The sequence below is a fragment of the Dermacentor albipictus genome, chromosome 7 (assembly GCF_038994185.2).
Source record: "Dermacentor albipictus isolate Rhodes 1998 colony chromosome 7, USDA_Dalb.pri_finalv2, whole genome shotgun sequence".
Classification (NCBI taxonomy): domain Eukaryota; kingdom Metazoa; phylum Arthropoda; class Arachnida; order Ixodida; family Ixodidae; genus Dermacentor; species Dermacentor albipictus.
The window spans coordinates 110,036,685-110,180,863 of NC_091827.1; the positions used below are offsets into that span (position 1 = coordinate 110,036,685).

The 144,179-nt window shown below is 45.4% G+C and overlaps 1 protein-coding gene across 1 annotated transcript; it reads left to right on the forward strand.

Annotated features, from left to right (window-relative positions):
* The first annotated feature begins 1,036 nt into the window (after positions 1-1,036).
* On the forward strand, positions 1,037-109,368 carry LOC135903480 (ATP-binding cassette sub-family C member 3-like). Its single transcript, XM_070522069.1, has 20 exons — positions 1,037-1,147; positions 7,986-8,148; positions 17,358-17,615; positions 18,369-18,572; positions 33,054-33,200; positions 41,502-41,595; positions 51,388-51,599; positions 55,023-55,199; positions 56,075-56,242; positions 56,642-56,823; positions 58,533-58,608; positions 61,448-61,643; positions 62,273-62,583; positions 65,114-65,455; positions 77,041-77,142; positions 78,120-78,335; positions 85,741-85,899; positions 88,527-88,693; positions 103,714-103,908; positions 109,041-109,368. Exons 1-20 carry the CDS (start codon positions 1,113-1,115, stop codon positions 109,204-109,206), a joined length of 3,570 nt encoding a protein of 1,189 aa, XP_070378170.1. The 5' UTR covers positions 1,037-1,112; the 3' UTR covers positions 109,207-109,368.
* The last annotated feature ends 34,811 nt before the right edge of the window (positions 109,369-144,179 follow it).

Here is a 144,179-nt window from a genome sequence, read left to right on the forward strand (position 1 = left end):
GAAGTCAGCTAATATCAAAACGGTTAGTATACAGAAGAAGAAGCGCAAATAGGGTTTTGTGGTATTGTGCGGGCAGGAATGCCCAGACCAATGTTGCAGGATACTTCCTTTGAGAGCAATCTGTCATTTAACCGGCTGTGATTAGCTCCTTCACGTGCAGAAATAGCGAATGATGTGTATACTTAAAGAAAAACTCATCGAAATATTGCTGTTAGGAATCCGTGCACGAATGTGCTCAAGTGCGCGAGCGTGCACGCACGCCATGGTTGCTTCGTGGCTAGGGCGTTGCGCTGCAAAGCACCAGGCAGTGGTATCAAATCCAGGCCATGGCGGCCGCATTTGTAAAACGCAAAAACTCCTGTCTAGCGTGCATTCGGAGCACTTTAATGAAGCCCAGGTCGCCAAATCAGTCTTGCGTCCCCGCCATGGCATGCCTCATAATCAGATCGCGGTTTGGGCACGTAAATCCCCGGAATTTAATGAATTTAATGACACACATGTACACACACGTGCACGCACACACACACAACCATACTCACGCACACCCTTCAGTAGCTTCCGTGATCTTTCGTTCAAGCGTTATTGAGGTTTCTATTTGTTTATTTACTGAGAAAGTTAAGTACACACTACGTACATGCACGAAAATTCTGTTCAGGCTGAACAGAAAGGAACTACGTTGAATAGAAGTTAGGTGCATCAGATAAGTGCTGTAAGATCATGAGAAACGAGTTCGCGTTATTATCTAAGTTTCCTTCGGTCAGTAATTATGTTACTTAATTGGTGGAACAAGTGAACAAGTATTGTCATCCGATGACATTGCGGAGACACATTTTAAGAGCTGCTGGCGCTCTTTGGAGTAATGTTGTTCTTCGCAATAGGCAACAACGCCGATTGGTGACGCAGCACTGGTAACTGAATTTTGCTTTATATTTTATTCGCCAAAGCGTCCCCAGTCAGGAGTGTCTGACTGTTTTCGTAAGCTTCCATTTGGAATGTATATTCCGTTTGCTTCCAGGTTCCCTGTGAACAAAGCACACATTGGTTTTATTGCTTGCGTTTTCCGAGTATTGTGGCTTGACGCACTAGCATGCGTAGCGGCGAACTGTGCTATCATGCTGTCTCTACTCTTACGAGTGCCCGTTTTGGAGTGAGTATATTTTCGTATTTCAGCGATGCCGTTTTCGAGTGCCCCATGCGTCTTGTCTTGATAACACGCCTTAACTCTTAAATAGCAAAATGTAATGCGGTGCACTAGACAGACAGCGAGCTGAAATTCGCTGGCCAGTGATGGGTATATTTGTAAGCACTCGGAGCCGTGAAGACAGGTTATCGATTAAGAGCGCTCTGGACGCCCTCATTTGAATATGCGTCATGTTTAGCTGGAATAGTACTGACACCAGAGCTTAGCTATGGCTATACAGGTGGAGAAACAATCGCTTGATTAGGCTGGTAAAGCTGCGAACATTTTTAATCGCAGCATCTATTTATATCTTTTTGATTTGTTAGTAAACGCCTATTCTTTGTTCGTCTGTCGACTATTGGCTTTCACCCTTCTTCTAACGATGAACTGTTGCTTGCAATGTTTGCCATGTTTACGCTAGAGACCTATGAGGAGTCAAAATTCAAGGTCCTTATTTGTAACAAGAGTTATCTTAAGCACACAGTAACACAATCGTCCCAGTGAAGTCCCCTAGAATAATTTTATACTGTTGCTAAAGCGATGTATATATAGTTCATGCGCAAAAAGAACGAGTTTTGCACAACCTGTGTGCGGCCCCAGATAAACGGGCAGAAAGTTCTCACTCACTCATAATGAGCGTTTAGCACTCCTTACAACTACTGCATAGGATGGCCCAGAAGTGTTCTTGTAGCACTCGCAACGCAAATAAAGTTATAAGTCTACGAATGAAACAAAGTGACGTTAGTAGAATAAGCTAATAGAAAGGATGAAATGCATAGTGCGCTGTTGATTAATCAAAGGAGATAAACATGCATATGGATTTTTTCATAGGTGGGGGAAAGGCAGAAATTCTTTGAACGATTCATACCAAGAACAACTAGGAAAAAGCAGCGTTAGAAGAAGAAACACATTAAAACGATGAACGTTTTGAAACTTGAAAAACAAAAATCGCATACAATGTTAAGCACACCCTTGTGGCTAAGCACGGCTTTCAGGGGTCCATTTATTTCACTTCAATTCATTGCGATGATGTTTATTCGAATTCAATGATGATCCCAACAAAAGGTATGACTGCGACTTCGGTCATTGCTCACAAGGGTTGCAATGTGGGCATGCATCTTCAAGGGGAGTGCGGTAACGCGATTAAAAGATGGGACAAACGAAAAAGAAGACACATAGGGACACACATAGCGCTGTGCGTGTCCCTATGTGTCTTCCTTTGTCCCGTCTTTTAATCGCGCTGCCGTACTCCCCTTGAAGATTTGGTCATTGCAGTGTGTTCAAAAATCGTGCCTTCGAATACCTTTTTCTAAATTTTGTAGGCGTTTTTGTTTCGTGTTGGTCTCAATTGGTGCCTATTTCACATCACGTAAATGTAATGCTCCATACCGGCGTACCCAAATGAAAAACGCAATGATGATAATCATAGGTTGATAGCAATGAATGTCACCCTGCATGAATTACCGAGTTCGATAACATAGTAGCTATTGTTAAATAATTCTTATTTTCGTGTACCTGCTTTCCCGCGTCCTGTACAACTTTTATACTGCGACTGTGTTATTCCGTAGACTATTCTCGATATGTTTGGTGAATTCGGATGTCAGACCACCAGGGTTTGTTTTTCAACGAGACAACGAATTTCGGACAAAGGTGTTCCTATCCGTTCTGTTGCGCGATCTTTAGCGTACATTACAGCGGTTACATTTAGGAGGCATCCAGCTAAGGGAGCGTTGTCACTTTCCTATGATGTCTGCCTCTACTGAGCATCGACAAATTTTATGTCCTTTCCTGGTGTCGATTGCACATTGAAGCATAGCGGCCAGCTGCCGGTCGTGGCTTGGTAGTGCATGCGTATAGGCAAAAGCACTTCTTTATAATCTTCTGGAAATTGTCTTCACATGATCCGGGTCCCCTGCATTGACATATCGGATACAAAGCTTGAGGTTAACAAAGCTTGAAAAGCTAAGGGCCACGCAGCGTTCCAAAAAGCGAATAATAGTGGGCCAAGAGGGAAGAGAGAAGGAAAGCGGTGCAGATTAGAGGTAAAGCAAGATGGGAGGGAAGGTAGCTAATATTGTAATTGAGACTAAGAAAAATTTTACTGGGCAGGCCATTTAATGGTCAGGGCAGCTCATCAGTTGTTCTTTTCGTACTCCAGACTTCATTGTAAGAGAAAGGGAGTGCACTCAAGCGGGAGAAAAACCTAGGTGGGGCCCTGAAATTGGGAATTAGGCTGACATAGGGGGGGGGGGGAGGTGAGGTGCCATCAGCTGGTACGAGACAACCCTAACTGAAGGTTTTTGAGGTCTTCGTCTTGCAGGGAACGTATACTAGGCTGATGATGTATGTGATACTCTTACGAGGAGAGTCGATGTACAAGGATATATTTACAACGCAACATGCACAATGCTGCGGCAATGGTAGCGCTAGCGCGTGCACATTCGACAGCCGCACCGTTGTCGACAAGCAGCAATTCCCTCCCTGACACCAACTGCCGACGGCAGAAGCACCGTGCACGTGTAATTAGGGGTCGGGTTGAGAGTGGTACTGTTCAAGGCGATAGACATAGACTATGACACTCGTGGTTGTTGCAGACGCAGACTGGAAATTCAGCTGAGGGATCTCATAGGTTACATTGGTGACATTTCATAAGACGCAATAAGCGCAAGCATAACGCGACAGAAGTTTTTCGAATTGGCGAACGCGACGTGGCGACAACAGCAAGACGAGCGATCCTGGAGGGATGTTCACTTCCCGGTGTCGGTGGCCATAAAGATATTTTTGCTTAACCTGTGAAGCTGATAAGCGATCGCGGGCAACCTGGTGGGCAGTGTCAGCACGCGCAAGAGCTACAATATTGGCGATACCCATGGCTTAGTAAAGCTTTCGGTATACGCCGGCTTCCAGCACTTTTCAACACCTTACATCCTTCTTGTCATGCCGCAGCTTAGCGAGTTTGAAAGGAAGAATTCGGGAAATTGCCTTCCACGGACTTGGCTAGGACCTGAATATTTATTAAAGTGTAGCCATTTATTGTGCACTTCTTCACCATCTCTATATTATCAACTTCATGTGTGTGCCTTTCTTCATTGCGTGTGTGCGCGCATCATCAGCGCGCACTATGTCAAGGGTCCTTCGCTGCGTCTCTCGGGCTCAATAAGTGTCAACCTTTACTGTGACGTCACTAATGGTGGAAGTGCTTCTTGATCCCTCGTACTATGCGACTCTCTGGAGCTTCGTGCAGGTCGCCGCGTGGGCCTACTGTCCGCTAGCACGTCGTAGGACGAGCCTGCAGCCTGGCGCTCCTACCCTAATCATATAGACAACGCAAGTCGCTTCATCTCTGACCACAAGTGGCCATTAGCGCGATATCCATCTGTTTGTTGCTCTTAGCGGAGAAGATTTTGAGGACTGGCTGAATGATTACTAGAGCGCAAGCTTTGCTTATCGGTGGGATTATCTCCTCAAACTCCGCCATGCATCGTGCTATCTGACGGATGTGGTGAAGACCTGGCTTTTCATCCAAGAGGTTGGTTTCCCCGACTGGACCCTCATCAAGCAAGAGCTTCGATAAGTTTTTCGCACGCTGGCGGTTCACACTGCCCTTGCGAGGAAATCTCTCGATGCTCCCAAACAAGAGTACAGCGAGTCCTACACATCTTATATCGAGGATGTCCTTGCACTCTGTCGCCGTGTGAATGCAGATATGACTGAGCCGCACATGATTCCTCAAATTCATTAAAGGTATTGAGACTGTCGCTTTCAACGCGCACGCTTTCAAGACCCCGGCTACCGTCGCTGTCATCGACTTGACATGGCAGCGCCTGGACGAGCTCGAGTCCATACGCTTGCAGCCAAACTGCGATCACCGTTCTACGGTGGACTCCAACCTGCATGTGATTATCCGGGTCATCATATGCGAGGAACTTAAACCGCTCAGCTTTTGATCTTTGTTGGTCCTTCCTGCGCAGCTTTCTTTTTCAGTATTGTGCGACGTGATCAAGGAGGAGCTGGCTTCCATGACCTGTGATGCGCATGTGGACCCTCCTGCTTCTGGCTGCCCACAAATGTGCAAGTAGCTACTCCACCTCCAACCGATGTCCTTTGAATTTTCTCACTACCCCTATGCGCGCAGGTTTGTGTCACTCATCCAAATTACGTCCACTCAATGCCACTTGAGCTTCCTCCGCCCCCATCTGACCGCACTATCTCTTTGGGCACCGAGCGGCCCCTGCTACCCGCCTTGTCGACCGTCTCGCCCTATCTGCTATTACTTTCGTTGTCACGGCCTTATGTCGCGTTTATGCCACAAGCGCCAACAACAACCGCGACGGTAGACATGTGTGAACGCGATCCCTGCTGTGATGATACCTTTTACCAAAGCCAGCGTTAGGTGTCCCCACAACGAACGAGAGAGCGAGTAGCTACCACATCACAAGACGGCGCTCATTTTTATCCTTCTGCCACTCCTCGTCACTGCTTCGCGCTGCCTCGTTCACCTCTGACTGTCAAGCGCAAAGCTAAGTGATGCAGTTTTCGGAGTAAAAACTGGATATCCCGACAGGTTTACGACAATTCCAGCGCTAGAAGGATGACATCCTGGAGGATGTGCAGGGTGAAGCTTCGGTACACACCTGGAAGAATTTATCTGTTGTTTATGCCAATTCGTTTAGGCATCTCCGGGAAGTTACAACGCCTTACAACGGGCCAATGCAGCTTGCAGCTCAAAAGAACACAATCCACCCTTCCGTGTTTTGTACTGTGTGTGTAATGATCAACGGCATCGCCCACTACATATAATTTGCTGTGTTGTCGTTCTGCTCCAAACAGCTAATTTTGGATTGGGATTTCCTTGCCTCTGCTTCTGGTGCTATATGTTGTGGACGAGGTGTCGTACGTATGACCGACACTGACTATTTGCTTGGAAATGAAAAGTACAAGCCACTTCGTCTGTTCGTTGAAGGACATACTAGCTACCTCCATGCTGCCAGCAAATTCTGACCGGCACGTCCAACCCTTACTCTGATGTCACAAGATATCAAATAGTCGTAGTTTCCTATGTGTGTCTCAGAGATATAGCCCAAAGAGCACCAGGAAATGGGATCGCTCGGGAAGCCGCAACCCGTCCCAATTACCACGTTCAATGACAGGGTTGTTTTCGCTACTGGCCGTAATTTGCTGATTCAGTATTGGCCATCGCCCTTCTAAATGTATCTCTTTTACTTCCCTTTTTCATTTTTTAGACTAACGAAACATTTCGTTGTCGAATGTGTAAGGCGCAATTTAGACTGCCTTGTGATTTTTTAGCAATCTAGACCTTTGCAAGCAAAGTTTTATGTATTAGCATGATAATTTCTGCCTGAAAAGTCCATATTCTGTACGAGTCATGAGATGACAGCAACACAGCTGTACCTAAATATCTGGTGGCAGCAGCAATGGAGCTTGATCTGACAAACTACATCTACATTTAAGACCATATATACGTATATGTAGACGACATATTCGTCCGTCTAGGCAAATTACTCAGTAGAAAGTCTGACCATCAGAAGAAAATTTAGAGAAAAACAATAATGTGCTGGAGCGAATTGAACAGGTATTACCAAATCCTGACTGCGAGCTGACCACTGTCATTGAAATGCGAACCATCATTGCACTCTACCGGTGATAACATATGGTACAGAAACTTGGAGGTTAGGGAAAAGACTCAAGAACAAGGGCCGCGCACGGAGCGATGGAACCAGAAACGATAGGCGGTATGTTAAGAGGGAGGAAGAGAGTGGTGTGTATCTGACAGCAAACGGACATAACCGATATTCCACTTGACTTTAGCACAACAAAATGTCAACAAATCCGGTGGAATATTATAGTTGAGGAATGTGTGCCAAGGGAAGGGAAGCGCAGTCGACGACGAAAGAAAATTAGGTGTAGTGATGAAACTAGGAAATTCGCAGACTCAAATTGGAATTGACTAGCGCAAGACCGGAGTAATTGGAAATATCTTGGCGAAACGTTCGTCCTACAGTGGAAATAAAGGTGGACTGACGATGATGACACTTAAATTTTCCTAATGCGTCGATTTTTTTTTTACCAGCTGATCGCTTTCCATCAAGTTTAAGATTCATTCGGTTAAACTGGTCAAAATTGTATGTCACAGTCAGAAGTAATCAGCATTCCACAGGCGTCACATCGTCGCAGTCATAGACGACTGCAAGAAAATTGGGAACTCAAAGCAGCTTTTTGGGTGTGAATCTTGCGGCATGCAAGCCGTCATTGACTCATACGACAGGCTTGTCCTCTCTGATTGTTTACAAAAATCATTATGAATGACCAATGCGCTAAAGCATGCTTACATATAATGTCAGAAGCGTCCAACGTATTTATTAAGTTATATATGAATAGGCACACGCCTATAGAAGAATAATTTTCCTGTTCACTTCGTTAGCGGTAAAAAAAAACAGACAGAACTCTAGAGAATACACGAGATACGGGATAGCATTTGCGGGAGGGTAAAACTTGTTTTATGAGGCAAAAAGGGATTAAAAGTGACCAGATGTGACGTGGTTACCGAGCAAATAAGTTCGACTATAGCGCACGTAACCCCAACAAAAAAATTTAACTGTGCTAAATCACCTGATATTTATTGTGCCGAAATTTCCCCCCGAAATCACGCCCAATACTTTTGATACTAAGTGAACAATTGTTTAAAATCACGGCTGTGACAACGCGATATATTTAAAAAACGCTGTGCGCCATCTGTACTGTACCTGTAACACGTGCTTTTTTCAAATATTTGGCATGCTTCTAGTATGCTGCTGAGAGCTGATAGCGAAGTTGAGGCCACCACATTGACTGCTCTCCTGGTGGCCAGCTGTGCCTCGGAGTTCTTCTCCGGATGCTTCGAAGCCGCGTGCTCTTACGGAATGGCTGTGCGAATCAGGACGCTGTTGCAGAGCGCCATCTTTAACAAGGTAAGCAGGCTAACCACATTCGATGGACTGCCTTGCGGGCAAGCATGCGACGATGGTGCCATGGGGGCGTAATATAGATTTTGCTGCATGCACTGGCCTTCTGAGTAACAATGAAGCACTCAAGTATTTGTGAGCCTGTCTCGTGGCATTGGGCTATGAGGAGCTTACAATGACGTTGGAACAAGCGTTCGGCATCTTCTGACGTCACATCAATGCAGCCTTACCCTATTGGTTGTAACTTTCAAGAAAAAAGCCTAATGGGCTGGATTTCAACATAATGACTCTATCCCGAGGGTCGCAGCTAGCTTTAGTCAAGCTGTTCAACGAAAAGGTGAGCATTAAAAGAACGTGGTGCAAGGAACAAATATAGGGCATATGGTATTCGGTCGCTTTAGCTCTGACGACCGAACAACGCAGGTTTGAAAATTCTACCTTGCTGCGTGTTAATCTTTTTCTAGTTGAACAGATAGGCTAAGGTTATACCGTGAAGCCTATACATTATTTCACATATGCTGGTTCCTTTACAGAGATAGCTGTTGAAGAATGAACACTACTGTTAAAATTCCTAGCTATAGAACATATGGTCACGTTGTAGTGAAGGTGAGAACGCAGTATAGGAAAACTGTGAATCAAGAAACTAACTTTTAATTGGGCGAACCAGTGCTCACAAAAACAGATGACACTTGAAGGACAGCAATAGTGGCGAAGCACTGCAGTTGTTGGTATTCGAAACCTGATGTCCGGATCAAGCACGTCGGCTTTTATACATGACTCGTCAAAGGTTCCTGCGTAATCGACGGTGCCCCCGTGCCTTCCAGAATGTACTACACAATTCGTATCGTACGTACAATCTGAATACACAAGTTTTTGTGAAAACATACACGATAGATACAATCAAACATACCACTCGAGGAAGTTCCAAATGATGCCCATAGATTTAGCGCTGAGCCGTAATATTATTTGCCAGCGGGTGAAATGCAGTCCCCGAAAAAGGAATAAATAGGTGCATGTGTCAATATTCATATAAACAATGGAACCCGTACATGTTCTACTGTCTGAGCGCAAGTGCGTCAAGTAGGGCATTTGACGACGCTTGCCGTACACTGCCCAAGTTCGAGTCCAAATGGCTTGCTATTAATGCAATAAATAAAGCAGTTCTTTAGCACTATGGTGCCACCTTTCAAAACATGTACGCTTTAGACTATAATGCATTCCATTTGAAATAATTCTATGGGAGCCCGAAACTGCAGGTGACATTCGCAACCCCGTCATTGTCTGAGCATGTGAGGAGCCGCTAGTCCCACCTTTGCCCGCTTTGTTGCGGCCAAGGTGATACACTATTCTTGTTCAAAGCTTGCTAATGCAGTTGTTGGCGTAGCTCCTACATGAACGCTAGCGCAGAAATCAAGCGTTGTGTCTCGACTGTCGAGATTTATTTCGATGACACCATTTTGGCCGGTAAGAACCTCTAGAGCTTGCATACTCGCAGTTGGCTCTTAGTGGAATTGGAGCCTGGCGATGTATGGCGCAAGACGCTACCCCCTAGGTATAATATGAACTCGAATGTGTTTATATAAGCACAGCTATCATTCGGCAATAATAAAATCAATTTGGGACACATATTTCTGTGGAAAGCTACTAAACACGACAGCTATAAGTGGGGACATACTTGTATAGAATTCTACACTGGTGTGTAGGCTTGTTATAACGTGCCCAAACTTCAACACAGGACATACGTTTTTACTATAGAGGCTTAGGTTTCCTACTGTTTATCATTCTATATTAAAAATGTGATCCCAAATGTGTCAGTAGCTTTCTGAAAATTAATTTAGATATTGCAATCGCGAACGCCATCGCTGGAGAATCACCTGAGCTACTACAGCGCGCATGAACTACTACTGCCCAATATCATCGAGGTGCTCCACTGACCACCCGCTCCCTCTCTTGTTTGGGAGGCTGCTCAGAACACCATGTCTCTCGAGGAGATCGGCCAGTTTAGGCGAAACCACCCGAAAGCTCTGCGTCCACTAACATACGTCAACTTCGGATAAATCCAACTCACAATGACAACCAGAAAAGCACAGGAAAATTATTTCCTTATTTTTGTGAAATGTAGAAACCAACAATAAATGAAAGTCGAAGAAAAGGCTGGTGGCTACAGGGGCGTTTCAAACCCACGTCTTCGCATTGCGTGTGCCATGCACTTAGCAATTGAGCTACCATGGCGTCATTTCCTGTACACCTTTCGGGGTATTTTTGTCAGCGTACTAGAATACTATCGCATCAATCAATCGGGTAATTCAGCAATCTGCCGTTTATAAAAAAACGTATATGTATATATATATATATATATATATATATATGGTGAAGAAAAAGTATTTGATTCCGTAGGGATACCATTATTCTTAGAGGCGTTGCACAATCAAGAAAAACATGAGGCATACGTGCATATATTGGGAAATACCTACAAAGATTCCACAGCCACCTTGTTTCTCAACAAAAAAAGTATAAAATTACCTATCAATGAAGGTAACGCGGCGCAATCTTTCTCATGCTCAGAAGACATTGCCAAACTTACACAGGGAAGGCTTATGAATGAGGGTCGACGGCCAACATCTCAAAAATGTTTGTTTTCCATATGGCATTGTCCTGTTCAGCAACACTGGGGATTCACTGCAACAACATCAATGATAGCGTTAGCCATGAAAGTGTAAGTGTGGGGTTGAAGAGTAGTATGGGGAGAAGGCAAAGGTAACTTTCAATAGGATTGCAAGGGAACACAAATTTGTGATTTCTAGTCAGCCTTTAAAGTCTGTGCAGTAGAGCGGTTATCTAATTACTTACATGGGAACATTATGAGGTGAAAGAAACTTATAGACTAATAAAAATTGGTTAAGGTGCATACGGCTGTTGACTGTGGAAGTATGTTCTGATTGGTGGTGATCGGGGTTGGGGAGAGGGGCTGACACACGGACAGTGCAGGGAAAGAAAATAAGGAAACATTTCGTGCTTCCCATAACATAACCTCACGAAATGCGTACACAGAAAAGTCCTCCGTTTTCAGGGTTCGCTTTATCACATGAGTATCACGTGAAACCCGATCCGTTTCATGAAGGCGGTGTACACGAAGCGAAAAAAGCTATTGCGTACTTTCTTTTTCTACTACGCATGTGCACAACGGATGTAGATATGAACAGGTGTGCATATTTAATTGCGACCAGTACGAAGATGAATCCTCCACATTTGTAATTACATCATTTGCATTATGCAAATGCACGTGCGCTTCTTCTTTCGCGTAACATAAATTGCGGATGTGTAGGGTAATCACTTGCGCTAAACGGTGCAACGCAGCGAACAAAGCCTGGCCGACAAGTCACCGGAAGGAGAGCCTTTAACCGCGACGCTGCCGACATTACCGACGGTCATCTTATACTAGCCACCCCACTTTGGGATGTTTTGTGTAATTAAGTAGATGTAGGTGTAATTTTACTGCAGTCGTTCTCCATGGGCAACACGTATGGCGGTTGAAAGTTCCGACAGGTTTCCTTTGAAGTTCACGCGTTTCATTGGCTGCAATATAAAAACTGGAGGACGCTTAAACTTCGCCTTCAAGAGTGGAACGCGACAGCGTTGCCGTCGACCCGCCAAGGGAAGTAAGACAATGGGCTACGGCGCAGCGACTACGCAGCCCGCATCGGACGCGGTGAGCGTCGAGCAATGCAGCGTTCGGCGCGGCAACGAAATGTGCGCCTGAGCAAGCGACGCATGCCTGAGCCTTAGAAACAGCTCGTTTCTAAGGCAACACCGCATTCACTAGAGGCGCGTTTGTACCGCTTTGAAGCATCGAACTCGTGCCTCAGTGGTAGCGCCTCCATCTCACACTCCGGAGACCCTGGTTCGATGCCCACCCAGCCCATCTTGCAAGTTGTTTTTATGCGAAGCATATTACGAGAGCTCAACCCAGCTCCTCAGGCGCGGCGGTGTCGCCTTGAAACCACGTGACACCGTGACGTCACGACAAAGGAGAAGTGGCTTTGGCTCAACTCTTGCAAGACGGGCTGGGTGGGAATCGAACTATGGTCTCCGGAGTGTGGGACGGAGACGCTACCACTGAGCCAAGAGTACGATGCTTCAAAGCGGTACAAAAGCGCCTCTAGTGAATGCGGTGTTGCCTTAGAAACGAGCTGTTTCTAAGGCGTGCGTCTCTTGCTCAGGCGCACATTTCGTTGCCGCGCCGAACGTTGCTTTGCTCGACGCTCACCGCGTCCAATGCGGGGCGCGTAGTCGCTGCCCTGTAGCCCATTGTCTTACACCCCTTGGCGGGTCAACGGGAACGCTGTCGCGTTCCATTCTTGAAGGCGAAGCAGTAATGCATTAGTTGTTTCTTCGTCTAGCCGAACCAAATATAGCCAAGCAACAGCAGTTCACCAGGCTAAACAGTGGTTCAACAACTAAAATAAAGGCTAGTATGCTTCGCATCCTGGGCTTAACCTTACCTAAGCCACAGCCATTTTTTACTCATGAAGGGCCTGCTGGGATTTATCGCTCATGGCCAACGCCACCGACGCCGATGCCGACACCGACGACACCGGCTTTTCTGCCACACGAGCTCCTTAACGCTGTCGCGTTAAAAAAAGTTTTCCCCACTGAAGCCTTACTGCTAGAGCAATTTTCTTGCGTAATATGGCTGCATTGCGTGGGGCGGAGCCGCAGGAGAGGAACATGCCTTTAAGGCAAAAATGCGGAAGCGAGAAAAGTAATAAAATTCACACGAGCAATCAGTAAGTGGACAACGTAATATGACATACCTTGTGTATTTTCATTTCTTGCGCGTAAGCGTTTTGGGGCTGTCAGAAGGAAACTGCTTGTCTTCTGTTGAGAAGCCGGTATCCTGGCGTACATACGACTTGCGTGCGCCACGACCCCTCCGGCACTGAGGTGGAGGAGCGCAGACTGGTAAAAACTATTCGATAGAAAGCATTAGACGATTTTAAACGGGAATTGCTGCCAGTAAACTAACTGAAGAAGACAGGAACACAGAAGCTCGTAGTCGTCATGACCATTTACGCAATATTAGCACCTCAGAACTTCATTCTTTTGCGCGTTCTTTTTTTCTTCTCGCAGCAAAGACAGCTTGACGCGAAGTGTGCGAAAGCGACACGTCCGGTTGCGTGACACCGGGAAGGTTGAATGCAAGTGGCCGGGTGAAGCAATGTTGCGCAAAACACTTTTTGCCGGCGTATCCTAATCGCGTGGCCTTTAAGAGTGCGACGACTGCGCCGCTCACACTGTTGACATATTGGCTACGCGGTTGGCGTGTACAGGCACAAGGTGCGCATTTATGTGTAGTATGCGTTCACAATGCCGAAAGAAAGCGAATAAAGAAAAGAAGGAAGATCATAGGTGATACATCACGTTTCTTTATAGTAATTAATGTTGCTCGTTGCGGTGAATGTTTGATGAGGTGGACAGTCGTATCGACGCAGTAGTCTGGTTTTGCATACTGCGCCGTCTAGTTATTCTAGCTATTCTGCACCCTTTGCTGGCGGTGCTTGTCAGATGTAGGCCTTAAGACATTTTGCATGGCAGTATTAAACTCAAGCAAACACTGTTGGAGTTGGCTGAGGTGCAGTGGTTGCGACATACTCGTCCCGTTACTTGTTTGCCTCGTCTCAGTTTAGCGCTACTCATGTAACTATGTCGCACGTATTCTCGACAGCCACGACGCAGTTGTTTGACGAAATGTTTAAGGAACTGACAGTTGCTGCTTACTGAAAACTTGTGCTTCAAATGGGACAGCTTTGCATGTGGCGTTCTTGCCAATTTCCGAAGTAGACCAAACAGCGTCTTGTGCCCATTTGACCCTCCGGTATCACCCGAGAAAAGGGGCAGATAACACGACAGAAACGGGGAGGAATTTTTTTATGACAATTTTTGTGTTTATTCGTCATGACGGAAACAAGCAGTATACGGGGTCATGACAGGCAAGGGGGAAGCGGGGATAACGGACAGACGGAGCGGGGGGAGGGGGGAAGCTGAGCCCCATAAAGGAGAACTTCAAAGGGGCTGGAGACCCTTCCTCCCGCTCCCCCGTGCTACCGGAATCCCTGCATACGGTAGGAATTACCAAATTCTGACTGGGAGTGCAGCACTGTCATTGAAAAGAAATTTACAATCATTGCATTCTAGCGGTGCTAACACACACGTAGAAACTTGGAGGTTAACAAAGAAGCTTCAGAAAAAGTTAAGAATTGTGCCGAGAGCTATGGGATGAAAGATGCAGGGCGTAACCTTAACAGAGAAGAAAGCGCTGAGGATCAAAGAGCAGGGTGATAACCGATGTTGTAATTGACATTAGGAGAAGAAAGTGGTGTGACGCAAGACATAATGCGTAGGGCAGATAGCCAGTGGACCTTTAGAGTTACAGAATGGGTGCCAAGGAAGGGAATTGAAGTCGGTGACAGTAGGTAATTAGGTGGGGTGATGAAACTGGCAAATATGCAAGCGCAAGGTTGGAATCAGCTAGCGCAAGCCAAGGGTAATTGAAGATATGATATCTCTGTAGAGCGATAAATACGGTCGTTTTACACCCCCTACAATCCTCTCACTGTAGTGACTGCCATTGAGGGCCCAGTTAAGCTGCGAAAGCAAGGTAGTTGCGTTGTGATCAGTGCTCTGTAAAACAAAGTTGCACTCTCTCGTGTGCTTCTTGTCTTAACCATGATCATCATCTGTCTCTACTTAGTCTTTATATATTGAAAACACTGCGCTTGCTTGTTTTCTCTAAAGAGTGTTGTCACCGTTATAAAACACATGGCTTTCGTGACCTGGGAGTACCAGGCATGCAGCTCTAGAAAAATTAATGGCACGCGAGATGGATGACAGATCATGCTGTCGGACAAGACAAGCTTCAATGAGTACAAACCTAAACTAGAGCATTGTGATTTCCTCCCTTCGCCTTGTTTCCTACTTTCTGTTTTCTTAATATAAACATTCAGCCAATGTCCTCTTTTTGGGTAAGCAGATGATACCATAGCATCAGCTCTAACTGCGCTGTATTTTCTTCTCAATGCTAGACAAAACGCACAAACACAGTTTATGCACGTGAACTGAGGTTATGACGAAGGCTTTCAATGACTTTTTAGGCATTCACTTACCCCAGTCGACAGCGCCCTTCGACTACACATGGTCGCGATTACTACATTCTTTTCTTTTCTGCACGTGGCTTTATCTGAAAAAGCTTACACCGTTATCATGAGTATTAAGAATAGAGGCGCTCAACTTTATGATTTTTATGATGTCGACATGAAAACACTAGTGTAGTCAATCTGTGCGTTACTCTCACATCGCCCATATTTTATTTCAAACTGGGTTCTTCCCAACATCACCAAAAAAAGCAACAAATATTCCCGCCTTTAAGAAACGCGACAGGCGAATAATATGTAATTACCACCCCATCGCAATTGTTTCACTTTTGCAGTAAAGTCATAGAAAAACATTTCGCAGAACGTTTAAGAACCTATCTAGGTAAGCTTTGTATTCTTTCCGATATCCAGAGGGGTTTGAGACCAGCATACTCAACCAAATTAGCGCAAATATCACCAACAGACAAAATTAAATCTGCCACCGGCACCGCTAATGTCATTGGAAGTGTATTTATAGACCTTTCAAACGATTTCTGTTCGATTATGCGACATGTTATTTCAGAAACTAGAGTTATTAGGTGTATCTTGCGTCTATTAGGTTTAATTTGTAGATATTTGCATGTTGGCGAGCAACTGATGTATGTGTCTGCTACATAGTCTAGCCCCCGAACCATCAACACCGGCGTGCCGCAGGGGCCAATACCGGGTGCGCTCTTACTTCTGATTTACTTCAATGATTTTAAGCAGTTTTGTATATTGTTTCTGTATGTTTTATGTGGAGGTTACAACTATAATAACCACCAATAAAGAGGCCGACTCAATCTTGTTTAAACTAAAAACCAGCTTGACAAATTTTGTTCACTTGTTCAGGATGAATAAATTAAATATATATAAGTAAAAATGCGAAAGTGTTTAACTTCGTTTTATTTTCTTAAAGTAGCCGAATTCTTCCTAACAATCCTTTTCTCTACGTGGGCGATACTCGAAATCATGCTTCCTCTAGCGCAATGTTTCACGCGATCAAACTGGATGAATATTTGAAGTTTACCTCACGTACCTCTCTGCTTACGCGACAAGCAACATACTTCATTCAAGTTTTACTAAAAGTCCATCTTTTCTTTCGTTTTCAAATTCTGTTGACGCTTTACTACACTTTTTTTCACAGCAATGTTTTCTGTTGCATCTCATCTTGGGGAAACACGTACGTTATTCATTAACCAACCATGCAGCAGCTCCACAATCAAGCAATAAGAATAGCAACTTCCAGCAATTTTATGTCCTATTCGTCTTCCTTGCTCAGCTCCCATGACATCTTGTCGCTTCAGAAACTAAACAGATGCTTACTCGGTAATCGCATATATAAGTATGTGAATGTAAATCTTCCAATTTCTTTACTACAGACTAATCAGTTTCCTCATATAACGTGAACCCGCTTTGCAAAATTAAATAAATTTCTCTTACCTGAACCCTGGACTAACCATGTCAAGTCTGCTGCAAACTACACATCAGTATCATTCGGGACTTTCTTGCCTCTTGCAATGAAGAAGGGATCGTTTGAAATATTTCAGAAGACTTTGCGCTCATACCTGTTAAACTCATAAACACTTCCTAATATTCATAATAGGTTATCTTATGTTTATGTATATATGGTTTGTTTCTCGCTTAAACGGACATTTTCGATAAGTCAGTTTTCTCTGTTTACTGCCCTTTAGCGAAGTTTTGCTGTCTTATGGTTTTTAAAGAGGTTTCACTCTCAGTATTCTGACTTTGAAACCTTTTGTATTTACATGTCATATGCGATGTATTACATGTCCTTGATAATAAAAAAGCTTGAAAATTGTATAAAAAATGAGTCGGTCGTAGCTCACGGAAAATAGATAGCCTGATAACTGCCTAATGGCTGTATATTAAAAAATTACGATCTTACTGACCTCACAAGAAATTGACTATTGTTTGTTTTGGTAGAATACCTCGCAAATTTTTATTGTGCACGCGTTTGCTGTACTCAACATCAACCGACACGCCTGCCCTTCCGCATTGTCAGCGAGTTTCTCTCCTTCACAGATGATGCTCATGAGTCCAACCGCTCTGTCAAGGAATTCGGCTGGGTACCTTGTGTCGCTCGTGGGAGTCGACTGCGTCATAATATCCACGGCTGCCACTGTCGTCGCAAGGGTCGGCTTTGCCCTCCTCTTTACACCATTCATGTTCTACGCCCTCTGGCGCCGTGCAGGCACAATTCCTGTTCTTTGCTGCGTGGCTTGGCAACTTTTCGTTTTCCTGTTGTTCATTCCTGCGATGAAGCTGCAACAAAAAATGTGGGTACGAATTTGCTTTTTCTTTTCTGGCTCATCGGTAGCAACACAACAAGAGAGGCCGTTGATTTCGGTAGTTACTGTACAACTCGGCTTTTTCCTCTGGATTGCTAAAATTGAGGCGAAAGAAAGTGTGATCGGGTTCAGGGACAACATATTGGAACCTTGGCGAATTCAGTAGTAAGGAGAGGGGAAGTACAGAGCAGTAAAAAACAACTTGAAGTGTTGCTAAGGCACCATCGGTGTACGATTGATAGGATTTCCATACGATTAGCGCATCTGTGCTGGAGTTGAAAAAAATACTGAGCAATAAAGAATTCCTGCAGTATTTATTAAAGCAGAGGATGAGGATATGGCCTGATGATGGTGGCGTAAAGAAAGAAGGGACGGATAAACACACCAAACCAACTTTAAAGCTGTTGGTAGTCGTCTAAGTAAAAACCTACACGAGGCTTGCGAACAGCCGCAGGTTCTGAAGGCAGCAATTTACATTAAAATAATCCGTGTCTGTTCGTAATAGGTGATTCCAGCCACTCGCTCTTTCCGGCAAATTAGAAGAGCCTGGTAGGTATTAGCAAACAGCACTTACTAGCGAAACATTTTGTGAATTCCGCCCTCAATTTATACGGAATGCTTAGGATATGAACATAGCGCAACGATATTATTATTGCATTGACAGTGAAAGACGACCAATCCTACCTAGAGCAATCATCCCCTTTGATTCTGAAATCGTACATTGTAGCCTTTCTTCTGCTTTCAGGCACGTGTAATAAAATGCCGTGACACTCGACTGAGGAAGATAACCGATATTTTGTCCTCCGTACGACTGGTGAAGTTCTACGCGTGGGAGCAGACGTTCGTCCAATCGTTGTCGCAGCTCAGGCGACCGGAGATGAAACACATGTTTGCCGTCAATCTCACGGACGGGCTCTTGGACTCTCTTTTCGTCTCCACCAGTTCAGTGGTGAGCTCGCATGCCGCGATTTTTATTTTACGTAACTGCCTTCTGTGTTTGCCGCTATTGTGAAATGAACTAAGGGCACTAATTATGCTCGCCGCAGCCAAGCTACCAAATCGAGTCACCCCCCCCCCCTCATATCCAAAAAGCACGCCTACATTCAAATGATCTTGTTTACGGCACCAAGCGGGGAGCTGAGCTAGTCTGCACTGAATCAGCTGCCGCCATTCAATAGCGCTCATCGGCTGCTCGTGCATTAACTTCATTCTGGCAGATGTTCCCGATAGCCTCTTTGGTCACAAATAACGCATGAACGTCAATAAATTGAGTAATGTTACCTAATTTAGTTAGGATGTACTGCACACTCCACTAAACGAAAACCAAACTGGTAATGTTGGGCTTGGTGCACCTTTCAGTGTGTCGTCGTATTTTCAGATTTAATAAATATAAATATATTATGCAGCAACACAACGCTACATTTTCAAAACATTTTTCACACAGAAGTAAAGCACATAAAGATGTTTTTTTTATTATCTTTCATTGACTAATGGCATCGCGACAAAGTAAAGAAATAACAATGGTACATCCATGATTTGTAAATGGTTGGTGAAGTTAGTGTGCTTAGAAATATTCTTCATAAGACTTGTGCACTTGGTGACGCGTCTTATTTATTATAATGATAACTTTATCCCCATGCAATAAGGCTGTGCCATCTGCTATGCATAAAATGCTGTTTGCATGTCTGTGAACAACCGCAAAGGTAACATCACCATCATCCGCAATACCGAATGACACAACAGCACCGCATATTTTGCGGTAAAAACTGCACCCCAGTTCGGAAAACATAGCGCCACTTTTTGCACAAGAATAATAGGGCATGGAATGGATGGAGTGGATGTCGTATACTCGCACTCTCTGCACTTGTTGGCTGACTACCTGGAAACAATATGCAGAAAACCCAAACAGCTCTGGATTACCAGCTACCTGCACAATGCGTAGATTATCTTCGAGCATCAATATGCTTCGAGCATCGACTACCCCAGTGCGCGGAATGTACATGTAAGTTCAGACTCAGAGCCATTGTTTATTGACATTGGTCATGTTTATTATGTTTCTAAAGTATTAAAATAAAGACAAGCACTCTATTTTCAATAATGGAGATTGCTATCGACATATCCTTTCTAATATATTCTGTGGCTTCATTGCTTCATTTTCCCATTCTATCATATAAATAATACTCAAACTCTAGTGGTGCTGTTATTCGCACTGCAATGCGATCGACAAGAGTTCCTGGTGTATTTAGGAAAAATTATCACTAATTACCTGCAACATACCTCAATGTCCTTTGTTGCGGCTCACGGATTCAATTACGTGAATTTACATGCACATAAAGCTCATTACGCTATTGTCATAACTATACACAAATTTCTTAGTCAGGTTATTGTTATTTTTGGTACTTCAAGGCGAATGTGTTGAGTGGTCTCGAAGCACCTGATGCTAATATTTTATGTGAAACATTTCTTAGTATTTCAGGATCCTAAATAGCACACTTCTACGGATATGACCCGAGCACGAAAAACAACTAGAAAGCCGAGGATCGCGTCTTTTTTCTTTGATGCGTTTCTCTCAAACAGAACATGGTGAATGTTTACATCAAAAACAAATATTCGGCACTAGAAGGAACAATGAAAGTTCGAGCTCATAAATTCCTACGCGGAGATTATTACTAACGAATTTTACTTCGTTAGTATAATTACTCCACTGAAGTGAAATGTAATAAAACCAAAAATTTTATTTGGTATTTTCAAACGCACCTATGCCATGAGAACGCGCATGGGAAATTCTGCGGACGAGCTAAACGCTAGAGTCGGGTCGGAAAAATGGCGGCAGGCTTCGATAAATTTACCAAGATCGAGAAGTAACTGAGAATATTTGAGAGGTCTCACAACACTGACTCAACACTATGAACAACAGAAGCTTCCGGGTTCCAAAGCTGCTCTAACAACAGTAATGTGTAAGAAACAAATAGTGCCCACGATGTCGTCACGGATGGTTGCCGATATCCTGGCGGTGTCACTGCGCTAACCGTTCTTCTGCAATCATATGCTGGTGATGCATTTTTTTACAGGTCGTTGTCGAGGGATTTTGATAGAGACTGCACGTCGACTACTAATTTCTATATGTTCCAAAACATCTGCAATATAATAGTTAAACTAAACAAAGAAAAACATGATAATGACAATTAAACACATAAACTGATCAATGCCGCAAGGGAGATTTCTTCACACCCCTGCCGCTAAATCTTCGACGAAACTTCAGTTTGAGGCTACGCTTACTAAAACGAGGCGACAGAATTGTACTTTCGTACTTACAGCAGGCTCATGCGATAATAAGAGTGTGGGTCACTTGCGTCGCTTTCACGCAGCTCGTAGTACGGAGTGCCATCTCATCTGCGATACTTCCTTGAGAAAGCTGGTTGCAAAAGCTGGAATATGAGAATAGAGGTACATTTCTTAACATGCAGTATTAATGAATGTGATGATTTTACACCACCCCGGGCATCCCAGCATAATGTAGGGAGCATAAAATTTCTCTTTCGCCGTGAAAGCCACGGAGAAAGCCTCGATGTTTAAAAAAGTCGCAGTTTCGCCCAAAAGACGACACATTGATTGAGATACCAAATAAGTGGATAGCTATACAAAGTAGTGATAGTTGTTTGCGCTATCGACCATATAACCTTGCAAATATAGATATCATAGGAGTCGACTACGTGGGTGCTCCGGGGCCCGAGCGCCCTCGAGAGTTTTCCTGGTTAGGGAAGGGGGGGGGGGGGGAGGGTACTCTATTTTCCTTAAGCCGATGCTGGAGCCTACCCCCCCTCCTCAGGGTGTCCCACACGGTGTCCCAACTAAATCTAGCCAGAGTTTAAAGATATACCAATGCACTCTAAGGCGACGGAACCAAATGCATGTTGCTGACTATTGTATGGAGTAAGTCAAACCATCTTTTTTATTCTGCTTAAGCGCATAATTTGTCAAGAGTGATTAACCAGCTTTGGAAGCGATGAAGTTAGGCGAAAAATTCCAATGAGAAAGTTGTAGAACGGTTTGCAAACTGTCCCATTAAACAAGCTCTAACTTTCTGTTAAGTAAGAGTGTTTCTCCGCTTACTGCATATATCCGCGAAACACACAAAAAAAGATACCGCATGACATGCACGCTAGCGCGCCCTTATTGCAGCGCTATCAAACGTTCCGCCTACAAACGAACATACTATTTACCCGGCTGTGCTGCCGCCGCTTCTGCTTGTCGCTGTCATCTGCCACCGCGAGGGAAGCACGTCGCTGGCGTAAATTGCACAGCCAGCACCTCCGTCACTGCCCTGTCGTCTTTGAAGTGCAGTACAGCCTGCTAAATGCTGTGTTCGTTTGTACGCCGAACGTTGGGAGCACTGCGATCACGACGTGCAAGTGGGCGTGTCACGTGGTATGTTTTTGTGCTCCGTGGGCTTCTGCAGTAAGCGAAAAAACCGTAATACCTATTAGTTAGAAAATTAGAAACTGTTTATTTGGACATTTTATAGTGCGCTTTCGAACGTCTTTATTGAAAATGTTAGCCTGACTTCAATGCTTTGGAAGTACGCACCATGGTCGCTTAGTGACTATGGTGTTGGGCTCCTAAGGACGAGGATTTGGATTCTAATGCCGGTCATGGCAGCCCGATTTCGATGGGGGCGAAATGCGAAAACCACCTTAGCAAGCGCCAATGCTTGGAAGGGACCTGCAGAATCGTCTAGATTTCTCGAATTGGGTCCTCATAAAAGCCGATGAGTCACTGGACTTTTTAAGCAACATCATGTGCACAGATGAAGCCAATTTTCGCAAAAAGGGTCAGGGAAAGTCCAATAATGCACACTATTGGAGTGACTACATTGCACACTGAGTAAAGCGCAATCGACACCAGTGCCAGTGGTCCTTCAATGTGTGGTTTGGAATTTACAGTCGATACAATTGGTCCCATTGACTTCGAACACACGCCGACTGGACAGCGTTACACAGACGAAATCCTTGAAGGAGTGGGGGATGAGTTTGTTAGCGAAGTCGGGCTGTCACGTCTTCCACTTCTGTAGTATCAGCAAGGTGAGGCACACAGCAGAAGGCGAGCACGAAACTGGCTCCATGCGACTTTTCATGCGCAATAGATTGGAGAGCGCGGTCCTGTAAATTGGTAGGCTAGGTCACTTGAATTCTCTCCACTCGGTTTCTTTCTTTGGGGTTATGAGAAAAAAAAAGAGGTAAATGGATGCATAGAAAGGTGGGGAGGTTAACCAGAGGCGTTATGTGAAAGATCGTGTTTACATGATTGAGACGGACGCCAGTTTAGCTCAAGGCAAGCACAACGGATGTCTGCCGTAGAATCTCAGCGTCGTCTTTAAAGGGACACTAAAGGTTACTATGAAGTCAAGTAAAAGTGATAAATCAATGTTCTAGAACGTCTAAGGCGTCAATATAACCGCGAACAGAGCTTTAGTAACCGAGAAATTGAGGTAAATGCATGACACAATTTGAGACCCCCCAGTGACATTCCGGTACTAGCCCGATGACGAAGGCACTCCTCATCATAATTTATAACACTAGTACTCAACTACTCGTAATAAAAAGATCATTTCATTAGGTTATAAGACGGAAGAAAATGCTACTTCTCTACTTGTGTTCGATTCTAAGAAAAAAATAACATTTTGACGTTACCCTTTTGTAGTATGGGTGTTGAAAGGTTTCGTTTTCGCTCGAGTTTCAGTTGTATCGTTATCGCGTTGTGCTGCGCTGGTTCTGCTCGCTCGCGAAACTTGTCTTTGGAACAAGCAGCGAGAATGCCACATCCATGTGGTGTGGGATGCGCGAACGGTCCGCGGAACTTGACCAAAAGCCGTTGCAGCGGCGAATCCAACATTACTTATCACTGTGTGCCAACGAGTGAACCTCTCCATTCGAAGTGGTTAAGTGCCATACCTCTGCCATAGCGTGTTGGCAAAGAGCCGAAAAATCGCATAGTGTGCACGCTGCACTTTCTTCCAAAGGATTGCGAGTTCAAATCCGACTTACTGAAGTTGTATGGACTGCCTTTCAAAGAAATGCTTTCCCGTAGCGCTGTTCCGTTGGTCTTTCCTGCATTCTCCGAAGCGCAAGAACAACTGTAGGTCAAAGATGAGGCCGTGAGTGCGACATTTGGTTTTCACGAAGGAAAAGCTACAATTTTGCCAATATGTACAGCCTTGACATACAGTTGCCGTCGTCGTAGTACGCATCGACGGCGGCAGCGCGAGCCCTCAGCAGCAGGTCACGGGTCGTACATTGCAACGGGCGTCAAAGTTGGCGTCATAAAATAAAGAACCAGCTTATCGTCGCGCACTTTCCCCTTCCGCTAGCCAACATAGTTCCGCTTTCGCTCTGCTGTCGGCTCTGTCTTGGCTCTGTTTCTGGCCGCGTGTTTGCGTTTTGCGCAGAAAAGCCCTAACGCCGTCTGTGGGCGCTGTTTTACTCACCGACGGCGCAACGTCACTAAGAGACCATGACATCACCCCTTTTTAATCGGAGAGCGGGCGATTTGAACGGCGCTAGAGGCACGCGGACGCTTCGAGGTTCCTGGGATGGTATTTCAAGAGTACACGTTGACTTAATATCCACCTTTAGTGTCCCTTTAAGAAAGGCATTGAAGTTGTGATAAAACGGACTTAACACAGCGTATCTGCTGAAGGAGGCCCATTCGAGCCGGTCCTTTAGGCCGCAGCTGGTCTTCAACGGCACTTACGAATTGATAGATAAGTGCCATTGAAATCAGGTATTCTTTTTGTTTTTGCATTTTATTTTCTGCTGGCGTCCCGATTGCCAATTCGGCTCATTTGGAAGCGATATATGTACTTTCTTGAACACATCGGTTCTGCCTTTTCCCTCCGCGTGGGTCACTTCCTGTTCTGTTCGTTTCGCTTTTATTTTTTCGCAAGAACATGTTCTTGCAGTACGTATACCATCTCACAAATGTTAAAACCGTCGCTCTAATTTGGCTTTGGTCCGAAGCAAGTTTCTGGCTCGAAATATAGCTGCGCGTGCATTGTTTCGACGCTGTGCTAGCGGAGCCGGGATTTTGAAACATTCTATGGCTATACCATTGCTTTTTGCGTTTCGTGCCAGTTCAGATTGGCACTTCGGCTGCATTATCAAGGGGCTTTTCTTATCAATGGGATCAATTGGTCTTGCCAGACGGATAATAAAGGTGACGTGGAAATGAAAGAAAGGAATAGCTCCAAAGACGTGAAACCTGCTGTTGGTGCTGTTTCCATACATTTATCATGGTGGTGCGCGGTCTCATCGGGTTTGCAACAACCAATGCAGTAGCTGCCAATCAGCCTATTTGAAAAAGCATGCGTGTATGAGCGCAGTCACATGGTATTTTTTATATTTCCTGGTGTTTCTTTATCTGTCGGAAAAAAATTGCAGGCAGTCTGTACGCCGCTGAAAACATCGGAGGTAGATCACGTGTGCAGTTGCCTGCGAATGCCTCACTGACACTTTGATAATAAGGACAGTACGTCTAGAGTTTGATAATTAATTGCAATTAGCGAATTCAATCTCAGTTACGAAACAATTAGTGGCGGCTATTGCACTGTACTGGAAACAGAAAAAGGTTTCTTCGAGTAACGTCGCTTCTCTTTCTTTAGGTTTTGGGGCATGATAGCAAAGACACACAGCAAAGTTCCCTCAGTAAGCGAAATGTGGCCATATAGGATTCACTCTAAATGAGAATCAACAGCGCTCATACACAGAAAAACTTATCCTCGGACTCATATAAAACGAAAAGAGAGAGAGAGACAGAGAGAGAGGCTACAGTTGCGCCGGAAAGGCGAAGCAACATTAGTGATAGCGAATTATGCGACGGTTATGCGAAGGAAAATCGTACCGCCGACAGATACCAGATTTTTAGGGGTGCGAGATAACTAAGGTAGTGAAATTATTAATCTCCTACTAGAGATCTTGCAAACTCGCAGATGAGGCCGTCGCATCAGTGAACAATTCTTTGAGGGCACACAAAGTTTCTGCAAGTGCAATATATATATATATATATATATATATATATATATATATATATATATATATATATATATATATATATATATATATATATATATATATATATATATATATATATATATATATATATATATATATATATATATATATATATATATATATATATTGCAGCGGTGCAGCGAGTGTAGCGGTGGCGTAGAGGTAGAACACCCGCCTCGCGTGCAAGAGGTCCGTGGTTCGAATCCCGGTGCCGGCAATTTTCCGCGGGATAAAAAAAAATCCGCGTGTTGTTAAAATTGCACAAACAGGCCTGGAGTGTGGCCTGATCCCGGTGACCAGAACCGTTAACGCACTTCCCTCACCAGAGCAAGATTGGCCACCCTGGTGCAGTACTTGGCCACAACCTCCTATATGAACAACACAATCAAACCCTGGCCCTCAGTCCCCAGCAGCTGCGAAGCAACTGACCACGGCGGCGGTCAGACCTGTGAGGCTGCAGAGGGTGCTAAGAATCACTGGCTCCGGACAGGCCGCCATTGGAATTTGAACCTGGCAACGTTTAACGCTAGAACGTTATTTAGTGAGGCGAGTCTAGCAGTGCTATTGGAAGAACTAGAGGGCAGTAAATGGGATATAATAGGGCTCAGTGAAGTTAAGAGGCCAAAAGAGGCATATACAGTGCTAAAAAGCGGGCACGTCCTGTGCTACCGGGGCTTAGCAGCGAGAAGGGAACTAGGCGTCGGATTCCTGATTAATAAGAATATAGCTGGTAACATACAGGAATTCTATAGCATTAACGAGAGGGTGGCAGGTCTTGTTGTGAAACTTAATAAGAGGTACAAAATGAACATTGTACATGTCTACGCCCTTACATCCAGTCATAATGACCAGGAAGTCGAAACCGTCTATGAAGACGTGGAGTCGGCGATGGGTAGAGTGAAAACTAAATACACTATACTAATGGGTGACTTTAATGCTAAGGTAGGCAAAAAGCAGGCTGGAGACAAGGCAGTGGGGGAATATGGCATAGGCACTAGGAATATCAGGGGGGAGTTATTAGTACAGTTTGCGGAACAGAATAATATGAGGATAATGAATACCTTCTTCCGCAAGCAGGATAGCCGGAAGTGGACGTGGAGGGGCCCGAACGGCGAGACTATAAATGAAATAGACTTCATACGCTGCGCTAACCCTGGCATCATACAAGATGTGGACGTGCTCGGCAAGGTGCGCTGCAGTGACCACAGGATGGTAGCAACTCGAATTAGCCTAGACCTGAGAAGGGAACGGAAGAAACTCGTACATAAGAAGCCGATCAATGAGTTAGCGGTAAGAGGGAAAATAGAGGAATTCCAGATCAAGCTTCAGAACAGGTATTCGGCTTTAACTCAGGAAGAGGACCTTAGTGTTGAAGCAATGAACGACAATCTTGTGGACATCATTAAGGAGTGTGCAATGGAAGTCGGTGGTAACTCCATTAGGCAGGATACCAGTAAACTATCGCAGGAGACGAAAGATCTCATCAAGAAACGCCAATGTATGAAAGCCTCTAACCCTACAGCTAGAATAGAACTGGCAGAATTTTCCAAGGTTATAAACAAGCGTAAGACAGCTGACATAAGAAAGTATAATATGGACAGAATTGAACATGCTCTCAGGAACGGAGGAAGCCTAAAAACAGTGAATAAGAAACTAGGAATTGGCAAGAATCAGATGTATGCGTTAAGAGACAAAGCCGGCAATATCATTACTAATATGGATGAGATAGTACAAGTGGCTGAGGAGTTCTATAGAGATTTATACAGTACCAGTGCCACCCACGACGATAATGAAAGAGAAAATTGTCTAGAGGAATTCGAAATCCCACAGGTAACGCCGGTAGAAGTAAAGAAAGCCTTGGGAGATATGCAAAGGGGGAAGGCAGCTGGGGAGGATCAGGTAACAGCAGATTTACTGAAGGATGGTGGGCAGATTGTTCTAGAGAAACTGGCCGCCCTGTATACGCAATGCCTCTTAACGTCGAGCGTACCGGAATCTTGGAAAAACGCTAACATAATCCTAATCCATAAGAAAGGGGACGCCAAAGACTTGAAAAATTATAGACCAATCAGCTTACTGTCCGTTGCCTACAAACTATTTACTAAGGTAATCGCAAATAGAATCAGGAACACCTTAGACTTCTGTCAAGCAAAGGACCAGGCAGGATTCCGTAAAGGCTACTCTACAATAGATCATATTCACACTATCAATCAGGTGATAGAGAAATGTGGGGAATATAACCAACCCTTATATATAGCTTTCATTGATTACGAGAAAGCATTTGATTCTGTCGAAACCTCAGCAGTCATGGAGGCATTACGGAATCAGGGTGTAGACGAGCCATATGTAAAAATACTGAAAAATATCTATAGCGGCTCCACAGCCACCGTAGTCCTCCATAAAGAAAGCAACAAAATCCCAATAAAGAAAGGCGTCAGGCAGGGAGATACGATCTCTCCAATGCTATTCACAGCGTGTTTAAAGGAGGTATTCAGAGACCTGGATTGGGAAGAAATGGGGATAAAAGTTAATGAAGAATACCTTAGTAACTTGCGATTCGCTGATGATATTGCCTTGCTTAGTAACTTAGGGGACCAACTGCAATGCATGCTCACTGACCTGGAGAGGCAAAGCAGAAGAGTGGGTCTAAAAATTAATCTGCAGAAAACTAAAGTAATGTTTAACACTCTCGGAAGAGAACAGCAGTTTACAGTAGGCAGCGAGGCACTGGAAGTCGTTAGGGAATACATCTACTTAGGGCAGGTAGTGACTGCGGATCCGGATCATGAGACAGAAATAATCAGAAGAATAAGAATGGGCTGGGGTGCGTTTGGCAGGCATTCTCAGATCATGAACAGCAGGTTGCCATTATCCCTCAAGAGAAAAGTGTATAATAGCTGTGTCTTACCAGTACTCACCTACGGGGCAGAAACCTGGAGGCTTACGAAAAGGGTTCTACTCAAATTGAGGACGACGCAACGAGCTATGGAAAGAAGAATGATAGTTGTAACATTAAGGGATAAGAAAAGAGCAGATTGGGTGAGGGAACAAACGCGAGTTAATGACATCTCAGTTGAAATCAAGAAAAAGAAATGGGCGTGGGCAGGACATGTAATGAGGAGGGAAGATAACCGATGGTCATTAAGGGTTACGGAATGGATTCCAAGGGAAGGGAAGCGTAGCAGGGGACGGCAGAAAGTTAGGTGGGCGGATGAGATTAAGAAATTTGCAGGGACGGCATGGCCACAATTAGTACATGACCGGGGTTGTTGGAGAAATATGGGAGAGGCCTTTGCCTTGCAGTGGGCGTAACCAGGCTGATGATGATATATATATATATATATATATATATATATATATATATATATATATATATATATATATATATATATATATAAATATATATATATATATATATATATATATATATATATATATATATATATATATATATATAAACGAGAAGAAAGGGGGTTAACCGAGGGACCCGATATTTATTAGTCATATAATGAGAAGCCAACAACTTGGTGTCAGTGTTTGTTGGCTTCTCATTTTATATATATATATATATATATGTATATATATTCTCGATTGTCTTCGTTCAGTCGTCATCAAGCCCACTAAACCGACCATGTAACCTAAGTTCTAAAATAGACTCAGCCATTAGGGACGAGTCCGTTGTCATGATAGCGTCGTAGTCTTCCTGTACTTGCAGCGTCGGAAACTCGAGCAACAAAAGCTCTAGCCAGCAGGAACAGTAACATGATTAATCTGTTTATTACCGCGCAATAGGCGCCACCTATCTGCGGCAGATACGTTTCCCAGTTTCGACTTGAACGTAGGGCGTCGATTACACGCTGAAGAGCAAAACACGAATAAAAAAGGACTACTGAAATCTTAAAGATCATCGGATGTCACGGAGGTGGTTTTCTCGCAATCTTTCTCATCGACTTCTATCTGCCAATACCCGCTGCGTAGGTCCATGGAGGAAAATAACGTGAGTGCCACCAGCTGTCTAGTGAATTCTCTAATCGTGCTAACAGGTAGGGATCATTCTTTGCTATTTGATTCAACTTGCCCTGGTCAATATAGAAGTGTAAGCTGCCATATTTTTTCTGGACGAACACCATGGAGGATGGCCAAATACTCTTCGATGGCTGTATCACATATACCTCAAGCATTTTCTTCCCCTCCTTTTGAATTTGTTCATGTCACTTCAGGGCCACATGGTGCAGGTTCTGTCAAATATACCTCGCGGCAACTTCTGTAATTACGTCCTGCTTGACGTTTGACTGGGACGACAAGCAATCGCCAAATTGCTGTATCATTCCCAGAAGGCGCTGCCACTCAATTGGCAACAGGCTGGAGCTAACATCGACAGGCAAAGTTGCCATTGACGGAGTGTTTGTTTTATTAATTTCATATTATTGCACAGCGAAAGGGCGGAGGCTGCAAGTGCGCGACGAAGTAACACGTGTGGCGTACCAGTTCGATCGATTTTTGGCTGGAACCATGGCTCAGTCCTCTGCACCCGAACAAGATTGACGTTAATCGACGCAGCAAACTATGTGGACCATGTGGATACCAAATTTCACCAGGTGGGTAGATTTTTGAAGATTCTACAACCGAATTACACCCGATTACGTGGGCGACGCTGTTATGTCTAAGATGACGGCATCTATCACCACCCTGGCATCCGGCGCACTGGTCGGCAAGACGCAGCATCCTGCCTTGCGCGCTGCTGGAATGAAAGGGAAGGCCTTTACCATCTGGAAGCCTCACCCATTCCCAAAAGCTCGCCTAGACGACTTAGTGGTCGTGCTCAAAACACGCGAACATGTGTCGCTGCACCAAGCCTTCTCGGAGAACAGCTACGGTGCCGCCATTACGGCCTACCTCGGGCCCGAGGTGGCAGTCTGTTACGGTTCTGCATTCCTGTAAACAAAACGTCATAGTGATCCACTTCCCGAACGCGGCAGTGCCAGATTGGCCCCCGGGGACTTGTCTGTGAACAGCGAGCATGAGGCGATTACGCTCCACGGATACCTTCGACAAGAAGGAGGCGTTGTCTGCCACGGTGTTATCGTCATCAGCAACTCCGACGCCATTGAATCGCTTCGGCAGTAATTGGTGTGGAGATCAGGCACTATCGTCGAGGTGAGAAAATTCGGCTCCTCTATCAAAGTGCGAGTCACCGTCGCCGAGAGGGAGAAACCACGTTTTGTGCACTAAGAGAACATGCTCATCCCTATGCAGAACTACTACCGGACGATTCGCGCCTGCAGCCTGTGTGTGGGTAAACAGCGGGTGTGCTGGGTAAACGTCTTCACATTCTAATAAAATATGCTCCATAGTTTCCCTAGCCTTACCGCAGCAAGCACATGCTTCTTCTTCCTTTTTATATCTCGCGTCACAGGTGCGTGTCCTAAGGAATCCCGATCTCGCGTTGAAAAGTAATGAGCTTCCCTTTGAGTTATCATAAATTGTTTGTTTCCAGATTTCGTTTTTTCCTCCTAAGTAGTTACTCATGGCAGGTTTCTTTTACATTGCCGCCACCCATGAGATTATTTCAGCCTCTTTGACATTCCACTTGACGTTCTTTGTTGCTGTGTTGTCCACCCTAAAGGCCGCATGCTTGCTGATAAGCTTCCTAGTTCTTTTCCGCCACTGTGAATCAATGTTTTTCCTGTACAGATTGCTCAACACTCTTCCAGTCCATTTAGTTTCTTCCATATTCCTCAGTCATTCTTCAAACTCAATTTTAGTGCGAGCTTCCCTCACTTAAAATCTAGTCCAGCCCATATCACCTTGCACAGCTTCAATTGTAGTCTTCCCGTGAGCGCCCAATGCGAGGCGACCCGCTGACCTTTGGTTCCCATCGAGTGCTGATTCTACCCATAATTTAATGCAAACAACCGCATTTCCAAAAGTAAGTCCTGGAACCATTACACCTTTCCACATACCTCGGGGCACCTCGTACCTATTATAGCCCCATAGCACTCTGTGCTTCATTATAGCTGCCATTTCTCTGCCCCTTCACTGTTATAGTTTTTTCTCTGTTTCCATATATCCATTGCCTTCGTTTATCCATATACCAAGGCATTTATATACTGTTACCCGAGGTATTCCTTGGCCTTGTATCGCCACTATCTGTTCACTCTTTTCATTGAATACCATAACACCTGATTTTCTAACACTAAATTTCAAACTTATATTGTTGCCTTCCTGTCCACATATATTAGCGAGACGTTGCAAATCACTTTGCTTCTTAGCTAACGTCACAATGTAGTACGCACAAAATAAACCTGGAAGCTGCTGCTCCACTACTGTACCCGTCTGTTTGTATGAGAGATTAAAGCCGATATTACTTCCTTCTAGCGCCCTGTCCATCCTTATCATGTACATCATAAACAGCAGTGGGGATAGAGGGCACCCCTGCCTCAGTCCCTTGTTGTTATGAACTTTCCCCACGCTCCTCATCTGTACCCGCCTGTTTGTATGAGAGATTAAAGCAGAAATTACTTCCTTCTTGCACCCTCTTCATCCTCACCATGTCCATAATAAACAGCCGTGGGGATAGAGGAAGCGCTGGCCTCTGTCCCTTGTTGATTTTAACTTTCTCCGCGCTCCTCATCTGTACCCGCCTGTTTTTATGAGAGATTAAAGCCGATAATATTTCCTCCTAGCACCCTCTCTATCCTCACCATGTATATCATAAACATCAGTGGGGATAGGGAAAACCCCTGCCTCAGTCCCTTGTTGATTGGAACTCTCCCCTCCTTCTTCATCTGTACGCGCCTGTTCGTATGAGATTAAAGCTGATATTACGTCCTTCTAGCGCCATCTCCATCCTCACCATGCACATCAGGTTTTTCGGGGAAAACACCAAAAAAGCAGCGCCACCAACCGTAGGAGCCAGCAAGCGCCAGCCAACACAGCCGCAGGACGGATGCCTTTCGCAGTAGGGACCACAACTTTCGAGATGCAGACGCGTATTTTCAAAAGCACTTTGTCGCAGACGAATTAGGTGAGGCGTGTAGTTTATGCGACCGCCTATGGTTTCGATCGTGCATAGTCAGGGTTTCACGGTCCAAGCAAATGGCGGTCCTTAAGGAGCGTTTCGCCGGAAGCACGTTTCTTCGGGCGTTGCGCATTGTGTGGGGAAAAATGCTCCGCGTCCTGTGAGATAATCATCGAGCATGCTTGTTGCGATACATTTTTATAGGAATTATACCCTAAAACTTGTTATTCCAACCTTACCTGGCTAAGGCTTGAATAACAATAGCTGGCTAAAAGGCGTTGAGTATGGTCAAAGAATCGTCATACGTGTCAAGATTGATCTTTTTCAACAACATTTTGCGCAGATGGCTGTCATACTGTTCGGAACGTGGGCACTGTGCTATCCTGAAAAGGCACTTACTGCATCACTTTCGTTCTCCTGCATCTACGCATTGTCACTTCTGGATCCAGCCTGCGGCAACATCGTTGTCATGCTAAGAATGATTGTGCTGGTAAGTTGGCTAAGGCTAGTGAGCCATACTGCTCACATCACCTACTGTTGCTAGAAAAAATAAATAGTGTCCTTCTCGAAATGGGCTATATGTTCTTACGTTCGATTCTTTGTTCCTCATATAAAGTGTTGAAGATGGCGCCCACTCGTGTGGGCACCTTCTTCTTCGAGGAAGCATAGACACCTATTCGAGATGTTGAGAAGGCATAGACACAGGCACAATGTGTTTGTGCGAATTTCTCTCTGGTCACGTGCTCTAGTGCTGCATTTCACTGGTTACAAGCTACGTCGCGTCGGTGAATTTATGGTAATAACTTACAGATTTTCTTACAGTAACTGTCATTGTCATAAATGCTTCTATCGGTAAAGTTAGCTTACAAAATTGTTTTTAGCGCGTCAATCTGGGGCCCGGAAATTATTATTGAAAGTGCGTATCCAGAATTAAAAAAAAAACAGTGCACACAGGCTCCGTGAAATGGCAGCTGAGAGCACAAAAGCATCGAATGCATCCAGCCTGTTCTAAACAGCTATTTTAAGGAATGAAAGGTGAAATCTGTACCAACAGGTATTTACTGTTTAAAAAATGCCGAATGTGTTCATGGTTACTAGAATCAGGTTGCTACCATAATGCATCTTGAACATTCCGGCAAGCACTCTTCATGGCATACATCGCGAACGAGATCACAATGTGAGTTAAGGCGGAGGAATCTTTTTTCCACGGAAGATACACAACATATGTAAAACATCGATGAGAAAAACTATTGATATACTAGAAGACATTTCGCGTTTGGGAGTGAAACATACATCCTTGAGATAGCCTAGTGGCACCTACGTTTCTTTCAGAAAAGATAAGTTTTCAGGAGCATTTTTCGAAGTTTTTAAACGGATTGACTCCGACCTGAGGGCTGCAGAGACTGTTGATTCAATGAACTTCCCTCTCATAAGTATATAACAAGTATTCATTATTATTGATGATTGGCCTCATAAATGCATTTGAAGGCACGCAATGCTGCCTTTCAACTGCTGCGTGTAACCCTCGGATATTTGTAACCTAGCATGAACAAAGTGGCATGCGTCATCACATCTACATTTTTCTGCGCAGTGCGTTAGGGAACAAAAGCGAAGAGGGCAAGTTGACGCACGGTTAGGCTTTGCTCTATCGGTTACATGGCAGCGTTCTGGCAAAGCTGCTCGGTAAAACATTACATTGGCGTTTCACTGCGTGAACGCGGGTTATGTGCGAGCGTATGTGAGCTATTCTGTATCTGTGCAATGCGTGTAGATTGTTTTAGTAATGCTTCCATTGAGTGTAAGGATTCCGATATTTAAGGCTGATTATTATCACACCCATGTTGTCGCAAGCCTCCTAGCACGTTTCTCGGGAGTCTCCTGGGCATGGCAAACCCACGGCTTTTGTGGGACTTCTGCTTGTGCCTGGCGCTTGGCGAAGACTTCGGGGTCAGTCGAATGGCACTCCGCCACTTGCATCGCTGCTTCGCCCTTTTAGTTCGGCGCTCGGCCTCTCAATCGCGAAACGTGGTCAGCGCATCCATAGCACACACAGAAGCGCTAGTAATACAGTGTACCAGAACACAGATGTAGCGGGCTCACTGCGCACCAGCGCCAAAGGGGAGGGCTAAAGCTCATAATGTCAACGACAGGCGCTTTCGACATGGCACACTAGGCGTCGCATCGTCGAGATCAACGTAACGTCTGCGAATGCGTTCGCATCCATTTCATTGGTGCTTCGATGAAGCGGTGCTCGCTGCGAATGTCAGCGGCGTCTTTTCTTTGCGTGTGCAGGAATAAGTGCTTTACCCTGTGGCGCACCAGGAGTGGCGCCGTCGAGATGGGTCTAACGTCAGCAACTGCGTTCGCATCCATTGCCTTGGTGATTCGACGCAGCGGTGTTCGTTGTGCATGTTAGCGGCGTCTCTTCTTTGTGTGTGTTGGAATAAGTGCTTTCCCTGTGACGCACCAGGCATCGATACGCCAAGAAAGATATAACGTCAGCGACTGCTTCCCCTCCATTGCCTTGGTGCTTCGACGCAGCGGGGCTCGCTGTGCATGTTAGCTGCGTATCTTCTCTGCATGTGTTGCACTAAGAGCTTTCCTTGTGGCACACTAGGCGTCGCGCCGTCGAGATGGATGTAATGTCCAAGACTGCGTTCGCATCCATGGCCTTGGTGCTCCGACGCAGCCATGCTCGCTGTGCATGCAGCGGCCTCTCTTCTCGCCATGTGTTGCAATATGAGCTTTCCCTGCGGCACACAAGGCGTCGCGCCATCGATGTGAACGTTATGTCTGCGACTGCATTCGCATCCATTCCCTTGGTGCTTCGACGGAGCGGTGCTCGTTGTGCATATTTAGCAGCGTCGCTTCTCTGCATGTGTTGCAATATGAGATTTCCCTGTGGCGCACCAAGCATCGCACCGTCGAGAACAATGTAATGATCGTGACTGCATTGACATCCATTCCTTTCGTGCTTCCACGCAGCGGTGCTCGCTGACCATGTTTGCGGCTGCTCTTCCTTGCGCGTAACGTGTAATGTGCGCGTGTTCCAATATGAGCTTTCGTAATTGCACACCAGGTGTCGCACCGTCGAGATGGTTGTAATGTCGGCTACTGCGTTCGCATCCATTATCTTGGTGCTTCGATGCAGCGGTGCTCGCTGTGCGTGTTTGCGGCGTCTCTTCTCGTCATGTGTTGGAATAACAACTTTCCCTGTGGCACACCAGGAGTGGCACCGTGGAGATGGATGTAACGTCAGCAACAACGTTCGCATCCATTCCCTTGGTGCTTCGACGGAGCAGTACTTCATGTGCATGTTAGCGGCCTCTCTTCTCTGCATGAGTTGCAATATGAGCTTTCCCTGTGGCACACTAGGCGTCGAGCCGTAGAGATGGATGTAATGTCCAAGACTGCGCTCGCATCCATGGCCTTGGTGCTCCGACGCAGTGATGCTCGCTCTGCATGCAGCGGCGTCTCTTCACTGCATGTGTTCCAATATGAGCTTTCCCTGCGGCACACAAGGCGTCGCGCTGTCGAGACGATTGTAAGAGAAATGCAGCCATAATGAAGGACAGAGCGCTATGGGGATACAATAGGTACGAGGTCCTCCGAGGTATGTGGAAAGGTGTAATGGTTCCAAGACTTATTTTTGGAAATGCGGTTGTTTGCTATAAATCAGGGGTACAATCAAGACTCGACGGGAACCAAAGGTCAGTGGGTCGCCTCGCATTGGGCGCTCACTGGAAGACTACAAATGAAGCTGTGCAGGGTGATATGGGCTGGACTAGTTTTGAAGTGGGGGAAGCTCGCAGTAAAACTGAGTATGAAGAATGGCTGAGGAATATGGAAGAAAGTAAATGGGCTGGGAGAGTGTTCAGGTATCTGTACAGAAAAAAACATTGATTCACAGTGGAGGAAAAGAACTAGGAAGCTTACCAGCGAGTATGCGGCCTGTAGGGTGGACAACACAACAACAAAGGTCAAGCGGAAAGTCAGAGAAGCTGAATTAATCTCATGGGTGGCGGCAATGGAAAAGAAACCTGCCATGAGTAACTACTTAAGAGGAAAAAACGAAATCAGGAAAGAAACCATTTATGATAACTCAAAGGGAAGCTCATTACTTTTCGAAGCGAGATCAGGATGCCTTAGAACACGCACCTATAAAGCGAGATAAAGGAAGAAGAAGCATGTGCTTGCTGTGGTAAAGCTAGGGACACTATGGAGCATGTTTTATTAGAATGTGAAGACGTCGACCCAGTGGTCGATTTAGGCACCACTGGCCTCCTTGAAGCCCTTGGGTTCAGAGGGAGCAGTCGTAAAGCAAACATGTCTGCAATAGACATTAGTAAGAGGCGACTGGAGGATTGGTGGAAGAAAAGTAGGGAAACGACAAAAGACGGGGACGTACAAAAAAAGCACAGTTCGCAATAGGGGATCAAAAAATTTGGCCGTGGTAGTTCATAGTGTTTTTGTGTCTTTTTTCATTGTTTAACCTAGGTAGAATATTAGGCAGTATAGTAGCAAGAGCTTGGTGGCGCAACCCACCGCCCCGTTCCAAAGGGGTCGCTCATAACATCCATCCATTCATCCATGTAAAGGTCGCGACTGCATCCGCGTCCATTCCATTTATGCTTCGACAACTTTTTTTTATGCGAAGCATATTACTAGAGCTCAACCCAGCTCCTCAGGCGCGGTGGTGTCGCCTTCAATACCACGTGACACCATGACGTCACGACAGAGGAGAAACGGGGCTCCAACTCGCGCCGTCGCTCGCGGCGTCGCGGCGAGCAGCGAGCAGCGAGCGATAAGCAGCAGCGCTTGCCTCTGCTAGACACTCACGAGGTGAGATGCCTCCTGGAGACAGAGCTGCTCGTTGGAATGAGGAGCGAAGGTTGCGGCTTGCTACAGAGACTGTTTCTAGGTGGCTTTGCTACGGCGCAGCGACTACGCGCCCCGCATCGGACGTGGTGAGCGTCGAGCAACGCAGCGTTCGGCGCGACAACGAAATGTGCGCCTGAGCAAGCGCCGCACTCCTGAGCCGACGCCGACGACACCGGCTTTTCTGCGACACGAGCTCCTTAACGCTGTCGCGTTAAAATAAAGGCTAGTATGCTTCGCATCCTGGGCTTAACCTTAGCTAAGCCACAGCCAGTTTTTTTCTCTATGCTTCGGCGCAGCGGTGCTCGCTGTGCGTGCTTGCGGCGTCTCTTCCCTGCATGTGTTCCAATATGAGCTTTCCCTGTGGCATACAAGACGCCGCTCCGTCGAGATGGATGTAATGTCGGTGACTGCGTTCGCATCCATTGCCTTGGTGCTTCGATGCAGCGGTGCTCGCTGTGCATGTCAGCGGCGTCTCTTCGTTGCATGTGTTGCAATATGAGATTTCCCTGGGCCGCACCAGGTGTCGTGCCGTCGAGAAGAATGTAATGGTCTCGACTGCATTTGCGTCCATTCCTTTTGTGCTTCGACGCAGCGGTCCTGACTGCGCGTGTTTGCGGGGTCTCTTTGCGTGTGTTGCAATGAGGGCTTTCTCTGTGGCACAGAAGACGTCGCGCCGTCGAGATGGTTGTACCGTCGGTGGATGCGTTCGCATCCTTTGCCTTGGTGCTTTGACGCAGCGGTGCTGCCTGTGCATGCTAGTGGCGTCTGTTCGCTGGATGTGCTGGATTAAGAGCTTTCCTTGTGGCACACCAGGCGTCGCACCGTCGAGATGAATGTAATGTCCGCGACTGCCTTCGCATCCATTCCCTTGGTGTTTCGACGCGGTGTCGAAGCAGAAATGGAAAGGGCGCGAACTCGGCGATTCTCTTCACGACCTGCGGCGCTCGCTTGCCTCAAGGCTACAAATAATATATCGCCGAATTCACAGGCGGGCCATTTACGATTAAGCGTAAAACATGCTTTGGTGCGGCAAAAAACACCCACTTGTGATGGTGTTTAGGCTCAGTTGATACTATTTGTCTGGTGAATAATTGCGTAGTTGCTCAAGCTAACATTAATACTCGTTATATTGGTGTAATAGCACATGAGTGGTGCCGTTGTGTAGACAATTATAAGGCAGCCAAGTAAGCAAATATGGAGTAGCAGCCGAGCTAAAGAATCCTTACGCTTTGCCATAGAATACGTGGGTCATTTGTAGCACTGTAACTTGTGAAGCAGGCTGTAGACTTTTATACAGCTGCATGCAGCACCTGATATGACGCTAATCACAACTATATGTAAAATCGGTTACAGAGTGTCACTTGCAGCCAGGACATTCAACATGCGAAGATCTTATCAGGTGCCGGGGTTACAGAGGGGATCTCTCGTATGTGCAATTGGCGACCGTACTGGAAGCAATATAAATCTTTGAATAACCACTACGGAAACTTGAGAAAGGTCTCTAAAGTTATACAAGTCTTTACATTGCTGGAATGCCAATCGCATTAACTTCGACAGTAATCTCGCGGTGGGTTCGGCCGGAACAACACGATCGACCTGGCCAGCATGCACCCTGCGTACCTTACACTTCAGTACTGAGCTTTTATAGCATGCCGCCTCAAAGTTTTGAGGCGGGAGTGTTCCTACCACTGAAACTGTTGAGCGGCAGAAACAATACACAATGGGTTTGTGTTTGCGCTTCCGTGTAACAGAATGATGTTTTCTCGTATATTCAAATTACACTCCGATGTTATCACGTCTCTAGGTTGTGTGTAAGTTGTAATTAATATTTTTTTACGCTTTCTACATGGAGAAATTCAGTTAGTGAAGTAACATGGTTGCGCTACACCGAGGGCTTCGTGGTTTGGAATGATTCTTTCGCTCAGTACGGTCGACGCTGGATGCTGCACAATGACGCCAGATTTTCTGCCTCACGGCACCCTTAACGTTATCGAGTTAAAATTTTCTTTGACAGTTACTGTCCACCCCGCACTGGCGTGTGCATACACCACTGTGTGGTATCACACCGGTGCTTAGCAGGAACGCTAATGTATATGGGCACAGCCCTCATGACCGACACGGATGCGATGAAGAATGCTGGCCTGGGGTCCGGCAGGGCCGATACTGTGGAGGGTGATAGTGCGTCTATGTGGCTTTGTGTTACGTTTGCAGCCAAAGGCATTAGACAGTTTTAGTTACACGTACGTAGAGGCTTTGCGTACGTCGAGCTTCTACATGTCAGCAGTGCGCATGCGTAAAACGTAGCGGCCGCGCGCTGGTCTCACGGACGTACGTGAGATTCATTTCTTTGCGTGCGTTTCTTGCGCACGTAGACAGCTTCGCGCGGGAGTTCCGCAAGATCACGAACAAGCGATAGCGGGCCGCGCGTGCGCAGACGGCTCGCATCGAAACACGGCGGCAGGATTGAATTTGCTACCGCCGTGTTCACACTTCCCGATAGATGGGGTTACGGGGTCCCTTTTGGCGTGCGTCGCGTACGTGTAGCTAAAAGCGTTTCAGATGGCGTGCACGTAATGTACGTAGGCTTTTCACGTTTGCGTACGTGAAGCCTCTACGTACGTGTAACTAAAACTGTCTATTATCTCTGGACCTATCCCTGGACTCACGGGCCGCAGATGCAGTACCGGGACAGCACCACGGAGCTGGTGAAAACGCGCCCGGAGTGCGAAGTAATAGCTATAAGAACGGTACACAGCTACAAGCGTAGCCACTGTCGGGCAGGAAATAAACGGGACCAGTCCGTTGCGTTGTCTATCACTGAAAAAAAAATCGTAATGGCATTCATTAAAAAATGGCAAATCAGGCGGTTTGGAAAAATATAGTTTAAACAAACATTTTTTATTGCATAGTAAAAAACTGTGGTTCGCGACCCCCTGCGGACATATTTTCGTCAATGAGGGTTTAAATGTGCTAGCAGCTTTCAAATTAAACACACTTCGTTACGGCATATGCACATCTTGGAAAATAAAGGGTCTCAGTCTAAACCTGACGATATCGAATGCGTAGTCACTAATGGCCGGTAGCTCTAGCACTTGCAACAAATATGCACGCGATGGAATTATCATCTGAAGCCTTATTAATAGCTTTCATATAACGTCACGGAGCCAGCTTGTCACCGGGCCGGTGAACCAGTACGGCGGCTACGATGACGTCAGTGCAAGCCATCTTATTGATAGCTTCCACGTGACGTCACGGAACCAGCTTATCAGCGTGCCTGTGAACCATTATGGCTTCCTCTTTGATGTCAGTGTAAGTCATAGCTTCGACGTGATGACACGGAATCAGCTTATTGCGCTGGTGATGGCGGCTACGATGTCGCTAGTACAAACCATCTATTGGGGGCAACAAAATGTGAATACTGTGAAGTTTATAGGAGTCGTCGAGCGATTGCCAGAAACACAACCGCAGCAACGACAGCTCAGCTGCAAGGGCGAACTGGATCTTCTTCTGGCTCCGAGACAGGCGATGGCGATGGAACTTTCGGGTGCCGTTCTCCTTCCTCATGATTGAAATGAGACAGATTTTCCAGAATTACTTTTTTGTTAAGCATAGCAACAGACGACAACGTTACTGCACGTGCGTCAGAGCACGTGCAGTAACCATAATTATCGGAAAATGAAATGTTGTGCTCAAAGCATGAAATCTCTTGTTTTTCTTGGCGTCTAGCGAGAAATAAGACAGAAACGCTAGTCAGAGGCAGTTCAGTGGGTTGCATGGTTTCGTCATGACTTTCATTTCTTGTTTAAGTCCGAGTCATCGAAATATGCAATCTGCGGAGTGCAAATGGACACAGCTTGATTGGTACTTTCGCATTTATTTATATATGAGCAATGTACTTTCTCATTCACAGTCAGTCTACGCGGTCAAGAGGATCACCAAGGCATGCACAGAACCGGAAAGAAGAGAAGCCGAGAGCCTTTCCGAAGAAAGCGTCCAACCTGAAGGCAAGTAGCTGCCAACGCATTCACAAAAAGAAAACCAGTGTTGTCGCAGCCTTGTTTTCGAGCACTTTAGTTTGGACATGCTCATGTCATTGGGCGCTACAGTGACCATATAATGGTAAGAAATCGAATTATGCAAGGCTTGAGGGGGGAACGGAAGAAACTGGTACATAAGAAGCCGATCAACAAGTTAGCGTTAAAAGGGAGAATAGAGGAATTCCAGATCAAGCTACAGAACATGTATTCGGCTTTAACTCAGGAAGAGGACCTTAGTGTTGAAGCAATGAACGACAATCTTAAAAACAACATTAAGGAGGAGTGGGCAATAGAAGCCGGTGGTAACTTCGTCAGACAGGATACCGGTGAGCTATCGCAGGAGATGGAAGATCTGATTAAGAAACACGAATTTATGAAAGCCTCTAACCCTGCAGCTGCAAGAGAACTGGCAGAATGTTCCACGTTAATCAACAAGTGTAAGATAGCTGACTTAAGGAAGTATAATGTGGATGGAATTGAGCATCTTCTCAGGAAAGGAGGAAACCTCAAAGCAGAGAAGAACAAACTAGGAATAGGCAAGAATAAGACGTATGCGCTAAGAAACAAAGGCAGCAGTATATGAATAAAATGGTTGAAGTGGTGGGGGAGTTATATAGAGATTTGTACAGTACAAGTGGCACCCACGACGATAATGGAAGAGGGAATAGTGCAGAGCAATTTGACATGCCCCAAGTAACGCCGGAAGAAGTAAAGAAAGCCTTGGGAGCTATGCAAAGGCGGAAAGCAGCTGGGGAGGATCAAATAACAGCAGATTTGTTGTTGATGGTGATATTCAAAGCACGTTTACAGGAGGTATTCAGAGACGTGGAGTGGGAAAAATTGGGGATAAACGTTGATGGAGAATACCTTAGCAACTTGCGATTCGCTGATGATATTGCCTTGCTTAGTAACTCAGGAGACCAACTGCAATGCATGCTCACTGACCTGGAGAGGCAAAGCGGAAGTGTGGGTCTGAATATTATTCTGCAGAAAACTGATGTAATGTTTAACAGTCTCGGAAGAGAACAGCAGTTTACAATAGGTAGCGAGGCACTGGAAGTGGTAAGGGAATTCATCTACTTAGGGCACGTAGTGACCACGGATCCGGATTATGAGACTGAAATGACCAGAAGAATAAAAATGGGCTCGGGTGCGTTTGACAGGCATTCTCAAATCATCAACAGCAGGTTGCCACTATCCCTCGAGAGGAAAGTGTATAACACCTGTGTGACCCGCCGTGGTTGCTCAGTGGCTATGGTGTTGGGCTGCTGAGCACGAGGTCGCGGGATCGAATCCCGGCCACAGCGGCCGCATTTCGATGGGGGCGAAATGCGAAAACACCAGTGTGCTTACATTTAGGTGCACGTTAAAGAACCCCAGGTGGTCAAAATTTCCGGAGTCCTCCACTACGGCGTGCCTTATAATCAGAAAGTGGTTTTGACACGTAAAACCCCAAATATTATTATTATTACAGCTGTGTGTTACCAGTACTCACGTATGGGGCAGAAACCTCGAGGCTTAGGAAAAGGGTTTTGCTGAAATTGAGGACCACGCAATGAGCTATGGAAAGAAGAATGATAGGTGTAACGTTAAGGGATAAGAAAAGAGCAGATTGGGTACAACGGAACAAACGGAACAAACGTGGGTAAATGACATCTTAGTTGCAATCAAGAAAGAGAAATGGGCATGGGCCGGACATGTAATGCGGAGGGAACATAACCGATGGTCATTAAGGGTTACGGACTGGATTCCAAGGGAATGGAAGCGTAGTAGGGGGCGGCAGAAAGTTAGGTGGGCGGATGACATTAAGACGTTTGCAGAGACAACATGGCCACAATTAGTACATGACCGGGGTATTTGGAGAAGTATGGGAGAGGCCTTTGCCCTGCAGTGGGCGTAACTAGGCTGATGATGATGATGATGATGGTGGGCAGATTGTTGTAGAGGAACTTGCCCCCCTGTATACGCAATGCCTCATCACCTCTAGCGCACCGTAATCTTGGAAGAACGCTAACATAATCCTAATCCATAAGAAAGGGGACGCCAAAGACTAAATATTATAGACCGATCACCTTTCTTTACGTTGCCTACAAAATATCTACTAAGGTAATCGCAAATAGAATCAGGAACACCTTAGACTTCTGTCAACCAAAGGACAAGGCAGCATTTCGTAATGGCTACTCGCCAATAGACCATATTCACACTATCAGTCAGGTGATAGACAAATTTTCAGAATATAACCAAGGCTTATATAGAGCTTTCATTGATTTCATTTCATTACACACTGATTCCGTAATGTCTCCATGACTGCTGAGGTTTCGACAGAATCGAACGCTTTCTCTTAATCAATGTAGCTATATACAAGGGTTGGTTATATTCCGCACATTTCTCTATCACCTGATTGGTAGTGTGAATATGGTCTATTGTTGAGTAGCCTTTACGGAATCCTGCCTGGTCCTTTCGTTGACAAAAGTCTAAGGTGTTCCTGATACTATTTGCGATTACCTTAGTAAATAGTTTGTAGGCAACTGACCGTATGCTGATCGGTTAATAATTTTTTACGTCTTTGGCGTCCCCCTTCTTATGGATTAGGATTATGTTAGCGTGCTTCCCAGATTCCCGTACGCTCGAGGTCATGAGGCATTGCGTATACAGGGTGGCCGGTTTCTCTAGAACAATCTTCCCACCATCCTTCAACAAATCTGCTGTTAGCTGATCCTCCACAGCTGCCTTCCCCCTTTGCATAGTTCCCAAGGCTTTCTTTACTTCTTCCGGCGTTACCTGTGGGATTTCAAATTCCTCTAAACTAGTTATTATACATTCTTAATTAGATTGATTTGAATGTACAGGGTATGTATATAGCAGTATGTCGATTGTAGCCTTCCTGTAAAAAAAATTGTTTGTACTTCGTAACTCACCATGTTGAAACTGTGTCTGCGTGAATTCATGGTGTCTAGGCCCTAGTCAGGTGACTACGTGTGTCACCTTTAGCCCTCTTCACCCGGACAACTGTATATTGTCTAAATTTCAATAAAGTTAAAGTGAAAGTATAGGAAATGCCTTTGCACTGCAGTGGGCGTAGCCAGGCTGATGATGACGTTTCTCTCTGTTATGCAAATAATTATCGCATCTTTTTACTGCCACAATCATGATAAGGTAATTATCACCTTGTATTAGTGTAACGTCACTGTTTCTTGTATCGTCGCGTCTAGTGTTGTGCCATTGAGCGCCATATCGTGGACTAGACTCACAGCAATGGCATATGCATTTCGCTGAGTATGATATGTACAACCAATCACGTATTTTAGCTTAGCTCCACGTTAAAAAGCCTCGAGAAGGTTGGAAAAGTCGTCTGGAGCACTTATCTACGGCGTGCATTGTAACCCACTTTGCACTTTAAGGGCAATAATTCCCGCACTTTGATATAGGTCACCGTCGCGGACAGGAACGACGTTGGTCATGTAACAATAAGTGCAAAGCATCAGAAAAAAAAATAGAAAGAAAGGACAAGAAGCCAAAAGTAATTTTCTACACTTTCATGGGCACAAATTAACAAAAGTGAACAGTGCTGATCAAGTGAAGATCAACCTTAAGCATTGCTTCTGTAAACATCTATTTTCCTGTGTGACTAGCATTGGCAGATGAGCAATATCAGAACAAGGTTAAAGCAGGAGCCAGCGTTTCGACAAGTATACTTGTCTTTTTCAAAAAGACTAGTGCATTTGTCGAAATGATGCCTACGACTTTTCCCCTTTTATAGTTTTGTACATTATCTTGAATTTCCGTCTTCCGCTTTCCCCGTGTGTTCCCTCGCATTAGTAGGTAATTTGAATAGCTACACTGAAACAAAGATGTTTGGCGTGGTGGACTCGAAGCTGCTAAGTGACTACATTTTCTTGCTCTGCTCGAGTTTCTGTTCGAGAAGATGAGCCCTACCTTGTTAAGATGTACTGGAATGGCGCAGTGTGTCTTCCGTATAGTAGAACAACGGGAGAACCGGGGATGCTGCGGATGCTGCGGTAACCTTTGGCCCTAAAGGTGAAGCATCGATTGCGATAGCAAATTAGTAGGAAGCCATGCGAAGCAAGGATAGTAGTTTTACCGGCCGTATAAACTAGGAAATATTCTCTCATTAACGGAATTAACAAGCACGGTGTCAGCGCGCACAATAAAGTATGAACACATCACACTAGATGAGCGCGGACATTCGCTGCGAGAACGTTGGTGTGAGCAAGCATGGCAGCCGCAGATATCGAAGTTATCTTCATGCTATCTATTGCTTCGACGCAAGAGTAGTGAGCACACACCATGCAGAAATGTGTTAGCTGTCTGCAGGTGCCTTTCGAAATACCGCTTGGACGACCGCGCGCGACTGTGCAAAGTACGCATTTATTGGCGGATTAGAAACAGCCCCCCCCCCCCTTCCTGTGCTGTTTCACCGCTTTCCTCCCTTTCGCTCGCTAGATTGAGTAGCGACCATAGAGAAAGGAATTCAACAAGAGCGAAGACTCCTATAGAGCCTAGCGGCCGAATTGACTGTAGCGCGCCAAGCGGATGGGATGAACTCCTTCCAGTTGGGTTTTTGGGCACGCGTGTTTTGAACACCAGCTAGTACACGCCACGGCGGCTCCCCTAATCGGTGCGGCTTTTTTTTTCGCTTCTACGGCTGAGCCACGTGCAGCCTTGGCGCGGAATTGTCTTACTGTTTAGTAAAAATGATTGCCAACCATCTTTACATGGCTTTATCGAACCTGTGCCGCGTGCAGTTTCGTAAGGTAAATGCCAAGCGCCTTCTGAAATGATAGAACGTTTTTTTTTTCCTCTATATAAGTGCTCGTTCCGGACTTTTTGTCGATTCGTCTAAAGTTTTAGCACCAGGTAAGCAGCAGTAGTTGCCTTTCGAAGTTCCACCGGACGCCATCAGCTGACAAAAAGTAAATTACAAGCATGTATCATTTTGGTATATAGACCTAACAGGAATAGTGCGTTTAGAGGCGAAACTAGCGTAAGTGGTGAATAGGTGGCATGAGAAAGAAATTCACATTTACACACGTTTCGTAAAAAAAGATTCCTCTCAAACAATGCCGTAAAATATGAACAATACATCTGATTTTCAAGCACTCCTCTCTTCCCGGCGACTATTTCTTGCACTTTAAGGGCACAATTACACGGGTGTGAGTACGTTTTTAACTGAACTTGGCCTCAGCGGTCGCGATGGTACGCAAAGTACACAAGTGGCCAGAACAGAGGCTATCAGGCAGTCCATGTTACAGGCTCGCAGAACTCTTTCTGACCACACTCAAGACAAATGCGTGGGTGCAAGGCTTGTTTTCTGTCACTCAGAAGACTGAATTTTCAAGTTCTTGGCTTTTGAGCTCCTCGGCGTTATCCTTTGCGCGTCCTGCCGGCGCAAACAACACACTCCCATGATCCCACTTGCCAATCGGCCGTCGTGTTTTCGACTAGCGTGAGTACCGAAAGAAGGTATATGATGTTGTAGGGCGACATAAAACGTCACAAACACGCCAAACTAACTGCCTCACGAAGGCCTAGCTGTTTTTCGCTAGCTATCTCACTAGTCTTGGTTTTGTGCGTAAGCCTAAATTTGCAAATATCACAAACAGTCTAAGATTTTTCACCTTGCCGTAGTCCAATAGTGCAGTGGTGCCGTGTCGAAATGCAGAAGGAACGCAAAAATATGCTGGTAGCCCAACAAACAGGCTACGGCTACATCCAGAAGAGGCGTGTCGCCGAATAGATGGCCTTCAGATGCGGAACCGTCCTCGCTGGCTTGCGTGGCTCGTCTGGCGCATGACGCATCATATGGCGCGTCCGGCATGCCGCTAGCGTGTTGCTAGGTAAAGCGAGAAAAGTAGGTCGCGAATATGAGTTCATTTATAAGCAAAACTTTTTAAGCTTAGCGGGAAAGATTAAAAAAAGATAACACTGTCTGTAAGTTCATTCCCAATTGTCGTTTTCCGATGCCCCATCAACTAACGGATTGCATTAACAATACGCGTGACCTCTTTCCTGTTGCTAGTTTTCGCCGAGTGTCCCCCCTTGTTGAATTTGTTTCTCTATGCAGCGATAGTCAGATTCCCTCGCTCCCGGTCTCGAAATATGCAGTTCCTGCTGGAGCACAACGCGGCTCCCAAATCTCTTCGATCCTCCCACGACATATCGTGATCGGCGGCTTTACGGATCCGCTTTACGGATCCATTACGGATCCGCTTGCCGGCAATGACTTCAGGCTTCAGCGACAGATGACGTTGTAGTAGACCGGAGGGATCCAGCACCCCAGGCCGCCATCGCAAAAGGAGCCACATTTTCGCCCCAAGACGGCACAGTGCCCTATTCCAGTCAACCATAACCAACTATTTGAGATTGTGATGCGCGTTTCAGAAAACAATACTCAGAAAAAAAACACCAACATCAACGGTCCTATGCAGCTAGGACACGCAATTTCTGTCATCTCAGTATGCCCAAAGTGAATAAGCCCGCCAATATAAAATACTAGTATTTAACAGGGTATAGTGATTTAATTGATTAAGAATTTGTTTTGTCGTGTTCATATTTTAGCAGGGGTTTTCACGTAGTGCTGAAGTTTTCAGATTCAGCAGCGTGGAAAATGCTATTGAAGAATGAAGACACAGGCGAATACTACCTTCTTAAAATTTACGAAAGATGCTGAAAAGTCCACGTTATATACGCTATCTCCTTCGATCATCAAAAATTACATCATGCTTTTCAGATGATTGAAGGCTGTGCCCGGTTAGACATGTATCATGTTATCGTGAAACGGTCACTAGTCCAATGGCGCCATTAGGATTTTCGCGAAGTGAACAAAGACCGCCACAGGAAGGATGGTGTGTTCATAGCATACATGCAGAGCACACACCAAAAGCAACGCACTTAGCAGCGCCAGCTGTCATGACTCGATTTAACATCATTAGAATACACTAGCATTCTTATACCCGAGGCTTATACGCCATTTCACTGCTGTAAATTATATTTATCTGCCACAACATTCAAAACGTAGCTGCGCTGAAGGACTTGCTGAGTGTAGTACGCGCTCTGCACTCTAGGAAAGCACACATAAAAATCCACCGGTGATGACAATGCTCCGTAACCTGAAATTTAAGCGCAACTGTACATGCGCTTTCATTTCGTGATATATTGGCTGGCATGAACAATTTCTGTTGTGGGGCACGTTGCGACCGGAGTGAAATGAGGAGCGATTGCCTCGTTAATCGGGAGATCAAGAGAGGCAGCGCGCGGGTGCCGCGTGAACGCGATTCACGGGTGCCGCCACAGACTGACCTCCACTCATGCAGCGCTTTGTTTCTGCATATGGTATCGGTAGCGTCATCGGTGAACAGAAAACGCGCGCATATCTGGTGCCATCTCGTAACCATCGTCACCGCAAAGCCCTTCTTGCGCGGGATTACGCTGTTGTTCTACTGCGTTCGCCGCACCCTCCTTTTGCGCTTTCCGCCTCATTGTTCCGTTGTATACCTTCCTGCTTGGCTTTTCTCATTGGGCACTGTTTGTTATCGCCATTTTTCATCCGCGCTCCGCTTTCGCTCTTTCATCGTTCTCTGTGCTCGTACGCTTGGTGACGACGCTGACACTCACCGCAGGAACGGGCGCCTACGTTCTGCACTATAAATATCCGTCTCCATCCCACCCTGTGAAAGTGAATGCACGGTGAAGCTGGTGCGGATGCTAGAGAAATACCACAACTGCACCTGACGAGCGCACACAAGCACTAAGAATACAATCAAAACACGTTCTGCGCCAGGTAGGTGTGCGCAAGCGCCTTAATTACGCAACTAAAAATGCTAACAGTAATTGCGTCAGAAAATGCGTAAAGTACGACTCGCACTCAAGGTACAGATATGCTAGCATTGGATTGTAAAGCGAAAAAATACAATCCTGTTACGCGGAAACTGAAAGACAGCTATTTTCCAGCTCCCTTTGGGATCCATATTCTTGTAAGCCCTCCACCTGGCACAAGTACGTTATTGAACTAATTGAATATGTCAAATTAAAACGTGTCACACAATTCGTAATGTACGACTTACGTACAACCTACAGACATGATAGCATCGGAATGTAATTCGAATATACGAAAGAACAATTATGTTACGCGGAAAATCACACACAATCCCCTTTTCCAGCTGCCGTCGCGGTACTGTTGGTGGAAAGCGTCTGCCATAGTCCGAATTGAGCTCGCAGCATATGCTGTGTGACAGATTCATTGACAGATGCATCAAAAGCAGTGAAGGTGTATAAGGCAGTTATCGCACCTGCCAAAAGTTCTGAGGCTCTGTTTTGTCACTGCCTGAAATCAACCCGATGCTTGTAAGCACGTCAGCTTATCCTTTGGAAATAGTTTGCTGTACCCATGTTTATGCTCATGACCCACTACAACTGAGCTTAATGCTAGTGTAGGCGGGCCTAAAACCGATGGATTTTTGTGTACCCTGCACAAAGTATAGCCATGATTACTGCGTAAACCACTGGGCTGGTGATGCGACCATATCTGCGACTCCGGCTTCGTTGCTGACTCTTCTGTGATATTTTACAGCCACCAAGCTAACAGATGCCGCCTGCCTTCGCTGGCACCTCACAAAATGTTGCTCAGCTCACCTTAATAACCTTGCTGTGAAATGTGGCGCCTAAGATAATGGCACGCCTTCCTAACTGAGGAACATATCCAGGACATTTGGGTGCTGCTCATATGCTTAAAGCGATGTTCTTAGTTAAATGCGCTAATGTGGCACGCTACGAGTATAGGTTGGGAGAACCTTCTGACAGTGTAATAGCCTTGTGTCCCAAGAGCGTTCCAAAGCAAGACATGTCCAGAAAGTTATGTTGGAGCCGTCTCCATGTTGAGTTTCTCCATGTCGACTCAGTGGCTCAGAAACCATTCTACCGAAAGGAAAGGTAACCTGCATTTTCTCCTTTAATAGGCCACGGAAACATTGCTGGCTCCGTAAAATTTATGAAAAGCTCACTCATTTAAAGCGCCAGCTAAGAGAGCTTTCTCTCTGGCGATTCTGCAGGTCTCAGACGGCGATGGAAAAGAAAGGGCTCAGAAATTCTTAACATCCTACAATACCTATGGTGCCCCGGCATGTAAAATAATTATAAAGAAAGCACAATGTACGAATAACCAATTTGAATACCTAATTATTTCTATTCATAATTCTCGTTTTGAAATACCTTTATATTCTGTGCAAGCAGACGGAAAAGTAAACAGAAAAATAAAAAAGGAACATTCAAAGTAGTTTTCTGTGATATGCGAAAGTAATTGCCACAAATTCAGTATACTGCTTGGTACTTGCGGAGCTTAAAAATTACACATTTCAATGGCAAGTGCGTGAGAAATGGACGCGTAATATACAAAAATTTTTCCTTGCTGTGCTAAAACATTTTACAAGCTTTAAGCGGCAGACTTCAGAGATACAGCTTAGACGTCCAATCTCAGTTTGTTGAAACGTGTGGAGATTTTCTAAAGTTATGAAAGAACCAACCATTTGCAGCACTAAGTTGTGAATGGCGTAGCTAGCATTACTGACATTATGATTTGTCATGTTACTTTGGGAAGTCGTCACTGCTAACCTTATCCTTTTAATTGAATTCCAGGACCTCGTGCTTAGCACTGTAGTGCCATAGCCGCTATGTCACCACGGTGAATTATTGCGATTGTTACGATTACAATCGCGGTAACATGTAATATTTTCGCACTTGAAGGATCGGTGTGCCTGGAAGATTGTTGTTTCACGTGGAGCTCCGCGGAAGCCCGCCATCGAACAAGGGGGGAAGCTGTCTTGCGTGACGTGAACCTGAAAGTGGAGCCTGGTTCCTTGGTTGGCCTCGTGGGCTCCGTGGGAAGCGGAAAGTCGTCACTGATAAGTGCAATTCAGGGCGATGTTCATCAAACAAAGGGCCGCTGCCGGGTGACGGTAAGTGTGCCCATTGAAAATTCGCCGAGTTTAGGTGCGTAGTACATCGTAAAACTCGCCCAGCGTCAATTTGGCAGCGAAGGCACGTTTGGAAATGTTCACGATTGTCGTTAGTCTCGAAGAATACGGAATATAACTAGTAACGGCTCTAGGTAAGGTGAATTATACTTAATATCCTGAAAAATAACATGCAAACATGAAAAGAAACAGTCAGAGAGGTAAAAAGCACCTTTTTCCTGTCCGGTCATTCTTTCACATGGTTCTGCGTATATACCATCATAATAGGCTGCGCAATTTTTGCCCCTCTTCTGTCTTCATTTCTTAGCACAAAATAACCGACATGATGTTGTATAAAATTGCCTCCTTTATTGTTTTTAACTGTGCGACAAAAACAATTACACGTGTCTTTATTACAAACCTCTCTTAAGCATATAAAATTAGACGCCAAGAAAGATCCTCAGAAAGCTTACCTGCTCATTTCCCTTGGGAGCTTGTTTGATCTACCGCTGACCATCATCGTCAGTTCTCGATTTTAACCTATAGATTGTATAAATCTCCAACCACGCGCAAATACTCCCGACCCTCGATATCAGCTGTACAAACAAACATCTAGGTGCCTTTAGGGCCAGTCATAACCTTGTGTTTTTTCAGGACGGGGTCAGGCATTAGAGCCTGACAGGACGAACTGCGTGACCAATACGTCAAGTAGGTAATTTGAAAAGTCTCATATAGAAATTATAACGAATTATTTGGTGTGGAGCGAAATAAATACAATTTTTTAGGGTAGAGTGGTGCCCCAATATAATAACAACAGCTCTACAGTATTTATGGTTAAAAAAATAAATGATACCGAAACTTATGGTTTACCAAGCTCACGGGAGCCCTGTATTTCACCTGTGTGCATGTTATCGCGGAAGCTGGCAACCGCAGCTGAGAAATTCGCGTCACTTCAACGTTCAAGAAGGGAACAGTAGTGCCGTAAAAGTAGGACAGAAGCAGGATAAATAATACTGCGTGAAGTTGGGCAGGTCAAGATGTGAATGTAATATACCTAGATCCAGATCCACATATTAGCATGCTACTGGAATCCCTATAGAAAGCGTAAACTTCCAGGATAACGCAGAAGCTCAAGAAAACGCTGAAGACAATGCAAGAACCAATTGAACGAGAAAATAAACAATTGCAGCACAACCGTTTGCAAGATGACTGACGACGGCAATGTGTGAGCATTTAGTCAATAGACACTAGAGAGTTTTAGTACCGCGTACGTATCGTACGCAACGGTGTTGCGTATGCAAGATCGCTACGTTCTGCAAAGTGCGCATGTGCAGAATGCAAAACGAACGGTACATTATGCGTACGGAGCCGATGCGTACACACGCATCCGATTCTTTTGTGCTTACGTAGGGAGCCTTGCGTGATGCTCTGGTGGTTCTCGTTTGTTCGGGAGAGCGGGAGACAAAAGTGTTTCCCGAAATGGCAGCGTCAAAGGCGACCAGCGGAAGGCTGTACTTTTCAATGGCCTACGAGTTGGCTTTTCTGCGCGAAGTGAATGCACCGAAGCCATTCCCGGATCCTGCATGGCAGGAATGCATAGCAAAAATGGGAACTTTGTTTTTGAGAAAGTGTTCAGTGTGTGCCGTTTGCGCGAAAGGCTCGGCCTGCTTTTGGCGCAGTTCGTCGCAAATGACCGTGTTTGCCTCTGAAAGCAAGTACTCGGTTTTTATTTTTCTCGATAAGATTCATGTATTTCATCCGTATTCAAAGCGGTCTCTTAAATGCCTAAATATAATTCGACGAAGTGGGAACGCGCCTGCACGTTACATAACGTTAACGAGATGAACAGCGTCGAGCTCGACCAACGGTTCGGCGAACTGGCGGACGCGGCCAATGCGCTCCGACGCGCCTGACACTGTGAATGATTATGCCACTCTTTTCCTGCCGTCGTCATCAGAGAATCGCTATCACTCATACGTTCTCCGACCTTTGTCGTCATGCCGTCCTAGTTGTGCCATCGTGGTCAATCCAGCGTCGCCATCCGACGCTTGTCAAGCCGTTTGCTTACGCCACTGTCATCAGACACTGGTCGTCATCTCAATATCTTCATACGGTTGTCATGTCATCTTTGTCGTATAGTCATGGCCATGCATTTGTTGTCACACCGTCGCCTTGACAGTGTCCTGGTCGTTCAGTCTTCGTCATTCTAACTTCGACATCTCAATCTTTTCGTGTTTTCCTCGTCAGCCGTCTGCGGTCAACAATCGCTGTTCCATTGCATTCATGCTGCCGTAGTCGCACGGTTGTTTTACCGTCTTCGTTACTTCATCCGCTTGTCATTATGCCGTCGTCATACCGCCTTTGTCGATTCATGGACGTCATGCCTTGTTCATCATTGCCTCGTTATTGTGCTGTCATCATTAAATCCTGACTATACTGGCTTTGTCATGCCGTTGTCTTTACTGGGTCGTCGCCAGTCCATCTTGCAGCCGCTGTCAGTCATTATCTGCCATCGTAGTCGTGTCACCGTCGTAAATCCGGCTTCCTCATAGGGTTGTCGGCCTTCAGTCTTCGTCACACACTCGTCCTTATCTCATTGTCATCATATTGCCCTGGTCACGCTGTCATCGTGATACGATCGTCATAGCTAAGAATCAACATCTCATTGTCACGGTGTCGTCGTCATTATGCCGCATTTGTCGTTCCAGCGGCACAATTTCTTCTTCGTTATCCTATCGTCATCACTACGCTGGTGTCATGCAGTCATCCTTATGCCACCATACTGACGGGTTGCATACTGATGGGTGACCATGGCAAGCCAGTTGCATAGCCAAGTGCAAATATAACGGGTGAAACAATGAAAGTCTCCGAATGGCTAGTGCATATGGTAAATGGGGCTACGGGATCACGGTGCGTCGTAAACGCGCCGTGGTTGCTCAGTGGCTATGGTGTTAGGCTGCTGAGCACGAGTTCACGGGATCGAATCCCGGCCTCGGCGGCCGCATTTAGATCGAGGCGAAATGCGATAACACCCGTGTACTTAGATTTAGGTGCACGTTAAAAAACCCCAGGTGGTCGAAATTTCCGGAGTCCTCCACTGTGGCGTGCCTCATAATCAGAAAGTGGTTTTGGCACAGAAAACTCCATTATTTGAATTTTTGCATCTTAACTTTAAAAAATTAGGGGGTTTTACGTGCTTCAATGTTCCATTTAGAAAGTCCAGTTCAAAAATGTTTTTGTGTTTATACCGCTTCTGCAAATTAACATTGACCTGCTCAATCAAAAAGAAAGAAAAAACACGAGAACGAATTTATTGCTGAACAGTGCGGCTTTATGTGTATGATTGAGTGATCATCGCACATGTCATCCGTTGCAGTTAAACTACCTCTGTACTGCTCGTATTCACCATGAGTTCTTCTGTTACAGGGCTCCATAGCCTGTGTACCACAGAGCGCGTGCATCTACAACATGTCTATCAGGGACAACATCTTGTTCGGCAGACGTTTCGACGTGTCCCTCTACGAACGGGTGCTGTCTGCTTGCGAGCTGTTGAAAGATATAGCTGGATTTCCTGCCGGAGACCTCACGGAGGTCGGACAAAAGGTGCAGTTCACGGATGAGTCCAAACTTGAGCGGGGATATATAGGCGCTATATATATTCATTATGACTAGATGTCTTCTAATAGCAAAGTTTTTGAACGGAGTCAAATATTCTAAGAAAACAACTTTCGAAAATCAAATATCGGATATTCTCCATTTGGTTTGCACAAAAAAGGCTAGTATTCCTTGTTTCATAAAACACCCGTGTACTTAGATTTAGGTGCACGTTGAAGAACGCCAGGTGGTCCAAATTTCCGGAGTCCCCCATTATGGCATGCCTCGTAATCAGAAAGTGTTTTTGGAAAGTAAAACCCCATAATTCTTTTCTAACTGCACTAGGCCTGACTATGTGCCGGTTGCCACATCTGCTCTCTAGGCGATTGCCCAGCAAAACAACAAATGCTACATAAATGTCCTTGCCATAACCAACATACGCGTTCAAGCGACCCATTAATTTATATAACCGAATGAGTTATTTGGGGCGCTTTCTGACGATCCACGCAAAGAGCTCTTTTCTTCACCCGTTTCTACGTGCGGACAAGCGCCATCGCTGCCGAGCACTAACTTCTTTATACACATGGGCTCAGGCGCGAGAGCTTTTCGCTGCCTGAAGGTTTAGCTGCTGTGTAACGTGATGGGGCTGTGATCCGTTTCTTCCCCACTAGATGCTTTCTCCCCTTCCGGTCTATGTTCTCAATGTGTGCTCTTCCTTCACGGGTAAAATAACTTTGTATGCCATCTGCTTGGAAACGTGCTCGTGGCTACTGACGCTTTTTCTATATGATTTTGAGCGGCCTCTACTTCTGCGGTAGCTTAGTCTGTTTCATACATCAAATAGTAATAAATTTCTTTTTTTTGGACACTCGTCCGATGCCCAGGGTGCAACGCTAAGTGGCGGTCAGAAGCAGAGAATCGCCCTTGCCCGAGCGGTCTACAGTGACAGCAGCGTGTACCTTCTCGACGACACACTGAGTGCTCTGGACGTGCATGTGGCGTCCAAGGTTTTTGACAGAGTGATTGGCAGGCATGGAATGCTTCGGAAAAAGGTGCTGTCCTCAACATAAAATGATTATGCTAGTGAATCTCAAACAACCAAAGAAAACGCAAACTGCCAGCACCTAGTGAACGTTTACTTCCCGCGAGGTACGCTTTACTTTCAGGTGTTCTTGTGACGTATAGCGCCAATAAGCGTAAATGCATCAACGAACGGAGTTTCAATTTTAGCTCATCTATGTTACATTTTAATTTAATCCAGGGCTAATATTTGGTAAAATGTACGAGACTTCCATTTTAACAGCGGGACACTGTGATCTTTCGTTGGCCTGTATTTTTGGTGTAGGTGGATTTGAAAGTATAGGTGTGCGTTTATGGCGCTTTAGTAACAGTGTTTTCCTCGTCTTGGGAAGATGACTGCTTGCGTAACCTTGTCGTTTTGGTATTTTCAGACGAGACTCATTGTATGCACGCAAACTCAGTACCTTGAGCAGATGGATATGATATTACTTGTTGCCGACAGACAAATTACGCCTTTTGAAACCGTAAAGCAACTTATGAACGATTCGAGATGCCCCAAGATGATTTGCAGTGGTGACAAAATAAAAGACAGGAGAACAGATGGGAAGGACACGTAAGTGGAAAGGTCTAAACAGCAGGTATTGGTGTGATAACACAAATAATTCTTTGTGGTTCTTGTGTCGCGACACTATGCAAAAATATTTGTTTAATAAGTAATTTGCCTCAATATTCTTCATGTGATTAGCCACGTGAAAAATTTGAAAAGAGGAATGACCTTGGCATTACCATGCTCGATAATATTATACAAAAAAACAATGAATGTTTCTTACCGTGAAAGTCACCCCTAACCGCCCCTCCCAGCCTACACCATTACGGAGCTTCTGTAAAAGTGCAGATTAGCGTGCCAACAATATCCGCTAAGATCGTAGCAGCACAAGGAAACGAGGACCAAAAGAACTAAAACACTGGCAGAAAAGTGTGCTATCCATGCTAAACGCCAGACGATTCATGCGCTCTGTGGAAATAACTGATTTCACGAGCATTGCCCACAAGCTATTCAGGTGGTGTCAGTCTATGGGAAGGACACCTACCAAAAGACAAACAGTAAACATAGGTGTTCTTGGCGTAAACTGCCGGTAGACTTAGCTCTTTCGTATAGCATCACCATCGGAGTGTGATGGTTCTCTTAGTATATTTTTCTGGCCAAATCATGATGATATTTTTTTAATTGTTCGCATACCTTAGAGCATAGTGCGAGTTTTCGGAGCATGCGGCATGCAGCTGTTGACGTTGACGTCTGTTGACGATTTTAATGAAATACTTACAATTTGCATGAAATCTATGTATGTATTTGACAAGCGTGGTGGCTCAGTGTCGTTGCGGTTCAACTGGTTGGCATGTGTGCACGGTTACATTCGTGGCGTCCCTGTGCCATCTAGGCGGGGAGTAGCTAAACGCTTCTACCATGTCCGACCATGTGCTGAAGGCGCCCTCCGGTTTGCCCACACGCGAAGAAGTGGTAACATAAACGCTAGCTCATTGCAACGCACAGTTTGTGAAAAGCATGTGCAACGGGTGAAACGCCGAGGAGAAAGGGGCGCGGTCAGTGGGCGAGTCGTTCGCGTGCAGGCATGGCTACACGTGCGCCGAAAAGGGGTGATGGAACACAATAGCGCCTTTCGCTGTGAGCATAGGCGCCAATCTCAATGAATCACTCCTCTAAGTTCCCACCCCCTCCCCCCTACTATCCAACATTTTACATAGTGTTTCAATAGAACCAACGCTGCGCATTTACCTCACCCGTTGTTGGACTCATTCATTATGCAGTGGTTGTGCAATGGACGCCCTAGTTCCGGACCGACCTTCGATTCACAAGCAGCACATTTGCATTTCTGTCCTACTTTTTGGTCTGCGGCTACGACGGTCACCTATAGGCTGTTGCTCTGCAAATATAGCTGTCGCAGCTTGCCCTGAAATTGCGTTCATTAAAGACGTGAAGTGCTAAGAATAAACCTCAACAGTGTCGTGCAGTATTTTTTTCGTCAACGTAAACTGAATGAGAACAAGAACAATGACTCAATCACTCGGTTAGTTTCGAGGGTAAAAACAGGAACACGATCAAATAAACAAATGACCTTTTTGGCCATTGCACAATATTTTGCACTGTTGACTTAAGCAGAACACCATTAGTCAAATTACCACCACAGCCGCAATTAGATAATAGTTCTCCGTAACTCGCTGCGTCACCGTTGTGGAGTATTACGCATGAAAGAGTCTCGTTCAATTGGGCTAATCGAATTACACTTCCATTATTTCTTTCAGGGAAATGCCTCAGAATAATGAGAAGAAAGGACTTGTGCATAGAGTCACGGAGGATGAAGTTGAAACATCAAACTTGGTATGTAAATTGTCCACCCAATACGGCGCAGTTGGAGAGTAACAGTCTGACTCTTTTGGTGTCTCTGCTGTGCTATTTTCTTTAAACTCACACTGTCAGCGCAGACCCGTTTCTAGTTGTAGTTACTAGAGGCCACAAACTGGCACAGATCTCGTGACGTGCGAGATTTGGCCTACTTGAAAGGGAAAAGAAAGACTTTTATTCTGCTCGCTTAATTTTTTTTTTTGAAGATCGGCGATACGCGTTTTGGTTGAAGCTCTAAAAGCGACGTAAACGATAACAAAACCTAAGCTTATTGATTATTGAATGAAGAAAGCTCAGTAACAAAACATATTTAACATAACATCTTGGGTGCTTAGCGGGGTGGCACGTGAGCCTAACCTGTTGACACTTGTAACAAGCCTAGGGTTTTCAAGGTCTCGCAAGCTGCACAACGTGCTATATAGGAATGACATATGCCAACTGGAACCTCTGAAAGCTGCAATATTCACATGAAACAGGTCAGACATAAAGCGTTTAGGGACCCAAGATAATGAACTAGTAAATATCACAGTGAAGTTATTCATGGCTAGGGTTCCGTGCATCCTAGTTCTTTGTGCGCGAAAACTGCGTGTGCTCGTAACGGAGACAGTGAAATACCAGACCGACCCTTGGTGGAGATGAAGTATAAATGCTTCAAGCACTCAGGCGCGAATAATAAGAGTAAATATATAATAATGAATGAATAAGTCAATCAAGATTGATTGTTTCAAGTAGACGGGTATACTCGAATCGTTTACGAACAGCACATGTACTCACGAGCAGAAGGCGTTGCCATACACGTGCAGGACAAAATGTACGTAGAGCAATAGGCCCTTGACTTTGAAGAAGACAGTGACGCTGGCTGTGGGGGTGTCTGTGCCGTACAATCGAAAGACAGAACTGTGATATCCACTGTATATATATCTCCATGCCCAAGTTTGATATAGGGGAGTTCATGAAAACGCACTTTTTCATGCTGTTACACGTGATGACGCTACCCTGTGATCATCGTTGGAGAATTCAATGTGGACATTTGAGAACTATAGAAGAAATGGTGCTAGATGAGTGCTAAAAGGGCTTGGATTAAAGTCCCGCACTAGTCCCATTAAGTCACTCAAGTGCTCCACGATGATCGTGTATAGATTTAGCTTTGACCAATATTCGTACTAAGGTTGAAACCCAACCGATAAGTGCAACAGTAATCCCAAAGCTGTCACCACTAGCATTACCACATGATCCAAATAAATACATGTACCCTTGTCTGTGTGATGGGCTACAGCTTCGCTCGTCATCCACCTTCACAGCTAGAGTGTAATGGCTCGTTAATCTTTCGGGCTAGTTAATTATTATATTTATCTCATTATTTCGAGGTTGTGATTTTGCCTTTGGGTAACTGTGCCCTTCCTGCTTGGACCTAATCTTCGTTGCAGTGTGTACATGCATGAAAAATAAATAAGATTATACAATGTATCTTTATGGCGATTGCTCGGCAAGCCAAGTCAGCCTTCCCGCCATTCTGAAGAACTCCATCCTGCAAACAAATTGATCTTCGAATTGCTGAATGGGGCTAAATCCTATTTGTAACTTTTTGAACGCAGGTTACGATTTGGGTTGGTTTGTCGCGGCAGTTGATGATATTGTGAGCGTACCTTAATAATGTGGCCAGATTATAGTATGACGACGTTGGCCCTCAACATTTATAGGCATTTCAAACGATTCTATGGCACAAGCGCAAGTGCTATTGCCACTTGGGAGTCGTGGCACATCAATGTCATTTTAAAGCTGCGCACTTATAGCCGCCCTTAACGCCGATATCCCCATGCGATTTGCGGTTCATGACTTGCTGTGACGACTGCATGTCGTGGTGAACGAAACAGACAGCTGATCGAATGAACCTCTCAGAGTTAATGTTAAACGAAGGATTCTCGAAAAGCGTCCAATAAATTCTACAAAAAAGCGGCACATTACGCGTGTATTTTGTTTTATTTCTGACCACCAGCGAAATGACCTGCAGTCGTGCGTTGAATTGTGTTGGTTAGGGCATTTCTGAACTTGATGGTAGCGGTTCCGAAAAGAGAACCAAAGCGATAGTAGACGGATGCAGCATATCGCTCCTCTGCGCTCGCGCTAGTCTTGCTTTTAACGCCGTTACCTTTTTCATTACTTCCCATTTCACAACGAATAATTCACACTCTCAACACACCACGGAAACCTTGTGTCCTTAGGCTTGTAACGCGTGTGTATTCACTGTTCGTGTTATGCGGAGCCTTTCGCAGCACAGTGAATGCGTGCCTTCGTGGCATAACCCGTGTTTCGTACCTTCATAATGCGCTTCTGTCCCATGCGAGTTGCGAACGCCACACAGCCGCAGAATGTGTTTTGTGTGGTCACTTATCCACGCGTTCTCACCTCGCGTTTACGCGACCACGTAACTATTTAAACGACGCGACGGCGGTTTACACAACCTGCGGCATTGGCTAGATTATTTATACATAGTTTGCGGAAAGGTGCTGTTTATTCAGCATGTAACAAATAGAACAACCACCCCAAGCACCTGGATATTTGATGAAGTGACGACAGTTCGGTAACGCTAGTTCTTTGAAGGCGTACTTCCGCAGAGAAACACGGTGGCCATCGACAGGTGTGCAGCGCGAGTACCGATAAGTATAAAGTGGATTCGTCTGTTTCGAGATTTACTGCGTTAACTACACGTCGAGAAACATGAACATGCCAGCTACATCCCAAAGGGGTGGGCAAAGAAAGATGTGCTCTAAAAATGCCCAAGAATGCTGACGAAAGGGTATTGTTTGCCTTGCAGGGAAATACAGACCTACTTTTATCTATTGTGCGGATGTGCGGGCCCTCGCTGGCTTTGTGCTGCTCGAGTTTCCTGCTACGAGCATGTGCCGTGGGAGCATATTTGGTCTGGATGAAGCAGTGGACAGATGCAAGCATTACGCAATGGAGTACGTCTGTATGGGTCGGAGGACTGACAGCTATATGCATTTGCGACGGTGAGTTGATGTTCACTGTGTAGCACATAATTATTCATAGAATGTTGTATAGATTGATTTGTCATGTATTGCCGCTCTGTCCGTCGTATTTCATTTAACAAGAAGAAAGGCAACCGAGAGTTCCAGTACTTGCACTAGAACCACATGACGCCAATCGTTAATGAAGCTAACGAAGTTTGAAAAAAATTACGTTTTTCTTCCTTCGAAGAGTGTAGGCGAAAACGTAAAGGAAATTAAAGCGCGCGAAAAACAACTTGCTGCTAGTGGAAGCCGAACCTACACTCTTAGTATTGCGTGCGCGTTCAATAGCCTGATGGGGATATGAGTGATGTAGTGATGTTGTACAATGTAATAGCTTCAACCACCTGGTGTTAATAAACGTGCACCTTTATATACATCATACGCAAGCGTTTTCGCATTTCATGCCCATCCAAACGCGGCAAAAAATTAAACTCTCAAGCTTGCGCGAAGTATGTGATTACAGAGACACTGAGCTGCAGCATCGATTGAAAAGTGTCCTTTGCATAACGCGTTCTTTGGAGCAGATTGGAACTTTGTTTATTACATTCGGGGTTCTAAGCGTTATATTGCTGTAAGTAATAAATTTCGCTTTTCTGAAATCATCTTAGTGCTGTTTGGTTGTCTGGGAGCCTTCACACTCGCTGTGAGCCAACGCAACCTGTCCAACCGCCTGTACAAAGCGATGATTCGGAGCGTCCTAGGCTGTCCTGTGGTCTTCTTCGATGCCACCCCGAGGGGCCGTGTGCTCAACCGCCTTTCCACTGAACTGGACGCCATCGACTCGCGTCTTTTTATTGGCTGCAAGCAGCTGCTGCAGTCGCTCACTGCAGGGATCGCCAGGATCATCGTGACAGGACTCCAGGTGCCAACGGCAGCAGTTCTGGCAGCTTTGGCTGTCACATTCTACTTATTTGCAATGGTAATGCGCCATTTCGATTCCAGTTTTGTCTCCGCGAACTATAAAATTAAGGAGACAAAGGAAAGATGATGTCATTGATGCTAACGCTATACAGGCTACTCGCTTTAATGGCTGCTCGCAATGGGGCTTTCGCTGATGGCACGGTAAACATTGTAGCGCTAGACTGGATGTGCTGTGGCATCAAAAACGATTGCGATTGCTGGTCAAGCCATATCGCGGCTTTCGAACTTTGTCCTAATCTGAAGCTAAATAATTCTCAGAAGACGTTGAAGCCATGTGAAAAAAATCGTCGGGCTGAAAGGACACCTCAAGGCTGAAAAGTCGAAAGCTGCCGTTCGGTTTGTTCTGCTGAGGGTAGCGCCGAACAACGTAACGCTCGCGGCAGCTTTTGGTTTAGGAAACGATAGATATAAGCTTTTCGTGTAGTAACTATATATATATATAGTACTCAACATTGGATTTTAGCATGTGTAAAAAAACAATACTGGCTCCAATTTTCAGGTCTCTCAAGCGCACTAATTAAATCGTGGTGCTTACGCTGATGGTAAAATAAACATTACACAGATTAGGGGCTGGATTTGTTCATCCTTTTTTTTCGAAGGCGAGGTTTTCATTTTATTGCCTCGTGGAGGAGAGGGAGCCCGAAAAATAATTACCACTACCGAACAATGGGAAATGGGGGTAAGCAAAGCTTGTTCTGCGTGCACCTGACCTTCGTCACGGTTAAGCAACGCGCAGAATTACTTAGACCTCCCGCTACCTGAGCTCGGGATCTTCTCGTTGCTATCCGCTTTCCTGGGCTCGGGCGGCTACTACGGCTAGGTCAGCGCGGCGATGGCGAGCACTTTCATGGGCAAATTCTCGCCACCGCTCATCGAATGCTGCCCGTTCCTCGGCGGAACACACAACGCATGACCACCCCATTCGTTTTTCAATACTGAACTGACTGAAAACGAAACCGGTGCAACCCGCACGCAACTCTCTCCTGTCCTTTCCCTTCCCGGCTGAAGCGAATCGGCTCTGATTGGTTGCGCACGTGGCGTGAGCGCGTGCTGGGATGGTTGCTAATAGCTCGCGCTCCGGCACCGGCGCAGCTGTCAGCTCATCAAACCGCCCTTTGCCACAGCGGCTCTGATCGCGAAATAATTGGGTTTTGGCGTGATCATGTCGCCACCGAAACTTGTGAGCGAATACAAGCTTCGCTTGAAGATAGATTATGCAAAGGCGAGGATGTCAAGACGTCAATGTTTGTGTTGAGATAGGTTGAGGATGTCGCTTCGTCCGAAGGTGCGCATCCAAAGTACCGTCAGTGTTGCAAAACAATAGGCGGTCACTGCTATTTCTTTCGAAAGCTTTAATGGCGATGATCCTAAGTTTGTGGTAAATAAGTTTTCTGTCTTAGTTACAGGACTAAGCTTCTGCCATCTGTAAGCGCAGTATTAAAGCATCAAAAGACATCCGGTTTAGATTCTTATGCTAGCTTAGCTTTACCATTATTCACAAAAACAGTGAACAACAGCATTGTGATTTATTTATCAGGTCTAACTGCGTTAAATACCTTAATGTGCTTCTAGACAACCTTTGAGAGGGCCGTATAATATGCGAAGAAAGGGTATGCCTACGCATATGCGCCATCACGCGTCTAAGAACTACGATGGATAAGGTGTATAAGGCATGGACATTTCTTGTATATTTTAAATAGGCTTTATGACAAGGAGGTAGATATTAAAGAACTACAAGTGTCGTTTTTGCTTGCGTGGGTGGTCTGGTGTACACAGAGAAAAGCTGAAGTGAGCGGGCTCGTCAGCTCGAAAATATGTCAAAATTGAGGGAAAAAAGAAAGGATGCTGGGACAGATGAGCATTCTTGTTCGGGCTCATCGATAGCTTTCTTAAGTGTTCATCAGAGAGCAGGACAGGTTGCACTCAACGAAAAGCATATCGTTCATTTCGTGATACGCAGTTCTGTGGCCAAGATAAATATAGCCCAGAGGCGCGTTTTTGTCGACTTCTCTTATTGACCTAGTGCTCCTAGCGGGCACTCATCTGGCACCTCGTCCTAAGTCAACATTAGAAAAAAAAACGTTTCCTATGTTTTTCATTCATGTTGCTGCTACTGCAATATGACGAAAAGCAGCAAAACAACCTGGCTCAATGAGCCACTCTTCTGACCCGCACTTAAACGCTAGTTTATTATTACGGCTGAGCAGCGAAGAGAACTTCCATGTTGTGTCTATCATGACTCATTTTACTAAATGGCAAAATATATTACAGTTCCTAGACTGCGAACGTAAACCTGTGTAGCATTTCGCGTTATTGCAGATATTCGAATTTGGAACAATTACTGATACGTGCTATAATACCAGTTGCTACGAAATCCGCTATGCGCAATAACCGCAACACTACGGAACATTTATTTTGTTGCTCATACAGAACTAATTACGAAGCTAATTTACACATTCAAGCAGCGCCGTCATTAGCCATTTGAATGCCTTCTTCTTTGTGAAAAATTCCTGAATGTCATTTTGCAGGTGATTCTGGCAAAAGCCTCGAATATGGCGCGCCGGTTTGAAAGCGTACACGTGGCGCGCCTCCTACAACACGTGGCTGAAACACGTGACACGCTCAGCGTGATCCGTTCCTACGGCGTCGAGGATCGCTTCGGCGCACATTGCTACCGACTCGTGGACGCGGCGATGACTGCCTTGCAGACGCTAGTGGACTGCCTGCGGTGCTGCCGTTTCCTCGGTGGCTTATGTGGCTTTGTTGTCATCCTGGCATCCGTCGTGTTTGCCATTCTTCCGCCGGGACGCATCCAGAACGTTGCAGCGGATGGAAGCTCTGTTGGGCTTGTACTTAGTTCGTCTATGGGAGTGAGTTGTTGCTTTTTGTATTTCTTTTTGTATTTGGTGGTAGGTTCAGACATGTATTGCTCTCCCCGCGTAATACTGCTGGCACAGTTGGGCACAGAGCTGAAAGTGGTCATGCGCTGCTAGGCACATACGCGCGTTTTAAGGACCTACGGTGGCCGCAAACGCATTATTGACCCGCGATGGTGCAAGGCACTACTGGTTGAGCAAAAACGGGCCACTATGACCAACGAGTAAATTGACGAGTATGCTTCCAAGCTGAATATCAAATTATATGTGGCCAGCGTTGACCATATAATGTCCAAAAATAAGGTAGCGACCATTGAAATATATCGGCATTGGTTATTATTGAATACGGATCCCTACATTGGGAACAGCTTTTGTTCATTCCGAAAATATTTTTGTTGTTTCTGCAAATACATACCAAAAGCGAATAAAAAGACATGTCTGTAAAACAGAGAAATAATAAGTAAACAGTAACACCACTACGCATTAAAAACCACTTGATGTCGGCAGCTTTTTCTACCCTATGCAGTATCCTGCACAGGACTTTTTAAAATTTATTCGTTCAATGATTTTGTTTTGTTCATGGACTAGTTTCGTATGTGGGTCAGATTTATTACATTTGCGTACGACTTAAGAAATACCGTGCCAGCGTTGCCGCCGCTACGTGGCCTCTGCGCTGTGCCATTGAGTGCAAGGTTATTTTTCTTCAGTGCTATTATTCTATGTGCCAGATGCACTAGAGGTTTGAACGCAGAGGGCTGCTACCTCTGGCAAGCAAGAAAATTTGCTGGGTGGTAGAAGTCGCAGGTCTTCTCCCAAATATGTTACGCTGTTTTTTGGGCTATACAGACAGACTGACTCGCCTCGTTTGTGCGTTCAGGTGGCACTTCTTCATTTATGTGAGTGTTTAATACCGGAAAAGGGACCTTCCTTCGCTGACCATACGTGGTCTCTCCCCCCGCCCACCGTGCTTCGCATAACAGTGCACAATGTCGTAGAAAAGATGCAGTGGCGTTTCCTGAAGCTCGGGTGGAGTCTTTCTTCTTCAGGAACGGCCACGCACAGGTATTTGCAAGACTATAGCGATTTATTTATGCCGAGTGGCACAGGTAATGTAAAGCAATTCCCATAAAGTGGTAGAGATTCCTCGCTAATACGTTGCCCATAGGATAAGCAAGGGAAGATGGAATCACGTGGTACATACACTCAGTTACAGCGCGAAATACATTAAATATAGATACAAAGTGGTTATTAAAGATCTGCTCTAACGTTATATGTTGCTGGTAAGCCAATGAATGACAAACCAAACAGCGGCGGCCGCATCTATCATCTCTGTATGACCTGAATTCCTACGGGTGAACGCCAAGGCTTGGCGACACAATAGCGCGATGTGGCGACCTGCGCTTCCAGGAAAAATGCAGCTGCTGCAAAGGCGAACTTCTGTACGGCATTCCAAAAGGCAGACAGCGTGGTAACGCATCAGAACTGGCCAGACTGAATATTAACGCTAACGCTAACGCAGTTTAGTTATTGCTACATTCGCTTAACCAGATCATTACATTTATTCTCAGGGGTCGCGGTTTCATCTTTATACGCTTGAGCAAGAAAACACATTGCAGCAGCCTGTGGTTTCAGCTTTAGGTTGTGAGGCTTGAGTATTACGTACTCGAAAGCAGCACCGCAGCGCAACTGCATCAACGACTCCTCGTGCGTGGCGTAGGTACACACTCCGGACATCACTTTGCTTCTTCTTGATGAAAGGTACAGTGCAAAGTCTCCCATACAAGAAACCCTCCAATACCCCACCCACAGTACAGCTCAGAGGAAAACATGAACCGCGTGGCTTCGCATTCACTAGGAGGGCCTCGTATCTCATACTACCGGAAACCGGTAAACACAGCATAGAGAGCGCCGTGAAACCGGTGATCCACTCCGCCGCCTGCATTACCATTAGGCCCACAGAATCCAGAGTAGGCACTTTCACTTTTGAAATCCCCTTTACACATTTGTGTATACGGTTACGGCTGCTCTATACGTTTGTCAATTTAGAAATGTCCGTGTGACACATTGGGAAATTGGTACCAGTGACAGCTTCCGAGGGTTTCCTAATGTGTTCCGAGAAGTTACCTTTTTTATAATATTGAAAAATTGTGTTCGCACTCATAGCGTATGGAGAAAGGTACGACGTTTGCATTGCCTAATCAGAACTGACGGACAAAAGTAACAACGTATTACGCCCAATGAGTAATGTACTGATGAAAATAGTGCTGGAAACTTAAAATGCTTGCCAATCATACGATTTCGTTGCGCGTTCAAGAAATCATTAGCTACCCCGAAGAGAACTTTCGTTTTGCTTCACAATGACAGCCTTTATAGTCTTACCGCGCGGAAATTACCATATTGCAATTGTCACTTAGCTTTTTTACTACGATATTGACGGGTAGCTGGTTGTTGCGCGACGTAACCATACATATTCTCAGGTAAACATAATCAATAAAATCAGAGCTCAACAAATTTTGCACCTTCTCAGCACTCGTTCTGCTCGCGCGTGTTTTCCCGTAGCTCCGGATTTTCGCCCGTTTTACTGGTTTTTCCCCGCTACTGGAATACTGTTGTTTATAGACCGCTCTGGCGGTTCATAATCACTACTGCCGCCTATTTACAAGGTCCATCGGCATCTAAACCTCCTGCTGCGCCGTCCGGCCCGAGTTCTTGTGCGGCTTCGCGAGTGCGAGTGCCCCCGCGGCACTCACCGCGTCGGCACGGCGCATCCAAACTGCTGTCGGCTGCATCGAGAGAGGGAAACATTACCGATGCAAATTCCATCCAAGCCAGGAGCGTCTCCTTCACTGGGACGAGTGCAACGTGCAAAGGATGTATACCTGAGGCATACCACCAGCACGATCCACAACAGCCCTGATGTCAAGGCACACACTGCGGCCAAGAGAACGATGGAAGCTACTGGCCTTTCATCGCATGAAAATGTAGCTCCAGCAGTTCCAAACAGACCTCGCTCATCACAACGCATGCCCACAAGACTGACACATACGTCTCCGGTGTCGCCAATGACTTCGTGGTACAAAGTGGTTATCAAGCCTCATGCTAGATATGACATGTTCACTATGGCAAAACGTATCATGCAAGCGGCCCTATGCCTGCATTGAGACTTCCTGATTTCAAGGTTTAGCTCTACACAGGCTTACTAATTCTGTCTCATTATGGGTGTCTTCTATATCACCAGTTCATAAGCTCAAAGAATAGACTCAGGTCTCAGAAGAATGACTCCTTCCAGTACATGCGTACCTCTCCAGCGGTACTGATTTAACGTGCTATGTGGTCAATGACATTCACCATGACGAAGAAACCGAAAGGCTCCTGCAGGAACTATGGTGTCTCACACAGGCGGTCCTGGCTGCTCATTACCTAGGCAGTGGTCGTACAAGCCCAATCACGCTCCAAAGTCCTAATTCCCCACTTAACCGTATCATCTATTAGGGCTTCGTACAACGCCCGCGTCCGTTGAAGCCTTCCGTTGTGTACTGCTAATCTTGCTTTAGACAGCGACACATGAAGTCAGCCGTTCCCTAGCCACCCAAGGGCGACACCATCGAGCCTGAAGCATCAACATAATTTAGACGCGGCCTATGCCAAACAAACGATCATGACATCATTTCCACGACGTGCCCTACGAAGTTGAATGTTACTAAGAAAGCTCGACAACGTCCTTCTCGACAGCCAGATAGGACCCTTCCAGATCCATCAGTGAAACAAGTCCCTGTGTACAACCGTTACGCCGTTCTGGCCTAACTGGAAGGGATGCTTGCCAGAGGACAATCGCAGGCACAGCGACAAGTGATGCTGCCACCCCTACATTTAGCGCAGCCGTTAGGTCGTCCACTTCACGACCACAACGGGCGTCATAAAATATATAAGACCTGCTGTTTCCCTTGGCGAACGAAGAGTTTGAGATCGATGCTCGACTAACCACCCTTGAAAATGAAATCAAGGAACGCCATACAGTGCTGCGGCGTCGTCATGATGGAGCACGATCGTCGCTTCGTCGTCGACGTCCATTCCTGCTCCTATGCCTAACCCGGGGTCTATGTCGAAACCTCTCTCACTCCAAGAACTCTTGCGCTTCATTGCGCAGCAGCTCCAGCATCTCACCTTGCTTCTACTGGCCAACCTTAACCTGTGATGACTGCTACGTCTTCAAGTGGGCCAAAAGGCATGTTACAGTGGAACGGCGGCGGCATCGCTGGGAAGGTCGGAGAGCTGCGCCAGCATCTCAGATATGGAAAGCTGCGTGTTGGGCCTCCACTGCTTCAAGAATCTAACGTCCTGCCACCCATTTCATGATTTGTGGCATGGTCATCGCCTTTAATGTTGAACCGTAGGAGTGGTACGCCCAATGTCCCTCCAGGAAAGGTTGCAGCTTATGTAGGATCCACTCTTCAGGCCCGTGTTAATCTTTCACTGTGGTGCACTTTATGGCAAGAAATCGTGGCCGTATTGGTTCGTCGCCAATGCACGGACGTTATGATCGTTTCATAGTATGTCCGCCCCTACAGTGGTCGTGCGGCTGGGCTGTGTCTCGGCTCATTTGAACGCCTATGACAGAAGCATCCTGGTTGCCCCATTATGCTAACAAGAGATCTTAACGCGGGTCACACCAAAAGGGGTCACGCATTTCCAGTGCTCGCGGCAAGTATATGCGGACATATTTATGGGCACCGAATTCACGCTACTTAATGATGTGTCAGTGCCTGCCCGTCGGCGTAACCACACTAGTGCGCCGCCACATTTACCGGACTTTACAAGATGGCTTGGAAGGAGGACCGTGTCTTCGTCATGTAAACCCGACTGCTGTGGTGGCGAAAATCATCCTATTTACCTTGGCTTAACTTCGGGCGTTGTTCATATAGGAGGTTGTGGCCAAGTACTACACCAGGGTGGCCAAACCTGCTCTGGTGAGGGAGTGCGTTACCGGTTCTGGTCACCGGGATCAGGCCACACTCCAGGCGTCTTTATGCAATTTTATCAACACGCGGATTTTTTTTTAATCCGGTGAAAAATTGCCGGCACCGGGATTCGAACCAATGACCTCTTGCACGCGAGGCGGGCGTTCTACCTCTACGCCACCGCTGCAGGCAGAACTTTCGAAGTTAATCAGCAAGCGTAAGACAGCTGACATAAGGAAGTATAATATGGATAGAATTGAACATGCGCTCAGGAACGGAGGAAGCCTAAAAACAGCGAAGAAGAAACTAGGAACTGGCAAGAATCAGATGTATGCGTTAAGAGACAAAGCCGGCAATATCATTACTAATATGGATGAGATAGTTCAAATGGCTGAGGAGTTCTATAGGTACTTGTACAGTACCAGTGGCACCCACGACGATAATGGAAGAGAAAATAGTCTAGAGGAATTCGAAATCCCACAGGTAACGCCTGAAGAAGTAAAGAAAGCCTTGGGAGATATGCAAAGGGGGGAGGCAGCTGGGGAAGATCAGGTAACAGCAGATTTGTTGAAGGATGGTGGGCAGATTGTTCTAGACGAACTGGCCACCCTGTATACGCAATGCCTCATGACGTCAAGCGTACCGGAATCTTGGAAAAACGCTAACATAATCCTAATCCTTAAGGAAGGGGACGCCAAAGACTTGAGAAATTATAGACCGATCAGCTTACTGTCCGTTGCCTACAAACTATTTACTAGGGTAATCGCAAATAGAATCAGGAACACCTTAGACGTCTGTCAAGCAAAGCACCAGGCAGGATTCCGTAAAGGCTACTCAACAATAGATCACATTTACACTATCAATCAGGTGATAGAGAAATGTGCGGAATATAACCAACCGTCATACATAGCTCTCATTGATTACGAGAAAGCATTTGATTCTGTCGAAACCGCAGCAGTCATGGAGGCATTACGGAATCAGGGTGTAGACGAGCCGTCTGTAAAAGTACTGAAAGATATCTATAGCGGCTCCACAGCCACCGTAGTCCTCCATAAGGAAAGCAACAAAATCCCAATAAAGAAAGGCGACAGGCAGGGAGATACGATCTCTCCAATGCTTTTCACAGCGAGTTTACAGGAGGTATTCAGAGATCTGGATTGGGAAGAAATGGAGATAAAAGTTAATGGAGAATACCTTAATAACTTGCGATTCGCTGATGATATTGCCTTGCTTAGTAACTCAGGGACCAACTGCAATGCATGCTCACTGACCTGGAGAGGCAAAGCAGAAGAGTGGGTCTAAAAATTAATCTGCAGAAAACTAAAGTAATGTTTAACAGTCTCGGAAGAGAACAGCAACTTACAATAGGCAGCCAGGCACTGGAAGTCGTAAGGGAATACATCTGCTTAGGGCAGGTAGTGACTGCGCATCCGGATCATGAGACGCAAATAATCAGAAGAATAAGAATGGGCTGGGCTGCGTTTGGCAGACATTCTCAGATCATGAATAGCAGGTTGCCATTATCCCTCAAGAGAAAAGTGTATAATAGCTGTGTCTTACCAGTACTCGCCTACGGGGCGGAAACTTGGAGGCTTACGAAAAGGGTCCTACTCAAATTGAGGACGACGCAACGAGCTATGGAAAGAAGAATGATTGGTGTAACGTTAAGGGATAAGAAAACAGCTGATTGGGTAGGAACAAACGCGAGTTAATGACATCTTAGTTGAAGTCAAGAAAAAGAAATGGGCATGGGCAGGACATGTAATGAGGAGGGAAGATAACCGATGGTCATTAAGGGTTACGGACTGGATTCCAAGGGAAGGAAAGCATAGCAGGGGGCGGCAGAAGGTTGGGTGGGCGGATGAGATTAAGAAGTTTGCAGGGATGGCATGGCCACAATTAGTGCATGACCGGGGTTGTTGGAGAAATATGGGAGAGGCCTTTGCCCTGCAGGGGGCGTAACCAGGCTGATTATTATTATTATTATTATTATTATTATTATTATTATTATTATTATTATTATTATTATTATTATTATTATGAACTTCGGGCGGTACAGGCCGCCTCCACAGACTATGTCGAGCGATGGTCAAGGATCGATACAGGACGGTCTCAGCAAGCACTGTATCCAATTCCACGTAGTACCATCATATTCCCTTAGTGCGGCCTTAGCTGAAGTGACGTGTACGTCGTGCGTTCAAGAACCGCGAACCACTCAATATTTGCAACATCTGCGTCTGTGGGCGTCTGAATCTGTGACCGCCAAGCAGAACTTGCATCAGGACGTGACCCTGCATCAACTGCCCTTAGGTTAGAGGCCCAACGCCTTATTGCAGTAGCTGGGCGCCAAGATCACCGCTCAGAATGTGGTCACTGGATGAACTGGCGCTCTTCTCGGGGTCCTTCGTCGCCCAATACCTCTACTTGGTGGACATTCCGAGTAACGAAACTTGGTCAGTGCCCTCCAGAAACCACAGCCTGCGCCCTTTTAGCGTCGGGCCAGGTACCATCGGTATTCGCGGAAACTGTCGCCCACACCTCTTTTTTATGCTTTGGACACAGCACCACCTCCTTTCGTTGTTCAAAACTGCCTCCCCATGGACGCAGGCGTGTCGCCTACGGTCTCCGACCTCGACGGTATACCGGCTGTCTTCATTATGGTGAAATTTTCAGCGGCAATAGACATGTCGAAGCCGTGCAAGGCACCAGGACCGGACAGCATACCGTATGAACTTTATAAAAACACGGAAGGCGAAGTTCTGGATGTGCTATTTGGGGCCATATGATACGTTTGGGCTACAGGAGTCATTCCTGATTCTTGGTGGCATGCAGAATTTGTTCCTATTCTGAAACCCGGAAAACTCCAAGAAACAATCACTCATATGCGCCCAATAGCGCTAAACTCAACGTTAGGCAAGCTGATGCAGCGTATGCTCGCGACACTTACTACATGATGGCTTGAGCGATACTCCTCTTAACACCTTGGCCAAATAGGGCAAGGATGGCGCACAGCGAACACCGCTGCATCGGAGCACAAAAGGAATGGATGCGAATGCAGTCGTGATCACTACATTCTTTTTCACGGTGCGACGGCTGGTTTGACCCAGGGAAATCTCATATTGCAACACATGCAACGAAGAGGCGCCGCTCACATGCACAGCGAGCATCGCTGCGTTGAAGCGCCAAGGCAATGGATGCGAACGCAGTCTCCGACATTACATCCATCTCGATGGCGCGACGCATTGTGCGCCACAGGCAAAGCTCACATCGCAACACACGCAAAAAAGAGACGCCGCAAACACGCATAGCGCTCACCGCTGCGTCGAAGCACAAAAGGAATGGACGCGAATGCAGTCGCGACCACTACATTGTTCTCCATGCTGCGACGGCTGGTGTGACCCAGGGAAATCTGATATTGCAACACATGCAACGAAGAGGCGCCGCTGACCTGCGCATCGAGCACCGCTGTGTCGAAGCGCCAAGGCAATGAATGCGAACGCAGTCACCGACATTACATCCATCTCGACGGCGCGAGGCATTGTGCCATAGGGAAAGCTCACATCGCAACACAGGCAAAGAGACGCCGCAAACACGCACAGCGAGCGTACCTTTCTTCTATGGTCCTTATCAGATGCCGATCGCGAAGAATTTCCACCATTCGGGCAATGGAAAGTCGTAAAGGGTAAGACCATGTGAGTCACAAAGTCATTGGCTTTGTGAGACAAAGTCATTGGCTCCATTGGCTTCAGTTCCCTAGCCCTGTCTGCACATTTGCCCAAGCCTTCCTGCGTGCTTGCACCTTTTCCATTCGCATGGCTGGTCAAGCAGCAGGTCACTTCGTCGCACATCAGAGTGTCCAAGAAGGATTTATGCTCGCACCAGTCCTTTTCATTATTGCCCTCCTTCCACTGGCTTGGAAGCTAGGGACGAGACATAACGCACAGTACAAGAGGTATCCAGATGACATTAGTGTTTGGTCAGTTCATCTTGAAATCTGCCACCAAGAACAAGCGCTCCAAGCGACCCTAAACATGACGCCTAACAGGTGTGCTCAGATAGGGCTTGAACTTTCAAAGGACAGGACGACGTACATGTCAGTAGCAAACAAGTATGGGCCCCGTCTATTGGCACATCGGCCTCTACAGTTACTTCTGGACCAGCAGCCACTACACGAGGCTTCAACTCCCATGTTATCGGCCTTCAAACGGATTCCTCCCGATATGGGTACCATGGGTCAAGAATGCAAAGTGATGCACCGCAGAAACGATACAGTTGATACGTCTAGTTGCGAAGAAATCTGGCGGAGCGAGCACCAACATGGCCCGCCTTCTGGTACGTTCTTTACTACAACCACGACGCGTATACAGAGGCTAGCTTCATCATCTCACGAAGAAAGAATGGGCTCGCCTTGAGGCCATTAATCACGAAGCAATGCGGGCCCGGACGGTACTACCACGTCTCACTTCGTTGCCAATGCTACGGGCCAAGTCCCAACTCAACGCTATCGGCGAGCTCATGCACCAACCTCGATGCGCATGCAGCTTACATCCATCAAATTTCTTCTCGACTGATTCACTGACCCTGTGTATGGCACATAAAATAGACAATCCAGCTTCTACGAGACCCAATGTAGCTCCGTGGAACAGGGTACAACTGAGTGGCAATAAGCTTCTTCGTCATTTGTACAGCGTGGTTCAACTGCAGGTGACTGCCGATCCTGCACCACCGACCTATTTTGCCGAGCTTGCCGCCATACGAGACAGCTTGGCCACATTACTCCTTTCTGTTCAAGCTGCTCGATATGCTCAGCTCATCATTCGCGCGGACTCCACTGAAGCCATCCGCGACATACGTAGGGCAGCTGGGTCTACTCCACTCTCAGATAGCATTCACTGTCATGCTACCACTACGAATATAGTGATATGCATCTAGTGGGTGCCTCAGCAGCGCTGCTGGGTCTCCTTGAAGCAGATTTGGTGACCCACCGACAGATTACAACGTACCCACTTCTGGATTTTCCGGAACACGCTTGCAGGTGACTGATCTGGGAAAATGAAAATCTCCGGCGTACCACACGATCTATTTTACCTACGTGTGGGTCAGACCTCTCTGGTGGTTTAACCCGCCGAGACGTGGTTTTGCTAAGGAGGCTGTGAGTTGAGGTCAAGCTCACCCCATTTGTAACCGCTCTATGGCGACAACAGTAACTTGGTCTTTATGGAGCGTCATGCTTATTTCGAGACAGAAAAATCCAAGATGTGACAACTTCATCTAAGCCGTCTCCGTCACTTCCGCGCAAGAGGCCGTGGGCCTCGCCGCCCACCCGACTTTGAACGTTGGATTCATGGAGCATATATTCCTTGACTTCTAGATTTTTTGCATGAGTTGAAACTGTTTGTGTACATTTAACATGATTTGTATTATGGCTAAGGGCAAGCTTTAAAAAAAAAAAACTTTGCATGGGCACTCGTTAATTTATTTTTTGATACCTTGCCTTACCATGAAAGAATGGCACATTATCTTATGGTTGTCGAACTTAAACAATCATTTTGAAATTGAGGAATAGAAATTGTTGCATTTGATATTATATGTAAAATTTATTTTGCTATGAAAAAATGAGAAATTTCAGAAAATTACATCACAGTGCCATAAGGTCGTATAGTCAGGTCAATAACTCACTTTCATGTATTGTCATACGTCCACATACTTAAGAAATGAACTGCATCAGCTCGCAAGGAAAAACAAAAGCTACAGTTTGGTACGAATGTATGTCGTTACCAGCGATACTGTTTAAGCTCGTGTTTAGGACGGCGAACGTATGCAGGAAGACCTGGCCGATCGACGAAGTCGTCGCGCGTGCCGGCACCTCTTCACCGTAGCTTTGCCTCGCTGCGCCGTGCGGAGCCCGCACATGCACAGAAGCAGATCTAAGCCGTGACGTCACCACGGGGCTATATAAGCAGCTCCATTCTGCCGCCGCGCCGACAGTACAGCCGAGTCGGCGGCGTAGCGATAAAGGGGCGAAATAAGAGCGTCGCTTTCGGAAGCGCGGCGCGAAAGCCACCACGCAGCTACTCGAGAACAGCTGCGACGACTTCGGTCCAATCCGGAATATCGCATCGGTATAGCGGCGGTGAAACGTCAGCGAGTTGCAGAAGATCCGGAGTTATGAGCTTGCGTTACCAAGCAAAAGCGTGCGTGCAACCAGTCGCGTCGACAAAACGATACGGGTGGGCAAGTCATGGAGAACTTCACCGGCAATTTCAGAAATCCATGGGAGGTGCCGATGGATGGTTAACCCGTGAGTTTCTAAGCTGTTAGTTTGGCCACAGTTGCCCAGTTTGTGATAGGCTGGTATTGAAAATAAGGCATTGTGGATACTTTGTAGACAGAGTGTGCATTGCTCTCAGGGGGCTAACGACGACACCACGCAGAAAACTTGGCGATGTATCTGAGCATAATCATGGATATACTTAGCCAAACCAAGAATAAACTAGACGGGCCCGCCTCCTTCACTGTGTGCCCAGTCTTCGAGCCACTAGTGCGAAGCTGCCCCAAATGTTTTCCTTTTTCACCTACTGCTATGTGGAATTAAAATACATTTTTTTTTCTTTCTCGCAGGTTTCGCTTCTTGTGATGGCATCCACAGGTGCCGTGTTCTTCTTTGTCCAAACACTAGTTTCCTTCGAGAAGTGTCTCGAGTACACTCGGTTACCGCAAGAGGTAAGTGCTGTAAGGTTGTTTTAGAAAACTCAGTAGTTATTAAAGCGCTTTTGCGGTGTAAAATTTGAATTTACGGCAAACAGGAGGAATATATGTGCTGTAACAGAATGGATAACTGGGCTAGTCACTTCCTTTCAATAAATTTTTTCAGTCGTGAGTAACTGCTTCGTCCTGTCCACTCTCTTCGTTCCTCGTTTCTGTGCGCTTGTACAGTTTCAACATGCAAAGAAAATGAAATACATAAGCCTTTGTAAACAACTTGTCAACATTTTGCCCCATTCCACCAATGTTTTCTGTTGAGAGCTGACAATCGGGGACAAAACATGTGTGCAAATTTATTGCATTTCTATAAAAAAACTCAGTGCTATTCCACTCTGTGAAGAATTAAAAGCGCAGCTGTGTATGTGGACCCCTCAATGGCGAAGTGCACCTACGCCGCGAGTCGGCCCGGCATTGCAGTATCTTTGGGATCGGATCACGTATGGGGAGTTTTGTGTGCACAGAAGAGCGCGATCCTGGGTGATGTAGTCCTTAACAGCTTCCTTGTGCAACTGCTTGTCTTTCTTTTATTTAATTATTTAATGACGACGAGGAACGCGGGCGCAGTAGCGTGAGTGCGGTAATGTGGATGGCCGCGGTAACGTGGAGGACCGCAAATGAGCCAGCTGTGAAACAAGACAACGATGCTAGAGCCGATCTTGATCATAGTTTTGCATTCATACGTGAACACGGTCGTGGGTGAAGTAAGCCCTTAAGAGTTTCGTTCTAATACCAAGAATGACAAAAGCATTCCACATATGCATCGATAAATAAATTTATAGTAATGGGATATTATGTCGTTAGAACAGGTAAAAGGGGGCGATGTTTCTGTGATTTCCGAGTACTTCGTTTCTGCAACGCAAAAGTGTTCTAGGTAGCTTTTTTGGTTTAATCAATACCAAGACATATCGGACGAAATTTCTTTTTCATCCAACTAGGTTGACGATGACGAATCAGAGAGCATCACCGACAATGCTCGGACAATTGCGAAAGGATGTGACAGCTACCAGATCATTGGCATTCGTCCACTTCATGACACAACGTGGCCTTCTGAAGGAAAGCTCGAATTCGACCACTATTCTGCGTCCTACAAGCCGGGAATCCTGCCAGACGTTCTCACCAATTTGTCGTTTGTTGCGCATCCTCGAGAGAAGGTATTTGTTTTTACATCTTCACAGTCTGCTTCTTGGGTGCACAAATAACCAAAGCAAAATTTTACTTCCTTTTGAAGCGGATCATAAGTTGATTTTCAGGGTATATTGGTCATCAAAACTATAGCCATTTCGGGAAGGAAGTTAGAACGGTTGCGTTCTTGGAAACTGGGGTGGTACAGATGGGGCGAGGGGAAGAAAATTGTCAACAACGAAAACGACACGCAGTGTGTGTGTATATATATATATATATATATATATATATATATATATATATATATATATATATATATATATATATATATATATATATATATTCCTTATTCTATCTTATTCCATCATTTATGCTCCAGTTTGTCTTCACATTCTTGTCATACCGTCATGATCATGCCATCGTCGCCACAGTCATCGTCACACGATCTTCGTTGCGCCCTGGTTGTCATCCTATTGTCTTCCTATTGTGGAGACTGCATCGTTGTCATTGCGCCATGGTCGTGTATTGTTCGTCATTTCATCATAATCATCATCATCATCAGCCTGCTTTATGTCCCCTGCATGACGAAGGCAATCTCCGATTACACCTGTCCTGCGCCACTAGCGCCCGCAAATTTTCTGATTTCATCGCGCCACCTAGTGTTTTGTCGTCCTCGCTTGCGTTTTCCTTTTCTTGGTACCCATTCTGTAACCTTAATGGTCCAACGGTTATCTAACCGGTGCATTACATGACCTGCCGGGCTCCATTTTTTCCCTCTTGATACCAATTAGGATATCGTCGATACCCGTTTGCTCTCTGATCCGAACCGCTATCTTTCTGTCTCTTAACGTTATGCATAGCAATCATCGTTCCATCACTCTTTGCGCGGCCCTTAAGTTGTTCCTAAGCTTCTTTGTCAGTCTCCAAGTCTCTGCCTCATATGTCAGTGCTGGTAAAATGCACTGATTGTACACGTTCCTTTTCAATGATAATGGTGAGCTTCCAGTCAGGAGCTGACATTGTCGGCCGTATGCGATCCAACCCATTTTTATTCGTCGGTGAATTTCCTTCTCATGATCAGGGTTCCATGTGATTAATTGACCTAGGTAAGCGCGCTCTTTCACAGACTCTAGAGGCCGACTGGTGATCTCGTACTCTTGTTCTTTCCCGGCTATTTACGATTAACTTTGTCTGCTGCATATTAATCTTCAACCCCACCCTTACACTCTCTCTGTTAAGGTCGTCACTCATTTGTTGTAACTCGTCTGCATTGTTGCTGAAATAGAACAACGTCATCTTCAAACCGAAAGTTGCTGAGATATTCGCCGTCGATCTTTACTCCTAAGCCTTCTCAGCTTATTAGCTTGAATACTTCTTCTAAGCACGCCGTGAATAGCTTTGTAGAGATTGTGTCTTCCTGTCTGACCCCTTTCTTTATACGTATCTTCCTGCTTTTCTTATGCAGAATTAAGGTAGCTGTAGAACCTTTCTAGATATTTTCGAAGGTATTTACGTAAGCGTTCTCTACTCCTTGATTATATTATGCCTCTGTGACCGCTGTTATGTCTACTAAATCAATGCATTTTCGTAATATATGAAAGCCATATAGAGAGGCTTATTGTACTCTGCAGATTTCTTGATACCCTGATTGGCGATATGGATGGGATCCCTTCCTGAAGCCAGCTTGTTCCCTTGGTGGACTAGAGTCCAGTGTTGCCGTTATTTTATTGAAGATTATTTTGGTAAACATATTATATAATACTGGGAGTAAGCTAATGAGCCTACAGTTTTTCAATTTTTAATTTCTCCCTTTTTGTGGATTAGTATAATATTGCCAATCATTATGTCTCCTCCATCTTTAATTAAATTGACTGTTATTCCATCTTCTCCGGCCGCTCTTCCTCCTTTTATGTCTTGCAGAGTCCTTCTGACCTCATCTTTAGTTATAGAAGGAGTTTCTGTATGCTGTTCAATACTGTTTGTGATTGAGGTATCCTGATTCCTCTGGGTGCAGTACAGGTCAGTATAGAATTCCTCTGCTGCTTTTACCATATCTTCGAGATTGCTGGCGATATAACCCTGATTATCTTGAATTGCATACATCTTTGTTTGTCCTATTCCAAGGTTCTTTCTCACTGATTTCAGGCTGCGTCCATTTTTGCGGTTTTTTCAGTCTTTCTCACGTTATAGTTTCGAATATCACTTATTTTCGTCTTGTTAAATTTTGACAGTTCCGCAATTTCTATCGTATCTCTATCGTATCCCATGAGTGCGATACTTTCTTTGTCGTTCCTTAAGTTAGGTCCTTTGTTACTTTGGAAAGCTTGCTTAGTGGTTGTACTGGTGCCTTGCCTCCCACTTCAATCGCTTCTCTGAAGCCAGCCTAGTTATGGTTTCTATCATTACCTCAATGTCATCATCATATCTCTGTTATAAGGCTTCATATTTGTTTGCAAGTACCAGCCTGAATTTGTGTGCATTTATCCTTAGTGCCTCTAGGTTAACCTCTTTCTTCTTGACCAATTTTGCTCCTGCTCTCTTCAAATTGAGGTGAATTCTAGCCCTCACTAACCTATGATAACTGCACTTTACCCTACCTATCACTTCTACATCCTGCACTATGCTGGGATCAGCAGAAAGTATGAAGTCAATTTCATTTCTTGTTGCACCATTAGGGCTTTTCCAGGTCCACTTTCTGTTGCTATGCTTCTTGAAGAAGGCGTTCATTAATCGAAGCTTGTTCCTTTCTGCGAATTCAACCAGTATCTTTCCTCTAGCTTTCCTAGAAGGGACACCGTATTTGCCAACTGCTTGTTTCCCAGCCGGCCTTTTCTGCACTTTTGCATTAAAGTCGCCCATTACTATAGCATACGGAGCTTGCACTTTTCTCATCGCTAATTCAACATCTTCATAAAACTGATCTACTTCCTCATCGCCTTGAGTGTATGTTGGAGCGCAGCCTTCTACTCCTTTCATCTGTACCTCTTTTTAAGATTGATTACGATTACTGCTACCCTCTCATTATTACTGTAGAATTCGTCAATGTTGCCCGCTATGTCCTTGTGGATTAGGAATCCTACCCCGTATTGCTTTTTATCTACGAGAGCTCTACAGCAGAAGACATGTCCGTTATTCAGCAATGTACAAACCTCACCAGTTCTTCTAATCTCACTAATCAATCAATCAATCAATCAATCAATCTTTATTTTCATTCTGTCAATGGCACAGACAGAAGGCCGATGATATCTGAATGTCTGACAATTTCTCAAAGAGTCCTGCTAAGCTAGCCCAGAGATTCTTAGCACCCTCTGCTGCGTTAGAGGTCTGACTGCCGCCTTGGTGAGTTGCTCCGCAGCTGCTGAGGACTGAGGGCCATTGGGTAATTTAGGGAGCCATTTACCTTTCCATGTTGTTCTTTCTCTCATCGTGCTAACTTTGTCACGCGACTTTCGTCGGGCTATCATCGCCACTCATCGTCGGGAAGCAGTCATCGTCATGTCATTCTCGGTATGCTGTCATCCTCACTCTGTCGCCTCAATAACGTCATCACCTCAGAAACATCATCCTATTGTCGTCATGGAGTTATCGTCATACCACTTTCGTCGTTCCTTTTGATGTCACTAGTTCTTTGAGATTTTACCCGCTGTGGTGGCGTAGGGCATCGGAGTTGCGCAGCTAAGCACGAAGTCGCGAGATTGAATCCAAGCGAGGGCGGCCTCATTTCGATGAGGGCGAAATGCTAACGCGTGCGTGTACCACGGATTGGGTGTACGTCAGAGAAGCTCAGGCGGTGAAAATAAAGCAGAGGCCCCATTTACGGCATGCCTCATACCCGTAATGTGGTTTTGGGGGATCGTAAAACGCCAGAAACCATTCGCCGTTCTATCGTCATAATTCTTTCGACATTAATTCGCGAATATGCCACCGTTGTCGTTACATCTTCCTGATTGCGTCGTCGCCGGACAGCCGTCGTCATGCATTGGTTGCCATATCGTCGTCGTGATGCAGTCGTGGTGGTTGAATCGTTGTGATTCCGTCTTCTTCATCTACGTGACATCTACGTGACGTCACGTAGATGAAGTGACGTCTACGGACGTACCGTCACGTAGACGCCACTTCAATAGAAGGGAATCACGTAACGTACCGTCTATGTGACGCCTTCGTTGTCATGCAGTCTTCGTCAGATAGTGGTTAACATGCCATTGTTATCACACATTCGTCAAATTCCCATTGTCTCCAAGCAGACGCCATTATAGCAGCGTCATCATTTCGGAATCGCCACTTCCTTGACGTCGTGCCGCCACTTCCTATGTGACTTTTTCGTTCCATTGATGTCGTTCTTTCGTCATTATTCCGTCTTCATCACTGGGTCGTCGTGATGCCGTCATACTCATGGTTGCCCATAGAAAAGTAAGAGTCACAGCAAAGTTGGCCTATACTAGAGGAAATGCATGTCTCATATAGTCAAAGAAAGGAAATTTGAGAATGATAACCGCAGATTCTCAGCAACCAACATGCTTTCGCCAATATAGTGTCTCATTACATTTATGCTACGATAATCGCATTAGCGTCGATAGTCATCGTGAGATAGGTTCTGCCCAAATTTTCGTAATTTATTGTGTGTCCCCTGTTCTTGCACATTTCCTTCGTGATGACTCGGATGAATATATTTCGCTTCAGTTCATTGGCTCAATCGCAGTTCACAGTGACGCGGGAAACGTGACAGACAAAGCCCTGCTGGAGGCCCAAGTATGCACGTGAAAAACATGCTAAAGGAAACTGAATGCGCAGGCCATCTGGACATGGTTGATGTGTTTTATTGCACCTAGCTAAAACTTTAAATTTGAGCAATCTTTTGTCGTGATCCCACATCTTAATAAAACATTGTCAAGTAGAAATGCCTTGGGTAAGGTTATTGTCTTCTAGCCCTCAGCATGTCTTGGTTTTTTAATTGTTTCCTTTCTTATATCAGTTTCTCTTATTTTCGGCAATACAGGTTATAATATAGTCTCACATGAACACAATAAACCACGACGGCTTGAAGTGATCATTATATAGGCGTTGAACGCCTATGTCGAGCCTTTATTTTTCTTGTACCTTAGGCAGCGCGCTCTGCGAACATATTCCAACTGCCTCGGTAAGGTACCAGGTCACAAAGCAATGATCACTTTGAATATACGGCACATGCTATTGTACATACAGCAAATCGGACTTGAGCAGAGCACTTTATTCGCATGAATTCAATTTTTGTGCTCACCAAATCAGCTAAAAAATTCGATGCAATCATTTAATACAGACAATAAAATATTTCTTAATAGTGTAGCTTTCTGTAGATCTAAAGGTGCAATCACATCATGTAAAATACGCCAAAAAACTTGGATGCTGACAAACTTCGCTCGGCGCGTGCGTTATCTGCGCTTTATATTTTCAAATGGCTGTGTTGAACTTTGAAAGGCAGACTCGTGACGATCAACTGAACAAAATACAGTACTTTACAGCAGTTTGATGTTGGGCCCCGTTGTTTAACATCAACTTTAGGATAGCGGGTTCGTTAAAGAGACATAGTTGAGCCAACTCGTTGCGTGAACGGCTACGTCAGCTGCACGTGATCGCCTTATAACCTTTCACGACATACGTAGCCACTACCGCGTAGGGCGTTTAACATTCCCGCATCTAATAAACAAATATCCGCGCATGTTCGAGGTGTTGTGGCAACAGCTACAGACTCGCACCTTTCCCTCTCATTACATCCTTTCCCTCATCCACCCCTCTATCTACCTCGCCTCTAGCTGTAAATTTTGCGACACAACCGAAGCCAATCCTCATCGTCCCTCCGTAAATTAATAGGATGCGAGAAGCAGTGGGAGGCGGCTTTGCGCAGCTCCAGGCCCGATATCTGGGAGGCCATCCTTGGTTGAGCTAAAAGGGTTGCAAGGGTACACTGGGTAGCGCCCTCACCCCTCTAACCTCTGTCCCTTTCCCTCAAAAAGAAAAAAAATGTTCAGCGCCACCACCACCATATAACGGCCGACAATATGGGCTTCCTTTCTGTGTGCTATAACCCACGATGCTATTTCGGTATATTCAAGTGCTTTCTTCAGGAAAATTGGGCCTATTAGAAGTGCATACATCTGGACAGGTGTATTAATACCAGAATGCTTACGAGTCGCATAATAAGTGACTTGCCTTATAACTGACGTCACCCTCAATACAATTATTGATGAACAAGTCATTAAACCAATAATGTTTGAACATGTAAGGGCTGCGCACAGCCTAATAAAAGTACCATGCGTTTCTACGAATATGGGTAATAATAGTGAAAAAAACCGAATCAGTTGCATGAAACGTGTCTAGTTTCTTTCCCCAAACATAGTAGCTGTCATCCCAAAATAGATAACCAAAGCCAAAGGCAAAACGGAACATTTCACACCCTCAACAGGCGAAGGAAGAGCATTGGCTTTTGGTGATTATGTTCTTGCTGAACAACAATCTCCAATAATATTGCGGACAAATAAGTCAAGCTCATGGACCTCGAAAGCCATGACAATACGTGGCAAGGCTCGAAACACCTCCAATAATTCACTTTTATACCTTTTCAATGGTCCAATTACAATTTAGTTTCCCAGAGGGCGTATCTGTCAAGACGTCATGACGCAGAAGGTGGCCACTGGGGAGCAAAGCGTCAGGACTATGTGGCACAAACTCCACCTTTCTTCGTTACGGGCTATGCTGCTAAGCTTCGATAAAACAGGTAGCAGCATAGCTGATGGCCTAGAAAGCCGGGTCAAGTGAAAGTGCATTGCGATACGCTTCTCTTGAATGACGTCAGGACATATACACGGAAACAAAAGCGAAAGTGGTTCTGGGGCTTGCTGCTGTTTTTACGAGGCTGGACTTCATATTACCTCCACATAGCACAAAAAGAAAAAGATGTGAAAGATGTCCAGGAATTTCCAGTGAGGAACAGCATGCATGCTTTGGCGTTATGTAAAGTTGGGGAGAGGAAAGTAACGAGCCCTGTGTATGAGACATTGGAGTGCACAGAACACTGCGATGCAACCAAGATAGTAATGCACACCCCACTTGGGAGCACGATGGAAGCAAAAGAACGTTTAATCAGTACTGTAGTGTCTTAATTCTTGTGCGCAAGGCGCGGGAGCATGATCAGCTCGACGAAAGCTCAGCACATGTTGGCTTAATGTTATGCTCAGCCATTTGCTTGATACGGGTCATTCATAGCGGCCAGATGGCACCAAGCTTGCATATGACTTCTCAAACAAATGACGATAACTGGTTTCCGAGAAGATCATCTTCATAGACGTCAAACCAACATATTTTCTTATGATGTTAGCTGTACGTCCTTGTGTTATTCAATATGCCTCTTATATGTGCTGAACAGCGCGTAAGAGTTTTTTTTATCTGTCTTCATTTTAGGTTGGCGTTGTCGGCCGCACCGGCGCAGGCAAATCGTCACTGCTCATGGCGGTTCTCAGAGTCTTGAAAGCGTCTGCTGGATGCATCCGCATCGACAATGTCGACATAACAACGGTGTCGCTCCGTCGGCTACGGTCGGTTGTCACCATCATCCCGCAGGTGAGAAGGAAATTTACTTATTATCGCTAACTCTAGATGACAAACAGAAACTATGAAAGGGGCGGGAAATATCTACCTTAGAAGAAGAAAGTCATTGGAAAAAACATAATCTGAAGTCTTCGCCAACTTTCGACTTTATGCTTAGTCGTCAAGTTAGTAATACGAAAAATGTTCTCGTTCTTTTTTTCACCTTTTTGCTTCAAATAGTAAGAAACCCTGTTTGAAAACATCTGAAGCTAAATATTGCTTCACTAAATAGTGGTGCTGTGGCTGCTGGGCCACCTCGATAGGAATGCGTTTAGAAGTGCTCTGACATACTGTACAGAATGCATTCGATAAACATCAAACAGGTTCAGGATTCGCCTCTACCGCAAGTTTCCTGCCCAACGGTAATTCATCATGAGTACCCCTTCTTTAAACATGCGGGCTTTCGACATCATCATACATTCAATTAAGGGTAGTTGAATCTGTAGAGGGACAACAAGGAGTCATCCAAAAGAAAGTTACAGAAACAGACACAGTGAATTGTACATTTGACACACAGAATAGGACTGTCACGAGTAGGTTAACGCCTGGTACGCTTGCTTGAGCGAGCGGAAGGAACACACGAACGCAAGATGCAGCACACACGTAACATTCATTCAATAGGCTATTTTAGCAACAGGAACACACGGTAAGATTCAACACATTGCACACGGCATGCGTCCTCCCTTACTAAGCTTTCCGCTCACACTACCGCGTTTACAAACGTCTGTGCGGCGATTGTCTATTCGCTGTAGTAGGAGCGCTTACAGTACCGGTACTGTTCGACGCGAGTATCGGCGTCCCCCGGTCTGTGGTCTGTCGATGCGATCTGGTCGTCGTCAGTCGTTGTTAGTGCCCGGCGTCACCGATGCCCCGGCCGACGTGACGACGGCACGGTCGCTGAGGGGCTGTCGCGCTCCGGCAGAGCGGGGCTCGTGCCGGCTGGCGCTCCCGGTGCGCGTCGGCCCAGCTTCGTCCTCCGGACGGGATGGTGACTGGCTGTAGCCAGCCTCCGCGCGTCTACGTTCAGCGGCAGCAACGCTGACGTGTCCTAGCCGGTAGGTCCGGGCCAGCGGTGGTTCCGGGGACGTCGGACATCTGCTCGCCGAGCCTGGTACTCGGGCGGGACGTCGATGTGTCGCCTAAGGTCTGGGGCAGGACCCAGAGAGGCGATCTCCGGCCGTCTTCTCTTGGAACGCTGCGCCCGGTCACCACGTCCTTCTCTGCGCGTGCCCCTTCTCCAAGATGGTTGGCTCCACGCGCTCGCTGCACTCCTTCTTCCTCGTCCTCTTTCTTCGTTTACGCTTGTCACTCCTGAGAAGGACAAAGACAATGGAGAGTTACACAAATGGGAAGAAAGAAATTAGAATGGAAAATCTGTACGATAACACAATGGCTCGAGCTGATTGCATAAGGACAACAATATTCAGGAGTATATATTCGCAATAAGGTGAGGCTTGTCTGTGCTGAGACGGAAATCTGGAGACCACTCAGCTTATTTTAATAAATAGTGAAGACGCAGCAAAGCCCGAAGTAACCTACGCCTTCTAAAAACGCTTACCTTTAAAGCTAACGGAAGCATCAACTGGTCAGTAGCACGGACAAGCCGGACACATTTAGGGTATTAAGGAAAAAAAAAGAAGGGAAGGTATTGATAAGACCGGATCCGTTACAGGATTCGTCAAAGGTACAAGTTAGGCGAGTTAGAGAAGTTTTGAGCAAAAAAGAATGATGAAGGAAATGTATACAAAAGTGCTAGAGTTTACCTTATGAAGAGGCTAGGCAACTATTGGCCATGGCTCTGTGTCAAATAGGGGGCCAATACGTCTTAATCGTCAGAATCATCACGTTATTTGCTCTTATTTTGGGTTGAGCAGAATATTAAGTTGCATTTCGACAAGTATTTAGTGAAGTATTTAATGGTCGCAATGCGCTGTCTTTAAAAGTCATGATGCTTGCATACGCATAATATTTTTTCCGAAATATCAGCCTCCGAAAGCGAGTATGTGGTATGGGAGGAGGGGGGCAGGGCACTGCACACGTCGGTATTTTACCAATCATTTGATTGTGACGCTTCAATAAATATACGCCTATATCCTACTACTGCAAAAAACGCAGGATCAGAGTGGCCTGTCAATAATGAATGTGTACATGTTGTCTTAAGTAAAGAAGATGTCTCCGATACCGCTAATCATACGCCACAGATCTTTCACAATCTCCCCAGTAAGATGACCTTACGAAAGGACGACATAATTATTGTTTGTGATGTCGTGAATCTAACTAGCCGTGGACATGACACCCATTGCACGCTCTCAAAAACTTGCTTTTTGTTTGAGAACCTTCTACGCACAAACACCCACATAGAATATGATTTGGGACATGTGCGCAACCATTAACAAACTGCAAATAGCATCCACCAAACTGAAACATTTTACAACATCCTCCTTATCATAAAGTCTCTACGCATACGCGAAGAAATGCCGCTAAAGTAAAGGTTAATTTGTGGTACACTTCTATAAATATCTGCGTTTTCACGAACGCAGCAGACGCTGCGCCAATTGGTAGCTGACGATTGAAAATTCTGACTTACTTCTATGTAATAGGACCCTTACTTGACAAAAGGCCCACTCCGGGATGTTTTGGACCCGACCGGCAGCCACTCCGACAGCGACGTGTGGTGTGCGCTAGGACAAGCCCACCTGACCGAATTCGTCTCACGCCATTCCATGAACTTACGAATGGATGTGGGAGATGGTGGCAGCAATCTCAGGTAAGGCACTGAAGCTCTCCTCCATAAAAGCTTTACAGATTACAGCCATTTGTGGGAATCCCGGCTTAGCGAAACTTCCGTGTACGCTTACGCAATTGTTCAAGCTTGTATAGATTTTAACAATGACATCTTACCATATGGTGAAAACGGTAATACCACGGCGGAATAATAGACAGGCGTGGGAACGATGCCAGGGAATCGGTTTCTGCATCTCTCGTAGTTTCCGCTTCTCTCATCATTGTCTTCATCCTCAGCAGCAGCAGCAGCATGGTTACGCCCACTGCAGGGCAAAGGCCTCTCCCGTACTTCTCCAACAACCCCGGTCATGTACTAATTGTGGCCATCTCGTCCCTGCAAACGTCTTAATCTCATCCGCACACCTAACTTTCTGCCGCCCCCTCCTACGCATCCCTTCCCTTGAAATCCATTCCGTAACCCCTAATGACCATCGGTTATCTTCCCTCTTCATTACATGTCCTGCCCATGCCCATTTCGTTTTCTTGATTTCAACTAAGATATCATTAACTCGTGTTTACTCCCTCACCCAATCTGCTCTTTTCTTATCGCTTAACGTTACACCTATCATTCTTCTTTCCATAGCTCGTTGCGTCGTCCTCAATTTGAGTAGAACCCTTTTCGTAAGCCTCCAGGTTTCTGCCCCGTAGGTTAGTACTGGTAAGACACATCTATTATACACTTTTCTCTTGAGGGATAATGGCAACCTGCTGTTCATGATCTGAGAATGCCTGCCAAACGCACCACAGCCCATTCTTATTCTTCTGATTTTTTCCGTCTCATGATCCGGATCCGCCGTCACTACCTGCCCTAAGTAGATGTATTCATTTACAACTTCCAGTGCCTCGCTGCCTATTGTAAATTGCTGTTCTCTTCCGAGACTGTTAAGCATTACTTTTGTTTTCTCCAGATTAATTTTTAGACCCACTCTTCTGCTTCGCCTCTCCAGGTCAGTGAGCATGCATTGCAATTGGTCCCCTGAGTTACTAAGCAAGGCAATATCATCAGCGAATCGCAAGTTACTAAGGTATTCTCCATTAACTTTTATCCCCAATTCTTCCCAATCCAGGTCTCTGAATACCTCCTGTAAACATGCTTTGAATAGCATTGGAGATATCGTATCTCCCTGTCTGACGCCTTTGTTTATTGGGATTTTGTTGCTTGCTTTATGGAGGACTACGGTGGCTGTGGAGCCGCTATAGATATCTTTCAGTATTTTTACATGCGGCTCGTCTACACCCTGATTCCGTAATGCCTCCATGACTGCTGAGGTTTCGACAGAATCAAACGCTTTCTCATAATCAATGAAAACTATATATAAGGGTTGGTTATATTCCGCACATTTCTCTATCACCTGATTGATAGTGTGAATATGATCTATTGTTGAGTAGGGTTTACGGAATCCTGCCTAGTCCTTAGCTTGACAGAAGTCTGAGGTGTTCCTGATTCTATTTGCGATTACCTTAGTGAATATCTTGTACGCAACGGACAGTAGGCTGATTGGCCTATAATTTTTCAAGTCTTTGGCGTCCCCTTTCTTATGGATTAGGATTATGTTAGCGTTCTTCCGAGATTCCGGTACGCTCGAGGTCACGAGGCATTGCCTATACAGGGTGGCCAGTTTCTCTAGAACAATCTGCCCACCATCCTTCAACAAATCTGCTGTTACCTGATCCTCCCCAGCTGCCTTCCCCCTTCGCATACCTCCCAAGGTTTTCTTTACTTCTTCCGGCATTACCTTTGGGATTTCAAATACCTCAAGACAATTCTCTCTTCCATTATCGTCGTGGGTGCCACTCGTACTGTATAAATCTCTATAGAACTCCTCAGCCACTTGATCTATCTCATCCATATTAGTAATGATACTGCCGGCTTTGTCTCTTAACGCATACATCTGATTCTTGCCAATTCCTAGTTTTTTCTTCACTGCTTTTAGGCTTCCTCCGTTCCTGAAAGCATGCTCAATTCTATCACTTCTGATTCTCTCACTAGGGATGGAACAAGATAGGGGACATCGTTTTTAACTGCGGAAAATGAAACTCTAAGGGGCAATACCGTGAGTGTGTCTATAACGCTGCAACAAAATGAAAATATTGTGGCCATACAGCAATGGCGATCACTGCGCAATGTGATCACTGACCAGTGTGATCAAACAACCAGCTTCGGAGCATAGACAAACTCGGCCTCATTCCGCAATGGCGCCACGCTAGTGCAAACGCATACAGGAGCGATGAAACCTTTCCTTGTTCGCGCCTATTGAATGTCAGATATTCAAGAAGCAAAAGTTCCAACATTTTCTCTCTCGCACACGCTCTTACTCGACTCGAGCCTGTACATAAATCTCGGGCACCACGGAAAAAACCACGCCCCGGTGTACTTACTAGAAATTGCAAAGACGCCGGAGCCCTGTCAGCGGTCGCTGCGCGAAATGCCGTGGTCTCGGCATACCGCCTCATGTGATCGACGCCAACAATAATCGACCCACTTCCCCATCCGCTGCATGGATGCGGGCTGCAGAGGTTGATGCCGACGCGGTCGAAGTGCCTATCAGGAGGCGGTAGCTGCTGTTGCACACTAAGAGTTCGCTGCTGAGGGCTGTTGATTCGTTGATAGGTGGTGCAAGGCGAAACATACTGATTCACGAACCGGTAGATTCGACACCATTACTATGGTTGACGTAGCCTTGTGAATGCTTTTAAGGACGCCAGCGTCGGTGATTTAAGGGTCGGCATAGAAGTAGGCGCAGATATCGGAGCGCATGTGATGATGGATAGCCAGAAGCCATTTCCGACCATTGTACATATAGATGCGGCCGTAGAGGGTGCTGTCGCCCCCTGCAAAGTGGGCCGCTTGATGGCGTAGCGTCCACGTTGAAGGAACGCACGATAGAGTGGCAAGGTAGGGAAACAGCGGGACATGTAATGGGTCATTGCGCTGCTCGGAGGGCGGATGAATGCCGCTCATTAGGGATGGAGCTTAGGTCGTAGAGGCAACGGACAGACAAGCCACATCAGGTGTCATCAGTGAGCGTAGTGACTCGTCAGTGTCAGAATGCTTTTGACCGGAACGGTATACGACAGAAATGCCCGAATCCTGCAAACGAGGCGCCCAACAGCAGATACGACCCGACGGGCCTTTCAAAGAGGAGAGCCAACAAAGGGTGTGATGGTCAGGGATGATGTTGAAAAGACGTCCGTAGGGGCACGACCGAAACATTTCCAATGCCCAAAAGATGGCGACGTGTTCCTTTTATGTCATAAAGTATCCAATTCAGCATTCTTATGGGTATGACGGGCCTAAGCCACGACGTATTCTGAACTCATAGCTTACCGTTGGAGCAAGACCACCCCAAGGCCAGCAACACTGACGTCGGTGTCAACCTCTGTCGGCGCAGTAGGGTGATAATGGCGAAGAATCATCGGGGAAGTGAACGGTCTGCTACATTTTCGAGGGCAACTGCGTGTGCTGACGACCACATACAAATTCCTTTGCTTGCGGTAAACAGATTCGTCAAGGATGTGATGTTAATGGTGAAGTTCCAGGCGAAGCGACAAGCATAAAAACATAGGCCTATAAAACTTTAAAGTGTCTTGATAGATGTGGGCTTAGGAAGATCGGAGACTGCGCGAAGCTTGTCCAGATCGGTAAATATGGCGTCTTTCGAGACAACGTAAGTCAATATATATATATATATATATAGCTATTTTCGGGCAGCGAAGTGGCAATTCTTCAGGTTGAGCTGTAGGCTTGCTCAATTAAGGCACATTTAAATGCCACGCAGACTGACCAGATTTGTCGGAAGATTTTTTGAGAAAACAACTAGGTTATCGATAAACATAAACGATAAACGATAAACACGGGTTTCCAACCTATAGCCGCTAAAGAGGCATTAACCATGCGCTCGAATGTAGCGGGCGCATTACAGAGTCCGAACAGCATAACGTTAAACTCTTACAGACCTTCGGGGTTGACGAAACCTGTCTTTGGAAGGTCCGTGTGAGCCATGAGAACCTGCCAGTAGCCAGAACGAAGATTTAAAGGCGACAAGTATTGTGCACCTTGTAGACAATTAAGACCATCGTTTATCCGATGCAGTGTGTAAGCGTCTTTTCTGCTAATACTGTTTCGGCGGCAATAATTGATCCGAAAATGCATCGAGCCAAATTTTTTTGTTCACTAGAACGACACTTAATAACCAAGGACTTTGAGAGCTGAATATCTCCGAAATGCAGCAAGTGGTCCACTTGTTCCGTACTAACCCGGCACCCTTCTCCAGAAGCAAGATGATCATGCTGTCACAAGGGTGCGTGTGAACCGGTGTTAATGGCACGAGAGAAACACGTCATGTGACCGAAGGATGGTTGGTCGCAGTCGAACGAAACAAAAATGAAGTCGTTAAGGAGGGTAAGACGTTGGGGGTGATTATGCGAAGACATGTCTGTGGCGACGGGGGCATTAGGAACAAGGCTGAAGGCGTTGTTGATGAGAAAGAAGTTATGGCGCGAACATGTAAACAGGAGGCGCCATCGTGATCGACCATATCTTGATTACACATGACAGCTTGCGCACATTCTAAGGTCTCACCGCCCAGTATTGTTACTCCGTACCAGTGCGGAATACATATGGGTATTAAAGCGCATTCAGACCTAATAGTGAAGTCTGTGAACGGGAGATATAGGTCCATGCGGTGACCAAGCATGTCAGTTGGCGTAAACGCCACAGTGGAGTCCGTCGCGGCCGCATGCGACAGCGTCGCGAACGCCGACCTCTCAGGTGGTAAAGCAGTATCAGCTTCAAAGACTCTGCGAACGCCGAGGTCCACGCTGACCGCTTATAAGCCAAAGAATGACCAAAGGGCTACTTGCGTGCAAACAAAAACAATCGATGATTGTCTCACCCGAGGTTGGGATCACGAGAACAGGATGCCAAACCAAAAAACTCGATCATGTAGAGAACGTGTTGGAGGACTTCGCGGGTCGTCCGTGGTTGCGATGGCGTAGTAGTCGCTTTAACTTAACCTTTACCTGGATCTAATCGTGATATGCATGACATGACTAAATGGCATGATGATACTCTTGACAGCAATGGCATGAATGTAATTGTCGAGGCTATTACATCGTACTGATGCCCTCCTGGTGAATACTTTGCTTGTATGACATGAGGACATGTGGACCGTGCATGTATGACCAGACAAGAATGACCTGCATTATGGGCATGCATGCCATCCTCCGACATGGAGGCATGTCGCGTTATTCATTTCGATTTACGCGTTGTTAGCATGGGTAACTAGTTATGTACTCGTGTTCATGCATGTTCTTGTTCTCATGCATGGATGTCATGCCTGACATTCATGTTCATGTCATGCCATGTAATTGTTTTGATGCGCGTGATGCCATGCGCGTGTATCATTCGTGTTTGGCATGTCTTGTGGTGATATGCCCTTCTTCATATCATGCATGCAAGTTTCCTATCTCAAGCCGTAACACCGTAGTCATTCATGTCGCGCATGCTTGTCATTGCATGATTTGTCATATAGGCACGTCGTGTAAATTTCGCACATGCCATTTCTGTATTTCATACCAGACATGCAGTATCATTCTTGCCATGTCACGCGATTTGTTTTTTTATTTCATGTGATTGCTGACGCATTATTGACGCCATAAAATTAATAATGTCATGTTACACAGGGCGTTTCACGAGGGAATGTCATTCACGTCATGTAATCCTGTTTACGACGATATGTGTAACGTTACCGAAGCAGCGGATGTAACGTTACCGAAGCAGCGTAATGCTGGCGGCATTAACGGGGACAGGACGTCAATGTTGGGTCGCTAGAAATTGGCTTCTTTGCAGCGCGGCACAACTGTTTACTGTCATTTTAGACTACTTCACGGCGCACGGCGAATAGCGTTGTGCGCCGCGATAGAAAAAGATAGGCAGCACTCTGCTCCGTGTTGTAGCGTTTTACAGGGATTCTAGAGTTCCATAGGCTGCCTAACATTGGCTGCACGACATCGCCTATGGTGACGGGGAGGGCACGCGCACCCATAACCATGGTAAAGTTTGGGAAGCAAAAGAGCTGGCTTGGATCAACGCATCTGAGTGCGCACGAACACTCTCATCCATGAGTGCGCGCCGACTAGTCTCGCGAATATTACTCAGTGGCGAGCCTTTTCACGGCATTCCCACGGACGCTGCCATGTTTGATCACGTGGTGACGCGTCTATTGCTTGCCTCAGCTGCTTACGTTGCCTCTCTGTTTGCAATGAACGTCCATGACGCTGGTACGGCTTTGCAAAGCTGTTTTATTCCTTATTTAGCAAGTACTTTTAAGCAGCGGTTTGTCCCGTTTCCGACTCGGTAAAGTTCCCCGGACGGTCACTATCTAACAGTTTATATTGTGCATAAGCGCTTGCGGATGTGCTCAGTCGCGATAGATTTCTTTTTTTCGGCACAAGGCTTGTAAGGCAGATATTCTGTACGTTGTGATAACTTGCACCAAATATCCATTATCGCTAGTCGCTCGCTTACTGTGCGGACCGGTATGAAACGTTCAGCTTCGAACATTATTGTGCTATCAGTGTAGTGCGCGTCATCCATGGTTGAATGTTTATTCAAGTGTGCGTCCATTCAGTTACTTTCAATACGTTGATCATAGAGTGGGAGTAAGTTTGCATGTGACTTGGGGCGGATATGTGCAGATGACTAGTGGGAAACTTACTTATGTCGAGAAGTGGCGCTACTCCATTTGCCAACAAGCGGTACTCAATCAAGCAAACGTGCCGGGGTTGAAGTCCTTTCATTGGCGACTAGCGCTACGTGCAACGCTGGAAATGATTGAATTTTTATATCCTCGAGGGACGCCGTGCATGCGACGGCAGGAGTCGGCAACACAGGCAATGCTTCTGTGACAGCGCTCGGTGGATTTGGACACATTGATTACATTCCTTAATATGCGAGTCACAATTTTTGCAGCCACCCAGTGCAGACATCTTCGCTTCACCGCTCCATATTCTGCAGCATGAATGGCCGAGAGTGTTTTAGCGAAACCCAGTTGCATTTTGAGAGCTGATTGCACAGAAACAGTGAAGAACAGGTAATGGTTTCACGTTCGTACGCTTTCTCTGAGGCAGCGTGCGGCGCACCGCCGAAAGCGCAGTTTCGTTTCGTTAGAGGAAGCTGCCTTGCGAAAAGCGTAAATACACCCTTCTCCCGTTTGGTCTGGAGGAACGAGATGCCGCTTCTGGTGGCACACGGAACGTTGCCTCAGAGAAAGCGCATGAATTCGAAACCATTCACTCTTCCCTGCTACTGTGCGGTCATCTGTCCGAACAGCAACTCAGTGTTCGCTACCGCACTCTTCTGCATTGATGCTGCAAAATGTGAAGACGCCAGAGCATGAAAGAGCAGGATCGCGGTGCTGGAACACGGCAAAAAATGCCACCCCCTCCATTGTTTTCTTATCTCAGTTCACGAATACATGACGCGGAAACAAGTCTACTAAACGGGGGTACCCGTACATGTACGGTACGAAGGAAAGTAAAACTTTAACTGCGAGGATTTTCTTTCGATGAGCCCGAGCAAAAACCATTTGGTTTGAAATTTAATCTCTTTCCACCACGTGTAGCAATCTAATATTTACCAGACACGATCGTTAGCGCGCATTGCATGCACTGTGCTCGGTGGTCCAAAATGTCCAGGCCTGATGCGCGGCCTTTACTGGGTCCCATCGCAAATTTGGTTATACGCTGGAAGTTCTTACGTGTCCTCTAGGAAGCGTTCTGCCGCAAAAATTTTTCGCATCGGCTGATTATTACCCTAGATAGAAATATTTGCTGCCACAGAGCCGTGATTTCAGTAGGCGAGCTCCACTGCCAAGCGAGACCCTCTCTCCACTAGCACCGTCTAGCCTTCGAAAGGAAAATTCCTTGTCGGCGTTCTCACATACCGGACCTCGACGATCACGTGACGCATAGGTCAAGGGCCCCACCTTCATTTTTTTACGCTCGTTTTTTTTTTTAACATTGCTAAGCATTTTCGCTGATGGCGTCGCACGAAAGCTGTTGTGATTGTCTCGCTTCTTGCAGCGCCCCATTTTGTGCGCTGTGCATGATGACACATGACTAGCGGTACAATTCAGTGCTGCACGAATACTATGGCAGACACATTCGGATAGCAGAGCATGATCACGCGCTGGAACATGGTAGAAAATGGCATAGCTTCCGTACCTGCGCACGTGATCCTACTACCATGGGATAAAGGAGACGAAGCGGATGTGCCGCTTTTTGGCTTCGGTTCGAAGTAAAACAAAAATTCCGCAGACATTCCATTTGTGTGTATTATTATTTATCTAAACTTCAATTCGTCAATTCAAGCGATAGATCACGCAAATAGCAGATATTGCTTTCGGTAATTCTCGAAGTCGCGTGTCTCGATGATTGATGCCACACTGCGAACATGGCTATGTAGGCGCAGGAACACGTGTACACCATGGTCCAGCATGGGGGACGGTCGTCGTGAGGCAAAGGGGTAGCGGTGTTTAGATTGAAATTTCAGGCCTTTCCGCGGCGCGTAGCGATGTAATACATTGCGAACACAATCGTTAGCGCGCACTGTATGCTCTGCTCTTGTCAGCTCAAAATGGCCAGACTTCTTGAGAGGCCCTTTAAAAGGAGACGTGTGAAGTAGTTAGCCGCAAAAATACTGGCTAGCATAATGTGGAATTCATTGACTGAATCTGCCAAGTGAAGTTCACGGACCGCTGCTGCATAAGGGCTGTCTTCTTGCTAGCCACTTCGTGATGTGCGGCTTGCCTCGAAGCCAAAAAATTTCGCTCATTCGTCAGTGTTGTATTGCTAACCTTCAAAGAAAGCACGTCAACCCTTCAACGTTGGCAAAAGTTCGTACCACTCTTTACAAAACAATTAAGGGACTGGCGCCTCTTTCTGGCGTACTAAGCTTCATGGACATTATCTACACACATCCACCCCAGCTCACACTACAAACATACGCCCATTCTAGCTCCAACTTAACAAGAATATATGAATGGACGCACTTTTGAATCAATGCCCCGAAGATTGCATGACGGCAACTAGGCCAACAGCACAGGAATGCAGGAAGCTGGACATTTCGTCGCCGTCATCAGAGTAAGCGAGTGACTAACGATAATATGCCTTTGCTATAAAAATATTAAAAATACAGAAAATCTATTTTTCACGCATTCTGCCAAGCAAGAAAAACAAAACCTATTGCCATTGAGCACATACGCGAGTGATTAGGGCGAGAATAAACAATCCGATAGTAACCAGACCGAAGAATTTTACTGAGTCAGAGACACGACAAACTTCTTCATCAAAGTCTTTGCCTAATAAATAACTAAGGAAGACACGCTGATCTTGATTTAATTCAAGAGCGGGGACGTTTAAGCAGCTTAGAATGCATTTCTAGACTAGCTTTTTGTACGAACATTAACTTCGTTGTTCGCGCCGTTTGGACAAAGGCGCATTCAACTCCGAAAGCGCGTAAACATAATCTGAAGCTGGGGCCAAATCTTTTTGCCGTCCACCCAGTCGTCGTGTACGATTGCCGCCTAGATAAATGTTTTGCTGAGCCGCACCAGTGCCATCCGCATATATTGTAAGCACTGACGAAGATGAGTACAGCAGTTGACGCGTGAACACGTGATCAAACATGTCCTGCGCCCAGGGGAGTGCCAAGAAAAGGATCTCTAGACTTCCCAACTAGAGCAATTCTGTGCTACAGACGCTTCTGAGCAGAGGCACTTTCGATAGCACATGATTATATCGGAGGCAGCTCTGTGAAGGGCGCATTCGTGCAAACTTGTGTAGGGAACACAGACTGCGAGATTGTGTCTCCCGTGCATTTGTTTGGACAAGCTTCTGTTCAGAGCCACAACAGCCTCCACAATACGAAGGGCAGCCACCTGCACGTGAAATTGCATATATTTCCCGGCAGGTAGTGCAATAATGAGAGGACGAAAACCTGCACCATTCGCTGCTGTTGATTACAGAGTGAAGCTTGGGTCATGCTTGCTCGCTTTCGCATTCAAAATATTATTTCGCACAGTTAGGCATTTTCAGTGTACCATGCAGGATGTGGCCGGTGCAGTCGGATACGTTTCGCCTTAAAACAGCGCTCGCCAGCCCGCACTTCTGCGCATGCGCTGCGGCAACAGCTGTGCGCCGCGCTGCTTCGGGTCACGTTCAACGCGCTAGGTAGGGGGAACATTCGGTTATGCTGGCGTGGCGCATCCGAATGCGCCGGCCGCAGCCTGGGATGCTGAAAACGCCAGATTATACAGCGTGTTCCAGCTAACTTCAGCCAGAGTTTAAATTATGCCGATGGACTCTGAGACTGCGAGACCAAGTTCACGTAGCTGACAATTCCATAGAGTAAGTCACAAAATTTTACAGCGAAGCTGTGTGCCTCTACCGTCCAAAGAAATTTTCGTGTCGTTGTGGTAAGCAAAAAAACTCCCCATACGTGGGCCGATACCGAAGATAGTGCAATGCCGAGCCGACCCGCGGCGGAGGTGCAGCAGGCGTTAAGCACTCCCCATACGTGGAGCGATCCCGAAGATAGTGCAATGCCCGGCAGACACTCGGCGAAAGTGCAGTTCGCCATTAAAGGGTCCACATACACAGGTTCGCTGGTAATCTTTCTTCACAGAGTGGAAGGGCACTGCGATTTTTTTTGTACCCTGCTCAATGACATAATTAGTCAAGATTGATTAACCAACTTCTGAAGAAACGAAGTTAGGCGAAAATTCCAATTACAAAATTGTCGAGAGCTTTGCAAAACGTCGTATGAAACAGGTTCGAATTTTGTATTTGTTAGGTATTAGCTTTTCCCGCTTATTCCAGATGCCTGCGAAATACAACAAAAAAATACCACGTGACATGCCTCTTTGCGGGTCGTGATTGCAGCGCTCTCAAACGCTTCTTGCACAAATATATTATACGCTGCAAAATTCCTATTAACGGCTACGAACTGAAAGCGTCGTGAAATTCTCGGTGTAATTGAGGGTGGCTTAGCCATGCTGTTTTCATTTCTTTACGCAAACATGTTCATTCGTATTGATGTTACATCGTATACGCACATAAGACAGTATAATTACACGCACTCTTTTGTTCAACGCCTGATATACACCCTGTTCTTCTTCTTCATGTCTTTCAAAAATTGTGCAGAATTGACACCGCACTTTGGCATGTTTAGATGGACTACACCTGGGGCAGATGTTACTTTAATGATATCTGAATTTCGACGGCACCGAAAGAAACATTCAGCTATTGATATTTAAATTATTAACTTTAGGTTGGAGGCTCGCATTGTGGAACCTAAATCTAGCAGTGGTGATTTCACTATTGTTGGAGCACCATTTTCGATATATCCAGCCTTAAAACGTCATAAAGATGGCATTAATGTTCCTGTCAACATTCTTCATAGACGTTGTTCCAGAAATCCCAGATAACGTTTATGGACTCAAAATTAAGAGCGATCGTATTGGCTCCAAAGTGTTTCAACTGTGTTCTTCATCAAATGTTTTCATACAAAAAATTGAAACACCAAAGGTAATAGACGTATTGCAAAGGAGAATATGAGGGGCCTATGTGCTTTATTATTCTAGAGGACAGTAGTTCCTTTATATCTTCCTCTCTTTCTTGTTCCTTTGCACTGCCATTTTCGCCCACGTACATACATGGCACCAAAGCGGAAACTTGAATGTTTTACCTCTATGCCCTCTTTCCTGTTATTGTGTCTCTTCAAACGAGATGTACGTGTCTTCAATGGCCGCATGTCCCTCAATATGGCTGCGTGTTAAATGATTGAAAGCAGTCTGGGCAAACTAGTACACTAAAACATACGCTGCTCGTAGATTGAACTTCCTATGAGTGTTCTGTTGACCCATTTACGAGCATCGCATTTTGAGGCCTTCCCAGTATTTTAAAGGCTGTGAGAAATACAAATTCTTCTTGGAAAGCCCCAAGTGCAGCATACATTTTTTTCATGCCACTGTAATTTTTAAGTGAGGCCAATAAGTGGTTATTCTGTTGTGGAATGGTGATATGTGATGCCTAATTTTACAAAAATCAGAAAAGCACAGAGGTGTCGTTAATACATGTCTTCAAGTTCTGGTAACTTCACTTATCGGTGAAAATGGGCTTCGAATTTTTAAAGGGACCCTGCACCACCCCGCAGGCTTGGTGAAATAATATGATCTGCGGGTAGCACACACTGCTGTGAAAATCTTCAATGTTTTGCTGTCGTACAAGGAGCGTGGAGCTCGCAAGTGGACCACGGTCACCTTTTTCTCAAACGTTATATTTTCAACCGAACCCGGCCTCCTTAGTCTTTTAGGCAGGCAGACTTTACAATTTATTTCGTAATAAAGCGGGTTCCCACACGTTACTGCTATTGATAGATGCGGTCGGCGGCCGCCACGAGATGCGGCCGCCACGAGTCCATGGGCTAAACGCACTGCGGCTCGCTTAGGACAACCGCGTTTGACTTAATGTTTAGCGCTTCGTAGGCACCAAAATCTGAAGTCGAAAAGTCTACGTTAATATGCAAAATTAAAGTTGAACTCCGTGCCACGGTGACAATTAAAAGGCAGAGCGTTGTGGGCACGCCCCACTGCTCCGTAGCCGTCGCAGTGTAAGGCATTGAAGAAGGAACGGGAGCGCAGTGGAGGCCGCTTCTGCTCAACGCGTTGAAGTAACTTCTGCGGAAAAGTATTTCTTAAATAGGCTAGTTTCACAACAAGCTACACACTTCGATAAAGAAACTGGTTCAGGGCTCCTTTAAAGCGAAAGCCTTAGGGGGCTTATCGCAATGGCTCATACCTAAAAAAAATGGCAACCATTTCATTGTGTGAATGTGGGCTACCAGCAGATCTGCAAAAAAAAAAAGACAAAGCACGTCACTGAGTGTAAAAGTTTACTTATTTTGGGGCTTTTCCGTTTCGCACTTGTACAATAGCCTGCGAACACGCACAATCGCAACTAATAGCAGCTCAACCTGTTGATGTGCCTAAATTGAAATGCGCCAAGCGTCTCGAGGCAATGGCTTGCCTGCAAGGAATTCATAGTCGCGTTCTATACCGCTTCTGAATGTATGCGTCTGGGCGAGAGCGGTTTCAGAGTTAAGCCTCAGTGCTAGATGTCTTGTGTTGGAATCCTGCTGGCGGATAATTTCAATAACGTTCGTTTAGTTATTTATCACACAGTGCTTTGTTGAAAATGACGAATTTATAAAGTCGAAGACACGTTTAAAGCCAGAGGAACGAAGTTCAGGCAAATCCATGTACTCACCTCAATTTCCAGGCTGCCGGAACGGCCCCCATTGCAGCTTTCGTAGACACTAGCATCAGAGTTCCCTCTACGAATAAGTGTATGAAACTATGGTTTCCTAGCTTTACTCTTGTTACGCCGGGTGTCAGCGCATGGCTTACTGGCTTGCTTTGTCTGCTCATAGAGGGCGCGGGAGTATCGAGGCACGGACATTGGAAAGTGTATTAGAGGGTGGAAATATACAGCTCCGTTGTCCAACTCTAGCCGGCTCTAGTCGAGTCGTACAAAAATACCATCAGCAGAAATGGCTCATACCTCCTTAAGAAAACAAAGGTGCAATGGTTCACACCCCCGTAACAAACGGTCGATAGGCCAATACCCCTTAAGCAAGCAAAAATGCAATGACTCATACCGCCATAAGGCAGAGGCTACAAGAGCTCAGCGAAGTGAAACAAACAGGGCATTCATAAATGGAAATCATCAAGAAAACACACTAAACAGCATACCTTTCAATTAAAAACAAGCTGAACTCAAGAATACGAACCATAAATAATGCGGTTTATACCCCTATGGAAATACGCTACGGCCGAGAATGCTCGCTAAGCGAGAAAAGAGGTGTGACGTGGGAAGCGGCGAGAGCAAGGAGTCGAGAGCGACTGCTGCTTTCCCCTGCTAAGAGTATGCGAGGTAAAATCGAAACGAAACGTCATAGGCGCACGACTGACCCAACCATACGAGTGCGGTAAGCCGCAGCTGAGCGACAAAAACGAGCCGTAGAAGCCAAACTGCGAATGCAGCAACGGGACGATGCTAGACGGAAAAGTAGAGAGGAGGCCGAATTTCGAAGACAATGGCTTGCCGCTGGTTTACTTCACACTGCAGTTCGTTATGTCTTGCAAGTAGTCTGATCCCTCCGATCATATAACACAATGCATTACCAAGTGTGCAGCAGGCTTTCGTCTTCAGGTGTTACGACAGTATAAAATGCTGCCTAGCTTTTCTTGCCCTAAATCCTGCGAAAGGAGGCTAGCATGATTGCTCTGAAAAAATTATTTCAACATATGTGGAAGTTGTTTCACTTAACAACGTGACCAGTTGCTGAAAGTCGGGACTCCGCCATCCGCTCTGATCTTGGTGGCTGGAGGATTTCGCAGATTGCCGAAGTTCCCCGTAAGAATTCACAGCTTTCTGGGCCGGACAACTTGAAGCACAATAAAAAAGAGGCGCACTCATTCTGTACATACATGTAGAACTTCTAATAAAGAAGATTGGTTATAGCGCACATATAGTGACCTTCATTTCAGAACCAAGACGCTGTCTTGTATGTGTGGAAAAAGCTACCTTCTTGCTGTTGCTGGTTGCAAAAATAAACAGAGAATATCAAGTTTGCCTGGTTATTCACTTTGTTTTCTTAATTATTCCAGACTCACATATGTTCGTAGGGGTTTGGTGGATAACAGGATTTAAAAAGATATATATATTCTTCACACAGAGCGATCATCCAAATTATTGTCCACCTATGTTGAAGAAGTGAGTGTATTCAACAATGGTTTATGTGCGTCTTTTGACTGGTCTGCCGACCGCAGCACTGTAATCTAGCTCCTAATATTCTACCAAACCGGTGTTGAAATATTTCAGCATTTATAATGCCCTACTATTGAGTCTATCTGCCTTTCTTCGGCTGATTATTTTCAGTGCCGGACAGCGACAGCTTGTATGCCTCGCCAGGGCCCTGCTGCGGCGACCACGTGTGCTGCTCATGGATGAGGCCACATCACACATGGACGGTGACACTGACAGGATCGTGCAGGCTACGCTACGACAGAGCTTCGCCTACTGCACCGTACTTACCATCGCGCACAGGCTCGAGACTATACTAGACTACGACAAGTAAGCTACCTTGCTTTGCTTGTCAGCTGCAGTATGAGGTCACAACGTCCGAAGAGCAGGTGTTCCGCTAGTGCAGGGCTTAAGTCTCGGTTACCATAAAAATGAAGTCAAGAGACATAGCCGCGTTTAATATGAGCTGCAACATGGTGTCCTTTGGTTAAGGGACGCCGAAACGGTGCGATGGTAGCAACATACAAACAATGGAGAACTATCATTCTGCTTGCTGCGCGCACTGTTATACGAAAGATGAAAGACACAGACACACATATGCGCACATGTGTGTCTTTTTTTGTCTTTTGTATAACAGTATAGCGCAGGAAGCAGAACGATGACATACCAAGTAGCCCCAGTCGAAGCTTTATTGAAATGTCGAACTAAATACGCTACCACTTACTGATATATATATATCAGATTGTTCGTCCATTGGCATGGCCGTGCAGTATCAGCACCCTTCCGTCGATGGGCAACTTGTTAAACACACATAATGGACTCAACTTCAAAACTCGGCTACTAAAAGACAACCACATACTGCTGGCTCTGCAGCCTTGTGGGGAGGTAATTCTAGGCGAAGGCCACATTTTGTAGTCCAGGCCACAAAGGTGTCGCGAGAACAAAAAAGCACACCTGGACACACAAAGCGCTGTGTGTGTACCGGTGTGTCTTCTTTTGTCCTGATTTTCAATCACGCAACCGTACACCCCTTGAGCATGCATTACTAACAAGCCCACATTGCTACTCTCGTGTAGCTCAAGGTTTTACTAACCGAGCTAGAGATACGCACAATGATCAAAAAGAAGATTCGATATTGGTCCGCGATATACTGGAGCACCAGCGAAGAACTCGAGACCAGTACGCCATACCACACAAACTACTTAATGCGGAGGAGGCGCAGAAATCTAGAATACAGACGCATACCTACCTACACCTAGGTAGGTACCATAAACTAAGTCCAACCTTGTACATGATATCTTGCCCGTGGTACGGGAACCGGCCTTCATTGGCTCAGGTAACATGGGAGTTCGCCAAAGACCTCGTACTAATAATTCATCTTTGGTACTCACCTTACTATAACTGTATAGCGGGATGGCCTGGGAGGCCATCCTGCTCTTGCGGACCTCGAGGCCCAACAGGGTCTCCTGGATCAAGCTGGGCGGATCACGGTGGCCACTGGAGTCTTGAAATAAGGACCCACCCTGCACTGCTCCCTTACAACTACGTATTTTTCTGTGATCAATAAATATTTTCTCCTCCTGTTCCTAATAAAGGGGAAATCAGACATCCACTCGTTCGTAGCAATTGCTACAAAGGAAACCCATACAGGTTCCTAGAAAGAACCCGTATGAGAAATTGGACTTCGACCTGCCATCTGATAGCCGCTTGGTTAGCTCAGATGCCCCGGAAAGGCGGCGGTCCCGGGTTGGAGTCCTGGACCAGGGCCAATTTTTCTTCAACTCTGAGGCTTTTCTTTGGAGGAACCCGCATGCGTTTCCTTTGTAGCAATTGCTACGAACGGGTGGATGTCTGATTTTCCCTTTATTAATTACTTCTCTCAACCTTGCGGGTTCCCGCAGATCTGCTACGACCTCCTTTTCCTATGCGGCGATTTGCAAAAGTCATAGTGCAGCTCTCCGGCTGAACACCCCCAGTGTTAAAATACATTTTCCGCGTGAAAGAAGGCGCTGATGACATTTCATACCATTTTCTTTTGTGGCCATTCAGACAAGGCAATGGCTTAACAGGAACGTAGTGAATGAAATGATCAGGACTGGGAGGACAAACTTCATCTCTACCTGTGCCGAAGCTTCGAGAAGGCAATTTGTTTTCGCCCTAGCAACTGTTCATTTTCTCGGCAGCACTTTATAGCTCACTGACCCAATAAACGTGGATTATTATGATTGAGTACAACAGAGAGAAGTCAGGCGAGTAATAACGAAATGCTAAAATTTATTTGGTTATGGCAATAAAGCGGGTGTGCATGAAACACAGCGTGTTCTTCTAAGCCGTAAGAAACAGAAAGCAATGCAGAAACCACGAGTTATAAAGAGGTTACGTCAACCTGGTTGTCTTAGTTTTCAGAGGAAACAGAAAAGAAAGATAGCTACGAAAAATGAAATGTGCCCAACTGTATCTTGCTGAGTGCAAAAGGGGCTAATGACAAAAGGGAACAGTAAGTACGTCTTCTCCAAAGAGGGTACATAAAAATAAAGAAACCAACCTAGAATTTAATGCAGTACAATGAATTTAGGGTGGCAAATTAGTAAGAAATATGGCTCACAGAAACAGAAATAAAAAGGGAACCTTCTAAATTTCTTTTGCTGCTTAAAATAACTCGACAAGTTAGGTGCCATTGCTCAAGTTCTTCCAATTAGAATAAATTTAGAGTTCAAAGTTAATCTTGAAGACAAATGGCTATTTGTTACTGTAGGCTGAAGCTGTGCATGAGATTTTACTATATGTTCTGCCTCCGGAAAAAGAAATACCCAGAACGTAATTTCGAAGTTCATCGGATTTAACATCGAGCATATCAATGTACAGTGACTAGCTTGGGAAGCTTGCTGCAGTATCTATACGAAGTCCATTTATTTAACATTGATTCACAGTCATGTTGTGCGTGTATGTTGCTTGTATCGGAAAGCTGAGAAAGCTGAGCAGAATGCTGAGTGAACGCCGGAGACAGAATTACGATGCTTTACTGCGATTAGTATTTTTTTTCAGAACTTTACGCACCTTGTGCTTTGTTTGTATTGAACTTCTTTTATCCATTGAACCAAGTTTTCTACTGTCTTCGTCCACTAAGTCTGTTCTGGTCGATCGTTTCACAAGCAGACATGAGGCAGTGTATATGTGGCAGGAAACACAACTTGCAGATGGCTGTTGTCTGGTATGATAGACAACTTGGGTAATTTGGTGTATCACTGGGCGTGTGCTCAAAGAGATAACTTTGGTAATGCTGATACAATATCGCTAGCTGCCCGTTCTTAGCTAGTCACCCACAATGTATTTGGCAAAGCGATAGAAGGGATGTCTAGCCCGAAATGTCACAACGGACGCCTTCGTGTTTAGCGCAACCACTTGATTGAAAGCGGATAGAGCAAAATAGAATTTAAGACACAAGCATAAATTGAAGTTTCAACTGAGATACAGTGATTACAACAGGATATGCTTGAAAAAAAAAAAGGTACAGAAATTCTGACGTCTACTAATGCGTATGCATTGTTGGCTCGGCTGTGACTTCGTGTTTGGTAAGTTTTGCTTACTTGCTTTTCCTTGGTTATGCGCGTCTACCCAGGGCCTTTCTGTTGGCGAAGAGTGCTTAGGCTATGGTAGACAACTATCATCTTTTCTCGCTGCATCCGTCCCCATCAATGCAGTCGTGCGAATTGAGCCTGAACGCCGGGAACGAGCACTCCTCGACAGAGCTGAGTGGCCGAAAGGGAAGACCAGCTGCCGTAGTAGCGCGTAAGGCATTGTGTAAGGGTACAGTGCACCGCCCCAATGCCATTCGCCCTCACTCTTACTCTCGCCAGCCTGTGATATATGCGCACTCCTTGTCCGCGCAAGCTCTCACCTGCGTTCTGACTGCACTTGCGTAAGGTCGCACGCACAGTTGTCAAGCGTCTCAATGTGCTCATGTGCCACTTATGTCTTCATAACTACAAGGACGCTCTGCAGCGTTCAGTTGGACATTTAGTCAACCCAAAATATCAAGTTGGCTGGCCCGCAAATATAAGTAGGCTAACCCCCAAATTTCAAATTGTAACAAACGCCACATTTCAGTTGTGCAAACCCTGAATTTAAAGTAGACCTACCACCACATTTCAGTTCAGCCACCCCTTCCCCCTAACTTCAATTTGACCCATGCCTAAGTATAAGTTTGCCCACATGTAAATTTCAAGTTTGCCCACCCCCAAAGTTGAGTTCGCCAAACTCCAAATTTAAGTTGGCTCGCCTTCAAACTTGAATTGGAGCGCCTCAAAATTTCAATTTGCCGACCTCAAATTTGACTTCGCCCACCCCCAGATTTCAAGTTGGCCCGTCCCAAAATTTAACTTGTCTCATACCCTGAGTTACGGTTCGTCCGCCTCCACATTTAGGTTGACCTATCTCCAAATATCAAGTTGGCCACCCTCCAAATTTTCATTGCCGAACTTGCAAGTTAAGCCATCACCAAATTTCAGTTGGCACTCTTCAAGACTTCAACAGGGCCCACCCGCAAATTTCAGTGGGCCCACGTGGAAGGTCCATGCTGGCACACCCCCAGATTTTGGTTCATGTATAAATTTCAAGTCGTTCCATCTTCAAAATTTAGGTTGTGCATCCCCTAATTTAAGCTGGCCCACACCAAAATTTATGTTGGCCCACCCCTATTAAATTCTTCCCTAGGCATTTTCTAAGGAGCCCTATGTATCTCTATAGGTGGTATGTTTTCAAATAATTTATTCTTTAAATTTGCCTTATCGCTTAAAATATACCAATGATGAACATTTACACTATCATACCGACTAAATAACTTCGCAAATTAGTTGTTAAGAAACAGGGCATTGCAGTTCTTGCGTGGCAGGACTGGGGAATTCCCCAAAAATGCTTATGCATTAAAAAAAAAAAGCTCATTCAGCCGAAAAAAGCAAGAACTTATCAAGAAAACACATACGGGGTTTTCAGAACAAAAGCCTCGCAGTTGAGGCAAGTTAGTCTGTGTGGGATCCCAGATCGGGACTACGGAACACGTTCCATGATGCTACACCAGGAGGAATTTTTGTTCAGCTGCGCAGCATTTTTTGCGAAATTCCGTTGTGGGTTTCGTTTGTAGTTTACTGCTACATTCGGCTGGATGACAATTCATGATTTACTGATGCTTCCTCCACCCTGTGGCATACCACAGAACTGATCTGCCGTAACATGATATACTGTGTCGTGGTATCATTCATCAATGTGTGTGTAAGTGGTCGTAATATACCAGCGGGGCAAATGCCTTAGTCAGGGCGTTTACGCCCTCCTTTCGCCTTACCTAGTGGGCAAACCTTGTATTTGTTTTCCACAAATAAATAACTTGCAACTCATAAATATCATGGCTTGACACGATGATGTGCTACGTTGTCTACACATGCTGCTCTTCTCTATTCTACTCGCAGGATCTTGGTGATGTCCAAAGGTCGGGTAGTGGAGTATGGTTCCACACAGAAGCTGGCCTCTAATCGAAATTCCGCATTGCACACAATGCTTCGCCAGGCTGGTCTCCTACCAAAGGACCATTCGCGAGCTTGTGGTGACCTACCTTGTCACAAAACCCGTTTGTGAGCACCGGGATAACTGCTGCCTGTACATAGCTGAAAATTTCATTTGTGCTGAGATGTGTGTTTAGTACGCATTGAGTGTCATAATGCTGTCATTGTGCGAATTAACAATGTTATCATAGTAAAATGCTTTGCCCTGGCGAAAGGAATTTCATATGGTCTGTGTTTGATAAAATCACAGCTGTTCCTGTAAATTTCATGGAGAATCTTTACTAAATCAATATGTTCGTATTCAGTTCAACAAATATGTCGAAGACGCAAGCAGTTTTTTTAACAATTGAGCCTTCAGAAAGTGCACACCCCTGTTGTTCTTGACACTGCGAAGGAATATTATTAAGCGGTAGGCAATGCAAATGCTAGCTGCAAAGAAAATGTGCAGATTGTAAAGCATGTCTAGTACCACCTTAGGACTGTTTCAGGGGCTGAAATGGCCACGAAAAGAGGACATATTTGGCAGCGCAGTAGTGCAAACACTGCATTCATTCGCCCAGAGAAATACATTGTTAAAGAAACACCGAGGATACAAGTGCCTATAATTGAACTTCCTGTATCCACAGCAATCACCAATATTAGTAAATGGGAATTGCGGATTCTGCTAGCGGATTGCGTGAAATAGCCTTTACACTAAGTGGATGTTGGTATCGCATAACGTCTCATAACATCTCTCGAGTGCGGCTAGAAGCGAGATATCTTTTCCATCACTGCATAATGTGCTACTTATACATGTAGGCGTCACTGTAGAGATAAAAAGGAGTGGTTCTTTTATCTCTGACAATTCATATACACTGTTTCGCTGTTTTACTAGAATATATATATATATATATATATATATATATATATATATATATATATTTGAAGGCGGACGTATACGCCATCTCACGAGCAGACGACGCTTTGAATAGGCTTTGCAAAGCTAAATACGCCTCGTCGTTGGATCTTAAGACTGGCTACTGGCAAATAGAAGCCGATGAAAGGGATCGCGACACGACCTTCTGTATTACGCCGGACAGCCTTCAGGAGTTCAAGGTCATGCTAGTCGGACTGTCCTGGCGCGTGCAACTTTCCAGCGCGTGATCGACCAGGTGTTAGCAGGATTGAAGTGACAGACGTGTCTCATCTACATAGCTGACGTTGTCCTCTTTGCCAGGAATTTCGAAGATCACCTCAGGGGGCTTGCGACAGTACTAGAGGCCATCAAATTATCGGGGCTCGCTCTGAAGCCGAAAAAGTGCCACTTCGCTTACGATGAGTTTCTGTTCCTGAGTCCCATCAGGAATCTGGAATCCGCTCTGCTGCTCAGAAGACATCTGACATTGTTATCTTAAACCGCCCACCGACAAGAAAAGAGTGCGCAGATTCCTTTGCTTGTATGCCTATTACAGGCAGTTCATCAAGAATTTTTCGCGCATCGTCGAGCCATTAAGTTCTCTCACGAAATCAGACGTCGATTACAAGTGACAACCACCGCAAGCAGAAGCCTTCGAAGAGCATAAACAGCACCTGCAGTCACCATCACGGATCGCCCACTTCGGCAAAGGTGGCGGCACTAAAATCCACACCGACGTAAGTAGCCTAGGACTCGGTGCCATGCTAGCCCAAGGGAAAGGTGGATTTTAAATGCGCATTGGTTACGCTAGGCGCTCGCTTTCGAGAGCGGAAGCTCTCCACAGCGAAAGAAAAATTAACAAAAGAAAGGGAATTATTTCTGAACCCTCTGCTATTGGTCAAAGGGTTTCAAGCTGCACCAATTTGACCTGTTTTTCACTCGGCGTCACAAAACCGCGGAAACTCATGGTGTTAAAGTGACGTGTACACGTTAAAGATGCATTAACAGGCGGAACGAAACCGGATCTTCTTTAATAGCCAGAGACTGCCCCGTTCTGACAGGATGAAATGATGGCTGCCGCCGATCCCTCAGGCACCTGGCTACTCGCACCTGCCGGAGAGCATTTGTGTATTTGTGTACAACAAACTTTTTTGCATGGCCGTGTTACGTTATCGTACCCTTTCAGCACGTATACGACATCACTCTGCCAACTCGTCTTTGCTGAGGATCCGTTTTAGCGGCCTTCTTGACCTTCCCTTGCGTGCCGCCCTTACTTTAGGCAAACACCTGCAAGCTGATTAAGGGTAAGCGAGCCAATCGCTGATGCCAGCACCAACCTCTTCACCAGGTTGTGAACGCTCACTGCGCTGAGTGCACCCTATTGAAACACTCTCTACTTGAGCGGGCACCTCGCCTTTTGTCAGCCAATTAAATAAAAAAGCACGCTCAATGTAGACATTGTTATTGGTTTTCAACGTGACCGAAAGAGACCTCCTATAAACGAAGAGAGCGTTTCATTGAGCTCTTCAGGCAATATTGCGGGTCACCGCCCGATGCTTGCGTCGGTGGTTACATGGTTTACATATGTTTGACGTCAACAGATAGTGATAAAAACATATTGGAATAACTTTTTGTTATACGGCCCCACACCTTGATGCGGTGTAGCAAGCGGCAACTGGAGCCGTTTAACAAATGTGCAGTAGTTTACGACATCCCGCATGCCGCTGTCCTGCAGCTGCAACTACACAGGAGAAACAGGCCTAGTATATACATATGCATATATTCGTGTGTGTGCTGTCTGTGTGTTTAAAAAAGTGATAGCCTGTGATCGTGTTGCCTAGCTCTTTTACATCTTTTCGTGCTGTCTTGAAGTAAACGCATAGGTACCACATTCTTGCATAACTTGCACTTATCAAATTCATGCCTGGTAATATAATGAGAAGCTGCCAAACGAATGACATAATCCGTCTACACGTGTTGGGTAAATAAATGTGCTTATCTAGTCGGAGTAAGGCAACATGTGTGCTTGTTATCAGGTATTATACGCTGTTGTTTTCAGCGCTTCTGACACAGTGATTCAAACTATGTCGGTGAAAATAGTGCGGTATGTGGCAAGTAAATGTCACAAAACCTGTCAGAAAATGTTGGCAATAGCTCGTTGTTGAGAAAGATTGTAGAAACTTGCTTTCTGCAAGTTTCTGCAGCATTTGATTAAGCTTTCTTTAACTCCCGTGTGTGTCGCGTTGACAACTTATTGCGAAATTGTAAACAAGCATAAGTTCTATGCCATTTCTTCACTAAAGATTACATAAATATAAATAAGGAGACGCGCTCCTTGGAAAATTCTTGGTACAATATCGCAAAATGCTGCCTGAGGGACTCCATCTCTTACATCTACTGCTTTGCACATCACAAGGTGCATTGATTTCAATACTTTTCTTACCATTTTCTCAGGTTATCTAAAGAAAATTAATATGATTAGCCGTACATGAAGGTGAATATGAAATAATTTATTTATTGGACTTCATAGGTAGCAATGATCTGGTTTTTTTTAATCAATATAGTACTCGCAATTCATCTTTGCATTGCTGGATACCGGTACAGATATCATTATTCACCAGAGAGGATATCGAAGTTTTCACTTTCTGAGTGTAGGTTAGACACTCACTTGTTGCACTTCACAAGGAGTGACCTGTGGTGGCTAGTAAATCTATTTTTACTGAGAATTTCTATGCGTGCAATTTTTATTCTGCGTGCTGGAATGTTTGAATCACATCATGTATTTCATAAAGTAGAGTTGAGGCTCTATGAAAGTATATTCTGTCATCGAGTGTCTCCGAGATCGTTAATCAGTTTAGCCGTATATATTTAGAATTGCTGATGTTCTCGGGCACCTAATTCTTTGCAACTTAATCTTGTGTGCGTTGGGGCTCTCAGTGCAAGCCTAACTTTTTTTTGTTCTCCCAGGAAGGACGCAAGCATTGTCGATGAGACATTTTATCTGCCTCGAAACTAACATTATATTTGACAAGATTTATCGCAGGTTTCGTTTTGGTAGTGCGTGCTATAATCGTGTGTAATGTGTTCAGAACTTTAGTCACCAGGCTGTTTGACAGCAGGTATTTACAAATGAATAATTATAAAATATGTTCAAGGTCTTTACTGATACAATTGTTGATCACTGCTGAATTTGTTTGCAAATAAATGATGAACCATGCAGCAAGTACAGCTTTCCTGCCTAATTGTACAAACCTTTAAATATGGTTAACCATTTATCACATTTGTATAGCAGTAGGAGACAGTTGTTCACAGCGCCAATTTTACAACATTTACTTACATGCAGAAGTGAGTCGAAAGTCAAATATATTTTTATGAAGTTGTACGAAACACGTTCATCATCATATTGGATAATCTAGTGAAAAGGTTATCGCAAAATTGTCATTTCTAATAAAAGATCAACAGTTTTCGAATGACGGCTGCCTCTAGAGCCAATGTTTGCGCGAGGTGCTTGTCTTCATCAGGCCGCTTGTTTTCAGAGCACTAACAAGAGACTTATACCTTGGCATCATGGCGAAATTCACTTCCCTCATTGTAAGTTTAATGAAGACTTGAACGAATAGGACACAATGCAAGGTCTTCAAGCAATATGCCAATTTAGCCATCTTCACCATGGAGCTTGACCTGATCGATACGAATACATTATGTAGGGTGGGAAGAGAAGACAAAGCGTCAGTTAATTTCTTCGATTATCAGTCCCTTACAGTCCCGCACTGCTTGGGGCTGATGTGTCGCATGCTACTTTTATCAATCAGCTTCAGAAACTCTACCCAGCAGTCCGAGAGCTTCCACAATCGCCTTCGTTTTAACAAAAGTCACGGACTGACCGTGGGCTCTCGTAACTGGCAGCAGATATTTGCTCGGACATATGCAAGCAGCTACTAGATGACGAGTGTCCTTAAAAGATTCGCTCTAGCTTGACGCGAAGTTTTAAAAGATACCGTTTGTTTCCATGTATTTGCACACTTCAGACGGCAAATGTCGTGCACTCCGCTATCGCTTCCATTACATCGGTGCTTCTTGCGCGATTGCGTGAGTTTTTCACGAGCGGTCTAATTGTTGCATCTTTAGTATTTGTGTTTTTTAAGAGAGAAATACATCGATGAGGCGGTAATGCTTGCTTTTCTTGATGTGTTTCGCTAAATCTGTCACGCTCATCGCTATATGCGTAGTAAAGAGGTAGATTTCGCTTTTTAGATGAGTGAAATTGATGTGGGAGGAAGCATATCATATTGTATGCAGCTATTTAATGCCGGCAGCGGCGGTGATATAGAGCGCGTCCACGTAACCTTAGTCAAAAATTATAAATATGCAAATGCCACGGAGCTGGTTAGAACCAAGGCAATGTTGTCTTCCATCGCTTGTAGATACTTGGATTATCTTTTTCCTTCCACTTAATGAGATAATTAGTCTTAATTATTCAACTCAAATATTATATTTAGATAAAATGTGTCAATGAGAAAACTGTAAAACAACATGCAAACTTCCGATACAGCGCTTTCTACCTCAATACGTGCTACATAAAAGTGTTTTTCCAGAGTGTGAAAGAAGCTCCCAAATACACGCAAAATTGCTGCGTGACTGGCCGCTCGAGGCACTTTGCGTGCACTTTACTCGCGGGCTTCTTTCGCGCTCTGAAAAGACACTTTTATGTAGCGCGTCTCGAGCAACTGAAAGCTGGATGGGGAGTTTTTCACGTTGCTCTACAAATTTTTCATTGACGTCTTTTATCTACATAAGATATTTATGAAGTTGATAAATATTTATTACCAATTCTCTGATTCGCCGGTATAAAAAAAAATTTCTGAGTATTATACATGTGAAGGCAAACATTTACTTGGTTCTGTGCAGCTACGTGACATTTGCATATTTTTAATGTTTAGCTCACGTTACGTCGGACGCACTATAATCGGAGGTTCGCCAATTGCTGTTGACATATATGCCGATTCCTTCTATTAGGAAGCTCGATGGTTTTATTTTGGATGTGTAGGGTTGTAGACGGCGTACACAGGCTCTGTCCTAGACACTCGTCGGGGTTTTAGTAGACGGTACCACGAGCTTTGAGGATATCAGCGTGTGCTCTCCGGGTGAACAATAATGTAGCGCGACCGGGAATGTGCTTATTTTCGTGTGGCAATGCCGCTTAAATTTTGCATTCAGTGAGCTAGCTTAAATACACTAGTTAGCGAAAGCGCGACGTAAATTGAGCTTTGCGAACACGTTGAATGTGCTGAGGCTGCGATTCCATTATGCAAGGTCTGTAATTGTGTCGACGATGTGGCCACTGAGAATGCACCATTTCGGTGGTTATGCTACTGGCTTCGCTTGGTCGGGCGCCATCTGCGAGTAGCTAAGAGCAGATGATGGCAGCCAGGAGAGCGACTTCCGGTCACGGTACTTTCGAACGCAATCTCCGACAGTCCCCAACAGTTTGACCACGTGACCGTGACGTACTCTTCTGTCAGGGATAGCCAGAAGGGAAGCTGCGGACATTCCTGGAGTCCATAATCGAAGCCCAATGCTCTTTCACATGCATTATGTCCACTGCGGAACGAAGGAATTTCCTAGAGCTCTGCAATTAGATGTCTTGCGTCAAGTGACTCTATCGTATGCCTGCAGATTTAGCGATTTCGTCATGGTGCCTTGTTATTCAGCGTCCTCAACATCATTTTTTCTTTATTTATGATGCCTATAATTTTTGTCGCTCCATTGCTTGATGAGCAAGACTTCGCTTCTCAAGCTTCATTTTTATCATCCCAGCATTCATCCCATAGTTTAGTTTTAGCACAACGCAATGATGATACTTTTTGAGCATAATGGTGAGTTGTAGATCGTAACTCAGTAGTGTGTACCATTAGTGTTCCAACCAAGTTTTAGTCTTTAAATTTTCCTCTAGTGATCCAGGACGCCTGTCACTATTTACCATAAGTAACTCACGCAGCTGCCTTCTTGGCCTAGAAAATGATACTGGTGCCTTCTTGCAGGACTTTGAAGTGGCAGCATGTGTACCACCGACAGTAGGGCATTTAATAAAGGGAAAAGGAGACATCCATCCATTCGTAGCAATTGTTACAATGGAAGCCCATACGAGTTCCTCGACAAAAAAGCCTCGCAGTTGAAGATCAAATTTGTTTACACTGCGAGGTTTTTCTTTCGAGTAACCTGTATAGGTTTTCGTTGTAGTAATTGCTACTAATGGGTAGATGTCTGTCTTGTCCTATAATAATTGCTTCTCTCTGCCTTGCGGGTTTCCGCAGAACTATTACGTCATGCAGTAGGGTATTTTCTGATAAATTCAACTGTACATGTCTGGTATCGTAAGGTAAAATATTATTGAGGTCCTGCATGTCGTGAGTCCCCACGAAGCGGTCCGCTCCAACGTGGGAGCCAGAAGGCGAAGCCTATCGGCCGCATCGTGGGCCTGCGGCACAGCTCAGAGTTGGTTAGCCAGAAGAAGGCTGCGGAGAAGCGACTCCTATCTGGCCGAGCTGTTATTGATGATAGAGTGTGACCGGGTACACCGCCAGAGCATATGTTGTAACGTGGCTATTTCTCGGCAATCGTGGCAAGTTACATTGGTTTAAGTATCCGGATAGATTGTAACTGTCAGCTACGGATTCGGACACGTATCCGTTTATAGAAGACGGAGCGTTAGCACATGAACTCTATCGAGCTGCGGATGAGGAGCGAAGTAGGTTATACCGCTGAGACAGTAGTGCTTAGTAATCTCGTTGTAGGTGAAGGGCATGCCCCTATTCTCGTGGGATTGGCTTCCGACTGGTCGGGAATAGCGCGGTGGGCAAGTTTGCGCACTGCCTCGTGAGCCGACTAGTTGAGGTTGAGAGCAGCACCCTCTATCTGACCCTGATGTGAGGGAGACCAATAAATGAAGTAGTGCGTTATTTCCTTGCCCCCAAGAAGTCTGAGGCCCTGTTTGGAAACGTTGCCTTTTTCAAATGCTGTAACTGCAGACCATGAATTGCATATTGAACATGACGTGAGCTATCCAGCAGGACAAGCGAAATTGCCATTTGTTGAGCAATTCCGAGCCCCTGGTCCAAACCGAGGCAGTATTGGTGATTCCTTGCCGACAATCGACAGTGATGACGGTGAATGTCCGAAGTCCCTTACAGGAGGGGGTATCTACAAAGCTGAACTGTCATTGATCACTGTGTATTTGCCTAAGCAGGGTGGTGCCCTTGCCCTCCTTCTACGTCGATTATGATCGGGTTGCATGTTCCTAGGTAAGGGCGCGACCGTAATGTTTTCACAAATCGACGGAGGAATGACAGAGAACTCATACGCTACTCTATGAGGGTGACATCCTAGTTTCTGCAATAGGGATTTCCTGCCTTAGTTATAGTCAGTCGAGTGAGCTGTGTGCACTCATGGGCCTCTGCAATCTTTTCCGCGGAACTCTGAACACCAAGCTGCGTTAAGTTCTCTATAGAAGTGTAGACACGTAAACCGAGAACCCGCTTAGTAATCTTCGTAAGCTGTACGTTCAATTTATCCCGCTTTACTCGTTTCCATCGATGCATGGCTGCCACGTATGTAAAGTGGCACAGAAAAATAGGTTTTGCTTTTGATAAAAAATATTGTTTTGCTGCCTGAGTCTGACCTTACCTTCATCAAAAAAAAGGCGTCATTGCAAAAAATGTATACAGTCACCTGTTCAATTACAAGCATTTCCCCTGGATTTACGGAATCTGCATGTTCATTAGACCTCAAAGAAGAATGTTGTGTCTGCCGCTCTAAAAATAATTTTTCCCAGACTGCAGGCTAATATCATTAATTCCAGCTAATTATCACTGAGTATCCCCGGTAGGGCATAAAGAAGAAACAAATTTGGAAATGCAACATTGTGCATATTAGCCAAAGCTTCTTTCTCTGCATTTATTAACATCACGGAATTTGGCCATCCGATTGCCGTGAACGTTATATATGTTTGGGGTCAAATAGCTTTGTCCGCCCTGACAATCTGAATCGACGCGACGTTCCCATGTTTAGGCATGTTAAGAAAGTATTCTGCTTTAAAATTTTTAGGAGAAGCTTGATTCTTGAAAAAAAAAATTTCGAAGGATAGCGCATTCACATAATGTAACCCAACCTGGAATAACACGCATCATTATTTGGTTGTGGAAAAATTCCAAGTGAATGAAGGGACAGAATAAACAGTTCTACTTGCAGGACCCACATATTGGGTCCATGCGTGCTTGTAGGTTCCTTTACGTCATGGAAATGCCTACAAGTTGCTTATAAAAGCACACACTAAAAAAAGAGCAAATATTTGGGTGAACACAATGCAATATTATAACTTTTTAAGAAGATGGACAACGTATGTTGATACATTGGCGATCATAAGTTTCGATTTTAACTGATTGAGCAAAAAGGATATTACACATTGAAACTTCTTTCGTGACGCAATAAACCACATCTGAAAGGGGCTGACAGCCACACCTTGGGGTGCAAGGAATGGTATATTTGTATTGTTGCTATTCTACCACTTTGTCAGCTGGACGGTATCTTTTGCTTGCTTGTTCTGGGTTGGAATTATAGAACATGTGGGGTTAGAGTTTGTTTCAGGAGTACATCATTGTTTTGTGAAAGACTAAATTGTGCAATGTTGTTCATTGAAGCAGTGAAAGTTCAAACCTAGGATGCACACATTGTGGCCATGGCAGCTCTACCGGAATGCTGAAAATGTATTATCTGAATGCCATAACGTTCACGTGACATATTTGCCTATTCCAATCAAGCCATCAACTGATTTGAATCCTTTCATCTGAAGCTTTTTATGCTGTAATTTTTTGAATGAACATATACTAACGTGCCTGAGTCCAAGCCACTTTTTTGAAGAGAGCAGTTGTGATGACAGTTGTGAATTAAAAATAATTTATTGTTCATCTCAGTAACAATGCTGCTGATGGTGGTAATAATTCAAGAGGCTTAATTGTTTGGTGTTACTTTCTTTTCAAGCAAAGCAGAAGGCATCTGCAGGCGGCCAGTCATTCCAATTCTCAACGAATCCTCCCTTAATTCAGTGAATTTTTAGTTTCTATTCATGCAAGTTATTTTTTCCGTAAAGCCCAATAAACACATGTTGGTTCATATTCAAGTGGCTTGTTGTTTCTCGGACACTATTTTGTATGTGGGCTTTGTGCATGTCGTGTACAGAACTCGAGTGCAACGTTACAACACTGACACGAAGAATAAGTGGTGTAGAAGACAAAGCCACTAGGAGGAAACACACCAGCACAGCACGTTTGGTGTAGTGTAGCTCCTATGTTTTGATTCCTGCCCCGTTTCCAGCTATATATGAAATGTTGTGAGCTATCCACGTTGTAATGTACAACTTGGTCGGTTCATTGCGTCAAATAATCCATTTCGATTAACCAAACAGTTTGGCTGGATATACACACCAGCATTATCATTTACAAAGCATAGAAATTTTACAAAAGTGTTTTTACCTGTCGATACGAATCAGAATAAAGTCGAGCAAGTTCGTATGAATTCAGTCTATGGAAATGGACGCGTTGAAAATATGGACTCAACAAGAATTAAAAGAATTGTGTTTTCGTTTTTCTTGTCGTTCTTTTTGTGTCTTTAACATGCACAGCTTTCCTTACCACGGCCTGTACACTGTTCAATGCCTCCGTTTTTAACTACCAAAGTACGGGCATGTAGTGTAACCACAACTACGGGACTCAATTTACCGACTTATTGTCGTACGGAACTCACCGTTTCTTTTATTCGCAAAATGCTGGCCATTCCATGACCACAACTATGGGGCTCACCATTTTTCGTTTAAGGGAAATAATTGTTACGGACTCTCCGTTTATGAAAACCTTGTTTTTATCTACGGAAATTTGTCCTGCGACGTCTACCTTCAGCTTTCATCGTACACTGAATAATTGTTTCAATTGTATTTGACGACTGTCATCATTAAATCCCAGTGACTAAACGAGAAGCTTCCAGAAAAATGAGTGCCACGGTGAGATTAAGTCATCTTTGCAGGCTGCCCAAGCCGTCCACCAGGGAGTGCCAGCTGCTACCAAAGCGCTAAAACAAGTCGAGGCGCGCCAACTAAGTGCCGAGTGGGCTCTCGAGCCAATTTTATTTGTGCGGTCAGCCGCTCTCCTTTCGTCTCTACGGTGGCAGTAGCGCATAAGACTGCTTGTGTGCGGGAACGAGAAATCATTATAGCCCCTTCGGTGAATTTTTTTTCCGCGTGTTTTTGACCGGGTAAGCGCTCGCCTACGTTATAGCTGTGCTTTGGTAAGGCCAAATCAGAAAGTGCCATAAGTCTCAATACAGTCGCTTGCCCGCGAGGAGTTCATACACTCTAAAAACAAAGAGATTTCCGGGCACTCACTTTGAGGGAGTATGTGCTTGTGCCATATTTCATTCTTTTGGAGAGCAAATCGACCCTCTTTCAGAGAGAGTAGGAAAACTCTTCCTGACAGGTTTTGCTACTCAACTGCAAAGGAATGCTAGTACTCTTCCGCAGAGTGCTAATACTCTCCCCACAGGGGTAATAGTACCCCCCCTGACAGAGTGCTTCCACTTCTCCAAACCGAGTACTTCAACTCTTACAAGCAGAGTGTTGCTACTCCCCGAAACAGAGCGCTGGTACTCCTTCAGAATAGAGTGCTAGTACTTTTCCCAATAGTGTGAAAGCACGATGTAGATCCATGGTCACGTTAAAAGGGATTCGCCATACTTAAATGTGGGGAATACTTGATTCCTTCATAAGCAGCTCCTGCACTTATGCTTGGTGAATGGGATGTAATCTGTAGTTGCCTAGTTACTGAAATAAAACATTTTCTCTCTTAAAACATCAAAATATTTATTGATAAAACACAAGGCATACTGAATAATAATATGAGAAGCATACTGACAAGCACATAAAATCAGATTACAATGATGCCCATGACTTTCGAACACATCTTGTAATAAAACAAGTATATTCACTGAAGTTTCATCAGTATTACAGTGTACAAATATCCTTCAATTACAACTGGCTCCTTCTATTCATAAATAAATTATACAACGGAAAGTTAAACATAGAACAAAGATTTGCAAACTCACAAAGCATTGACAGTACTATCGAAGAGAAATATGCGAAACATTACTGGCCAGCAACCGCATTTCTGGCAGAAAACGCATACACTTACATGGCAGAGGTTACCAGATGAGCTGCTAAGCATGGGGTGACTAATGTAGATAAATTGTGCAAGAAACTTTTATTTTGTCCCATATTCTAAGACAGCAGCTCATTTGAAAATGTCCTGGGCAGCATACGGATGTTCCTGAATGAGAGTACAACGCATTTAGAAACGTGTTGTGTATTCTCATGTGAGGCCGCAGGTCTAGCTAGCTTTGCTTATATTTCACATAAAGTTATTCATGTATGGGCTGCACTACTCTGCTTCTAAGTCTGGCTTGTCATGGTTCTGCAGCAATATCCTGCCCGGTCTTAAACGGGTACAAGCGTGTATATTTCCTATTCCGTTTGCCTCCTAACGAAAGTATTTTCCTGGTGCTGTTGGGAGAGTAAATAAAAATAAATTTACAAAGTTATGTAGCGTGAAGCAAATCAGTGTAAAACTGCAAGGTGCATTGGCATTTAAATCTTGCGCATATCCTTTCTTGTCATATATGGTAGCTTTTTATTCCCATCAGGGTAAGAATGCTACACTACTGAGGAGCAGCTTGCTAATTACATGACCACTTGTTGTGACTCGTTGAATATGCAACCTAACAAAATTATAGCATGGCTTTAGATGTGGACCAAAAATCAGATGTGATGAACATGATGCATCAATGGCGACATAAGCATGCGTAGAGGCAGGGCATGCTCATACATGCGCAATGAACCAACTACCTGAAACCAAAGCTTTTTTCCTACTGAAATGGTTAAGATGCGCTAAAGTAAGAACAATTGCCGCACTTCACAGAATCTTCGTCTGAAAACGAGTACATATTTATCTTAGAAGATTAATACATCGCGTCACTGTGCCCCCTATCTTATGTACAGAAACTTACCATGTGCAAAATGCTTTAATTTTATTTTGCCTTATAAAGGTTATGTCTACAGTAGCCATGAAAATAAGGCGCTTTTGGTCAGCACTAAATGTTCGCATCCGCCAATTGATGAACAAGTGTTCTACTCAGATGCTCTCAGTGCTTTGCATTAAACGCACCTCTACCTCCACTAGCATACTTTGTTGGCAAGTAGATCGAGTCGCCCTAATCAAAATAACAAATACCTGCCAGAAGCTATCATATGACTATTTCACAGGAGAAACCACAATTTTACATTTTAAAATTTTAAATTCCAAGTGACTCTCCAGCTTATAAGATGTAAGGTGTGCGCCACGGTGTACGCAGTTAAAAGCGTTAATTTCTCCTTGCGTTCGCTTCAGGAGGCCCGAGCGGTTCTAATGAACTGGTTTCCTGAGCATGCACCTAAACTATAATGACTTCTTAAACATGGAATTCTCGTCTCCAAATGGGTCCCCTTTCTGGAAGCTAAAAGAAGCCATGGTTTTAAAATTAGGTGCACAAAATGGATAGAAGGGAAGAAATGAAGATATGTGTGCTTCATGTCAGCATTTAAATACAGAATCACAGTGGTTTGCATTTGCACCGTTGCATTCACATGCTGTTGAATGTAAGCTGTTAAATGTATGCAAGCACCTAACCAAGCATGAGCTCTTGCTTTTCATAGTGAACACAGGCACCGTGCTCATTGAAAGTATGTATCATGTCACCAAGCAAATATGCAGTTTTATTGTAGAACTATCTGTTTATCACACGAATATATCTGTTGAGAGCCAAGACAAAAGGCAATCACTTCGCACAAAAGTAATCAGCTTATTTTAAACACATTTCCAACTTTTCAGCGACACTTGCTCCTATGTGTTTGTCTCCAGAGAGCATACTTGATTTTGTCTTTCCCATCAGAGACATTACATAAATATACCATGTTAAGATGACTGCCTAGAGCACGTGAGAATTTTCAACTTGGTGTTACATACTGCATTTTCATTTTGTTGACATTTAGTCAAATGGTACACCCAATATACCCGTGTTCTAGTTTTCTCGTCCAAATTGCATGGCAATGTATTTTGATTGTTTGGCGTGCGCTCCTCTGCGCTACGTGAAGTCGCAGCGGGCTGGCTCTTTGACTTCCTTGTGTCCTTGCAGCTACCTTCTTGCATTATATAAAGCGGGTGCCTGAAAAATATCGTGTGCAAAAATCAACACGACGACATGGTGTAAAACAACATCAAGAAAGTCAAGATCACAGCTCCAAAAGAAAGTCTTAGCTCTTAGTCATTTTACTGAAATGCATGCGAAACATCAAAACGAATGCGAAGGGCAACTGCTAAACCAACTTCAATTTTCAGACTCAACCCATTAAAGACCAGCGTGACCATATGGTCACGTTAGTCTGCACAGTGGATTTCAATTATTTAAGATTACAAAATGGCACCAAAATCGCCTATGACATGCCGTTAGACAGATGAGAGTTCCCTTTATGGATATCAAGTGGCAGGAGGTGTCAGTCGTTTTGTGGGAGCCCCTCACAAAGGCGGGAATAAGTGTTGCTGCGCGAGTAGCGTCGCCATGCATCACTTCAAGGGGTAATGCGTTTTTTTTCACTACTTGTTTAAGCAACAGTCCGATATCCTTATCTCCATATTGCTCTTTGAATATGTTGAATATAGATGAGCAGTTGTGAAAGATTAATGCTTGATTTATCCATGAATGAGCGTGTTATTTTGCGCGTTACCATATGGTCACGCTGGGCCTTTAGGCTACCTAATTTTTATTTTCTTTAAAAAACTGCATTCTATTCTCTTGTACATCTGCTGCTGGCGCGTTCCCACAGTGGTTATTTCTTATTTTATTGTCTGAATAGGTTGATGTTGTAATAAATGGCGAAGATACTCGAAGAAGACGATGACGACGTGTCAGTCATATAATCGACCCGTGAGAGGCTAGCACCTATTCGGATGAAGAGACGGCCGATGAAGACTCAGGCGGGCTCATTGATAATCTGATCGGGCGGCAGCTATGAGCCGGTTCTCAAACTGTTTTCTCTGACGGACGCAGCATTGGTGGATCCGACTCGGACGATGACGACCCCGCCAGGCGAGGTGACGGAACATGAAAGGTTTCTTCTGCGGTAGTTGATGCGGCCATTCCTGCGAAATTATCCACTGCTTCTAAGTAGACGAACGGTGATCTCCAGAGAAGCCTTGGCATATTTCCCTACCCCAAATTTGCTGCTTACAGGGACTTTTCACCTGTTGAGTTGTTCGAAATCTTTTTTCGACGAAGCCGTCGTGTAGCTGCTAGTAGAACAAACAAGAAAGTATGCGCTATTTTTCAATACGCCCAATCCGGAGGTTTCCAAAGAAGAATTAGGTTTTCTTGGAGTGCTCGTTTTGTCCGGCTATAACCGCTTGCCAAGGAAAAAGTGCTATTGGGACAGCGGCTTGGATATGCGCAACACGATGGCCTACAATGCTATGCGAAGAAATCGCTTCGTACAGATAATGCGATTCCTGCACTGTGCGAAATGCAAGCCTAGCGCTTAGTGACAAGTTGGCAGAGTTGCGTCCATTGGTGTCACTATTGAAAGCAAGGTTTCTGGAGCACTTTCAACCTGTGCGTCACCTGAGCTGTGACGAAAGTATGATTGAGTATTATGGTCGTCATGGCTGTAAACAGTTTACACGCGGAAAGCCTATCCGCTTCGGTTATAAAGTATGGTGCCTAAATGCCAAGAACGGATACCTTGTAGAATTCAAAGTGTATCAAGGCAAGCAGGAGATCCCGGAACATATGAAAAATATGAAAAGAACTTTGGAAAAGCAGCGGCGCCACTTCTTCAAATGGAGGATGAACTCGCAACAGAGAAGCAAGACCTTCCTTTCTTTTTCTATTTTGATAATTTATTCACAGGCATGCCGCTACTCAGGCATTTCAAGGCACAGGGCTAGGAAGTCACGGGCACAGTGAAGCAGAACCGTGTTCCCAAAGAGTGCCCTATCGCTAGACCACAATTCGTCAAGCGCCAACGTAGCGGGCATGAAGAGCCCGTGCTGAGCGACAATGGGATAATTGTTGTCCGCTGAATGGACAATTCTGTAGTAACAATCATGAGCACCATTCACGGCGCAGAGCCAATGTCATCTGCAGACAGCTACTCTCGTGTTCAGAACAAACAAATCAAGTGGCCCGCAAAAAACACTGTAGCTCAGTACAAGTTTCATGGGAGGTACGGACAAGATAGATGCAAATTTAGGCGCCCAGCGGATTGTAATCCATGGCAAAAAGTGGTGGTGGCCGATTTTCACATGACTTTGTGATGTATCTATCAGCAACGCTAGGGCGCTAACTCGTAGAACAGGGTTCAACGTCACGCAGGTCGAATTCCGCAGGCAAATTGCACAAAGCTACCTGATGCAATAGGACAATAAGCACATAGGACCTGGTCAACATAGAATCCCGAAGACTGGTGATGTCCTGACTGGTACGCGGTATGACCGCGTGGCCCACTTTGTTGCACGAGTACCTAATGGCAAGAGGTTGAGGTGCGCATGAGATAATTGCAACAGCGCCGTGCACACACAATGCACAAAGTATGACGACGGCATGTGTATTCCATGATTTAAACAATGTCACACTAAATAAGTGCTCCACTATTCACTCTGTACGTTTTTTTTGTGATGTTTCATGGCTTGAAATAAATGTTTTTCACTTAGCGTATTTTGCTGTAGCGTAAGGGCCCAGTGTGACCATATTGTCACGGACTATATTTCAAACGCTAGTCAGGCAAGAGTAACAATAATTTCCATGTTAGTTATTAGTATAAAGGTAAGTTAATATATTACATTTATTTCAATATAGCAAGAAAAAAAAGAAACCGGTCCCTAATGGGTTAAACAAAAAAGAAATGCCCGAGAGTTCATCCTCGTTCGGTACCAATGTCAAAAATACTCCTGCTAAACAATAGAGTATTGGTCATTGTCAGATGTCATAGCCCTGTCGTTAGTCTGGTGTGCAGCAAATACCACTTGTGACACATCCTAAGCACGTGTCCAGTGTGCCCCCCGCACCATCTCTGGTTGTGCCACTGCACAAGCCATAATTTGAGGATCATATCTCCAAACATGATGCTCAGTAGGGATGAAAATATGGTCCACCGTTTCAATGTATTTCACTGGATGTGCCTATAAGAAAGAGCAATAAGGTTTGTTATGGCAAGCTTACCCACATTTCAATATTAACGAGAAAGTTCACTGCGGCCTGCATGTAAGCTTACTAAAAAGGCATGAACTTACTTCATTTATGAGGTGCGTGATGGAGTTTATTTTGACAGACTCGACTTCTGGTGCAGTTTGAAATCTACCATTTTACAGTCTTGAAGGCATGTCAAAGTTGCGGTTAGACCCCAGTTATTAGTTTATTAGACCAACTCTTTGTTTTGTGTACGACAGACGCCTGGTAACAGGGAATTAAAGAAACGTTTTATTTTGATACATTATTTTTCCACTAAAATATTGAAGCGATAAGCGCACATTGATCTGTCTTGCAGTACCAAGATGCACAAATTACGCTTGTAAACCCCAGAGGAAGGATGATTTAGCTGTTCATATGACATAACTCTGATACACCAACTCATATTAGCAAATGCACAGGCATGTCCAAAACTATAAGTGTATGCAAAGCGTCCCTCCAATTGTAATTCCACACAGCAGCCATTATATTGGACTTCAACGCATAACTCGCTGCTTGACAATTAACCGAGTTCGTACATAGGCACCCTTTCAGATCCTCACCGTACTCAAAAACCGCAATACGAGACATAAAATCAGACATATAATCACACCTTTTCAATACAAGAGCAAAAATAGTTCAGTCCTGGGGCTAAACCCCATGAGAGCCTTTTAGTGCGTGGCAGCCACAAGCGACGGCGGCGAGCGACAAAACCGGCCGTCGATTGACCAGATCGCTCGGTCCTAGAAACCTGGAATTCGTCGCTCGTCTCCCGGAACTGCTGTGAGTGACTAGCCAATAGCGGGAAGCTGTAACTGGATGAACGTCGTTCAAATACTACCGATTATCGCGCGGAACGAGCAAGCGATAGAATTTTTATACGTGCAAGGATAAGAACCTACTCCAAGGCCTTTCGATATACTTTATGCTACTTTTTGCACTAAGACCCAAACAATGAAACGCTCCTTTCCTTCGAGCGCTTCCTAACCTTACGTGAGGCCTCCTTAGAGCGAAGGACCGATGGAGGAAGCAAGCGTACTCTGAAAGCTCCCTTCACTCGTCCTCACGTAAGGAGCGGTTGCCGCATGCCTGGGTTCGAGATTATATCTTAAAAGCTTTACGCGAACACCATTATTCAATAAAAAAATGTTGTATCGTCGCACAATCTTTAAATTGAAGAGCTAATATCGAGAAGCGTGGACGCTTTCTTCTAGTTTTGTTTAGTAAACTTTAAAAAAAGTTGCGCATTACAGTGCAAAACTCGATGTGCTACAAACACTGGCACGCCGGCGTCGTGCAACACCTAGCCACGCCTAGCAACGCTTCCATGCCGCACGCGTGACTGAAACGAACATGCCTGGCAAGACGTACCGTGCTCGCGCTTCTCCGCAGGTGGGCGACAGCGCGCATGCGCAAGCAAACGTCACGTGGTTAAGCAATGAGGTGAAGCGCTCGTTCAGGGCGAGGAGCGGCGTAAGGACGCATGAAGGTAGCTTTGGAGCTACGTTATGCTGTGGAAGCACCAAGGAAGCCGTCACCGAGGGCCCCTCAGTAAGGAAGCTTTCAGAGTGACATCAGGTAGCCTCACCGCAATGAAGGCTTCCTTACTGAGGTAAGGAAGATTTCATTCTTTGGCCCTAAAATACATCAACTTAAGTTACTAAAGGACGCGTCACGCTAATTTCGACGCGTATTTGCAACCCTCATACCAGCAACGCCGGGGAGACGTCACTCAAAAATCTTCACTCGCACGGCGTACAATTAGAAGCGACCAGCGATGTGACAGCCATCTCCATCGTGTCGCTTGTAACTGTCGCACGCAAGATCGCTTATGTGGGGTTTATACTGTAAGCATAAGCACCATGCAAACGATCTTGCGCGCGATATAAAACATTGATTCCTCATGCGTTTTCAGCAAGTTCAAGATAACGCGCCCAATGGACCTCTTACAGCATGCAGCTGAATGCCTGCTGCAAAGTCTCTAACTAGCACTGGCGCTGCACGATTCTTCAGTGGTCGCAGATTACCCATTGGCGAGACGCCGTCTAGCGCGCGGCTTATTTATAACGAAACATGCCACCAGCAAAATGACGCCTTCGGGTATGTGACTACTGTGTACAGCGTACTGTGTCTACTGTGTCTAGTCTACTGTGTACAGCGTACCATACACAGTAGACTGCCGAATTGAATAACTTCAAACTCGCAAAACGCAGGCTATGCGCGCTCCACACAGGCTCGGAATCATGGGCTGGTGAACAAACAATTTTAAGCGTCCTCTCGCCTCACGTCTTAGTGAACAGACCAAGGTTGTGCCAGCGTTTGCCATTTTCAAAGCTCTTACGGAGAGTGGCAAGTGATAAAATCGCGTGCGGTTATCACGACGACTGCCTCTTCCAATTCACATCGAGACACACAGCACGCTTGCCTAGTCCGCTGTCGATAGCGTCGGCTAAGCGCAGTGACGACTTCCTGGCGATATCATGTTATAAACGCAGAATGTGCACCGAAGTTACAATTCACTTAGCCTGGAGGATTTATTGTGATATCCAACGAATGACGAACGACTGTCGTGTTTTCGCGGCGACGTGAGATGGCTGACACAAAATCTTTCGTTCCTGCTCGCTGGACGGATCACCTTTCTCCGGTGCTGTGCTGTTCCGTGATGTTGAGCACATGCGCGGTGGGGCAACTCCGACTAAAAAAGTAGAGCGCTCGCTCCGCGTACCTTTGAACTGTGGCTGCCTGTTCTCTTAGAAGCAAAACGGTGTGTTCTTTTTTCCGCGTGTGTGAGTGATACATCGCCATGTTCGGGGACAACCTTTTACAGTTGAAGGAGAAGATTACACTATGCTTTGTTCTCTATTGCCACAAGAGTAGAACGGGCATTCTGCTCTCTCTCAGAAGGGCAGAGTGAAACGTGCATTTCAATCTATCCTTGGTGATGGAGTGAACAATGCATTTCACCCCCTCGACACTTTGCGAGAGTAAAACAACACTTTGAAGAGTAAATCAGCTGCTTCACTACTGCGATACCCTCCCTACTCTTTAGAGAGTACCTTCAAGGACCACTCAGCGAAGTTCAAATAATACTAATACTTTTTATTTCATACACAAATTTTATACATTCGTGGCGTATCATCACCCTCTCCCCGTTGGCTGCGCCATTGCGTGTCCAACGGCGGACGCACTTGGCACACCTTTAATCAAAAATTTGCTCCACATGTAACAAGTTATTCACTGATTTCAAAGTATCACAACACATTTATGTATATATCAAACACCCACTCCTAATAATATACGACTGCGGCGGTCTCTTAAAGGAAGTTGATTTATGATAAGTGAGGCTCCGATATTTCTGTGCTACGCGTACAACAGCCCAATTATATTTACCAAATACTGCTCTTCCTTATGACTGGTGTATGTTGGGTTTCTAAGCCAAAACAAGTGCATCACCTAATGCGAATGATGCATTATCTTTTTCGTTTAATTATTATGGTGGCCGTCATGGTTTACCGTTGCTATAAGAAATTTCAACAAGACGAAACAAAGCAATCGGCTTCATGAACTTATAAATAATAATAAAGTGAAGCAAAGAAGAAAGTAAAAGAAGTTTATATATTTCTGTTTTGAATAACTTAAGTGCTAAACATGTAAAGGTATTGTGCACCCATACCTGCAATGTGGGCTAAAGATATAAATGGCTAAATTATGCGTCAGAGGTACGCATAGATGATTTCGTCAATGGCACCATCTAAGAGGCTACAACATCAGAATATATTTTAAAGACACAGTTGTAAATTACAATATGATTTAAACAAACGCTATCCCGAACATCTAGAACCATATTGTTACGTTGTAGTTACGGTAAACAACGAAAAGTGCACAACGCAAGCGATGAAAGAAATTTATATTGGGCGAACCTATGTGCAGCAAAACAAGTAACGCTCAGGCAGGTATAGTGGCGAGCACACTCGGCAATCCTCAAAACCTCATCCGCGGATCAGACGCGTCGGCTATAAACATGGCTCAATAAACCTTCCAGTGCGATTGCTGGTGCTCGCACAAGGTCTAGAATGTCCACCAGTATTCGCGTCGCACAAAAAAAAAAAAAAAAATTGTGTGCACTAGGCTCGGCGAAAACAGACGCAACATCCATGTCGATAACATTCGAAAACTTCCTATACGGGAAATGTGCATCTTGTGCAGAGCAATCACCCTTAAAATGTGTTAGCTCGTGAAAAGCTGTCTGCGGATAAACAATCATGCGTGTCAGTGCCCTTCCCCTGAAGCCACAGTCCCGAGGGTACAAACATTACACGATAGCGAAAAACAAAAGAACACACACTAAATAATATACCAAAGCAACAAACAAAGAAGGTTGCGAAGCTCGTTAGCCTTAGTAGAACACTTTCAGGCGCGAGACATAGACAATCCAAAGGCCTCAGCGGCACCGCTCTGACTGCGGAATGCACTCTGGTGCGACTACATATTCCATTGCGTCAGTACGTCAGATGATGTACGTTCCAAAATAGCTTTGCAAACGTTTCTCAGTGTCTTTCGTGACGTCTCAGGGTCCGAACACAAACACGGTCACCGGAATCGTTTTCGAAGATTGCAGTGTTGGCTGTCCATCCTTAGCTTGCCCCTGACGCGCACGCATGCGGGATGCCTCACTTTTTCCGCGCGCCGCGCGTAGGCGGTGACTTCGAGATTCTGTTCCTCGGTGGCGCATGAGAGCGCGGTGTCGAGTTTTGTCGTGGATTTTCTTCCGTAAACCAGCTTGAATGGTGTGATCTGCGTTGCTTCTTACAAGGCCCTGTTGTAGCGAAGGTTATGTAAAGAAGGACGGGATCCCCCGGCTTTTGCTCGACGTCGAAGTACATTGCTAACGCGTCAGCAAGGATCTTGTTGAGCCACTCTGTAAGACCCTTGCTCTGCGGCTGGTAGGCAGTTTCTTTCTGTGGATTGTCTGGGTGCAGAAGATATTCTCCAAGATACACGGGTGAAGCCATTCCTCAGTCGCTCATGAGTATTTACAGAGCACCATGCCGTAGCATGGTACTCTCGAGGAATTTTTTCTATTCGGGCGCACAATATTTAGGTGGTGCTATTGTTTTGAGACGTGGAAACTTGGTCTGGTATGTAATTTGGGAAATGCGGGCTATCCACTAACCTGCCAGCGTCGCGGATAAGGTAGCCGGTATATCAACGCCAATCAACTTGGCATCGCGTCCGGCACCGTGGTCTGACGCGGCCAATAATGCCTATGTTGTATCATTGCGAGCATACGGTATACACGAGGTTCTCGGCTGTCAGATCATCATGCAGGCCGTGAAGGACTTCTGCTTGCATTGAGGTGGTCGTTTGGGCTAGTGGGTAATTCATGATAATTTTCTGCGCATGCCCCTTCCTATATATATATATGTATATATTAGGTAGCAACACAGTAATGAAATACTGTTTGAAGTCAGCGCAGTGTATGTCGTCTCTCGGACTCCTTGTTCTTCGCGCTGTACATCGTTTTTATTCTGCCAGCAGTACTGCGAGAACACGTTTTTAGCGCGGACTTGAGAGTTTTTTACGAGGGCGTGGTTCTGTATCAATATTGATGACAATAAACGCTTAAACACCCTTTGGACAAAACCAAGTTGCCTTCCATGTACTCAGCAAGTGTTTCTCTATCCTGCTTTGCTGGCTGCTGCTTGAAGAAGTCATCGGCCCTTATTGTTCGCAGGAATATGTGCTCAGCTTGGTAGGCGTTTGGTGGCGAGTCGGAGGGGGTGCGAGACAGGCGTTCACGTGGGAGTGTTTTCGCCAGCATTTGTAGACAACGGTCACGTCAAACTTTTGCAGTCTAAGACTTAACTTTGCTAGGCGCCCTGAAATGTCCTTTAAAGTTTTCAGTAAAAAAAAAAAATGGGTGATGGTCGCCCACTGCTTTGAAAGGCCTACCGTACACATTTGGTCGAAAGTTTGCGGTAGGCTAATTGACGCAAGGCATTCTTTTTTTGTCGAAAATAATTGGTTTCAGATTTTGATAGTAAGAAGCCAGCGTAACCTATCGCTCTTTCAAGCCTGTTTTCCACTTAAACTAGCATGGCACCGTGGCTTGCGTGACTTCTATTAGTGTGGATTCCACTGTCGGCGCATTTGCCAGAGTGGGCGAGCACTGGAGCTGACTGCAGGTGTTGTTCATATCACCAGAAGTCAAGAAACACTGACACCAACGACAACATAGGGGAAATTATTGTGTCTAATAAGTAAAATAGAGAAACGATAAATTAATGGAAATGAAAGTGGATGAAAAAACAACTTAATAGGTGGCGAACAATCCCACAACCTTCGCATTTCGCATGCGATTCTCTACCATTTGAGCTACAGCAACGCCGTTTCCCCATCCACTTTCTTGGGTATTCATGTTTCCTAGTAGAACCCTGAGGGTGTTAGCCAGCGCCACCACTCACAGACCTTGATGGCGGATGTGGAACATCATTTCTGCCACAGCCGTCACAAGAACGTGAATTTTTTTCGCGACAGACCAATTCTGTACTAGTCGACAAGAAGCAGGAACCAAGAAGAGACGGCAAACATCTAGCAACCCCTAATGGGTGGCTGTACAAAGTGACAAACGTACCACACTCTGTCGCAAAACACAGACTGTGGTAAGTACCTTCTTTCTAATAGGGGCAAATCATACCATTGAACGTATTAAATATTTAGCCTTACATCCTCAAGAGTTGATAGCCACACAGAGTCTGATCTGCCATCATAAATGTAATCAAGGCCAGAAATACGAATACAGTCGCGCTTTTTAAGGCGGAAAAGGGGGCGGAAAAGGCGTGCCTGTGGTGGACCAATGAACAAATAACAACATTTTGACAAATGTAGAGTAGCACGTGCAATATTTTCCAACTCATTGAAAATTCGAAGGCTTAGGGATAAGACATCTTCATTCCTGAGATATAATGTTATGTCATTGACGAAGGCTCTCAACTTGACATCACCACTACCAGGCAGTGGGAGGCCACACAAGTGTGACTCAGTACTGAGCGCAGAAATAAATCAAGGCTGAGTACACAGAGTACTGGGGATAGATGGCCGCCTTGACGAACACCACGAGTAACGTGAAATGGCGGACTCTCCCGACCATCAGGAAACAGTGTACTTCGGATATCTTAATTGGCAGTCCTAATAAGTTGAACGAAATCTGATGTAAAGCGTTGCCTGGTCAGTACTATAGATATCAAGCTATGCCGAATGCGATCAAGCGCCTTTACTTGATCTTGTGAAAATAAGAGACCACGTGCTGACCTGGTCAGCGTGTACGTCATTATGTCCCGCGTAACGAACGAGAGACTGTGTCTCTCCCTGCCAGGGACTGAGCATACCTGATGGTGCCCTATTAGGGAAGACATCAGGCTTCTCAGGCGTCGGTTGAGAACAGTTGTGAAGGTTTTATAGTCAACGTTGAGAAGCTTGATTAGCCTCAATTCCTCTGAATGAACTGCTGCTGAATCATGTTTAGGTATCAGCACGATACGACCGTCGAGAAAACTAGAACGCGATTCAAAGTTCTCAAAGCAGCGGGCGATAATAGACACGAAAGTGGCACCTATATCTTCCCGGAATGTTCGATAACACTCTACGGGTAACCCCTCCGACACTGGGGCTGAGCCATGCTTCATGGAAGATGCTGCTGCTGTACTGAAGGCACTGCGCAGTAGGCATGGTGCTGGTGTGCTGGGTCGAAGAATCATCGTGGAAATGTATGGGCGACGTGAGGAAGGTGATGGGCGTGCATCGAAAGGGAGGCGACTGTAAGATAAGTCCGGAGGAAGGCTTGATGGGTCCTGACGCGGAAGTCGAGCAGGCCTGTCGCTTGAGGCGCCCCCACTGTCAGGAAAACGGGGGCTGCGACGGCGGCAGAAGCGTGCTACGTGGCCCGGAAAATGGCAGAAATAGCATATTGGCGGGTTGTCAGATGTACGCCGCGGGTTGACGACAGGGGCTCCAGCGGCCGAGTAAGAGACGACAATCGGGCGTGAAGGTGGCGGAGGCACATGGAAGGTGCCAGTGGCCCAGTAGGTATCAGGAGCCGGAGGAACGTAAGGCCGGGCGACAACGTCAGCGTACGTTGGCGGTCCATCTACAGGCTGCGGAGGAGGGGCAGATGGCAGCTCCGGGGCAGCTTGCGTCTGAATGACCTCGAGAAGCGAAGGAGCCAAGGTTGTCGACGGCTGGGATGTGCTGTTCGCCAGAAAGAGTTGGCGTGCGACTTCCTGACGGATGAACTGCTTTATCTCCGGCATTAAAACAGAGATGTCGGCAGCGTTGCGGCCGAAATCCAACGGAGATAGATCCGCGGTGTCCTGCTTGCGTAGCTCGTCGTACTGCTGACAAAGGTGTATGACCTCGGCAATCGTCCGCGGACTTTTCGCGATGAACCTCTAGGAGGCAGGGTCATCGATGCCTTTCATGACGTGCTTTATCTTGTCAGTTTCATTCATAGATGAGTTGACGCGCTTTCATATCGAGAGCACGTCTTCAATTTAACTGGTGAAGGCCTCCTCCTGGCGTTGAGCTCGACCACGCAAGCGCTGCTCAGCGCGAAGCTGGCGAACAGCGGGACGGCGGAAGACCTCTGCCAAAGTTGTCGTGAAAGCCAACCAGGTGGTAAAATGGGCTTCATCATTACGGAATCATAGGTTTGCCACGTCAGTCAAGTAAAAGATGACATTTATGAGCTTGGTGCGGTCGTCCCACCTATTATAAGCGCTTACGCGGTCATATTCGGCGAGCCAGTCTTCTACATCGTGGTTGTCTGTGCTGCTAAATATAGCCAGATCACGCTGCCGGATGACGCTAGAACGGACGATGGCGGGAAGCGCGGGAACAGCAGCCTGGGACGGTCCCGGTTCAAGCGTTGCAACAGCTGGTAGTAGCGTTCGGCTGCGGAGTTCCAGGATGTCGAAGAGAAACTCAGCAGCTCGACCAAATACAACGGGGGTGTTCGCCTAGCAGAAGGGTCACTAGTTAGAGGTTGTAGGGCTAGGCTTAAACAGATCGGCGCTATGTCATAAAGGCGAAGCAAGCACTCCTCGTGCACCAGCACACCAGTACACCTCTTCTCGTCCACCAGCACACCAGCACCATGCCCACTGCCCAGTGCCTTCAGTACAACGTGCCGACCCAGCCCAGCCGGAGTGGCAAACTAACAGTCGCAGCTCCAGAGGGAAGAAGAACAGAGGGAAGAAGAGCCGCCGTTTCTATTATTTGTGAGAAGATTTGCCGAAATTTGAACAAAGTGACCATTCCCCTTACCTCTCTTTCTTTGCGTACGGCAACCTCGCATCGCATTCAGCCTTCAGCGTCATGCACAGCCCCGGTTGTCATTCAGAGCGTTATGTATGTTATAGAATTTGTCGTCCAACTCGTTCCTTACACGACGCTATTCTTGGATGGAATTTCCTATCTGTCATTCAAGCTCTTATCGACTGCGCCCGTGCCGAACTTACGTCATCAGTGCTGTGCTTCTACCCTGACTATCATTCTTCTCCTAAAGTTGTTGCCGCCTCTGACATCGGTATCGCACCTTTCTCCGCCACTCTGGTTCCTGTGTCATGTAACTCTGCTGCGAGCTCATCTGTTCTGTTTACACCGTCGCCCACTTGTGAGCGCCGCCGGAACTTTTACCTTCCGTTTGCTGTCATCACTGTTTGCGACGGTACCCGCCATGGTTGCTCAGTGGCTATGGTATTGGGCTGCTGAACACATGGTCGCGGGATCAAATTCCGGCCACGGCTGCCGCATTTCGATGGGGGCGAAATGCGAAAACACCTGTGTGCTTAAATTTAGGTTGACGTTAAAGAACCCTAGGTGGTCGGAATTGCCGGAGTCCTCCACTACGGCGTGCCTCATAATAAAACCTCATAATTTTTTCGTCGTTCACCGTAAGTCATTCATCGTACCGACACCGGTCAACAAACTCCATTGTACCAGCGTCCGTATCGTGTGTCGGCTGCTAAACGCCGTATCATCGACCAGCACGTCGACGACATGCTGAAGCATGGCATCATCGAGCCCTCTAACAGTCCCTGGGCATCTCCGGTTGTTCTCGTAAAAAAGATGGCTGCATTTGGTTCTGCGCCGACTATCGCCGCCCTACCCGAATAACGCGCAAAGATGTTTATCCTCTGCCGCGCATCGACGATGCCTTGGACTGTCTGCAGGGAGCGGAATTCTTTTCCTCGCTGGTTTTGCGCTCCGGGTACTGGTAAGTGCGAATGGCAGAGGCCGATCGCCAAAAGAGAGCCTTCGTAACGCCTTATGGGCTAACGCCTGCAACGCACCTTCCACTTTTGTGCGAATGATGGACACAATTCTTCGAGGGCTGAAGTGGAAAACGTGCCTCTGTTATTTAGATGACATAGTGGTTTTTTCCACCGATTTTGCGTCACACCTCAGCCGCCTCGAACGAGTACTTGCGTGCACCTCTCTGCAGGACTGCAACCAAATTTGAAGAAATGCCACTTCGGCGCTCGTACGCTTACTATTCTCGGTCATGTAGTTTCAAAAGACATATGCACATATGCCAACGACGCAAGACGCCACCTCAACATGCCAGCGGCCCCTTGCAACCTTTACCATGCCCCGCGCGCGCGTTCGACCGCGTCGGTATTAACCTATACGGTCCGCTTCCCAACACTCTAAGCGGCAACCGCTGGGTTTTTGTTGCTATTGACCACCTCACGCGGTACGCTGAAACTTCAGCCCTAGCATCTTCCACAGCAAAAGATGTCGCCAGTTTTATCCTTAAAGATCTGATTTTACGCCTTCGAGCACCTCGAGAATTACTGAGCCACCACGGTCGCGTTTTCCTCTCTGACGGCCTTTCAGCATTGATAAAGGAATGTCGCAGCATTCACCGCGCTACCACAGCATATCATCCTCAAACTAAAGGGATGACAGAACGTTTCAGCCGCACCCTCCGTGACATGTTGGCCATGTATGCTTCATCTGACCACTCGAATCGGGATCGCGTTCAACCTTTCGTCACCTACGCTTACAATACCGCCACGCAAAGCACCAATGGGTTCTCCCCTTTCTTTCTCCTTTACGGACACAAACCTTCATGCACTATGAACACGATTCTACCTTACCAGCCAAATGCTTTGGAGTGCACGACTGTTTCTAGAGCGGCTGCTTATGCCGAAGAGCGTCGCCAGCTCACTCGCTCGTTCACATCCCAGGACCAGTGGCGCCAAAAGCTTCGCCACGATTCAACCACTACGGCTACGTACTTTGCGCCTGGCTGGCTGGTCTGGTTGTGGGTGCGCTCCACTCCTCCAGGTCTTTCCTCCAAGCTGCTTCCCAAGTACCACAGTCCTTATCGAGTACTGAAACAAACATGCGCGGTCAACTACCTCATCGAGCCAATCGAAACGCCTTCCGACCAGTGTCGTCGGGGCCAGGAAATTGTCCATGTCCCCCGGCTCAAGCAGTGCCATGACCCCCATATGTTCTCCTGTCATTAGCTCGCCAGGATGGCTACTGTTTCGGTGAGGAGTGATTGTACTGAAGGCACTAGGTTGTGAGCATGGTGCTGGTGTGCTGCTGCAAGAGGAGAAAAAAAAATCCCCGACAGAAGCACCATTCCTTGGATCATTGATCATTGCTTGGACGGAAGCGTTCGCTGCGGCTTCTGACACTTGGCCAGGTTTTGTATAAAATTAGGTGTTACTAATCTTATTTGTCGAGCTCTCGTTGATTCTAACGCCAGCTTCATCCTAGGCTGATGCCCATATATTCCCCGGCATTGGTTTTCTCCCATGGGCAGCCTCTATTCCAACGGATGAATTACCTCTAGATTTGTTTATCTGCTGTGACGTGAGCAGCATCCCGCTGGCTCTGGTTCCTTCAAATGGAGGCTTCTTACGTCTGACCAACCCCCAGGCGATCTAGAAATCTCTGCATGCGACTACCTCTTCATACCAGACAATCACGGAAGTGAGGCAGTTCAGCCGCGGAGGTATCGTATGTCGATCGCCAGACCAGTCCTGTGTCGCGGATTTGTTTAAGTGGTCATCATTCACGTTATTACCGGTGAGTTCCTACATCCCTGCTCACCTCACCTGCACTAAGGGAATATTCAGAGGTGTCGTCGCTGATCTTTTTCCCACTGAAACACTAGAGAGACTGTCTGGGACTGGAGTAATTGCTGTTGACCGATGCAATCGAGTGGTAGACAATAAGCGGGTCCCAACAGAAACGGCGATTGCAACTTTTTCTGGAACTTCCTGCCCATCGGAACTAAAAATGTGGCCCTTTGTGTTCACAGCTGAATCCCAGGCGTCGCGTCCGATTCATTGCCGTAAATACTGGCGATACGGCCATAGTATGGCAGGGTGTAAATCAAGACAATGTTGTTGCGCATGTGGGGAAGAACACGTTTAAAGTTACTGTAGTGCCCAAGAAGAGCGATGCTGTCTCTGTGATGGAAATCATCCAGCCAATTATTTAAACTGTTCTGTTAGGGCTCAAGAATTACAGGTGATTTAAAGAATTGATCGACGACACTTCTCTAGGATGGAGGCCATAAGCATTGTGAAAGAAAGGGCATCTGGCTACGCCGGGATAATATGCAGACAAAATCTTACCACGAACCTATCACTTACTGCGACTATAGAGGCCGCTGTGGAAAAGGCAGTTACAAAAGCTATGGAAATGTTCGCAATGAGCCTTGGTGAATATATCTCACAAGCCGTTTCTAGTTACTTATCTCACTTGATGCAAACTACCTGCCCAGCTCCTGTAACAACGCAAACAGTTGATCCTGAGCACCAGACTAAGCAGAAAAGATCAGATGCCAATACTTGCAATATTGATATTGAGCTTTCAGCTCCCTCTTCCGCGGGCCCTACAACTTGTAATCTAATTAACACAGACTTGGAGATGACAGAGGTAGAACAAAATGCCCGGGCATAGAAAAGAACCATGCCTTCTATTAGTGAAAACTCCTCCCCTGGTTCTCACTCAAAAGCTAGGAAAAGTCAGTCCAGTGTTGTGCTAAAGGAAAACATTCTACAGAAGGTAGTCTTGACTGTGACACTTTCCCGAAAATAGGATCACTAAATGTGCTTCAGTGGAACAGCCGCACTTTATATTCTGCTTCAGCAGATTTAACTTGTCAAACTTCTCCACTTAATCCTGATTTAATTATGTTACAAGAAACGTGGCTAAATCCTGAGAAATCTTTGGAATGAAATTCCACAGATCATCTCGATTAGACCGTCCTACAAGAGGTGGCGAATAATTACATTTATTTTATCTAAACTCTGTCATAAGGCTAAAACTTCATTTCAACTTTCTACTCCAGAGTGTGAAATTTTAGCGACAGAGCGGGTTCTCCCGGGATGTTGTCCCTTTACCGTAGTTAATGCTTACTTTCCCTCTGGTGTACAGGACACTAGCACACTGGATAGTGTTAATAACTCTTGTGGACATGACATTGTAATCGCAGGTGATTTCCATTCTCATCATACCTCATGGGGTTTAAAAACAGATTTGTGCGGCACCCGATTGTGGAACTGGTCGTTGGACAATCGACTAACGTGTGGAAATCCGGATCTATTACGTGTGTGAGAGGCCGATCTTACTCTTCAATAGATCTTACATTCTGCGGCCCGACTCTCTCCGTAACTTCTTGGCCGACTATTGGTTGTTCGATAAGCAGTGATCCCCTTCCAATAGTATTTGACGTTGGACGTCCTGTACCATTTATGAGTGACCAGGTTCGAACTTTCGTAAATTACAACATTTTTAAAAAATGCTTGAGAAATGTTCTTTCATCTCTGTCTAACGCGCCCACAGATCAAAAAACCACGATTATCTGTTCCGCTTTGGAAAGTTATCAAAGAAAGGCTCAATTTGAGGTTATATTGAATAAAATAAATTCTTACAGTCTTTGGTGGAATGAAGAATGCACTTGAGACAACAGAAAGAGAAAAGCTGCTTGGAAAAAATTATTGCATAACCAGAGGGCCAAAAATTGGAGTGACTATAAATTTTTTCGAGCTGTGTTTAAACATACGGTTTCTAAAGCCAAAGATGAATTCGACTGTAAGCATTTCGATTTCTTCTCTAACAATAAAAATGAGCTTGCATTGTTTCGTTTTCTCCACGGTAGAAAAGTTCTTCCGCGTCAAATTAATATTGACTCTATAATCTTAAGCAGCGTTGAAATTAAACAATCCCTAGAATAAATCGCGAAGGGATTAGCAATTAGATTTTCTTCTGTCTTGCCAAGTTCTCGCTTACGAAGGACATCAGATGATTTTACAGAAATCTCCATGTTAGAATTGGCTGGAATCGTAGAGCGACTTCCAGATTCAGCTCCCGGCGTCGATGGGGTAACATCTACTATGATCATAATTTTATTTAAAGAAGCTTCTGACAACCATTTAGCTATTGAAAACTACTCAATTCGGTTCTCATGAATTCCGTCGGCGTGGAAGATTGCTAAAATCATCCCTATTTTTAAAAACCATATATTGCGAAATCTAGAGATTCCTAATTCTTTTTGAAACTGGACTGGTGAATTTTTAAATGAAAGAACATTTTACTGCTGTCTAAGAGGCGCTTCCTCGGGTATATATAATCAATCAAGAAGTGTTCCTCAAGGATCAGTCACTTCACCATTACTATTTATTATTCTGATGTGTTCCATTCCTCTTCATCAAGATGTACAAACATACGTATACGCGGATGACATTGCTTTCTTCGCATCAGACAGGGATATTCGCTCTCTATATTATCGGCTACAGAACTACCTCAACACCATAGTAACCTGGTTAAACAAAATTTGCCTTTCACATTACGTTAGAAAATGTTCGATATTGGTTTTCCGTCTGAAAAATCCCTTTAACATATCGATATCCTATCGCCTCGAGGCTATACGTCAAGTGGAGACGGTGAAATATTTAGGTTTAGTATATGACGGTTCCCTTAGCTGGCTGCGGCCATATTGACAATATAGTTAAAAAAGGAGTGTGAGCAGTTGGTATGCTACGTAAGCTATGCAACAGTCGGTCCGGAATGCGGTGAGATCCAGTGTTAATGATATACAAAATGTATGTGCGGCCCATTTTAGAATTTGGATGTCTTTTATTTTCTGGTGCTCCAGCTTATAAATTACGTTCCCTTGTTCTACTTGAGCGAGAAGCCCTACGACTATGCAGCGGAGAACCGAAATGTGTTGCCAATAACATACTACACCGAGAAGTCTGTTTCCCTCAATATTGTGTAGGTTTCGTTTACTGACGGCGCAAACAGTCTTAAAATTGTATGAATCCCCTATTACAAGATTGGAATATATATTCATTGCCCAGCCTGCACTTTGCTTTGGAGTACACTGGCATCGTTTTCATACACCACAGGTGGACTTCGTACAAACATTTATCAATCCCTTAAATGTACGTCTCTAGGAGGTACCAACTATTTGTGATGTGCGAGTGAACCTACAAATTATATATGATGACATCTACCCAAATAATGCAAAACTTCTCTCTTATAATATATTAAACGGCTTATTACAGGACCATGTATTGAGTTTATCTAAATGTACGGTCATTGCGACAGACGCCTCACAGCGTGAAGAAAAATCTGGAAGGGGCATTTTCTCTCCCGCTCTAGACTGGTCATTTGCAATCAGGATTCCAGACTTTTTTTCCGTATTTTTGACTGAATTTCTAGCTGTAGTTCTAGCCCTACGCAAATTAAATTCGTCAATATCGGTGGTAGTAAAAATAACATAATCTTTATCATTATGTTCCTCGCTTACAGCAAATGGTGTCACTAACCTTTTACGTACGTTTCATTTTCTAGTGCCTGCCCGCCTAAATTTAATTAGATTGCTTTGGGTGCCTGGACATAAAGGATTAGTCATGAACGAAATGGCCGACAGTCTCGCGAGAACGGCCCTCAGTGGTCCTGTATTAACCTTACTTCCTACAATAGCTTACCTGACGACTACTAGATTCAGAAGATATAAAATTATTCAAGACTTTTTGAACCCAGCTGTAGCTAATTTTTCAGACTATCGACACATCCTATTCCCTTGGCTCAAAAATTCCTTTCACACCAGAAAAATTCTAGTAATCTTTACACGATTACGTTGCCGAATGCCAAAATTAAACTTCTATCCTCCCAGGGCTGGTCTGGTGCCCTCCCTCTGTGCCCAGTCTGTGGACAGGATGAAAAAAATAGATCATTTTTTCATAGTCTGCAACCGTTTTACTTCTTTAAGAGAAAAAGATATTCTAGAATCAAAATTTGCACAGCTTGGTTTAAGCATTCAATTATAAACATCCTTTCTCTAGGAGCCTCCTCCCTTGGAAAGTGCCACAGGGATATTTGCTCAACCGTGGATGCATTTATAATTGCTACAAATAGATTGGCTGCAATTCTTAAACATGTTATTTTTGTTCATTTCTTCCAGTTCGCTTTACCAATTTTAGTATTTAATAAAGATTGCCTAATTTCATCCAGATCTTGGCCAATCTCCCACAGTGTGTGTGCGCAATCGCATAAGAAATACCATACCATACCATACCGTTACACTATAGCGCCTACCTGTTTAAGCCTAGTGCTACAACCTATAACCTATACAACCTATATAACCTATAACCTACAACTTATATTTTTTTCCTCTTAATGTGAATTAGAATGTCATCTATACCCGATTGCTCTCTGATGCAAACCGCTCTCTTTCTGTCTCCTAAAGTTATGCCTAGCATTGTTGGTTCCATCGCTCTTTGCGCGGTCCTTAACTTGTTCTCAAGCTGCTTTGTCAGCCTCCTAGTCTCTGCGCCGTATGTCAGCACCAGTAAAATGCACTGATTGTATACTTTCCTTTCAATGATAACGGTAAGCTCCCAGTCAGGAGTTCACAATGTCTGTTGTATGCGCTTCAGCCCCTTTTTATTCTCCTGTGAATTTCCTTCTCATGTCAGGGTTCCCTGTGGTTAGTTGATCTAGGTAAACGTAATCCTTCACAGACTCTAGAGGGTGACTTGTTATCTTGAACTCTTATTCCCTTGCCAGGTTATTTATCATTATCTTTGTCTCCTGCATATTAGGCTTCAATCCCACCGCTGCACTCTCTCTGTAAAAGTCCTCAATCATTCATTGTAACTCGTGTCCATTGTTGCGGAATAAAACAATATCATCGGAAAACCAAAGGCTGCTGAGATATTCGCCGTCCATCCTTACTCCCAAGCCTCCCCAGTCTCATAGGTACAATGCTTCTTTCTTGCACACAGCAAATAGCATTGGACAGATTGTCTTCCTGAATGACCTTTTTCTTTACCGATCATCATCATCGTCATCATCATCATCACCAACAGCCTGGCTACGTCCACTGCAGGGCAAAGGCCTCTCCCATACTTCTCCAACTACCCCGGTGATGTGCTAATTGTGGCAGTGGTTTTTTGTATCTGCGAACTTCTTAATCTCATTCGCCCACCTAACTTTCCGCCGCCCCCTGCTACGCTTCCTTTCTCTTCAAATCTAGTTGGTAACCCTTAATGACCTTCGGATATCTTTCCTGATCATTACATTGTCTGTCCGTGAGCATTTCTTTTTCCTGATTTCAAATAAGATGTCAGTAACTCGCCTTTGTCCCCACACCCAATCTGCTCTCTTCGTGTCCTCTTTAACGTTACACCCATCGTTCTTCTTTCCATAGCTCGTTGCGTTGTCCTCAATTTAAGTAGAACCTTTTTCGTCAGCCTCCAGGTTTC

What these genes read in the sequence shown, in the direction of transcription:
- LOC135903480 (XM_070522069.1), top strand. Translation starts at nt 1,113, where the DNA reads ATGCTGTCTCTACTCTTACGAGTGCCCGTTTTGGA. An exon ending in AGAGCGCCATCTTTAACAAG is followed by an intron (nt 8,149 to 17,357) that starts GTAAGCAGGCTA and finishes TCTCCTTCACAG; the next exon opens with ATGATGCTCATGAGTCCAAC. An exon ending in CATTCTACTTATTTGCAATG is followed by an intron (nt 62,584 to 65,113) that starts GTAATGCGCCAT and finishes GTCATTTTGCAG; the next exon opens with GTGATTCTGGCAAAAGCCTC.